This window comes from Calonectris borealis, chromosome 3 (assembly GCF_964195595.1).
Source record: "Calonectris borealis chromosome 3, bCalBor7.hap1.2, whole genome shotgun sequence".
NCBI lineage: Eukaryota > Metazoa > Chordata > Aves > Procellariiformes > Procellariidae > Calonectris > Calonectris borealis.
In genome coordinates, this window is record NC_134314.1 from 110956733 (window position 1) to 111100911 (window position 144179).

Below are 144179 nucleotides of genomic sequence, written 5' to 3' on the forward strand. Positions count from 1 at the left end.
GAACTTCGGGGTGTGTGCTGAGCTGCTGCAGTCCCCAGGTTTTACAAAATTTCTTTTGGGTCTACAGTATGTTTTGGGAAGTGGAGACGTGCACATTGATTTGCTCTGTCAAGCTGCAGCTCCTGCTTTCCTGAAGTAGGGAATTTACTGAAGTGCTTTGCAGCCTTTTCAGGCACTTTTTCAGTGGCAACTTCTGTAGGGCAGTCTCTCCCTCTGCCAATATATGCAGGTGGTCTGCTGATGAATTTCATATGATGAATTTCATACAATTCTGTAAGCTGTTAAACAAAAAAAGTCTAGTTTGCAGTAAGCCTGCCTTTTGCTGTCTTGTGTATTACTGTCCTCCCCAATTCTTCACTATTTCCATATTCTGTACTTTCTTAAATATCTACAATACGGTATCCTTGCCCTTCTTTTTTTCTCCCCAAGATAATAATGCTATTGTTTCCTCTCCTCCTCCTCTTCCTACCTTATTTTTGGCCTGTGGGATGGAAAGAGATGTCATGTGCTGTGGTTGGGCTGGAGCTACACATGTGCTGACTTGACTGGCTGGTAAGTACCTGCTGTGTGGCCTGGACCTTGCCCCAGTTGGTTTGTTTGGAAATTGTTTTCTCCCTACTTTTCCCACAGTAGAGGAAGACAGATCCTTTTCAATTTTTTTGCCTAATGGAGCTTTTCATATTAGATACTTGCACAAGCTTTTTGTCTCTCATATGGTCTGCTCCCTTGCCAAATTTGACTGAAACTAGCCAAGGGGTCAGAAAACCACAAAGTTTACAGAAATTAATTAAAAAATAGAAGACAGTTTAACTAAATCCACAACTGAAGAGATCACTGTATCTGTTTCTAAACTCAGTTACTATGGTACATACATGATGCTGCTCAGCTCTCAAAATGGTGGTCAATAATAATTTTTTCTCTAGTTTCCTTTTCTAAATAGTTTTATTGACCTTTATAACTGGGTTTTGTTTACTAAACACTGCACTTGAGCAACAGTCCAGCTGCATAAAAGTGTGTATTTATGGGGAAATGGAAAAGGATGAGGGGGACAACAGTTGAGAAACTAGTGTATCAGCATCCTTAGCTTTATTGTTTTTTATAGCTAGAGGAGACTAATGTGCTGAAATGTTTAAAAAAAAAAAAGCCACTATTGGGTAGTGTCAGCTCTCCACATATGCATGTGATGTTTCTTCTCATATACAGAGCAGTTTTGAACTGCTGGCAAAAATGATTGCTATTGAAAAATAATATGGTATTAAATAACAAAATATGGGGTTCTCTATTTTAATACTTTGAAAGCATTCAGCAAAGTTAAAAAGCAAGTTTCCTGTAAAAGAAACAAGCCAACAGAACTTAATAAAAGAGTATTAGTCACTGCATCAATTTTTGACAAGGTAAATATTTTAATACTTCCATTTGCCTAATTGATTAACTTCCTTCCATGAAGGAGCACGGTTTTTAAATCTAAAGTTCTACACAAAATTGTGATACCATGTTCCCTCTCTTTTCATGTAATGTCAATTGTGATAAAGGATATGAAGGGCAGACTGAAGATTTATTAAACAATTTGAGACTGAATAAATGAGATCTTTTGTTACAGAGACGGGATGGACACAAACTGTGCAAGAAACCCTAGTAATAATATTTATCTTAGTGCCTATGTACAACATCAGAAAATAGTGTTTGTATAGGCCAGTGCAAATCTATTACTTCCTTATGAATTATTACACTAGCATATATATTTTAGTTATTATTACTGCTGAGCAAAATTAAATAAATGTTTATGCAAAGACAATGAGAGACTTTTTAGAAGAGGATATGCAGATAATGTATTTGAGAAAACATGACCAATAAAGTCTATACAACTTTCTTCCAAAGACCTAAGTAATCCCTACGCGTGGTTTCCACAACTACAAAATGAAAGGTCAGTGTTGCGTATGTAGGGTCTGTTGACAGTAGCATGCTCATTACCCTCCCGAACAGTCATAGTAAATTTAGTAAGAGAAATAACATTGTGAACAATGTTTATTTATGTCCTCACCTGCTGGACTTTCATTGCTATAATATATAGTGACTTGGATTACAGACTGCTTGAAATAGCCCCCAAAATATTCTAGGAAACTAAAAATGCTAGCAGCTCCGCTGCCCCAACTTTACAACTGCTAGTTGCTGAATTCTAGCAACTCCCCGGAGAGGCTGCAGTCTGGTAGTACAAAGGTCCATCGCTGGGCTTACGGGCAGTCAGACACGCGGTAGGGGCGCCTCGTATGATGGGGACAGTTGGGCCCATCCCTGCAGAATTTTATGAACTTTGCTAAAATCTTTGTCCTCCTTGTCTTAGCAGTGACATGCAATGGCAGACGTACGCAAGGGAGAGGGTAGAAGATAAAAAGGAGGTGGTGTGTAATGTTAGAGGCAACACTTACCAGCTTATAGCATGTAAAAACTTCATACATGTAAGAAGTGTTTTTTTCTCTACTAACTCCTAAATACACTGTAGAATTCTTACACATTCAGGTGCCTGCAAAGTAGAGCATGGCAGTGCCAAACTGGTCTGAGTAAAAAAAGTGCATACAAGAAAGCTAAAAGGTTCTTTCCAAGGCAACAGCCACATTTTCTGTTTTCAAATTTACATTAACTAAATATTCTTGTTAGTATTATCTTAAGTCTCTGCTGCATTATACCTGTGCACACATACATACACATCAGTCTAATACAAAATTTTCTCAAAAGCATTAGAGCTGCCATAGTGTGGAGGAATCAATGTCTGAGAGTACAAGCAGTATCATAGCATTGGTAAACAAGAAGCCATGGGAAGATGGGAAGTGAAAGAAGCCATGGGAAAAAGGGAGATAAGAGGTCGCAGTTCACGGTTCTGAGGGCGTGACAAAAACAAGGAAATTAGCGGAAGAGTGTCGAGATGACCTTTGCTTAGGGGATGTACTAGGGAATTCTTTGAAGTGCATACGTGGCATGATGTGAGGTATAAAAAGGCGCTTGTGCTGTATAATAAAGGATTTTGTCTTCGTTCCCTCTCAGACAGAGTCCGTGCCCTTATTCGCCACACCATAGATCACACTTGTATACTAATTAACCTTTGGTGAAAGAAGATTTATTTTTTCTTTTTTTTCTGCAGAGTGGTTAAAGGACATCCATTTTCCTAACTGAAAAGCCATTGCAACTTTTCTGTATATGCTAGTTATGCATAAGAAGGCAACAAAATTAATTAAGGTCTAGATTAGCATCCATTTCCTGTCTGCCATGCATAACAATTACAGCCATTTTCTTGTTCCCATCGCTCCTGGTAGGCAAGGGAGAAAGCAGGAACTGCTCTGTTAGCAACAGCACGGTGAAGCAACCAAGCCTGGCAACAGGGAGATGGTCCCCATTCAGAGTTAGAGCTGTGCGGATCAGCCGGTGCACCAAGCTGCCCTGGAAGAACAGATGGGACAAAGAAAATGGCAGAAGCTCAGAGGAAGGATGATCAATCTGCTGACGTTTGTGCAAGAGATGTCACAACATAAACGTTTTTCACGATTGTGAACGCTAAGAGCATTAGTGGCTGGTTTGGGTGGTGGCTTTCTGTAAATGGGAGCCTGCAGCTCAGCAGAGCTGCCTTGAGCAAACTGCTGAATGAAGAGGTGTAGCCAGCCCAGAGGAGAGAGAAGGAAGCACTGCAACATGCAGCAAGTACAGCTTAGCAGGCATTATTTTACCTCTTTTGAAGGTGATAATAAGGTCCCGGGAGCCCACTTCCTCTCCAGCTGTTTGTACAGGACACTCTTTTCCTTCTTTTCCTTCTTGTCCTTATCTGTAGCTATCGGTATGTACAAAGGCAAGCACTTCCAGGTATTCATAATGTATATTTTGGGCTCACCTGGTATTATCACCTCTTGGCAAGGTTGCCTGACATTATGAGTGCCTTCAGAAGGTTATGTATTTGCTAAACAACAATTATTTAGGCTGAATTTTCCTATGTGAGTACTGCCGCAAGCAAACACTTTTGGTGGAGGGAAGTATCGGACCAGATAGTTTAGTCACATCTGAAAATAAGGTTAGGAAAAGTACACTTATTCATACTGAAAATAAATCCAACTTCCAGAGTGATGTCATGGAGATAAGAGAAAGATTTTGGGCAACTACAAAGCTTTAGTGGTTAGTTATGCTTCACTTCTTCCTTCCTAAGTCAAATGGAGGCAGATTGGACTTTCTCTTCTCCAAAAGAACTGCCTGTGGTCCTTCAGTGAGTGCATTTGCAAAAGGGCTTTGAAGGCCTTTTCTGGAAAATCTGTATTACCTCAGGGGTACAGGTTTGGGAGAGAAGGCTGAGGTGGGGACAGGCGGCCCAGTGTAACACTGGGCAGGAACAGGGCGGAGGTGGGGACACCAAAGCATTCCCTGTGGAGGGACAGCCAGCACATGGCAACACCTTCACACTGAGGTATCAGGATGGCCCCAGTTGTGAAAGGGTAGTTTAGTGTGAAAACCTGAAGTAGTCCTTATGTGGGCCCCTGAGGGCCTTTTGGAAAGCACCTACTGACACCAAGAAATATTAAAGATGAGCACATTGATTCAGTGAGTGGAAAGAAGAGAGAAGTCGGGTGAGAAATCTAGGGAAAGAGGTCCCAAAAGCGTTCCATAGCTGGGACCAGGGGCGCGCTGGGAGGAAGAAAGGAAGGGTGGGAGATGTGGTTGGTGAAGCTGAGGTAACATATGATAGAAAGGAGAGAGAAAGCTACGGCACGCAGACAAGGGGACGTTCTGAAGCAGCAAGGTACACAAACCAGAAGAAGGGATAAGCATTTATGCAAGAAATACTAAGGCATGTAAAATCTAAGACGTGTTTTGTCTGTAGGTGATAGGGTGTGGGCAGCTGAATTGGGGTACAAGAATCATCGTTTAGAACTGACTGGAAAAAAGAAAAGTGGTGCGAGACAAGAGAAGTTTCCAAGAAGACTTAATTTAGCTGATGAAACCTGGGATTTCCCAGGTTATTCTTAAACAATAATCACCAAATGAAAAGATTGTCAGATATACTGTTTCTATTCCTTTGTTTTTACAGCAGAAGGAAAAACAAAAAATGAAAACTGCTTAGAACAGTGCAAAGAAAAGATCACGAAAAATCAAAAAAATGAAGCACTCAGGATCCCTCTGATCCCTCCCACCGCAGGGCAGTCAGTGCCCTTTCTGTCCCTGAGCTGGGTGACCCCAGTGTGTAAATGGGGATCAGGTCTTGGGTCTTTTGGCCATGTTGTTCCTTGTGCTGCCTGGGAGGAGTGACCCCCCCCCCCAAAGGAGGTGAGAATTGCTTTCTCTTTGCCCGAGGGGGCACATGGGGTCTCTGGACACCATCCCCCCTGCAAGCAGAGGAAGGCCCATTACCTCACAGTCTTCTGCCTCCTGGCAGTCTGAGCGAGGTGACAGCCCGGTACTTGGGCTGTGTCACAGCATTTGCCTTCTGGCAGGCTATGAAGCTCCTCGGCAGGCCGAGCCCTGCGGGCCTCCACACTCCTGGCCCACAGGACACTCTCCTTCTCATGCAGTAAGCGGAGCGACCACCTCAGCATGGCTGCCTGCGGCTCCCTTCCTCCTCTGGGAAGACCTCTGATGACTCTGTGCCTGCGCCAGTGAGGCCTGAGTACTGCGGCTTTGACATCAGCTCGTACACAAACACACAGCTCCTATCACCGCACGGGTCTCGCCGCCGAGATTAAGGGAGCACCGAGCACTGGCACTGCCGCGCCGGCCTTGACCGCCTCACCGGCAACCACCGGCAGGGAGCAAGCTGGCCCCGCGAGGGCCCGGCGGCAGGCAGCCCGCGGGCGGCGGCCCTCACCGCCCCGCGTTGCCATGGCAGCGTACGGCGCGCGGGAAGGCCCAGTTCTCCCCGCCCCCGCAACGCAGGCGACCACCCGCCACGGCGCGCCCGGGCGCCCTATAGGGGCGGGGCGGGCGTAACGCGCTGCCCAGGCCCCGCAGCGATTGGGTGCCGCCTCTGGCGCGCGTGCGCCGCGGGCGGAAGGGTGCGCGCGCGGCGGCCGGTGGCGGGAGGCGGCAGCATGGCGGCGGAGCCGCCGCGGGAGGCGGTGTGGCCGGAGGGCGCGGGGGCCGAGGCGGGCTTTGTGCGTGCCGTGCTCTCGCTGCCCGAGAAGCCCGACACCACCGTGCGCTTCTTCGAGCGCGGCGACTACTACACGGTGCACGGCGCGGACGCGCGGCTGGCCGCCCGCGAGCTCTTCCGCACCCGCGCCGTCATCCGCCAGCTGGCGGGGGCAGCGGGTGGGTGCGGCGGGGCAGGCCGGGCTCGGGGGCTTGAGGGGCGGCGGGGGGCAGCCGTGCCGGGGCGGGCGGCGGGTTGGGCTCGCCCCCCCCCTCCCGGGACCTTGCTGCGGAGGGGCGGGCGGTGTCGGGTGGCCGGGAGGGAGCGGGAGGGCCGCCCGCGGCGAGGCGGCGGTGGGTGCCGGTACAGCAGCAAGGCAAGGCCTCCGGCGTGTCACTCGGGTCGGGACGCTGCGTGTTTTCGCGTTCCGTCGTGGCGTTTAGTGGCTTCCTTGGGCTTAAGTTCTCCGTGGCGTCGTTTTTCAAAGACGGGGACCGTGTCAGGGCGCGAGGTGCCGCGGCTCTGCGTCACGGTGTAGCTGCTGGCCGGTGTTGCCGAGGGTACCTGCTGCTGCTCGCTGCGCTGGTGAACGTGGAAGGGAGATGCTAGGAGGTCTCTGGATTTTAACCTCCGCTGTGAGTCATTGCGGCTTGGAAGCAAGCGTAACTGCATGCAAATCTTTCTTCCTCAGCCTCTCGCAGCTTTGAAATGATAATTAGTGGCCATTCTGAGTAGGATGCGTGTGGCAGATGTGGGTGTACAAACGTGGGAAGGTAGCTACAGCAGAAAGCAGGGTTCTGAGTATACACTTCTCGTCACGTCAGCTCATACTGCAGGACTGTCAGATGTGGGCAGTTAGTTGAAGACAACAGGTTGCATAGGCTAACAGCAGTTAATAACGTTTTTCCAGGGCATTGGTAGATTTCCATTTGTGAAAATGATTGCATGATATTTTCTGTGATAACTGAGGACGGGGCTCATACGCTTCTATAGTGCAGGTGATAGGCAAACAATGCTAACATCACGCTTGACTAACGATGGCCTGCAGATGTAAATAACATTTAATTATGTATTGCATAAGATTTTCTCTTCCATCCACCCCCTGTTGCTTTTTATTTATCTCTTGGTATAAGACGGTGGAGCTTGCAGATGTTAAATTTATCTCGATGCTCTTACATCTATCTTGTCAGAAGAGGCAAACCTTAGTATTATCTTTAATCTCGAGGAACATGATGTTGCAAAGTTATTGGCTCACACGTCGCAAAATAAAGCTGTTTATTATGAATGAATTTTTTGTGTGTGTGTGCAGTGGCATTAAAAGAGAATGACATTCTCATATGCTTTTTACTTTCTATTGCAAGTGATTAGCTAATATGTAAAAAAAGCCAAAAAAACCCCAACCCTTCCCCAAAACCACAAAAAAACCCTCACAAAAAAACAACTTGTGGAGAAGTTGTAGAGCTTGATCGTTTCAAGCGTAGAATTTGATGTTTTCCAGACTAGAAACACATGCATGAGTATTATTTTTGTGTTCCGTTTAAAAGTGATCATTTCACAGATGTAAGCCTGTGAGTATCAGCTCTGGTTTTAAAACCTTTAAAGCCTTATCTAGCATATCCAATTAAAAGTCAGCATAAAACTACATTTTTTGCTTTCAGGATGATTTCAAAGCACACATCAGCTTCAGCTGCCACCCACCCCCTGCTAGTGTATTACATAGTCTCAGCTAAAAAAAGAAAAATTATGTATTGTTGGGCAGTTCTGCACTGGAAAGAGAACCTAATTATGTGGAATTAGTTTTTTACCTGCCTCCAAAAAAGTCTTACTAGAGATTTGAGGAAAGAAGAGGAAGGAAAATGCAAAAATGCTATTTAAAATAAACCTGTAAGTTCTTATGGGTGTGGAGACTTTTGTTTAACATCTTTCATGTAAAGGGAGGAAGAGCCTCAAATGTGATGAAGGCATGCTACTGAAAAGAGGGATTTGATAATCCCTATCTATTGCTTGTGCTTACTTTATACGTCATCTAGCTCTCATGTATCTGACACCAGTCTGAGTTAATTCCACTTGCGGATCTGGCAGAAAACTTAACGTACTCACCCAAAACCCCAATTTGGTTAGTAGGGGCATTATCTTATTGTGTGAGTAGGCTGCTGCCAGAGGTGGCACGGGAGGTAGAAGTGGTATTGCTTCTATTGGCAGCCGTACAGAATTAAATTTGTTCAACTGTATCATCTGCCTGCAGCCTTACAGGAACAGGAGCAAGAAGTTTGTCAGTTAGGCACTTTCTAAGTTAGGTTTTAATGTAAACTTTTAAACTTTTTTGAGAATATGTTGTTTTTACAGTATATATTGTGATAAAAGGGAAATGTCTTGGCACGTGTGTCTTGCCATCTTCTGAGTGCGAACAGGGTGATGGTCTGTTCTGTCAACAGAAGTGGCTCATCCAGGAAAGAAAAGATGTTATCCAGAAGGAAAACCTGTAGCAGGCTGTCTCCACTCATTAGATTAAAATGTGTGAAAGATTAATTAGAAAACCAAATCAAGAATATTCTAAGGAGAGGGGAAGGGTGAGAGGAACAGATTTCTTTGTATATACGTACGTATAGGTTTAGTGAAATTTGGAAATGAACATTGTTTTTATTTGGGTATGGAGTATGCTTTCTTCATTCTTAATATTAACCAGTTGAATGTTGTGGTTTTGTGTTGTTTCATGGATTTTACATGTTTACTCCTTTGATATTAGAACACTGTTGTTCCTGAAGGCTGTTCTTGGGGATTTTGATTACAGAAAATAAAGTTTATAAACAAATTCAGGTGTATCAGAATTTTCTTTTTTCCTTTTTTGTAGGAACTCAGAAGCTTGAGAGTGTTGTGCTTAGTAAAATGAACTTTGAATCTTTTGTGAGAGATCTGCTTCTGGTTCGTCATTACAGAGTTGAAGTTTACAAGAACAAAGCAGGGAGTAAATCTATCAAAGAAAATGACTGGTATTTAGCATACAAGGTACAATTTTCAATCTCTCTTTATAATTGTGAGATGAAAGAAAAATAAATATCACTTTTTCCTGAGCCCCTCAGTTTGGAGTTTTGGGATTTTCAGGGACTGACATTGGTGGTATGATGGTAAATCATGCGGTCTGTTATATATCCCTGTATTTTCTATTGCTCTAAGGCTGGAAGAGCTTGCTCTGTATCTTTGCCATAGGTTGGGAAATAAAGGAAACCTGAAGTAGTTCACTTTGTGTAGATGATATGTGAAATTTTAATGGTTAAAAAAATAGAACAGCTGTATGCTTTATATTAATGGACTGTTCAGTACTTAGTTTTATCAGTTGTTGTCCTTTTTAAAGAAAAAAAAAGTCTGTGTGTATATACACACTCTTTACAAGTATATTTCTTTTCTAAATAGGGTTCTCCAGGAAATCTTGCCCAGTTTGAGGAAGTTCTCTTTGCCAACAATGATATGTCAACGGCCATTGGGGTTGTGGGGGTTAAGCTGTCTACTACTGATGGACAAAGAGTAGTAGGAGTGGGGTATGTCGACACTACGCTGAGAAAATTGAGTGTCTGTGAGTTTCCAGATAATGATCAGTTCTCAAACCTTGAAGCTCTACTGGTTCAACTAGGACCGAAGGAGTGTGTGCTACCAGGAGGAGAGACTGCAGGAGAGATGGGAAAACTACGACAAGTAAGGGAACCATTGTGGTTTACAGTTAGACAAACCTTTGTCTAAAAAGCTGTGTTCTAGCTTATGAGCTAGGCTCCATGATTTATGGAAAAATGAAGGAGCAATATGTTAACTTGAAGTTTTGATTTACACATCCAAAATGTATTATTTGTCTGTTGATTCACTTGCATTTTAATCAGTAAAAGTGGTTCTAAGGGTAAAATCTTGTCTCTCATTCTTCTCTCTGCAACCTAGCAGGAAATGAATATCTCTCAGGGTTTGCTTCTGTGTGATGAACATCTGTCCCCTGAATATTGAAAGTAATTGATAACTCTGTGTTTATGAACGACAGGTCATTCAGAGGGGAGGAATCCTGATTACAGACAGGAAGAAGGCGGATTTCACAACAAAAGATATTGTTCAGGATCTTAATCGCTTGTTAAAATCAAAAAAAGAAGAACAAATGAATAGTGCAGCATTGCCAGAGATGGAAAAGCAGGTACAATGTTTAATGTGCTCCTGTTGTTTAGAAGCAGAGTGGTGTGTGCACCTGTTGTGCAATCTCCTCTATCCTGTTGAGCTGATCTCCTCTATCCTCACTGGTCCTGTTTTATACTGGATTCCCACACTTCTGGGAAAGTATATTGTACAACCCGTGGTATATTAAGCTACATTCTTGCTGAAGTGTTTGCAGTTCTGTTCAGCTTGAGTCTGTGTCAAAGTTGGAAAAAAATGAGAAAACCCTTCACTTACAGTAGTAAACTCTGGTAAGCAAATAGACTGTGCACAAGAGGTGCTTCCTATTCATAATCTATCTAGCCTAAGGACTGAAATACAATACTTTGATTATTTTGCATGAGAGGAAAATTGGTATTTGAAAACAAAGTAATGTTTATGGTAATATTTTTGTGTTTTGTATCATCTTATGGCTCAAGCATACGATTTAGTGCCTGCATGTGAACTGAACATGTTTGTTCTCAGCTGCAAACAAGAGGTAGTTTGCTTGCGATAAACATGTTTTAAAATGCCCTTCACTGCTGATGTTCACTGCAGGTGTAAGGTACAGAGTTTTTCTCCCTTAATTTGTGATTTCATAACAGGTTAAGTGTTTTATGTGTGTTGCAGCTGAACAAGTCAGTCATGCTCCTGCCTCTCTTTTGTGCTGGCACTAGCGTTTGTAACGCCATGCAGTGAGTCAGATCAGATCCTTGTTCTGGCTGAAAACTAACCCTGAAACCATGTCCTGAGATGATTCATGATATCTCATTTATCTGCAATAACTTGTTTGTGTTCCTGAGCCAGAAACATCTTGATAACAGCTTTGGAAAGCTGGCGGGCCGTGCACTTCACACTTTGTTTATCAGATTATGCAAACGTCTAGTTCGTTGTTCTTGCACCTGCCTAGAAAGATGCTGCAGTGCCATAGAATATCCCTGTGAAAATGAAGTCTTGTCAAACAGGATGAGTCTGTCATAGCTCTGCTGGAATTGGCATGGCTCAAAGTATTCCCCGATTGTAATTTTCTAGGCGCATTTATCAAATAGTCCCCAATTCAGGAGTGTTTCTAACTAGAATGTGGTGTGTTTTGTTTTGGTTTTTTTTTTAAAAAACTTCAGGTTGCTGTTTCGTCTTTGTCGGCCATTATCAAGTTTCTAGAGTTGCTGTCAGATGAATCTAATTTTGGACAATTTGAACTGACTACCTTTGATCTTAGTCAATATATGGTTCTAGATAATGCAGCTGTTCAAGCCCTCAACCTTTTTCAGGTAAGAAATGCACACTTGAATTGGTAAGTGTTTTGCAATATACTTGTTTAGCTGCTTGATAAGTAGCCTGCCCAATCGCAACTCCCCAGATCCTGATTCATGGCAACTTCTACATTTTAGCTTTGTTTTCAGCTACTCCTGTACAGCATGTGTTTTAAACGCTGTTAGCCACTGTTACCACCTTTTTTGGTTTTATTTTTTGTTAGCTTACTTTTGACGTAGAAGAGAAGATCATCAAGGAGGTAGGAAGTAGCCACAAACAACGGTCTGTGTGGAATGCGGATATGGGAAGAGCCATAGAAGTACCTCATGGTTGTAGCTGCTGAGGAATCTGGCTAAGCAGTGGGGGGAATGCTTGCTCTTTCCTTGGTTTTAGTCGGAGAAGTCCACATCTCCATTGGCAGGAGCAGACTTGGGGTCTGGGAGGGGAGGAGAGTTCTGTAGTCTTGTGGTATGATAGGGAACTCCAAAGCACAGTTGCTTTATACAGTAGTGCTGTTTTGGGGAAAAAGAATAGAATTAGATAGTGTTAGGGGAACAGGAAGCATATGGCAGGAGCACTGGTGGTGGTGGAAAGGGAGGGCTGGCTGCAGCAGGCAGGGCAGTGACCAGGACAGTACTTAAGAACATTCTGAAAGCACCGTGGCATGCTAACTGGCCAGTGTCAATTTTACTTTTTACACACATTTTCTACAAATCCAAGCAGGTTACCAGTCTCCTCCATTCCTCCCACCACATCTGTTTTTCTGCTCTGCCCCTTTCTATAGTTGTAGGAAAATGTGGACTCAAAGTGGTGTATTGTATCAGCTTTTCTCTGTTGTTTTCATGTTAGTAAACCCTGCTTAGTGATCTTTTCTTGGAGCTAATCCACTTTAGTTTCAGATTTATCGGAAGAAATCGCACATATGATCCGCTGTTTAGCTTAGGGGGGTTTCTGGAAGAAAAAAGAGGGTATATTCAGCATCTGAGCTGGTTAACCGTGGAGAGAGATGTTCTGATTTTTTTTTTTTCCCTTCTCTATTTCCTGATTCTGTGCCACTGCATAGGGAATGGAGCAAGAATTATATCTCCTTTCAAGCCTATGGAGGTGTTGTAGGAAGTTCAACACTCTCTTGGCTACATCCCTGTATAAGTCCTTGCAGGTGTGACACGTTTTGTGATAGGAGGTGCACTGCTGTGTCTGTCTTTAGGGGCTGTTGTGAGCTTTGGGACAAGGGGTTTGCCGTGTAGCAAGAAGCTGTGTTGTTGCCTGTGTGGCAGGCTGTCTGTAGGGAGGTTTTTGGGCAGGCACTAGAGCAAAGGCAAAATATTTTATAATTTGAGTTGCTTTTTGTGGTATGTAGGTAAAGTTCTTATGATGCAGCAGATGCAGTTGACTGTATGAAACTGTAGCCTTCCAACCTGGATGTGCTGAAGTAGGTTATTCGTGTATAATATATGTAGTCTGTGACACTTTCTTGGATTCAGAAGTTTTTAATATATAATACTGTCCAGAATACTGAAAATAGGCACATCCTATTAGATTTTCCAGGGGTTAAATGTGTCAGTATACCTTCTCACTGCATTCTTTTCCTGTTGTGGTGAAGCTAGTTCTACATCCCAGTTGTTTACAGGCATCCAGACCTGCTCCTCGTTGAATGCTTGCCTGCTCTTTTAATTGCAGGTGTTCTTGGATAGAGAGGATTGAGATTTTCATTTCAAAGCTAAGAGTTGAAACAAGCTTGTTGCTGTTTTTCAATGTTAAACAAAATTTTTGCTTTCTAGCTGTTTGTGCAAAAACCAAATAAACCCCAAAGAAAAATGCCCAAAAGGCTGTCTTGAGTCCACTTAATATTAAACCTAAATTGTAGATAGTAAACTATAATCTGAGCAGAGTAAGTTTAGAGATGTTTAGAGTACTCCTGAGATGATCTGGGGAAGCTTGAGAGAATTTGGATAACTGGTTTTTCCAATTGCCTCATTCTGTTGTGTCCCCGTGCCACTCCCCCTCCCCAGCACCCCGCAAAGATCTCCAACCAAAACCCTTCAACCCAAGTCCTGTTTCTTGCTGTTTTTTTTGATGGACAGGACCCCTACTTTTTAACCTTATGAAAGGCAAACTAGCAAATATCTGTGTAGATTTCCACTTTTCCTATTCAAAGGGCAAACTGCCCAGTACCTAGGTTCGTTTCTAACTTTCTTGTGCAGTCAGGGTTAGTTTCAAAATAGCCAAACCTATTCCTCGCTTGCCATGTTCCATGGACCAGAGTGTAAGTGCTTTAATGCTGTGCTGTTTCATTTGCCTTTTTTGATGGGTGCCAAGTGGAATGCAGAAAAAAAGACTGATCTGTTCCTAGGTAGCAAAGTTGAGTGGCATTCAGTGGGTGTCAATAAACGTCACTAACTTTTTTTTTTCCCTTCTCCTTTCCCCTCCTTCCTTTCCAGAGTTCTGTGGAAAATGCTAATACTGCACAGTCTCTAGCTGGTTTACTAAATAAATGCAGAACCCCTCAAGGACAAAGACTAGTTAATCAGTGGATCAAACAACCACTTATGGACAAGAATAGAATTGAAGAAAGGTAACAGTATTATGTGTTTGATAGACTTACACAAGTTAGTAACTATTTTACAGAAGGCTCTTTCTTTTTAAGCACAAAAGTACTATAACCAAGAAATAATGGTCGTTGGAGGTTTTTGTATGCCTGTAACACATTGTAGATAAGCAGAGCAGAAAATATTTTTTCCCGAGATGCAAATTGACAGGTTACTGTTAGATTAAATAATTTTTACAATTACGACATTTTAAAGAGGAGGTATGATATGTTTAGGTGATTCATGCTACAGGCTAAGGCAGTGTAGCAGCCACTTCCTAACTACTACTCATACTGCAAATACTCAGTCTGTATAATAGTATTTTGATGTTACTTCCAGTTTACCAATTAAAAAAAAAATCTACAAAACACCCAAACAATTAAGTAGTAGTGACCTCTTCCTATTTCCAGGAAAAAACCTACCTTTGATTGCAGTGGGTCACTCTTATCATATCTTACCTAGATATTGTGGCCCAAATACAAGTGGTCTTTTTCTTCCTTGCGCTTTCGTACTGCTGCCTGTCACCATGCGCCTGCCCTAGCAGTAGATAGCAGTATCAGTCGACACAAAGCCTTAGAGAATCTGGCAAATCTCTGCTGGGAACATACAGATAATTCTCAGTCCTTCAGAAAGGAAAGCTGCAAAGGCCATATTCCTACTGTGTGTGTTTATTCCTTGATTATGTTCACTGTGCAAACAAAAGTTACATTTTTTTTTAAACTCATGCTAAATATAGCTATATTCTTATAATCTAAAACCAAACTTCATGCAACTCAAGTGTTCAGCAGGTTAATGCATTGCAAAATGTACGTTAATGTGTATCTTGACAAAGAAGAGGCCAGAAAACTGAATTTAACTTTGATGCCTTCTCTAGGGCTTATATTTCAGATAAGGCATTACAGGTATGTCTGTATATTATGTCGGGCTTTAGCATAGATCACTACTACCAAAAAAATTTTGGCTTGGGCATGCTGATATTTAAAGAAGTTATGCAAAGAGTAGTTTTCTCTCTAGATTTCTGGAGACTGAGTTATTCTGCTTCTCTTCAACAAATTTTTCTGCTTTTTCTAATAATTTGCAGAATGATGGCTAGTAACTTGATCAGAGCCCACTTAGAAATATTACTAATGTGACACTGAAATATTTGTCCCCAGGTTTATTGAATACTGTATCTTACTCTTGCGTGTGTTACAAGAGCTTTCATCATTACCTACCCAGGATCATCTACTTCTGTCAGTTTTGGATCCTAAGGTCTGAGCCAACTTTAATTTTATGGTTATGTTGGTTTTAAGATCTTGAAAGTTATTACTCCCTTTTGTAGTTTTCTTATGTCAAAGTAAACAGTGGAAATTTTAACTGTCCTACAAGTTTGGAAGAGAGACGGTGTTTTCTTTACAACACTGGGGTTAAATTATAGGCAGAAAATGTAGCTTGACCTGTTTTGTAGGGTTACGATCGTCTCTGCGTTTTGTGTTGCGATTCTGTATGGCTAATGTTGACTGCATTTAGGAAAAGCTGTATTAAAGGAGGAGGGAAGTAATTAAGTTAAGAGTTAAGCTCTTGGTGAAGCTTGTAAAGGTTGGTGTATCCAAGTGTTACGAGGTTGAAAGAGGTCTGGTGATAACCTCCTGTATCTTGCCCAGCCACAGAATCATCGGATCTGTAATTTGTTAAAAGTAGTTTGTTTTAACCTGTATTTACGGACACTGAAATATTATAGTCATACTTCTTCAGTTTATTCTGCAGCATAGCTAGGCCTGTCTGAATGCATCTTGCTTTCAAGTACTACTTTGATTAATTTAATTCTTTAGGATAAAAGCAATGTATTATACTCGTAAGCTGTTGGTGTGCCATCCTCCTCATCTTAATGCTTTTCAAAGTGTGTAGGACTGTTCTTTTCTTAATCCAAAGGAACAAGCATAATAAGAGAAACTGTTAGTGGGACTGATGAGATGTATTGACAGATTCAAATATCTTTTGAAAGATACGCAGTTGCCGAGGTATTTTCTATATGCTTTACAGTATATTGTGGCTGTGTTAAGAATTACAAACTATAATTTAGAATATATATAGGTGGTTTGAGAAGGAAATATCTGGACTGATGTTCCTTTACATTTTCTTTGTAGTCAAGGGGAGTTACTGATTATTTCTTAGCTTGAAGTGTGCCGTGTTAAAAGACACCATTTAACACTAACCAGTGCAGAACTCTTCAAACTAGGCTGAACTACCCAAGTTGGACTGATGTTAGATGACAAAGTTTTGAAGTAAGCCTGTTGTTTTGCTTATACAGGAGGTATTTTGACTTAACTTTTATTCCAGTACCGTAGAATTGGATGTCTGACTGTTTATTTAAAAAAACTTTTTTAAAAAAAGTTAGACTCTTGTAACCCTCTGCTAAGACCTGTAGGTGGTGCAAGTCATCTTTTGGAGCTAAATGGATCAACTTCTTTCAGTAGTTTGTAACCTGCAATGTGTTGTTAACATTTATGGATAAGTACAACACAACTGTTACATCACTAGTCCATATTAACGATCGATACAGTAACAGCACAAATTAATGTACATAGTGCACATGCTTCAGATAAAATAATGTTTATCTACTGGAACAGCTCCTAATGAGAACTAAGAAAACAGCGGTTCCTGATACTTGCCTGTCTTGAAAGACTTGGGGTTCTGCCCATGTCTGGCTGGTTTTTCATGATTAAAAAAATAATTATCAGTCATTATACAAGATACAGCCCTACTTCTCCCATGTGGTGTGTTCAGAAGGCAAGTACATGAGGTTCTTGCTTCTTGCCTTATAGTCAGCATATTTCTGAAATTAAAATGTAGTTGCAGAGACAGGAAGTCCAAATACATATATTAATTGCATAACATAAGTGACTGTAATACAGCAAGTAACTTCAGTATGTAATGTTTATTTCTCAGATACTGGAAAGTCTGAGAAACGTGGCAGAATAAAAATAGTGCTTGTTCTGTTATGCCCCGAGAAAGGAACTTGTGCTGAATATATTTAATTTTTTTCTATATTGGGGGGGAAGTCTGTCTGACATTTGTGCATAGAACAAATACAAGATTCCAGCTGACCTTTTTAGTCCTCTGTGCATACTGTGGCCAAACCTCTTATATGTCTCTGCCCAGTAGTAGAAGAGGTGCGGGAGTCTCAGTTCCAGAGGAGTTACAGGCTGCACGCTAACGTCACTTGTTCTGAGTCAAGCCTGTTTTGAGCTTTTCTCTTGTGTTCCTAAATACTGCGCCACGTTGGGGGCCAAATTGTAGAAACCAGTCCTCTCTCTAGCAGAGTCAGAAAGTAATAGATTTAGGAAACTTGAGGTGAATCAATGGCTAGCAGGGTAAAATTTCCAAGTGTGTAGAACATTCTCATGAATCAGTTGTGAATGACAATTGACGTAGCAGCTTGCTTAAAAATGAAGAAAAAAGCAACTTGTTGCTAGCTAGTGTAGGCAGGCTTGAATGCCTTAAAGGGCTTTATTTAGTAATAATTTAACCGAACATACGCTTTCTCTAGCAGATAAATGGAGGGACAGAGTGGGATAATGCATATGCGGTAGCTCAGAAGCCGTGTGCCTGGGGGCTCGTCTCAGGTGCAGACGAATACACCGCATGGGTGAGAAGCGGCCAGGGGAAATGAGAAGTCCGTGTGCCTTGCGGGCCTGTGATCTCCCTCGGATCGCAGAAATGAGATCGAGCAACGGGAGTGCTGTAGCGCACGCTCTTTACGAAGGCTGGGCGGGGAAGATGGCGGGGTTGCGTTTCTGCAGAGGTATGGCCTGAATGCGCAGAGCTGCAGAGGGTCCAGCGGGCCTATCAAGAGCTTATGGATCAGGATTACGGGACAGCAAGGCGGGGGGCATTACAGTGAGCATCTGCAGCACGCCTGCCCCATCACGATGAAGAAGTGGACAAAGCCGCCTTGAGACAACAGGAAGAAACATGGCTCCAGGAGAGCCCTGGCTCTCTTGGAGGACTTGACCGCCCCGGCACCTGCTGGAGGAAAGCATGGTAGTTGCATCTTTGCACGTGCTGGCAGGCAAATCAGCAGTGTGTCCTTGCAGTAAAGGGTGACCACGCGCTGGGCTCCCCTAGTAAGAGCAGGTTAAGGAACGTGATTGTTCACAATCTGCTTGGTGGCTGTGAGGCTGCGTCTGGAGCGCTGTATCCAGCGTGGGGCTTTGCAGTACAGGCAGGTGGACAAACAGGAGCCGGTCCAGCAGAAGGCCACTGAGCGGGATCGTGGGCTGCAGCACGTGGTGTGGGAGGAGAGGCTGAGGGAGCTGGGTTTGTAGCCTGGAGAAGCGAGGACTAAGGGGCAGACCTAACTGCTGGTTTCAGCTGCCTGGTGGGTGGGAGTCATAGAGAAGGTGAAGCCAGGCCCTTCTTGTAAGGGCACAGCAAAAGCATGAGACAAAACCAATGCCAGCTTCACCAAAGGACCCTCCAGCTGGATATAAAGAAAGAAGTCATCACCATGAGGCTGGTCAGACTCTGGAACATGTGCTGAGAGAGATGGAGGGATCTCTGTTCTTGTTCAGTATTCAACTGAGATTAGCCTTGATTTGAGCAAGGACTGGAACTAGAGGCCTTGAGTTCCCTTCCAACGTAAATTGTTCTGCGATAGGTTTTCACCACTTTTGTGTTCTTTTCTAATCTGCAGCTGTCCCTGCAAAGCATTGCAGATAGGCTTTGTGGCTTCTGTCATTCTGGTTAGCAGCTCTGGAAAGACCTTCAGTACTTTCCGAGTACAGGTCAGTACTTCTCCACAGCAACAGACTGATTTCGGGCAGTTAAATTAGTAGGTGGTGGCCTGCGTCCTCAGGGAGGGGAGAATGTGACCAACTTGGAGGTTTGTCTAAATGGCTTAATTAAAATGCACTTTAAATGCTGGGAGTGCCCCTAATGCCTGTAAAGAAGCTTTTGAAATACAGGCTGAATCTGAGCTAGTTGGAAGACAGAAATGTGATTTGTTATTGCCATGCAGATCATGACGCAATAAATACTTCGCACGAAAGAAGTTGTCGTTGCAGTGACATGAAAATGGTGTTGACTTCCCAGTAAGCCTCTAGAAATGTTAGAAAAATGTGTCATTCCAAAAGTTATCATCTCTAAGAAATGTTTGGAGCTTGAAGCTCTCAAGGCTTCTTTTCTAACCCTCTCCCCTCCCTTCACCTATGTTTATGATTTGCAAAACTACTAGATAACCTGTGTTTTCATTTGGGTTTGCTTGTAAAACTGGGATTGACAGTGAGTGCTGTCTAGAAATGTTAAACAAAAGCTCTACTAATCAAGCCCATGTCAAACAGGCCACGTCTTTAGGTGGGAATTTCCATTAAAATCCCAGGCACTTGAAACCTATTAAAAAGCTTAGATTCCTGTGTTGCAAGAGACTTATTTTTAGTTTTCTTGTTTGAGGGGAGGGAACAGGAGGATGTAAATAAGCTGAAAAAAGACTCCTTTCATGGCACCTTCAGGTGTGGGAAAGACAGTGTTGCTGTTTGAGCTGGAGAAGTGCCTAAAAGCTGTTTGTATTCTGCATGTTATCCAAATCATTTGTCTTCTAGGTCAAGGATCAGCAATCAGTGTTGCAAATCTGTAAATTATAGGTGGCATTCAGTGGTGCAGCACTGGAGCAGGTAGTCATAATACCTCCTAGTTGATACTTCCAGCTCGCCAACTTCATCCTGACAAGTCCTCACTTGGTGCAAAATAAATAGAAGGATTAAGCTTTCAGTTCGTTTCTTTTGCATTTGAATTTTGAGGCTCAAGGGAAATGAAAATTAAACTAAAATTTGGTTGAAACATCAAATTGGTTATCAGATTTTTAAGAAATAAACAAATTGCTATTTATTTAGGGAGATGTGAATCTGTAGCTGCCATACTATTCTTTTGCTCTTGGCCTGCCAAAAGGAGGTGGGTAGTAATTACTGCAGTAGTTAAATTTTACTTAGAATCTGTGTTTAATTATTCAGGATTTTTTTTAAAATCACAGACATAAGTTAATGAAGTTTCCGGTTAAAGAGTGTGACCATATGAAAACTTTTATTATGTATGTGTGCAAAGCTCTCTGATTAGTGACCACCAAGGATACTGTGACAAATTTGAACATTTTATACAGGAATATGGTATATCCTCTGTGAAAGAACAGTGAACATATTAACGTTTCTGCTCTGTTTAATTTATATCCACAAACATTAGAAAGTGCAACGGAAGCTCTTGGCAAGATAATTTTGTCTTGACTTGTAATTTAATTTCATTTATCATGTGTAAGGGTTGTAAAAGTCTTTAATGTTTTGTTTACATACAGTTTTGAGTTTCTCCTCTGTACCGAATGAATGCAAATGAAGAAATATTTGTTTTTTACAGCAAAGAAATAGAACTTGTTCAGTATGCTCTTAGTCTGCACTAGTTTAAGGAAATGCACAGGTTAGCAATTTAAAAGAGTATTAGTGTTGATGGAGCGTAATAAACTTAACCTCTTAATTTTAATAATGTATGGAAACTTGCAACTTACAAAAAATAATAATGGAAATACCTTTCCTCAGCTGTCTCTAGTCTTTGAAGACCATGCAGTAATATTGTTTTATCGCTGGATCCTAAAATGCTGTATTTAATTAAAAAGGAAGATGGCACAAAACCTCCGCAGTGTGAGGCATTATGCTGAGAAGCAGCCTTAGCTGCTTTCCGTCTTCGGTTTCTCTGCAAGGTTTTGGGTGGGGCGGTTTCACTATATGGAGTTTACGAACTTGCCCATGACTGTACAGAACTTGATGAGTTCTTGCTCTGCTGTCTCCATTGTTCTTTGTTACCATATAAGAAATGGAGGTTTATTAGTAATTCTTAAAAGATGGGCATTTGTTTTCCAGAAGCCTAAATACTATGTTGATAGAATGGCAATGTTAAAAAAAAAAAAAAGTATTGTGAAACTGGTTGTTCTTGTCTTTATTTAAATTAGAATATTTTTGTCTTCATGTCCTTGACACTTGCTCACACTAGCTGTTCTGTATGTAGGATTTCCTTGGTCTTCAGTGGTCGGAATTCAGTGTGAAGGTTTTTTGGTTTTGACTCTTATGCATCACGCAGCAACCTGTGACATTGAGTTGTTTAATAGTTGGCTGACACTGTCTGTAACTATTTAAATCAAAAGGTGTAGTCATGCGTCCCTGACCGTGGATTGTCACCAGTTCCCTTGTTATTGGCATTGGCACTAGTGTTCATGTAGCTGCTTGGTTCATCTTTTGATGGGGAATTTAGCATGCTAAAATAATCAAGGGTGTAATGTTGTATAGCATCTAATCCAGTAAAACTAGGCAGTTGCCAAAAGGGGCAATCCCAGTTCTGGCCTTCAGCGCCTGCTGCTCCCCTTTTTTGGTCTCATAGCTACAGAATAATTTGGTTTGGCTTGTTCACCTGGTGAAAACTAATCCATGAAAAAGTGAGGAAAGTTGCCATCTAAAACTAATCCTTTTGCTCCTCTGCAGCTGGTCCATGACCTGCTATCATCATAAACATGAGAAGATTAACATCTTCTTAAATGCAGACCAAGCAATACCAAAAGCCTGTTCTTCACATTTAATGATCTGACTTGTAAGTGTTTGCTTTCTCTTGGTATCTTGACTTTTTTAGAGCTTACGCTAATTAATTTATACTGTGAATTGGATTATCAAACTTGCTACAGGAGGATAAATTGGATATCTGCCTATCCTCGAATTGGAAAAGTGTCTGAATCTGTGGAATGGAGCTGTTGAGTACCATTGCTCAATAAACCTGCTGCCTTTGACAAATTCACTATGAAGATGCTACTTGAATATTTTTTAGCTCCTACAGAAGACAGACTATGGAAATTTTATGAAAAATAATGTATGTATGGAAATAAATTAATAAATCAAGTCTCTTGTAACATTGGGAAGACAGAAAATATGTCTGTGTCAAAGTGTTTAGGAGATACTTCGGGAATCTTGTGTTATGACATATCCTCTTATCACTTTTACCTGTAAAGTTCCTTGAGGGTAAGAGACTCTTTAGTCCAGCAAGATTGTGCTGGGTTTTTGAGGTGGGAGAGGACTTGCTGTGTAAAACATCTTATATTCAAAATTCAACTTTGCTGATGGATCTTCTGTATGTTTTTTTTCTTCAATAAGCGTGCATGTTTAAAAGTTGGGAACAGTGTTTATCATTCTGTGAAGTAGCAGGTTGCTACAAGGTGAGAATTTTCCCTTTTTATCCTAGCTCCTCTTTTGTGGAGCCACTTAATTCTTTAAGGGTAATAATTTATTATTTCTTAACTGAGAATGAGGAGTGGTAAATCAAATCTAAATAGTGCTATTACATAAAATTCCAGTCTGAATGGCAGTTCTCAGTAATAATTAAAAAATAAAACTTACTCTTATTTGGGAAACATAACTTTCGGGAAACATAAGTGAAGGTTTATTTTCCTTTTCTATAACTTGGATATAACAACTGACTGTTACTGTAAGTAATATACCCAGGCTGTGGAATGAGAAATAAAGGACACTTGGTATTGGTTTTATCTGCGACTGGGGTGATCGTGTAGGTGTAGGTTGGATGCACAGGTGCATGAAAGTTTTATTAGAATATAGACAGGAACAATACTTTTGCTTTAAATGTTTTAATATTTTCAGGACCCAAGTCCCTTAGAGCAGGGCTGGTCTGCTGTGGGAGCACGGAGTAGTCCCAACCGTCTCAGTGAACCATCGGTAGGAGCTGGTGAGAGGGAGATGCTGGAGGCCTCTTTGGGTCCCTGCTGCAGGGCATAGGTGTCCTTCTGTCCTATCTGGAGAGAAACAGTGGGACCCTTGACAAGCTGTGGTCATCGCCTGCCTGTAGAAATGCTCCTGAAGATCCCTCTCCCTGTTGCTCTGAAACACAGCTTGCAGCCTGCGGCTCTTGGCCGTGTGACGAGACCGGTGTGTGATAGTACCATCAGGAGCACTGCCAGCCTTGCCTTATAAATGAAGAAAAAAAATGTTTCCTTTCTGCTTCTTTTACTTTTCATCATAGGGAATTTGTGTGCATGCCTCAGAGCCTTGCAGTTCTTCGCTTTGACAGGCTTCCTGGCTAGAGGAGGCACAGCGAGCTCTGCCTGTGTGCTGCTGCTTTATTTGCACATGCTTCAGAGTGGTGCCAGGCACTCCCTTCCCTCAGGGTCTAAAAATACTGCTGTTGCAGCAGTCTGCTTCAGGAGCAAGATCTTAATTGCATGAAGTGGTACCTTGCTGGCAAGGATAAGACCCAAGATTTTATTTTTCTGCTGAAGAATTGTTTTCTTCTTTACCTTGCCGAATCTGCTGGGGTTGGAAAATGTTTAAACACTTGTGCAAAAATAGCAAATTATTGGTAACCTATTTCAGAATAAATAAGACTACAATAAGTATTTTTGGGGAAGAAAACATTGTATTGGAGTTAACGATGCTTTTTCTGAGAATCCCATTTTATGTTTGTTTTTTTTTTATTCTGAGCTCATTAGCTTGCAACCTCACAGTCAATATGTAACAGCTTCCAAAGCTTTGCTTGATTGTTACAGAAAATAGTTATTTTGTGCCTGGTACCCCTGATGTAATCTCAGGGCTTCAATTTACTATCTCTAGTCTTTGACATAATACTCAAATGGTATATGCAGGAGTTCATGTAGGGTGGGAAAGAGCCTGTTGCTTTCCTGATACATATTAATTTTATGTTATATAAATGTAACTGATGTAGAGGAGTGAACTCTGATTATTTGGAAGAATGAATGCATTTATTGAATTTAAAAATTCATCTGTAAGTGGACCGTTCTGAGGTTGTAAATGTCCAATATTGTTTTCATGGCAGGACGGTTTGGGGACTAATTAGGAAAATTAGAAAAGGCAGGAGACTGATGTTTGGATGAGGCTTTCTTTTATGTTACTTAATATTTCAGGTTAAACAGCAGGGAGCCTGATGTGGAGCGCTTTTGTCCGGCTGCTTAGGAGCACACTTTGTGTACCCAGTGCTCTGGAAGTGTGCGCAGTGTGATTTCTGTGGCTCCTCGGGGGTCTAAAGCTGCCCTTCAAACCTTGGACTGTGCATCACAAGGGACTGCTTCAGTAGAGCCGCAAGAAATAGTCAGCATATTCATGATTGCTTCAAGTTATACGTTTGAGATTAAAAGACAGTAGTAGCAAGTTTAATCCAAAGACCTGCCCTGTAATAGTGGAATGAAGGCCCATTTCTAGTACTAAATACATCCTGAGGGCATCGGGTATTTGCCTGGAGATCCCTTGATTGAGTTCACTTCTGACTTGAGGGAGAAAGAATGGCAGGGTGGAGAAGAGCAGCAGGTAGCAATACTACCTCACGCTTTTTGCGGTGGCAGTGCTGGTTTCCTCCAGCTTAGAAGTGTTTGTGGGACTGTGGCTTGAGGGCATAATTTCCTAGCCAGCTTAAACCAACATCAAGATACAACTGAGCTTGTCCGCAGCTGGCAGAGCCACCCCAGAGCGAGCTAATTCAGGGGAGCCTCGCTGGTGGCAAGCTAACACAGCTACAGCAAATGAAGGTGGGTGTTTAAGGAGAGGGCTGCTACTGGGAGCACGACCTTCAGTGTCAGCCTGGGGTGTCTGCAGCTGCCTTTACCAGACTACAGGTTGTTCTTCCTCCATGCCTCGTGGCTTGCCTGCGTAAAGAGCAGGACAGCTTTCATGCCGTACCACTGAGCCAGGTCGTGCTTGGTCTCTGTGACTTTTTTGTTTCTGCAGAGGAAAAGTTTTGAAACTCCCTGTTTGGGTCTAGAACTGGGAATCATTGCAAAATCTTTTAAGAAGCTGGGAAGGTCATCAGAGGATTGCTATAATTTTACTGGGATGACAGCGTTGTCTTTAAGAACACAAACATTACAGGTAAATTGTAAGATGCATCACTGTGGGGCTGTTTGTTCCTGGTTTGCTGTTTCTGTTATCTACCCTATTATACAATATCGCTTCATTGCTAGAAGTCTGTAATTTCACATCCCGCACATAAAACAGTAATGTACTTTAAATTCTGAGGATGTATTTGGACGTGGTTGCACTCCTTCACTGTCGCCTTGAAAGCTTTGCTATTTAGGCAAGCTGCGTCTTTTAGTTTAGCTCTTTCTTTTTTTAGGTTGTAACTGGTTTTCGGGGGGGAAGCTGTGAAGTCATTTGATATTACAGAAGCATTTATAGCATGTTCTTAACTGAAACTTTGTGCTAGCAGGCTAAGAAGAAATGATAATGGGTTGCGCGGTTTGGGCAAGAGCAGGTGGGAAACAGCAGAAGAACTTGAGCCATTTAGTGTGGAGGGGAATACACGTGAAGGTGCAGGCTGCTTCTGTGGCAGACAGTAGGAAGAAGCCTTGCTTACCTGGGCGCAAGCCTCTCGCACAGGCCTGGCGGAATTGGCTGGGTTGTTTCTGAACTACAGGCCCATGTGCGTGCATGCATGTTTGGGAGAGCTGAACGAGAGCTTACTCAGATGAGCAACTTGTGACACTCACTCAAACATAACGTTTTGGACCCTAACGATATTGTAGGGCCCAGTTGTACCAATTTCACTAAAATAACAGAAAGATTTTGACCCCTTACTTGGGATATTCTCTCTCATGTGTAAACTGTGCTAGAGAGGTATGTATACAACTCATCCAGAGAGCAATGTTCAGAGTTGTTGATGAAAAAAAAAAAAACTGGATTCAAATCTTGTGTCTTCAAAGTTCTGGAAGAACTGGTGCTTATGGTGAGTCCCTTGCAAGGCTGCTGCTGCCGCTTGGGTCAATATTGCCACCAGCTGGAGGCTCGCTGCCAGAAATCAGAGCAACTTCTGTCTGCGCGCTGTTGTCAGAAACCACTTGGTGTGAGCTGAGTGTGTAAGCGGAGTGGGGGATTGAGAAGCGGTGTTAAGCCTGTGGTGTATGCATAAAATAAAATGGCTTTTGATGGTATTAGTCTCTCTAATGCTGCTGGTTGCTTATTCTTTAGGTTTTGTGTTATTTTTATTTTAAATTGTTTACAAAGATTGCTCCAGTTTCATAAGAAAGCCTTTTGTGCATAACTAAGCACTTCCAAAAGCGTGTGTGGGTTGTCTAGATCTTTTGCGTTGTTATTTCTTTGTGCTTGTCTGAGAAATTTTGAATGTTATTTTTATAAATGCATATAACAACTCTGATTGTATTGGGCAAAATGACCTGGGGTGGTCAGTGTGATTTTTATGCTGCTAAGATGTGTGCTGGAGTAAAGTCATTCTCAATATCAGGCTTCAGATCTCTGATTTAGGCTCCTGTGTACCCATCTTAGGTGTCTGTCTTAATACTTCAAAGGCTGTAAAGCATACCGGGATTCTTTGTCATGAAAAGAACTTTGCAAATTTAAGGTGATATTTACTGCTTACCTGAGGCGGTGACAACTGGACTTCGGCTGATTTTTGGGAGGGAGAAGATGTTTGTCTAGGGAACGATTGGGTCACAAGGGAGAAGTTTATAAAGGGAGCTTAGGACAGTGCCTTGCTTATTTCTGGAAAACACAAATGCTGGTATTAATCAACTACAGCAACTTGCTCTAGTGTGGACTTCCTCCAGGGTGTTAAAATCCCAAGTGCTTTGTGTGGAAAAGAAGACCCAATTAGAACAGGTAGGATGGTGGCTTGGCTTTGCCCGCTCTCCTGTTGAAGAGGCAGTACCCGAGGCTGTAGTTTATTACGTTATTCTGGTAATTTCTATAGGATTAGAAGAGTTCATCAGTTTAATATGTCTGGGTTAAGCGTGTCCAGGGAAGGTTTACCTCGGCTACATTGGTTTAAGAAGAGATCTGAGTTTGAAAGAAACCTGAGGGAAATCAAAAATAATGGTATATGAAGTGTTTTCCACTTTCCTCTATATAAAGGAAATATGAAATTAAACTGGTACAACTGTGCATATTCTGAAACTTTTGTGGTGAGATGAAAGTTTCAGCGTATCTTAAAGCAGTTCTTAGTATGCTGCTTTTGTAAGTGGTGTTTCTCTGTTAAAATTCTCTATAATCAAGGTGAACAGTTGGACAGAAAAGTTCATCTTATCCTGCAGTCATAGAAAACATTTAGAGGGCGGAGAATACAAATGTATGCTCTTCAGAAGTCTCGGATGTTGTACAGTCAGGGGAGTTACAACCTTTAAGATCTTCTTAAAAGTAAGTCAGCTTCTCCTGTAAAAGAGTGCATTCTTAATTTGATTTCAGTGTTAACACTTTTTTCCTTGTGTCATGTAGAATTTTTAGTTAGTACAGTTTTTCCCCATGAAAATGTCTACCAGAATTTGGGATTTTAAGCTACTACTCTGTAGTAGTAATCAAATATATATATTACTCATTATTAAATATATATATATTACTGATTATATATGGATCCAAGTTTCAGAATATGATTAAAAAACCAGAATCCTTCTGAGTAGAGGTGCTTGGAGGAAGCGTTCTCCTTCCAGCACGCACAGAGAGGCGCAGAACTGCCCAGGGTTTTGCAGGATGTCGGTAAAGGAGAGATTAAAACCTGGGTGATTTATAACTCAGCTTGTCGTACAGCTTGCTGGTTTGTTACGTTTTTTTTTGTGCTGACTGATCCTGCTCAGGCATTAAAAATATTCTATTCATTCTAACTCTGGTCTTTTATTTTAATCTGTTAGTTTAGTTATTATTTCTACAGACAGAATTCTTTTCATCCTTCTATGAAATTTCTGTACAAATCAGGCTTGATTAATGCTTTCCCGTTAACTTAAACTCCTATATCTAGCTCTGTAAAAGCCTAGAAATATAATTAAACCTTCCTGACAACCTCTGTGTTGCGGCAGTATTGAGTGCAATAACCTTAAAATCATGATGAAGAATGCTGCATAGACGTAGTGAAGGAAGAAGCAATCTTTTCTGATGTCAAATGAGATGTAAACCTCGGTGGAACGGAACCATTGTGATGAGACTTGGGAAAGCGTGTGCCATTTATTAGATTGAAAACAGATTTTTGGTGTCTTTTTTTGGTGTGGAGTGTTAGTCTGTTAATAGTAGGGCCGAGAAATGCCTCTTATCAACAATAAAACACGGGAAAGGATAAAATGCTTTCAATTGGGTTACGGAATATCCAACAGAAACTTGGACATAGGTGTGGGGTTTTTTTCTCTCCCTTTTGCTCTCAAAGCACGCTAAGCCTAATGTTACTTGTTACTGCACTTCAAAGCTGATAAATAGCCGTGGTTTTGAATAGCAGGAAAAAAAGGGGGTTATAATTTCCAAGTTCAAGAAAAGTACTTGTGTTGGTTTTCAGTTATATTAGTTGAAATATTGTTTGCTGTGTTTGTGGTTTAATTTGCAAATTAAATAACCGTCTTGAAACAAAGATTTCATTTATGTTCTAGTGTGGTTTCACTAGTTATAATTGTTTCTGAAATCTTGACTGTGGTGCCTTAGATCTGTGGTGGAAAGTTTTGCCTTCTTTTTCTTTCCCTTTTGGCTCTGCGGCAGAAACAAGTTATCCAGTGTTGTCAGCTGTTGTTTGATTACGCTTTCATGGATTTTTTTATTTGTTTCTCTTTGTATTTTCTTTTTTTGTTTCCTCAGTTGAAAACAGTTATGTTAAAAACAACCTGTCATTTGATTTCATTATTACTTGTGAGCATTAGGCATGGCTTATAGTTGCATTATCTTAACGTAGCCCTTTCTATTCAGCAACCTTGTATGTATTCTTACCATACAGGAAATTGTTATGCAAAATGTGGCATGAACACAAACCTTATATTCGTGGTTGGCAAATATGGGGCAGGGGGAAGATAGAACAGTACTAGGAAGGTCATGAGATGTTAGTCTAATTAGCATGCTTTTGGCAGAGGAAAATTGTATCATGCTGATCTGAGAACTCTTTGAACTTGTCATTGTTGTGGACAAAAGAGGAAAAAAAAAAGAATAAATTAGAGCTTTCAAAACGCCTTTGACAAGTTCTTATCCAAGAGGCAGTTGAACAAGCTGAGGGAGTCGTGGGATGAAAGTGAAGGGTTTGTTTGTGTAAAAGGCACAAGCAAAAAAAAAAAAAAAAGGCTTTAATCTTGGCAAAGGTAAGCTCAAGAGTCTAGAAGCTGCACTTGAGATACTCTCTAATGATTAGGATAGCAGCTGGCTAGTAGGTACTGACACTTTTATAGGTGACACAAGTAACGAGCAAGAGCTTCTAATGAAAACCAAAACAGCCCGACTGATTGGACAGAACAAGGATGGTTTGGATTTTAATGAGAATAAGTATAAAGCAACGTGTATAGAAAGAAAGAATGTAATCTGCCTGTGTCTTACAGAGCTTTACATGGATTCAGAAAGGGTGCCGGGCATCTCTGTGTCAGGTTGAAGGCAAGTCTCTGTGCAATTGGGTTTTAAAGATAGGTACTGTGGCATTATAGAAACTGTTGCTGCTGGTCTTTTCCAAGTGCAAAATTTAGGAAGTTTCAAGAATTGATTCCATGTGTATATGACTGCCAGGATTATTGATTGTGTAAGGACCTCTTGGAAGAGCAACTAAATGCTCTGGCCTGAAACGTAAGCTATCAGAGGGCAAGACGGGATCTAATATAGAGGACAAACTTGAATTTTGCACATTCTTGCATGTTGAGATGGGTCATCAAAATCAGAGAAAATAGTTTTTATACTGGAAATTTTGATGTGGAAATCATGAAGTAGCGTGTAGCTTAAGCAGGTTGGATAAAACCACCAAACCCTGGTTTCCTACCCCAGGTAAGAGTAGTATTTTTCTAGATTAAAATTCATTTTTATAATTGGATAAACCCTCCAAATGTGTGTGTGTTGCTTTCTTCCTAGTACTTTTATTAAGTGAAGAAAGGGTGTTTTAAACTAGAACTTCATGCAGCTTCGCAGGTAAGAAAGTATCAAGGTATTCGTGACTACTGCCTCTTTATGGATTGATGTGGTGATATTTTGATAATTGAGAAGTAATAAATAGGTTTACAAATACTGCATATCACCTGGGAAGTGAGAGGATATAACATCAGAATAGCGCAACCTCTTGTGCTTGTTTGTCGTGACCATAACTGCTAAAGACCAAGCAGGGTAAGTAAGAACACGTGGGTATGCTTTATTGTAAGTTTTCAGTGAATCCTGTCTTGGTTTTGCCAAAGGAATTGTTTCCAGATTACAGGACTAAAAATGACCAAGTTACTTGGTTACTATGAAGAGGAACAAGTTGGCAGGTACTGGTGCTAGTTTCAGTAAGCTCTGACAGGGCTGAAGATAGTTTGATGGGAAGATCTGCAGATGGGATTTGTTCTTTCTGTAATCCCCTTGGCAAAGCAGGCAGACATTTGGTTAGTAGGCTTATATTTAGGCTGTTAAGCAGTTGTATCGGGTGTCTTTGGTGGGTTGTTTTGGTTGCTTTTTTTTAATATTAAAAAAACCTGGTATTTACAAAGTGTGTTTGGTCACCAGTTGCTGCTGGTGCTTCTGAGAAAAGTTTGTGATGCGAGTCTTCAGTCAGGTCTCCTAGTTAAATTGTGGGGATTTTTAATAAAGATGGGAATGTATCTGCTATGACAGAATCGTGTGATTCTTGTTATTCCTCCAAAGCATTTGACAGAAGCCTGAAAGCTAGAAATTGTGCTTAGAACATCAATAGGGATCAGAATTAGAAATTATTTGGCTATTATGACATTACTTATACAAATCTTGTTCTGCATTCTTGCAATAGGTATCTTAAGTATGTTCCTGTCTACTTCTCACAAGCTCTGTCTACATGCTGAAATTTTAATGTATCTTTTAGAGATTCCCCATGGTTCCTATCTTTTTTGGAAATAAAGTACCATTATAGGTTAGCAATGTCAATCTTTATTTATTAAGGCAATAGTTGAATGGATAAATGTAGAGGTAGGATTCTTCTCTTGTCTTTTTCATTGATTTTGTTCAGTATAATACAGAAGGTTCTCTGGAGTCGTGTGGGTAGAACACTTGCTGCAACAGGAGGACATTCCTTTTGAATTTTTTATATACAGAAATGTACTTCTACCTGTCCAGGGGTCTCTATCTCCTGTGTTACCTTAGACAAAGCCTTTGTTTCTTGAGTGACTGTCTTTACTAATTAGCTGAGGCAGTGTGCCATGTTAACCTCTGTGTACTGTTTCAAGTGTCTAGCTCTCTCTGCAGAACACTGCATGGCGTAATGCAGAGATTACTGCTTTCAAAATGACAAAAAAAAAATTGTCATTCCCAATGCAGTTTGCAAATGCAAATGTTCCTATTATTGAAACTGATGCATTTTTCTGCCAGTAAGCAAAAAAGTAAAAATAATGTGGTGAAAGCTGCCCTTTCTCTGCTTGCATGTCTCTAAATGAAATTAACTTCCCTGCTGAAACCAAGATACTGATAGATAGCATGCTAATGTGATTAACCAGAAGTCAACACAGTGTTCACATGTGGAGGTCTCTGAGACGGGTAGAGTTCTTCCTTCGTATTCCTAAAGTGAGACCAAAGAACACTGAACTCTCTGGCATTCCAAAATGAACAATATCTGACTTACTTTGTTTAACTACGAATGCAAAGTAATGCAAAATATGTAAAGATGACAATGTTAACTGGTACAAAAAAGAAAGCAAGAAATGTATGAAAGTACTCTTACATTCTAGTGGGGAAAATATAATTTAATGCTCTGTCACTTCTCATTGAGATTTATGCTTGCTTTCAGCACTTAAAGAATATTTATTTCATAAGTTAAAAAACAAAACAAAACAAAATGTCAGGCAGCAGCAACAAGGGCAGGCTGAAGGGAAGGCAAGCTGGGAGTCAAGGGTGACAACAAGGCAGGTAGAGACAGTTCCCTCATTGATCAGGACTCAGTCCTCCAGTACCTGTATGAGGCAAACAGGGTATATCTGGTGACAGCAACCAGGTTCGGCCAAAAGTCTGGATCTCCAGGCAAGTCTATAGTCATGATCTGAGGTGAAGCAAGGAAGTCAAGTCAGTGGGTCATAGACTGGATCGGTGGGGTGCATGGCCAGGCACAGGCATGGCTGCAGCATAGCTCAGGTGAGAACTAATGACAAGTGCCTTAGTTTGAATGCAGCTCTTGACTGAAGGTGAGGACGCCCCAAAAAAGGCTTCTCACACTTCTTTCTTACACAACTCTTCACAATGGTCTTTACTGGTCAGATTTGCCTTCAGGCATCCCAAGCATCTGAAACTAGTGGCAAAGTCTGGAGCAAAGAAGACACAACATCATTAGAGGAGGATCAGCTTAGCAAACATTTAAACGAATTTGACACATGCAAGTCTGTGGGACCCAAGGAATATACCCACAAGTGCTGAGGTAGCTGGCCAAAGTCATTGTGGGACCAATCTTGATTGTCTCAGAAAGGTAATGATGATTAGAGGAGGCTTCTGAAGATAGGAGTGACATTTGCTTTCTTCCAATCCTCAAGAAGGGCAAAAAGGACTATCCAGGGAATTACAGGTTGGTCAGCCTCATCTTCATCCTTGGGAAGGTGATTGAGCAAATAATCCTGTAAAGCATTGCTAAGCATACTAAGGGCAGGATGGTGATTGGAAGTAGTTGGCATGGATTTACGAAGGGAAAATCATGCCTGACCAACCTGATAGCCTTTTACAACAAATTGACTAGGTTGTTGCATAAGGGAGAGCAGTGAATATTGTTTATCTTGACTTCAACAGGCTTTGGTCACTGTCTTCCATGACATCTGATGAAGTATGGACTAGATAAGTAGACATTGTGGTGGACTGAAAACTAGCTGAACTGCCAGGCTCAAAGGATTGTGACCAGGGGCATGAAGTCCAGCTGGAGGCCAGTCACTAGTGGTGTATCCCAGGGGTTGATACTGGGGCCATCCTTGGAGGCACTCAAAACGTGACTGGACACAGTCCTGGGCCGCAGACTCTAGCTGACCCTACTTTAAGCAAAGGGGTTGGAGTAGTCAATGTCTAGAGGTGCCTTCCAACCTCAAGGATTCTGATTCTGTGATCCAGGGTTGCACAACTGCACAGTGTCAATGTTGGCCTTGATAACAGGCAGCTAAACTCCTCCAAGAGTGTTTTTTTTCCTACAGTGTGGGTTTTTCCTACTTAATATCTGTTCTTTCATAGACTACTCGATGACTTTTTTTATGGTGCAGGGAAAGGATTAATCTCAAAGTAGATTCTGAGCTTTGACATACCTACAGGACAAAGGTTGGCATCTGTGCTTGAAACAGTTTCCCTCCAATGCTGTTCATTAGATACCCCAACTGTTAAAAACTACAGAAGCATGACATAGGCTAAATATCCTTGCTTTCTCAGCTCATGCGTTATCCTAGTTTTGTTTGTTCTTTTATCAAGAAAGTGGGCTAATGGATACAGTCATAGAGAAGGGATAGATAGAAACTGCCAGATAAATGTTTTCATTCTAATTAGTGACATAAAAGAATTGCAGACCATGCCATGCTCATCATTTTTATGAACTTCTTATTTAGGTTGAATTTGGTTGAAGCTTTTGTGGTGGATCCAGAACTACGTCAGTGCCTTCAAGAAGATCTCTTACGTCGCTTCCCAGATCTTAACCGACTGGCAAAGAAATTTCAGAGACAAGCAGCAAACTTACAGGACTGTTACCGAATGTATCAGGCTATTAACCAACTGCCTAATGTTGTACAAGCACTAGAAAAACATGAAGGTAATGCTACCCCTGTCTATTTTCAATGTTTTATAATACACTGATGATGCAAAGAAATGGCGTGTAGATTTCCAAAGATTACCTTTTTCCTGTGTACTCATGTTGCGGGAATAAAGCTTAAAGACATCTGAATTTGAAATGAGCTGAAATTCTGAAATGCCAATCAGATACTTAAAAATAAACATAGCCAAATCTTTACACGAAAAAGCGTTCCAATTAGTGTGTAGCTGAAATGCTTGAACTGTTGGGTGATGGTCTGTGATCTTTGATGTCGACTTGTCTCTAAGAATTCTTGACCAATTGTGTGTGTATTATGATCTTACAAACAAGATACTGTTCATACAATATTATTGTGTCCCTTTTGAAGACACTTTGCACTCTGGGTTGAAATTAAACACAAAAAAAACCAGTTTAAGCGTTATTGGTATAATTTGAATGGCTTTTTTACTTTTTTTAAAATCGTAATGCTCCTGTATTTGATAAGAGTAACGTGGCAGGGTTTCTTCTGATCTTCATTAGTAGGAAGCTCAATGCTATGACAAGCAAGTCTAGAAAATACAAAGGTTCCTATTTCTTTTCCTTTTCTATGTGTTACCAAGAAAATGCAGAATAAGGTAGTGTCAGCATAATGGGGGTGATTCAATACAGCAATAGGAGTCCTAGCCTGTCAGAAAGCATATTTTGGTAAAAGCCCATTAATTTGTTTGAAAATCTCTTTGCATAAAGCAAGCACCAAAGCCTTAAAGAGAGATAATTTTTGAAATGGTATGGTTACAAAAACTTCTTCCCTATATTTGAGTAGACAGTAATATTACCCAGTATCTTATACTTTTCTTTACTATGGTTTTATGACTTCAAGTAATGAAACTTATCTTCTAAAATATTAATCTTGAAATAAATTAATTTTTGGTTGCTGGCTGTATTATTTCCAAAAGCAGTTAAGATCTAAAACTGGGAAGGAACTGGCAGATACAATTTTTTTTTTTTTTTTAAAAAAAAAAAAAGAGCTGTGCCACACTTTAGCTGCCTCAGTCATGTCCCTTTGGCTTTTCCAGACAGACTTTGCTTGGTTTTGCCTTGGCATGGAGCTCTTGATTTCCATCTTAAACTGAGTTATTAGTTCAAAATGCTCGCTTCCTGTCTTTACTTCTTTTTCTGTTAGTTGTCATTCGGATCAACAGAGTTTCTCTGTCATAACGTTGGGGTGGGAAAACAATTCCATTTTTACAAGTTTTGAGGAGCAAGCTGTGTAAGGCAAACTGCTAAGCTCACCATATGGAAAAATTAATAGACTGCAAAAGGTTCTTACACGTGAATCAGTTGGCCTTAGTAGGGCATTCATCAGCAGTATATCTAAGATAATTTAAAATAGGTGAAATGTGTTACTTTTGTTTTTCTTTGTACTTGTACACCCTTGTTTAAAGTACAAGAATGGCCTGGTAATTTTGAATGTATGTGACTGATTCAGATTGGATCTGATCATTTTCCTGTTTAAGACTGTATAAAATCTCTTGACTCTTCAAGAGATGGAAAGTCAGAAATATTTTTGACAATTCTGAGTATCTGCCAGTTTCAGAACTTACTTTTCTCGTGAATGGCTATGGGGAGATAGAGCAACTACACCATGAAGTGATCAGCAGCGATTGCCTTTCCCTCAAAGGAAAGGGAGATGCTTGTTTTTATGGATGTTGAAAGCTGAGGAGGGGGGCAGTGAGTGAAGATTACTTTTTTTATTTTTTGGACATAAGAAACCTGCATAAGATGGAAAAGGACTCTGAGTCATCAAATCGTTTTGCTATTGCTGGCAAAAGGGAGCAGTTTTTCATTACTCAAACAGCTGGGGCATAAAATCTAGGTACTTACAAGTTCTCTGTCTTCAAGAAGCTTCTGAAGCATCTTCCTTCCCATCTCAGATTGATAGTCTTTATTTTAAGCCTGTAAATATGCAGGATACAGGATATGCTGCATTCCAGGTGTATTTTTACCATATCGTATACAGTGGCTTGAATGCCTCCTTAACGCTTTTGGAAATACGTCTTACTGCATGTTCCAGTACTGTTCCATGACTGTTGCACTGGTGTGTTATAAGCATGTTGTGATCGAGCTTGGCTGTTTCCCATCCTTTGTCACTTCCAGCTGATTATTCGCCTACTCATAGTGGAAATTCGTTTATCTATCAATGCGTCATCTTACTCACTCTTAAATTTTATTTCATTTCTATTAGCCCAGTTTTCAAGGTCAGTTAGTTATGTTCCTGATTTATTTTGTTCCAATTTCATCTACTGATATCTTCCACATTGTATATATTAGTGAATTTTATAAGCAGCCTTCTTTTGTGCACTAATATTATTAATTCACACATCTTAAAAAGATAAATGCTTGTATGAGACCTGGAGGAACTGTGTTGCTGATGTCCTTCCAGCTCATTCGTCTTTTGCCAGTTGGTGATGTCCTCTTTATCTGCCTTCTGATCATTGTATTAATCATGAATCTTGCATCTTAGCGTCCCATGTGACACTGTATTGAATGCCTTAGAAGAGCCCAGATTAGGTCTACAGATTTCCCTTTGTCTTAGGCAGTCAGTTGTCTTAGACAGATGTTGCGCTATACAGGTATGATCTGCCTCGAGTAAACCCATACTGTATTTTATCCCAATTTCCATTTTGCTCTTTGTTCTTTCCTCACCATTTTTTCCAAGACCTTTTGTACCATCAAAATGGCTGGTTTAAGTGCATTTACTCATCGAGATTTGTCTGTTTTCCCTTGATAGAATAGTGTCAGTTTTCATTCTTCTGTTTGCTGCCAAACTAACTATATAAATGTTTCAAGTTTGAAGATTAGTGCTTGATTTTACTTTCTATACAACATTTTAAACCATCTTAATAGGAAAGTCTTTAATGCGTGTAATAAACACTTATCTGTGCTTCAGTAAGTAAATTATGATTTAAGTTAAACACTGTACCTGGGAGCAGATAGGCTTTGTGATCAATATGCATCTCTGCTTTTGACGGTACATAAGTCTATTATTCTTTCTCTCAATGGTTAGCTTACATGCTAATAATGTTGAATAGGTGCAAAAGGGTTTTTTTTCCCATGCATCTTTTATATGAGTTTATGAATGCAGGTGCAAGACAGGTTGGAGTTTAATTTAGAATTTTTCAGTGGTGTTTCTCGCTCATATTCTCTTAATGCCAAGTGTTATGCTTTTAGGAAAAGCATACACATACAACTTTTCTAAACCCTCAGTACTCACTGACTCCACTATTTTACTTCAAGTGGTGGATACTGAATATGAAGTTGGATTGAAAGTGTAAATCAGTTTTGCAATGTATCAGTTTGAACCATATCATAAATATATGTAAATACTTTAGTATTTTATTTACTTAATAAATTATTATTTTCTAATTTTTGAATGTGACATCTTCCTATGGTGACTGAAGATGTTCTCTTCAAACTTAAATGATGAAATGGTATTACGAAAACTTTCCTACTTACTCCTTTCCAGAAAAGAAATTGTAATGCTACTTTTAAGTTCAAGCACAATCATTTTTCATTAATTCAAGAATACTGAAGATCATTTCATTGTGTGTGCCATGCACTGTCAGCTGGTGCACTGGGAACTGCTAAGTCCACTCTGAAGAATGGACGAGAAACTTCTTTTCTGCTTTTCAGTCTCTTCCTTCTTTACTGCCTCCTTTTATTTTCTAGGTTGGTTTAGATGTGTCTTCTTACAGGAGGGAAAAAGATGTGACAGAAAGCAAGCAAGAAATGTGGAATAAAAAGCAAGCTGTACTTTATTTCAGATCTCTCTTAGTTTTGAAGATTTCTAGTCAGTGGAAGACTCAATTTTTACAAGTTCAATAATCTCTCAACAAGTTTTTTTCTCTATTAATAGATACTAATCAGTTAAGAGCTTTAACTTGAAAAGGTTGGGGGAGTGCGGAAGCAAAAAAGACACAGGAGGAAAAGGAAACAAACCAACCTTTTTCTTTCTACTTGAGTTACAGTGCAGAGAGAGAATAGAATTCCCTTGGGTAATCATGTCCTGACTGTGTGACTTTTATAAATTCGTACGGAAATTTTTCTTAGGAAAGATTAGGACTTTGTCCCTAGTCTGGTAAGAAATCATGAGGCCCTGGAATAGCCAGAGCTTAATTCTGTGTTTCTCTGTTAAAGTGCAAAGCCTTGCCTGTAAACATCAGAGGCAAATATTGTAATTCTGTACATAATCCAATGACTATAAGATCATACTATTGGATTCTTTCTGAGGCATTTTGTGTAAATCATGTAGTCAATAATGCTAATCTTTCTGTGATTAAATCATAACTTGAAGTGGCTGCAAAGATGTAAACATTCATTTACTGACAGCGTTTTCACAGCTGGCTGCTGGATAGGTGGATATGAATAAGGTGCCTGAAGAAAATACTTCTTTCACAAAATTGGCGGTATCTGTACATGCCAAGTTAACTGTGAACTGCGTTTTGCATTCGATGCTTACAGTGTTCTGTGGACTTCAACCGATAGGTGTGCTATGCAGTTATACTTGGTGCTACAGAGTATCTGTGCTAACAAAATATGTTGGAGAAGACTAATGTAATTTTGGCGACTTCCTGTTTAAGTGGAAAGATCAGTGACTATAAAGATCTGGTTAAAGTAGATGGTCTATTTTTAAGGAAAACAAAACCAAAACCCATACACCTCAATTTCTATTTATGTCCATATTGTAACCTACCAAATATACCCAATTTTTTGTAATTTTGAAGTAAGAAAAATTAAAGACTCTGAATGTGGATGATGAGACTTCCACTTTTTACAAAAGCCATTTCAACTCTTTATGTGCAAAAATAGGTAATGTTCAGACAGCAGGTTTGCTTTCAAACTGTTGTTTGTCTGGAGTTTTACTCATAGTAGAAGGGAATTAATACCACCAGACATGAACAAAGATGACAGAATAGGTACAGGCTTAATCAGAATATAAATTGGATAATGCCAATTTTAGAAAAATACATGCATATGTCAGTGAAATAATCATAACCAATCTTAATAAAAATTAACCAACTATATAGTTGTGCTGTTTATCTTGGATAACTGAATTCTGGTAAAGTTGTGGGGTTTTGTGAATGATAATTTTTCTTGTTTGCTCTTAACAGGAGCTCACCAGATGTTGTTGTTGGCAGTGTTTATAACACCTCTTAATGATATCTACTCTGACTTCTCAAAGTTTCTGGAGATGATAGAAACAACATTGGACATGGATAAGGTATGGGCTGGTGTGTGGGAGGGGGTTTACTTATTGAACTTTGCAATCTGCTCTACAGTCACTAAATTTAATTGATCATCTATATTAAGTAGTTAGTGATAGTTCAGCCGTGGAATATATGAAGACTGTTATTAGTATAGCAGTTGAATATCAAGAGGATATTCAGCCACTATCTGAAATTATCTAGCCAATGAAAAAATGCTTTGAGTACATGGATGCTGTGGATCTGAAACTATTTTTTAAAAACTCATCAGTATTGAAAGTGGGGAAACTTCTTTGTCACTTTTCTGCTTCTTCATATTTTCAAAGTTACTGTGATATGTCTCAAATCTAGAATGTAGCCAGAATACGTTTATGACATACCTCTGCTTCTATAAAGTTCATTAGACTTGGTTGTATTTGGTGGGATTAAGTCTTCATAACTAAGTTTGCCTCTTTGAAAAATGATTGATCTAGGTATAAAGACATACTTTACTTTCCAGTGTAAAGACATTTCTCACTAGAGAGAAAGCTGCTACAATTATCTTAGCCTTGCATCTACACTTGCTCATAAAATATTACTGATGATAGGACCATGCTTGCAAGGGACAACTGGCATTTTTTTCAGAGGAAGAATTGGCCAAACAAAGCTGAAAGGAACATTCCTGTTCCTTAAATCTGTAGCGGAAAGGAGAAGGGATGAGTATAAATGACTGATTTATCGTTGTTTAACATTGAACACTAGGGGACAGGCAAAAACATGAACCGTTGCGTAACTGGGTGAAACAATGCCAAGGTTTTTAGTGAGTTTTGTACATGATTTTTTCCCATGTGTTGGGTCTGGCTGAGTTCATGGAGTTCATTTTCCCCGTAGCAGCCCTCATAGTGCTGTGCTTCGTATTGGTAGCTGGAAAGGTGGTGTTACTGGCTGAGCAGTGCTGGCACAGCATCAAGGCTGTCTCTCCGACATCTCCCCCCCTCACCGGTAGGCTGAGGGTGGGCAAGATCTTGGGAGGGGACATAGCCAGGACAGCTGACCCAAACTGACCAAAGGGATATTCCATACCATATGATGTCTACTCAGCAATAAAAGCTAAGAGAAAGGAGGAGGAAGTGGGGGCATTCATTATTTATGATGTTTGTCTCTTGGAGCAACTGCGATGTGTACTGAAGCCCTGCTTGCCGGGAAGTGGCTGGACATCGCTTGCTGATGGGAAGTGGAGAATAAATCTTTTGTTTTCCTTTGCTTCCACGTACGGCCTTTGCTTTTGCTTTGTTAAACTGCCTTTATCTTGATCCACGAGGTTTTTTCTTTTTTTTTTTCGATCTTACTTTCTCCGCCCAGTCCTGCTGAGGAGGGGAGTGATAGAGCGGCTTGGTGGCACCTGGTGTCCAGCTAAGGTCAACCCGCCACATCCCATTATATTTGTTCGAGAATTGGTGAGGTGCATTTTGAAATGCCCATGCTTGGTTAGAAATGTATTTAATGTTCCTTTCTCAATAAGATGTTTCAGTCATTTTGGAAAACTTGGGAGGCTTTTAGGATTGTCATAAGTGTCAATCTCAGCTGACTGTAGAAATACGAGATCTACCTAACCATGTGCTAGGCACGGTAGTAAGGGCACGGTATTGAACTTTTGAAAACTGCAATGGCTTTAAAATTTTGAAGATGCATATTTTTTCTCCAAATGCAGAAGCACCACTTTTTATCTCTTTGTATTGTGTATGCATTCATCAACTGCGTTTTACTGTTTAAGGAAAGACTGTTCGATTGACATGTTGCTGTAATTTATGATATATGCTAATGAAGAAATTTATAGCTTTATACTAGTTACAGACCATCTGTTGATGCAGTTTGTATGCCCTGGGACTCTGGTTTCTTTAAAACTAACAGCTGTTCTAAGCCTTCACCCTTCATAGTCCAGCTCTTCAAATTTCTTTTCAGCTTCTACTTTAAAAATGTTTTGCTGTCCTTCTAAACAGAACAACAAGTCAGTTATTTTTAATCAAGTCCCACAGAATCCGGTGTGTCGGATTTGGTTTTTTTTCCCCTTCAAGAAACTGGAAAATGGCTATAGATAAGCCAACACTGGCTTTACCAGAAGAATAAACCTTGTCTGTATGAGTGTTAAAACTTGAACTTTGACTTGAAATTCCTCTTAGATTTTTAGGGAGTTCAAACAAAATACCCAGCTCTATTCTGAGTGTGATTGAAGGATAGGTTGTCATAGCAACTAAATTATGTCAATAATGCATTCTAATATAAAAAGAACCATCTAAGTTCAAAAAGCGTGGGATGTGGTTATTCATTTACCTAGCTGTAATAAAAATTGAGAAACTATCACTTCCATTCCTGTCTTCCACAGAATCATAAGGGGCCTTCAAAAAACCATGTACTCCAACCTCCCCCTCTAGTCAGGGCAACTTCAAAGTTTGTTAGTACTTTTGGAATATAGTGTTTTGGTTTGAGTATTAAGAGCACAGCCCTTCACAGAAGGACTTGTTTTTCAGATTAGCTAGCTAGCTCAACATAGTCCCACAGTCTGCAAATTATTTGCTGTCACCTCCTTCATTTGAGCACCCCTTGGAAATGTGGCTCACTTGGGTCTTATTTCATGTAAGTAAACATATGCAGGTATGAAAGTGTTGTCAATGCTGTGATGTTAGTCTGCTAGTTACCACATTAAATATTGTACACTTTGACCATTCATTTCAGAGTAGCTCTGAGCAAAAACTTATACTAAAAAATGCAGTATGTTTAGTAGAACAAAAGGGAATGTCTAGTTGCTTCTTATCCCTATCGCGTTAAGGGATTTGCTTTCATTATAACCCTTTGCATGACTCCTGCCAGTAAAAGGTTATATATAGAGTGCAGGTGGTAGCAAGAGCGTTCAGACCAGTCTGTTGCGTGTCTGTTGCATTCCTTAATCTCTGAAGCAAATTTAACATTTGTATTTAATGCAGTACTGAGTTGTAATTTAGACTTAAGTGCATTTCTGCGATCAATATGTTGGTGAAATGTCACAATGATGTTGAGTATTTTTATTCTTCTTTTGGGGAGATGAGAGGGGAGTGAGTTGAGCTCACTGGTATTTCCTTCCATTTTTCTGGTGAGGTGTAGCCTTACTGGACCATAACTGCTGGTAGATTCATTAGGTACAGAGCACCAAGAACTCAAATACCACATTCCTGTTAATGTTGTCCTGCCAGATTGTTGGCCATGTTCACACTGAGGGCTGTGGAAGAGGAAAAAAGCAAAAGTTTGCTTTAAGTGACTTACCTAATTATATCTGAGATTGTATCTGCTGTCGGAGGAGCACAGCTTGGGAAGAACGTTAGAGGGTAATATAGTTGTGGGTGCCTGATGTTTTTATATATTAATTAGTAGCACACATTTTTAGTCCATAATCATTTTACTTCCTTAGCAGTTTAGCTGAACTTTTAATTTAATTTTAAAATGTTTTCTATTCACTTGATCGCACTTGGCTTTCACTTGGAGAGTGTGGTCAGATGGAGCGGTTCTGTTTGTCACCTTGTTAAGGGTTACTTCATGAGGCCTGACTGAGGAAGGAGCTGCCCTATAATAGTTGGGGTGGGTAATGTGTCTTCATACCTGGATCTTACACATTTTTAAATTCAGATTTTTCAGGCTGAGGTAATGGGATATAGGCTGCTAGATGTTCTAAAGACTTGGTGTCTACACCTGGAAAAGCCACCGGGCACTTACCCTGGGGCTGGAGTGCCTGGTCTGCTGCGAACCGGTTCTTGAACTGCTGCAGTCCCTATTGATGTAAATGGAAACCGAAGTAATTTTACTTTAATGCTCCCGTCCCAAAACTTCACAGCAGTTCAGGATTTATTTCTTGCACACTAGCAGTCTCTGGGTTCACTTGTCATCACAGGCCTGTTGGAGCTGTAATGGAGCTGGCAACAAGCACATGAAAACTAACTCCATTCCCATGACTGCTGTGGGTAAGGCAGTACCGTAGCCTTTTTGCGCATGGTAAGCTCTAGCGACATACGGATCTTTGCTTGCAGTGAAGTGAAAGCTTGCCTGCAGCGAGGAGGCCCTGAGGGGTGGAAGAGCAGGGCACGGCTTTGGTTCTGGTCAGCCTCTCTGACATGGCAGCCTGGGTGAAGGCTGGAACCGACAGCCAGACCGGGTGCCCTGCTGGGGCTGCCGGAGCGTTATGGGCCCTTGGGAATGTTACCTTCCTTCTCCTGAGGTTATGGGATTTCTGCAGTGTATTCCAGGCTTCAAATAGTTCTTTGAAGCTGTGAAACAAAATTACTTTTCAGTTGACTGTCAACCTTGCTTGTCTCATGAAGCCAGCCGTGACAGGGGCTGGCGTGCGTGGCGTTTGCATCCCAGCCTTTCCAGTTTCTGTTTCAGATCCAGGATCTGCCCTACAAAACCAGGAATGGTCTTTTTTGCTGTATGCTGTCATAAACGTTCATTGCTGTTCTTTTAGCAGAATTATTAAGGGAATGGGAGGGGCAGGCCTATCGACAGGGACGTAACAGGGGAATGAATTTGTTCATACTCCTTTCTTAACACCTCCAAGTTTCAAGATAGTCCTCTAAACCTCATAATCTGTTATTTTGTGGTGTCCACATCTCTGGATAAGCAACTGGAGGACTTTGCCACTGCAGTGTGTTCGCACACAACACAACTGGAACCAAAATGGCGGGCTGAGCGTAATGCCTTGCAGTGCTGGTAATTGCACAGAGAAAATAAGCAGCAACGGTTCAGTTTTCCGTGATGCAACTTCTGTGGAGGATCAAATTATCTGTTGGGAGAAGGTCGTTCTCAGAATAAAGTAGCAATCCTTTGAATATACAGTATGCTATGCAGTTTCTTCATATGATAATTTACTTGCCCCCCCCATTCCAAATTCAAAATGTATAAGCCCTGTGGCTTTCATCTCCAGACTGCACTCCCAGGTCTTTGTTCCAAGTTGCTGCAAAACCTCGGAGTCTTCAGTCTAATGCTTTTACGATTGTTTTGATGCACCGCAGATTTGAAGTGCTTCTTGTGCTTAGTAGAACAAGATGTATGTGGTGGTTCTTGCAGTTATAGTTCCTGTTGCTCAGTGCTTTCTGGAGTGATACTTTTATTGTCTGGGTGGTCCTCCCTTTCCTCTTCTCCTTCCTCCTCTTGCTAGCATATACTTGTAGGTAAAAGTGAAATTGTATGTAAACCACCATCTTGTTTCGGTGTGTTTTGCAAAGTATTTGCAGCTGCTTTGTGTACAACTCTGCAGATAATTCCCAGCTAGGGGAAGCTCCATGCAAGTGTTGGTTTGGTTTTTTTAACTTAATTAAATTAAATATATTACTAATATGAAAGTCAGTGCTTAGTTTCCATGTTGGATGACAGTGCTAATATTTTGTTGATTGTAAAAGTTTGTATATTAAAAATCGAATTTCTTTCATTTAGCAGTTACAAATTGTGCTTGTGAATTAAACTTGAGGCTTGTAAAGTCATCAGAAACACAGACCTGGCAGTGGAAGCATGGGCAAGAGAGAGGAAGAAGATGAAATACAACTTACTTCATCTGTGCCTCTGAAAATGTTTAGCTTGGAAGGAAATGTGTATGCTTTTCAACTCAAAATAACTGGGTTGAAATTGGGTAGCATTTTTGGTGATATTATGTAGGTTCCTTCCGTAACCTCTTGAGTGTGTTTTGGGCAGGAATTACTGTTTCAGAAACGTCTACTTCCGAAGACTTCTTGTTTTGAAACGCCCCATCCTTTTATGCTCTGTCTTGATTAGCTGCATAAGTCCAGGCTAGCATACAGATTATGTACATAACAATTTTATTTCCTCTGACTTCCCTTTTTTCCTGCCTAATGCTCACTTATTTGTATGCAAATAAATGTGCAGACGACTCCATTTCAAAGTAGAGGAGTCTGTTAAATTGGTATATTTTGCTTGTATAAAGTGTATTATTTGAGAAAACAAGTGTCTGAGGTATATTTGTTTCGTAGTTGAATCAGACACCAATAATCACAAACAGCATTGCGTTACAAAATTATATATATAAAAAATAAATTGATTAAATAATTAAGTAAATTCATTTTACTGTGTATGATCAGGGAGGTGATTCTTTTTTTTTTTACTGCCTATATTGATATGAATTTTTTCTTATTTTTCCCTAGGTGGAGAATCATGAATTTCTTGTCAAGGCTTCTTTTGATCCTAATTTGACAGAATTAAGAGAGAAGATGAATGAACTGGAAGAAAAAATGCAGTCTTTTTTAAAGAGTGCAGCCAAAGAACTAGGTAGGGTGTGAAACCGCCTTTTGTAAAATGTTTTGAGATCAAGTGATGAAAACTGGTATAGAGGAGTTAATGAGTTTGTATTATTTCATTATTAGTTTTGGGTGACTATAGTTGTCACAGTACAATCTGTTGAAAACTGAGTGATTTTTGGTTTATAACTTGGCCTTTTTTTTTTTTTTAAAGGATGGCATTCCAGAATGTTTCAGAAATTATCATGTATGTTGCAACATACTGCAGAATTCATTTTGTAGAACTGTAACTCATCTAACTCTTGGCTGAGCCTAGTTCTATTTTACATCCTTTGTGGACATGCATTGAAACTGCTTCCCGTGCCCTTCCACACCCCCGTGCATTCTCCTGAGTGTCCATTCAGGACATGCTAGTTTTCTTTTGAAGTTCTTTGCAAAATGTAATGTGTAAGCAAATGAGACATTTAAAGAATGGATTATCCTATGCAAAAAATTCCACGTGCATCTGATGAATTGGGCATTCAAAGAGCAACTTAAAAAACCCCATTTTTTAATGCAAATATGGCAAGGAAAACTGGCAACACCATAGTTATTTTAGATTACACCTTTAAGGACTTGCATATTTTTTAGTCTTGATTTTTATTTAGTGTAAACAAGATACCTGGATGAAAAGGAGGAAAGACAAGATTGTGTAGGGATGGAATGAGAAATCCCACCAGCAGAAGTATGTGTTAGTAAAAGGATCGCAAGACTACAGGTGCTGTGCTTACAGCAGCAATATAGAATGTCCTTGCAGTGTGCTGTGAACTTTTTTCACATTCCTGGAGAATATGTAGCAATACAATAATTGTGAACCTGACTTGAATATGCAGTTCGAGAGCACAACAAAGTAAGAGCAGAGAATGAATCAATAAACTTCTGTTAGGTCTGAGTATTTCTCATACCTGTATGGAACGCAAGCAAGTATACTGAATAGCGTATCTAAGGGAGGCTACATCATACAAACTGGGGATTAGTGAGCAGAAATAGCACAGGCTGCAGGATTTTTGATAATACAGTTGTTTTCTTTTTTGTTTCTTTTCATCTAAAAGGTTTGGAAGCTGGGAAAAGTATCAAACTGGAGACAAATTCGCAGTTTGGACATCACTTTCGAATAACTTGCAAGGAGGAAAAAGTTCTCCGTAACAATTCAAGATATGGAATAGTTGATACACAGAAGAATGGTGTGAAATTTACTAACAGGTATGAGATCATCCTGGTAGTTTTTCAAGCCTGTTGTGAAAGAAACAAAATTGTTCCTTTCTTTATTATTATGCCGATAAACTGGTTTCCCTACATCTTGAATGGCTGAATTTTCACCTTTTTAATTGGCTCACAGATTGAGATATTGAGCAAGACTGGCATAAGGGAGGAGTAGTCATACAGTTTCTGTTAAAAGCTGCATTCCCCATTTACTTTGCCAACTGTTAGCTATTTTTGGTCCTTTGACTTGGGCTAATTTCTCTGTTTTAGCTGCAGCTAGTGGCATAATTGCATTCACTGTGAGTGTTTATACAGACACTTTCACAAGCTGCAATAGGAAAAGAGCTATTTATCATCACCAAATATGACATGCAGCAGTTTTGTTGATTACCTTTTTTTTGTTCCAAATCACGCTGTAATTTCTGTTGGTCCTATGTATTGGACTTCGCTTCTGTGGCTCTATAGATTAAGCTATTTAAAAATTCCAGTCTTCAAGCTAATTGCATTGATGCTGTTTCAGTGTCTCCTTGTCTGGACAGCAGTTCTGTCACAGGTCAGCCAAGCAAAAAGTCTATACTTTTTGTTGAATTTTTAGCTCTTCTAGAGCATTTTAGAAGGAGCAAGGGCTACCTTGTCATCAGATGCCTCTCTTTCTGTACTTCATTATTTTTACACAGAGCAAACAAAGTAGAAAGTTGCATGTGCAGAATCAAGTAACGCTTAGGTTGAAGGCAATCTCTTGAGGTTAACTGGCCTAACCCCTCACTCAAAGCAGAGCCACCTTGGAAATTAGATCCTATCTCAAAGCTGGATGAGATAGCTCAAGGCCTTCCCCAGGGGCCCATCCTCCAAGCATCCTTCAGAACGTGGTGGAGCACAAGTTCCAGTGCTGAACCACTCTTTGTGAAAACTTTCCTCATGAGATCTAATGAGAATTTTCGTTGCAGAAGCTTGGGTTTTTAGTATCTCATTCTTTTGCTGTACACCTCCAAGAAGAGTCTGGTGCCTCTCCTCTCCAGGCTGACTTCAGATTCTTTCAGCCTGGGCAGGCATCTCTCTAAGCCTGTCCACGTATGCCATGTGCTCCAGCTCCAAATCTTTGTGGTGGCCATCTGCTCCAGGTTCGGTGTCTCTCTTACACTGGGAAGACAAGACTGGAAACAGCACCACAGTTGTGGTCTCACGAGTGCTGAACAGAGGGGAAGAATCACTTCCTTCGACATGCTGGCTACGCTCTTGCTAGTGCAGCCAGTATGGGCTTGGCCTTCTCTGCCGCAGGGGCACACTGCTGGCTCATGTTCAGCTTCTTGTCCACTGGGTCCCCCAACTTTTTTATGAATAGCTGGTTTATAGCCATTTGGACCCCAGTCTCTACTGTTGCATGGAGTTATTTCATCCCAGGTGCGGGACTTTGCATTTGCCTGCATTGAAATTCTTGTCCACCTATTTCTCTAGTCTGTAGATATCGCAATGAATGGCAGCCCTGTCCTCCAGCGTACTGAGAGCTCCCCTTAATGTGGTATTGTTCACAACCTTGCTGAGAGTACCTTTGAGAGTGCATTCAGTCCCATCATTCAGGTTGTTAATCAAGGCATAAATAGTATCTGCCCTAGTATCAACCCTAAGAAATGCCGCTAATAATCATCCACTAACTGGACTTCAGCTTCCTGACGAGTTGCTCCTTGTCTGTCAGTGGCAGGTCCAGGAGAAAACTAGTCTTTAAGTCGCCTGCTTGTGTTATATACGGAAGGGTAAAAATAGCAGAGATTAATACATCATACAGTCTGTTTCAGACGAACCATGCTGCTATTGCTTTAGGTATAACAGTTCCTGTTGGAGTTAGCATCAGAGAAGTGAGTTTATTGAGAGAGATTTTGATTGACAGATATGTATGAGGAGCACTGCCTACAGGGCAAGGTTGGTTTCAAGCCAGTGCTATTACTGATAGTGACTGTTTCACTTCCATAGTAATAAATCCTTTGCTTTGAAAAGGAGGGCAAGCGTATTGGTTCACACCAATCAATATGTTGGTGTATTTTGCACCAATTTACTTAGATGAACAAAGTGTAAACCTTAATTGCATTTTATTTTAACATTTACTCAGAGGATGTTTTTTCAAAACATCGCTGAAATTTAAAACAGCTTTTTTTGGTTCTAAATGTGTTATGAATCTAAACGTAATGATGAAGTTAGGCTTTTCTGTAACTGAGAAGGTGGTACTTAGAACCTCTACTGTAAGTGTCATCTGTTACTTTACCTTAGGGAAGAAGCCCATGGATCACTAATAAAACAGACTTCTCTGTGCTTAGTTGAGTTATAGTTGCTTCTGTAGATGGTACTCAAAGCACAAGGCTAACTTCTGCTTATAGTGTGAGTGCAATACTTGGGTGTGTTTCATATTCAGTCCTGCACACTCTGCTCCATGTTTGGAGACAAGCTTGAGAAGAATAAACACCTGTTTAAACTCTCTCTGGATTTCAGCTTACCTTATTTTGAAGACTAGAACCTGTTCTTAGTGACAGTATTTCACTGAGGTTTTTACTAAATCAAAGTCAATGCCTTCAGCTCTGATAAGCCTGTTGTAGGACTCTGGGCTAACTACACAGTTGCTTAGCAGCAATTCTCCTCTGCCAGTTCTATAACGTGCCACATCTTGCTGCAAAATAGCCAGAAATTCAGCTTTAAGAGCAAGTCCTTATCACATAGCATGTCTATAACAAACCACCACTAAGACTTTTAGAATGATGTGTTCAGAGATGCTAGAATTCCTGGTTTGGCCCTTTTGGGTGATCTTCAATGTGGAATTAATCTTACTTATCCCCTGGTGTGGATGAATTGTAGATTAATTGCTTTGTGCTGAACCTTGCTGTTAAAACAGGTGGGGACAACTGGTATTGACTCATAGATGAGAAGGCCAGAAGTTTGGCATGGTAGCAATGAAGACAGAACATCACAGCTTCTAAATATTGTGTTTTTGTTCACAGCAAACTGAGCTCCGTCAATGACGAATATATAAAGAACAGAGAAGAGTATGAAGAGGCTCAGGATGCGATTGTTAAGGAAATCATTAACATTGCTTCAGGTGAATATGTCAATGTTGATGTGTATCACAGTCTGTAATGCTGGAAGGACTTGCAGTTACTTTGTAGGTCCTTCTATAGAGAAGAACCGTAACATCCCTCAAAGAATTAGTGTGCAAAATGAGATTTGGCTTTTGGACAGTTGTTGAAAGTTTGAAATATATTGCCTTCTGTGGTCAGACCCTTTCCTGGCATTGCTACAAGTGTGCAGTGATGGAGTGTGTGCAAATGCTGATCCTGTAAAAAGAAAAAGAAAATGCCCATAAAGGCCACATCTATCGTCCACCTACCTCCCTGACTCTGGGCATCTCCACCCAAATGGCAGACTAAGTAGAAGGCAGAAGAGGTAAAGGACAACAGAGAACTGAGGGAGTGGGACCTGAGGTCTGTGAAGGATGGTGAAGAAAGAACGTTGGTATGCAATGTAAGACCAAGTTAGTCATCGCTTAGATAGTACAACAAAAAATTACTGTCTTCCGAATTATTTTCCATATGTTTTTGCTCCAAGATTGCCTACTTACAGGGCATTCTTTACTATCCTTCGGCAAAAGAAGACGAGACATCGAGGTATTTGGGCTGGAGGATTCTGTAAATATTGCCTCTCCCAAAGGCACTAGTTCCAGCAGAACAAATCTTAGCTCTTTGAAAGAGAGAAGTGGAAAGTGAAAGCACTAATGAATATTAAGCTAAGGCTAAATGTATTAAAGATAAAAAAAACACCCACTTTTTAAGCTGATACATTAATATATTTGAGTGTGTATTAAGTTACGATGGAAATCTTCATAAGCTTTGACCTGTTGTCATGATAAGGAATTTGCCACTATATTGCAAAATCAGTAGCTTGTTAGATTTTTTTTTTCTTGGTAATTTTCAGGTGGTGGTCTTTTGTGTGTAGCATACTAAGGTTTGTATATTTCTGTGGAAAGCTAATTGCGTATTATATAGCGGGATTAGCTTCAATATGTCATCTATAAATATCTAGTATGTTTAATAAAGTCTTTTGCTGCTGCTTCAAGCTTCTGTGGTGTGCAGTCATAGACTTACAAGTGTATATGTGTATTTAAAAAGCATTTTTTTCCCCCAAGTGGAGCAATTTAATGAAAAAGACGGAATTATCTGTGTAATTCTTGAATGAAAGTGACTTAAAGTCCTCTTAATGATCTATACCTAGCCAGTTCAAGAGATGATGTTAGAACAGGAAATGTACTTTGTACAGGTAGGACTCTTTCTGCAGGTCACTGCTCACCTCTTCTGACACATGCATCCCATTTGCTGGTGTTAGATGGTTTACCTATGTAGACTCCTGTCCCAGTGCCTTTCACTGAAAAAACCGAACACCGAAACTTAAAAACTGGTACTGTGGTTGCTGGACCATCTAGTCTAGTTGTCGGGTATCACAGGCACTGTATCTTACAAACCTCTCCATACCATCATTCGCATAAACGTAAATGGTTGCTGTGTCTGAATTGTCAGTGCTGTGTCTCTATTGTCTTTGTTTGCATGAGTATCAAAATGCAGTGTGCTGTTGAGGAAGGGAACTTACTGGATTTCCAGCCATCTTGCCGTTGTGAGCGTTTGCCTTCCCGTACTAAGATAAGCTGTTTCTCGTTGTCTAGTGTTAAGGCAAAATAATCAACATGGCCTCACCTCTTCCTTTTCTTAATCTGAAGAAGTCCCCTTTGTAGTCAAAGCATGGAAACTTTAGGATTTCATCTTAGACTCTCGCAGAAGTTGACTGCTATCTTGAACAAAATTGACTTTTAATACAGATGAATTAATTTTATGGGCTTGATACAGGCCTTAAGTTATCTTTTCAGCAAGAACAAAATAATTTCTAACTGTGTTGAATTTGTGTCTCTCTCTAATCAAAAACAGGTTATGCAGAACCAATACAGACGATGAATGATGTGATAGCTCAATTAGATGCAATTGTCAGTTTTGCTCATGTGTCAAATGGAGCACCAGTGCCGTATGTCCGTCCTGTCATTCTGGAAAAGGGACAAGGAAGGATTGTGCTGAAAGGTGCCAGGCATCCTTGCATCGAAGTGCAAGATGAGGTGGCCTTCATCCCCAATGACATTACATTTGAGAAGGGCAAGCAGATGTTCCACATTATTACTGGTAAATGTTTCTGTTCTCTTTTTCATTTGTTATTTATGTTTTAAATGTCTGGAGTATTTCCAATAATGTTGTCTTTAAAAAAACAAACCAACAACAAGCAAACAAACCAACAACCCAGTAAAACTCTGTCAAAACAATTTGTCTAATCAACAGAGGGTGAGCAGCTAGCCACTTATTCATCTTTCTGTATAGCTCTGGAAAAGAAGGGAGGGTATTTGTAAGCTATTGTTGTTTATTGCATTAAGAAAGTAAAGTGTCCACAATGTTCTTGTGAAATATTTCCTTTAACAGTGGATATTCTACATGTTTATGCACATACAGACGTATTTCTCATCTTCCAAACTAGTAGTCATGAAATGAGTTGTTATGATTGTAGTTATAGTGCACTGTTTGGAGAATGTGATCGCTAATTTAGAAATGGAAGGAGAGAGAGGCTGCTAGGACAGTAGGAAATAAGAAATTAGTTCTTCCTTAACGTATGTATTCTTTGCCTTAGTGAATGTAATTCCACAAGCCAGGAAACCTCAGGAGCTGGAGAACCTGAACCTGCTTAGGCGAGTGGAAAATTCCACTAGGCATCAATTGTACTGTAGCTATGTAGGCACCTTCTGTAGTCAAGATTTTAAGCAGCCTCTTTGTTAATGTTTTCTTTGTTTAGTATTAAAGTCAATTTTAAATGCAAAACATGTTCCTAACTGTACCCTTTTTTCCCCTGTTCTCTGGTGTAGTTAAGATAATTTTACTACACAGGAAAACATTTTTAGTGTTTATACATTTAATTGAATTTTAATTTCCATCCAGATGTCCTTGACATACATTCTGAGTAACAAAGATCTGAAATTAGAGAATGATTAATGAACACTTCTAACATAATCAAAAAGAAAAACTAAAAATCTGAATAAATGCATGGTAACACACTTGTTTTTCTGGTTAGCAAAAGTGTAAAATTGTTTTTAATGATCAGTTTTCTGGAAAATACTTTTTATTTCATTTGTACTTCAGTTAATTTTAACTTACTAATATCTGGTTTTGCTGATTCAGAATCCCTTTAGATTGTAATTTAAACCACCCGTTAGTTTGTACCCAGTCTGTAACTAAGCTATTTCATTTTTACAGACCAATTATAATTGTTGTTTGAGGTGAAAACAAATTATTTTCATTCTTAAGCAGCAATACTGATGACTTTTAAATTAAAGCTTATTAGTTTTAGATATGGACATGTGTTTTAGATGACTTCTTATACTTCTGAAAAGTCCCAAAACTTATGAAGGTCCCTAATGCTCTCCGATCACCTTTCTCTTGAAAAAGCAGCATTCAGTAAGACATACAAGTAAGCCTTATTAGCAGTGGAGCTACTTGTTGTACCTGTTAGACAAGTCTGCTACTCTTTTCTGGCAAGAGAGTAGTAAGTTTAAATGTTCTTTGTTTTAATTTAGAACATTTTCTCCTTTAAAAGAACCGTTGAATTGTAAAAGATGATGTTTTTTTAATTCATTTGCAAAATTTCTTCTTTAGGCCCTAACATGGGGGGAAAATCAACCTACATCCGACAGACAGGGGTGATTGTTCTTATGGCCCAAATTGGGTGTTTTGTACCATGCGACTCTGCAGAAATAACCATTGTGGATTGTATCCTGGCTCGGGTGGGAGCTGGAGACAGTCAGCTGAAAGGTGTGTCTACTTTCATGGCTGAAATGTTAGAAACTGCTTCAATCCTTAGGTAAGTCCTGTGCTTATTTGATTTTGTTGGTTGGGGTTGATGGGAAAGGAGGTACTCTAAGAAAGATGCATTTAAGATTTCCTTTTATGTAGGATTCAGTGAAGGATCTCAAGTCCTTTGTAGCAGGCTCATAAGTTCATGAAGTAGCCTTCTGTTTTATAGAGGTCATAGGAGGCCAAAGTCTAAATGGGACAAAGAAACTAATTTGGAATGATCCGTGTGACATTGTGTGTGCACTTTATTCGTATGTTGTTACGTAAATAGGAAAGGTCTTTTGCCTCTTTTATGCTATGCTTTTGCCTCTACAACATAACTTGTGGTACTCCAATATCCAGAGTTCATGCCGTTCTCAAATGTTATAAAATGCTCTTGTGTTTTTAGGACAGCATCTGAAAACTCCCTGATAATCATTGATGAGCTGGGAAGAGGAACTTCTACCTACGATGGCTTTGGCTTAGCATGGGCGATTTCAGAATACATTGCTAGCAAAATCTGTGCTTTCTGTATGTTTGCTACACATTTTCATGAACTGACAGCTCTTGCTGACCAAGTGCCAACAGTAAATAACCTACACGTTACTGCTCTGACCAGCGATGACACACTGACGATGCTTTATCGTGTCAAGGAAGGTAAGACTGTGTAAATGGTAAAAAAGTAAACTTTATTTCGCCCTGAGAGAGGAAGAAATCTTAATGAAAAAAAACATTAAAAAAATTTCATATCGTACTCCAGGCTTAGGGTTTATAATAGACACGTTTTTCTCTGTCCATAGAGAGTGTGTATGGCAGGAGCTCTGTCCATGTGTAAACACAGTTGATGATGTTGATGATGATTATTTGTTAAGACTTCTAGGTTATATCTGCCACTCAAGTCGATGATTTTGAGATCAGTTCCTTTTTGTTTTTTAAAGAGCAGAGGGAAAGGTTCCAAAAGGTTATTTTCTGTTTTCCTAAATCAACCTGCTGATAGAAAAGACGTCTGTTCCTTAAACTGTTCTTTTAAAAGAAATGAGTGCAACTTCTATGTGCTGACAGTTTTTAATAATGTCTGTTCCATTGTAATAAGGCTTAGTTGTTGAAGAAAGATGTTGCCCAATTTATGCAGTGGTTTGATATAGGAAAAATCATGTTTAGTTTTTAGCAAATAGCATCATAGTAAAACAACAAATAGCCTATTTTGTTAGTGTAAGATAAGTCAGATGTATTTAATTAAAATCCTTTAGTGGATCCAGTTATTCCTTTTGGTATTAAATTAGGCAATTTTTAATGGGGCATAAATTTCATCTGTTAACCACAATAAGGGGTTCCTCGTGCTTCTCTATATCCCCAGTCATTTGTTCTTGCTCCCTTCAGCAGGAGTCTATATTTATGCTAAATAAAGCAGGGCTGTTTAACTGTGGCTTGCAAGGTGTGGTCATCTGTGGCATTCTAATTTAGTTGTAAACTCTACAGTGATTTTGTTGTTCCCATAAGAGCATTTCAGTCAGGCTACCAACCTCTGGACTGAGATTTTGATTTAATATGTGGGCAGAGTACTGTTACGTTATGTTTTCACTTAAAAATACCTCTTAATTTTCCTTTTCTGAGCTCCACAACGAGGGAATGAATTAGATGACACTCAGATGGATAGGACATGGTTACTATAGAACACTGTGGCTATACTGGATCTGATCAACAACTTGCCTTGTGTGGTGGTTTTGTCTCAAATAAGGAATAACTATTTGAGGAGTTAGGCTATTATCTTTACTAAAACAACTACTAAGTATCATCCATCCTTGTTAAGGCTAAGGACCTAGTCCTCATCTCATATCTCAAGTCCTGGAGACTGATGTTTACTTGTATCTTTTTAGTTTAGCATTTAATCTTACAGGTAGAATTGCTGAACTTCATTCCTCATTTTAAAAGCTGTTTTGTTATGTTGACACAATACCGAATACTTGCTTTCGCTTGCCTAGTTCATCCTAATAACTCTGCTTTTCATGATCAGGGCATATTCAGTATGTATTATCCTGGAACTCTCCCCAGTGTTTTCCTGATTTCTTTAGCCAATTTAGGACTTTTCAGTTCATTCCTTCTGGCATATATTCTTCTGAAATGAATCTACTATGGAATGTAATATGCTGTCCAATTATTAAATTTTACTGTTATGCTTTTAAAGATAATTTTTATAATCTTCACAGGCTATCACCATACTATTAAGTGTCTTTAGATGATTGGTAAATGTGTTTTTATTATATCCTGATCTGAGCCTCACTCAAGTGGTACCATGCTAGTTTTACTCCTATGACGTTACTAATTGACTATTTCTTACTCATTTCTTCTGGTTTTAAATCCATGAAATTACTTCATTTCTTGCCCTTTGATTACTTGTATAACCACTTCTAATTTTGTATTCCCCTATGGCTATAGTCTTGCAATTAGGTTTTGGGTACTTTTCTGTAAAGCTAGGAGACTGCTCTGAACAAGGGGAGTCAAAGCATGACCAGAAGTACTGCTCTCCTCTGGCTTTACTGAGAGTCTGCTTAAAGCTGGTTAGAATATCTCCGGCTGCCACAGTTTCTTTTAACTCTGTGTCCTTGTCTTTTGAGATCTTTATTCCTTAGAAATGGCTTCTGTTCTCTCTGTTCATGCGTTTTTCCTAGGCAATGCCCAGGCTTTGCTTCTGAATATGAGTCCGAAGTGCTGTGGCCCTGGTACCCAGCCTGTCCCAGCAGAGAGGCAGCGTCTGTGGTTCTTCTGTAGTTTGCTGTTTTGCATCTTCTCCAGCACATCTTGGGCTCCTTCTACCACGTGAAGGTTCAGAGCCTTCTGAATGCCTTGGTCAAATCCATGCTTAAAATATGACTTAGTGTGGCATGGGAACTGAAGACAAGTGTAGTCATAAATTGCTGCAAGCGTGCATTGAAACTATGAGTGTTTTCAATGCAGCAAGAGCTGTGATGTACAGTATCTTCAAACAAGCCATCTTTATTTAGGTGCCTTATTTTGAGTACTTAAGTTGGCGAGGGAAGTAATATACACTAAATCTAAACCTTTTACCTTCTAAATTCTTTGGAATAGCAACTCTTACGATAAGAACCCCTAATATTCCGCAGATAGTTGGGTGAATTCTTTCTTCAAACCACTCCCCCTTTTTTAAAATTTTTTTAACCCGTATTAACTCACCTGTTCTGGTCTTGGTGAAAACTCCAGAAGCCTGGTTTCATATTTTTCTTCAATCAGTTTTGACATTTTTTGTCATACACATCTTTTCTTTGTACACGCAGTGTCTTTTCATTTGATCCATTTTATTGGAAGTGCTATTGAGCATAGAGGCACAATAGTTTATATCTGTCTACTTAAACCTCTGTCAGATGAGATACAACATTATGAAATCTTCACCTTAAAATACTTGGTCTCAAATTGGATGTCTTTTACGTAAGTTTTTGCATTTAGTGTTGTGCTCTTTCCCTTTTGGAAGAGTTATGTTGTTCAGGCAAGGATGTGAGTATAGGCAGCTCGGATACAGCTGTGTTTTGAAATAAATAATAGGTTTCATGTCATTTGATATGTATAACTAAATCTGAAATGCATGACAAGGAACTTTTATACAGTATTTTCAGCCTTGTCTTCATGCTTCAAGAGTGTGACAGAATCACTGGAAGAAGAGACACAGAAAGTACTGTTCTCCAGGCCTCTGCTCAGGGTTCTCTGAGCAGAGACCTGAGTTAGCTTTGTGTCTGGGGAGGTGTGGGTTTTTAATATAAAATCAAGAAGACTAATTTCTGCTTAAAAATCTTAATTACCTTTAAGAAACCTGAGAGATTACAAGGTTAATAAAACAGAAAGAATCTAAATGCTAAGTTTTCCTTCACCTATTCTTCAGTTACCCAGTATTTAAGAGATGATTAGTTAAGTATCATTTTACATGTGTAATTCATTTTTTCATAACTCCTTGCTGGAGACCAGAATTAAAAGGATGTAGTAATGTTTGTGGGTGGCCAATCGGAATTATGGTAATGTAAACAAATGGAGTTGACAGATTGTATCAGAGGGCTTTTGATATTGAAGTGAATATTATTTGATGTAACTGTGTATAATTGACATATTTTGAGCGATTATGAGAACTTTTCTTTCTCAACCAAATGTTATAAACAGTGTATTAATTGAAGTAAGTGTAAAGTTAAAGTTGAAAGGTTTTGATATAATTAAAGACATCTCCCGGCGACTGAGGAGTTACATGGTACTGATGCAAAGGAAGAGGAGGATGACTGAGAATGCAGCATTTCTAATATTTATATATAGATATACACACACACACACATATATATATGTATTCATATAAATATAGAAAAATGTGAGAAATATATTAAAAAAAAAAAGATGCGAATTCCTATATTCTACAGACTGTGCTGAAGTATTTTAATAAAAACCATTACTCAATTTCATTCAGGTACTAGAGGGAAATTCTTTCTGCTTGAAGAGTTTTCCCTTTGTTCCTGAAGCGCTTTTGGAGCTCTGTAATTACTGCTCTAGGAGAGCTTAATTAAATAAGAGCATATTCTTTAGTCTGTGTTATCGTGTGTAGTCCAAAAGGTAAATCAGAAAATGTTGGGAGAACCAAATGATGTCACGCACTTAATTCTTCAGAACAGAGAACTATTACAAGCTTGTTCATATAATCTCTGTGTAGCCATATTACCTCTTGAGAATTCTTTACTGTTTGTTTTTTTTTTTCCCCCCTCTGCATCCAGGTGTTTGTGACCAGAGTTTTGGAATACATGTAGCAGAGTTGGCTGCTTTCCCCAAACATGTGATAGAAAGTGCAAGAGAGAAAGCATTGGAGCTGGAGGAGTTTCAAAACATTGGCAAGTCCCAGGAATCTGAAGGAGAACCACCAGCCAAGAAATTGTACAGAGAAAGAGAGGTTTGCTATCAGAAATGCTTTCTTAAATTTGTTTAGCTGGAATAGCCCAAGCAAAATAGTTTAAGGATCCAGATTCCCCCAAAGCTTGAGGATAATGAACCATAATCTCATTTCTCCATAACAAAATGTTTTAGCTATGAAGTTCATTAGGAGTTGAAGAGATGTTCAAGGATAGTGGGTTTTAGTTTAGATACATTTCCAGTTAACATAGGCAAGAATTTTATCCAAAACCATAGTCATGAGAATGAAACTAATTTTTTTTCTTAAACAATAACGATCAGCAGGTAGTATGATTGGCATACAACTGGAATCATACAAGGGACCATGTCTCTAGCTGTCCGGTGGGGTTTTCTTTATGCCGTGAACCAAGCCAGAATTTTGTCTTCATCACTTTTGTTGGCTACTTAGTTTGTATGCAGTGTTTCTTGGGACTTAAGGTACAGCTTTTGTTTTAATTGTTGTTTAGATTATTCTTGGCTCTGCAGGTGGGTTGCACCTGGTTTTGCTCCCCCTTATTTGAGGGCTTATTAGTGCTGATTTCTTGAAGCACAACATGAACATGTTCAGATCTGTTCACGTCAGAGAAAAGCTGAGTACACAGCTTTCTCCTTTGTGCCCTTCCATGTCCCATTAATAAGAACATGTCTCACAAGGCAATCATATTGAAGGACACGGCAGTTTGGACCCGGAATGTCTGATTTACAGATGTCATAAAGTTCTTCCCATTTCGCGTGATAATTTTAGCTTGGTTTTCTCTGCTCAACTGAGAAGTAAAATGCTCTTGGCTTTGCACAGGCTTCAAGCACAAATTGAGGAAACCCGTATCTCAGCATAGATCTGATCATGTCTTCATTGCATAATACAGTTGTGTAAAACCATTTGAGTGAACTGTTTTTTCCTCTTCTCCCTTCACTTTCTCTTAAAAGAAGCTTCATTAGCAGGTTGTGTAAAGGAAGACAATAGCTTACAGGAAGCTTTTTCAGAATAGCCTGTGTCATCTTGTTGCTGGATTAAGAGTCCTTACAGTGACATCTGTTGCAGCCTCCTAGGAAATCCTCGTGCTGCCTTATGACTTGCAGGGGTTTTTGCCAATAGGTCCTCCTTGCTGCATGCGCATAAATCTGCTTACAGATTGTAGTTCTGTGTCCCAGCAGTTGGCCTGAAGCTTTGCAGTCTTGTAACTCATTTATCTCCTCCTATCCATCAGTGGCAATCTGGGTAATACTCCAGTACATGGAAGCCTTAAAGTGTTAGTCCATATCCAAAGCACTTTCTACATTTAAAAAGCCTTTGCTCTAGACAGAGGCTGTTACCTGTTAACTTTATTTTCAGTTTCAGAGGTCTACTGCATTTGTTCCTGGCTCAGTAAGTGGATCTGATGATGTGGATGAACGATCTCTGGTTTGTCCTACCTTTTAGTGCCAGGAGGTTCCCCCTCCAACTACCTCAGTTGTTCCACTATTGCCTTTCCTTTGCCAGCTTGCTAGGTATCACGGTGAAGTATTTTCCAGATTAGTTGGATCTGGCTGTGTGGTCTTAAGTTAGTGTAAATTAAATTGATGTGGCAAACACTTCTGACAATACAGCATCATGTTTTATTCTTTTTTTCTATTTTATTCTTTTATTCTATTTTATTCAATAATACATAATATTTCAGAAACTCGGCAATAGAATGGCATAGCTCTAGATGTCTCACACAGGCAATTTGTCTGCCTTCGTTAACATCATGGTTAGAAGGAAAAGCGTCTTTGTTCCAAGTCCTTTGGAGATTTCTCCACTGAAAGCATGCTGCATTAGTCCTAAATGATAAAACAAAACTAAGAAAACTTCGTAGTAGAGTTCTAAAATGCAAAATGTAGAGGATTAGACAAAATTCTGTATTCTGCGCAAATTGTTTCTAATACAGGGATCCTGAATACTGTTCATTGAAATGTTTGTTCTTGCTATTCAATTCAGATTGTTTAGAAGTTTCACTTTGCCTGTTTGTGTAAAAGCATATGCATAAAGCTTAATTATCATCTGTTCTCCTTGGTGACGGCCACTCTCCAGTTGCTTGGTTACAATTTGTTCTTTCCTTTTGCATATTGAAACATTGGGTTTGATTTACAATTCCTCCAAAAAGTGACTAGTTTGGGTAATATGGCCACCCTGATGCTAGTATTGCTAGCAATCCTCACCTAATGTGGTTGCACACTGGAATTAAATGTGGAACACATATAGGAACTCTCAATGTTAAATATTGTATTTCTGCTGATCAGCTGATGCTTTTTGCTCATGAATTGAAAGGGGAAAGAACTCCTGATATCAATATAACTGGATTGTTCTGGTTTTGAGAACATGACAGCAAGTGCAAAAATAACGGTGTTTTTAGCCTGCAAAATGTTTCTGGTGCTGAATAATACTTTGTGTCTTTGGCAGATTTGGAAAGATGCTGCTTGCAATCTAAACATCCTTTCTTTTTCTTTTCCTTCTCCTCCCTCTGTTTCAGGAAGGTGAAAAGATCATTCAGGATTTTCTTTGTCAAGTGAAAGCATTGCCCCTGACAGATATGTCAGAAGACGACATCAAAATCAAGCTGAAACAGCTGAGAAATGATGTGTTGGCAAAGAACAACAGTTTTGTGAATGAAATCATTTCCCGAACGAAAGTTACATCATAAAAGGTGTCAGAACAGGATACAGCTCTTGAAGTGTGTTTTACATTGCAAGAATTATCATTTTTCTTGTCTTGTAGCTTTTATACTTTAAAATACTTGTACTGATTTATGTAGGCTTTTTTTTCTTGGATTGTAATTATTTTGTAAAAGATTCTGAGTACGTTCTGTGCCAGATTCCTGCTTTAGTTGTGATCATTGTGTCCTTCTAGAAGTTTTCAATAAAATGCTTTTTCAGTAGTGAAAGAATTATTGACTGTACAAACAAAACGCATAATATTTTACCAGAAAAGTGTGCTAGAAAGTGTAACAACTCAGATGCCATATAGCTACCACAGTCTTGAAAAGCAACAGCGCATACCCAAAATCTTTGTCCTATACCATGATTCTTTTTTATATGATGCAATTACATTAATTAATTCAGCGAAGTTTTAGTAGCGCTATATTAGTGCTCCACTAGAAAAAAGTATCTAATCTAAGTGATTTGTCGTAAAATTTTTGCATGTTTACCTGCATGGAGCTTGGGGCGGGGTGGGGGAATGTGTGTGGATTTTTTTTGTTTGCTGTGTGGAAGTAATGCTCGAGTCAAATATACTACAGCCCTGCTCTTCATGCCTGGGTGGTGATAACTTGCATTTTTTGGTGGTTTTGTAATGTAAGCAGAGGCTGGGGTGAAGTTTAACAGTTAACTGGAACTTCTGAGTTGGTCATGATTTGTGAGGTCTGTCTATGAAGGAAGAACGCATTGATTTTCTTCTAATGTACTCGCACTGAGACATTTTGAAAGCGTGCAGATACAAGTTTATATTCTCCTTGAAATTTAGCATTTTAAATTGTAGCTCTAGAACACTTTACCTATATTTAAAACTCAGTGTTGAAAGATTAATGGGAAAAGGTGTTTATCGCATGAGATATAGGAATAAAATCATGCTGAAGGTGCCGTGCAAACTCTTGTTTTGTGTTCAGAGATTGCATCAGTGGGTGTGTGCTGGGGACAGCAGTGCTGCTGTTAAAGCTGTGCTACAGCTCTGCGTCAGGGATTAATGTGTTGCAGTGGTCTGCATTTAAATGTTCCAACAATAGTCATAAAAGAGGTGTGGTGTTCAGCTTGCTGTTGGATAGCACTTGTTTGTAGTTAGACTAGAACTTGGACATACTAGATATACTACTCAACAGAAGAAAATAAAGGCTTGTTTGAGAGGTTTGGGTTGTGCATAACACCTTTTTGGTCTTTAAATTAGAATGCATTCTACTTATAAAGACAAAAATAGACTTGCATTTACTAACAGCACAGTCGATACATGTATTCAGTAGCTGTGTCTGGAAAAGTGTGTAAATGGAAAAATCTGTTACATAAAGTAATGAAAAATATAGCTGATTTTGCAAATTCAATTGGTTCAAGCACAAGCTATCCGAAAATACAGAATTACACATAAAATAGACAACGTGAATCAATTTAGTGGATCATATACTGCAATGACACACAATTTGTATTGGATCAAACTGCTTTAACTGTTGCTAGAAACAGGCAGTTCTTGTAAGGGGCTGGAATGGCTGGTACTTGCAGCCTCTTCCTACATATGCTGAGGTATCTGTGGTCTGATCAAAGATGCCCCTTGCTCGGTCTCCTGTCCCCTATGGGAACAGGCATAAAACCATCGGTGGTTTTCTCTTCCAGGAACTTCTCTTTTTTTCTCCTTGACCCTGTGTGAACGTTCAGTGTGTACAGCACTCTTAGCCAAGGAGTTCCTCACTGAGCTGCCACCTGCAAGCGGGACCACTTCTTTGCTTTGAACCCGATTCCTAGTTTCATTCTGTGCCACTTTATTATTTAAGTGTCCACGCTTTCCACGCTGGATGTGGTGCATCAGTACAGCACGCCTGCAGCGTGCTGAGGAAGGGCTGCTTTTGTTTTGGTATTGCAGTTGGAGGCCGATAGAGCTGCTCCTCTGTAACCAGATTTGCCTCTCCCCGAGGGTGAAAGCAGCACTCGTGTGTATTAATTGGGAGTGATGGGGTGCCGACTGGACCAGCTCCGGGCAGCGCCTTCTCGATGCGTCAAAAAGGGAGTTCTGCACCTGCAACAAAAAGGATTCAGTTTTTCTCATGCCCTTTGACTCTCACAAGGAAGAAAGGTGCAAGCTGATGGGATTTTAAGACTCATCAACAATTTTCTCTTCTACACTGCACTTCCTCCCACACCAAGTGTACCGCTGCTGCCGCCAGATATAGGCGAGAGGGAATGGGGCAGAGTTAAATCTCCATACGTCAGTGCTGCTTGCAAACTGGGTTACAGGTAGTGTGGTTTCATGTGAGCAGGAGGGTGGCTATTTTTGCTAGTTCCAATTTAGCTTTTCGTTTAGAAACATACCTATGAGACGGGAGTAATTCCAGAACTTGTCTGGTTATTACAGAGCTGTGCCAAGGACGCAAAGATTATCAAAGCTTCAGAACAAAATAATGGAGCTATTGGGGAGCGGTAAGGCCGCTTACTGTCACTTGAATAAAGATGCAAAATTTCTCTTTGCTGGTTCACTTGCGAAAGCTTGGCGCTGAATGCTCACTGCGGGTGTGGTCTTTTTGGTCTGTGCTGTTACTGTTCATCTAGAAGGCTCTTTATGAAGAAAACTGCATTAGGTGGGGGAAAAGAGCGGACATGATGAAACACCGAAGGAATTATTTTCCTTTGATCACTTTACCACCCACCTCTTCGTGATTAGGAGTTCAAGCAACCTACTTGTGTGCAGGAGCACCTGGTAGCCAGCCTGATGAGAAAATGGTGGATTTACCTCTTGGCTTGTGGTCAAAAGCAGGTGAGGTGCTTGGAGGTCAGCAGGCGCCAGTTATGGTTGGGGGACTCATGGATCAAGCTCATAAATCCAGGGAAAGCAGCCTGCCAGCTCTGGGACTTGGCTCTGCCTATTCCTACTTGCAGCTGTGCAAGTTCATCTCAAATAATAATGCAGTCGCTAAGTGGCTCTGTGTCTCTTTACTCCACTGGAACTGAGGTAGTTTTGGGGTCAGAAATGGCAGGAACGTGACCAAGATGCACTGAGGCTGGCTTGAGGAGAGTTTCAAGTTTCTGAGAGACCTTCAGATACCTGCTCAGGAGAAGCAGGCCCGTTACTGGCCTGCGCCTTGTTGAACACAATGGCTTTGTGCTGGCTCTTAGTGGATGTAGCAGTTCTGGGTTGATAACCCCTCTGTAAGCAACTGGGAGTGCTCGTGGTCTAATTTTTCCAGATTTAGGGAAGCCTGCACGAGAGCTTCTTGCTCTGCTGGAGGAGATGTGCCTTTGCAGCTCAGCTGAGGTCTGGGATTGTGTGAGCAGTTAGATCTGATTTGGTGCGAGGTTAGGATGACAGTTTTTAAACTGGTTTTCATGGCGTTTAATGAGTTTCAGATGTATGACCAGTACATAAGAGATTTCTATGGCTACAAAACCACGTGACTATTGGCCTTACTATTCTGCAGTGTGACAGATTTATTTGAAAAATCAAGGGAAAGTGGTTGCTCCTTTGCGTCCAAAGTAGCGTGAGGTCATGTATCGAGCGCTTTGCAACTTGCTGACCAGGGAACAAGGAAAACAAGTGGCCACAGGAGCCTGAAGCCTTAAAAGACAGTGGGAGAGGTGCTGTCATCTCTGTGAGATGGCTGTGACCCTTGCAGGTAGAATTTGGCTCTTGATGCTTAAAAGGCCTTGTTTGCACTTATCTTAGATGTCCTTGTTCCTCTCCCAGCCTTGCAGCCACCTTTCCCAGCCTGTTGCCTTGCCTTTCCTTACTCCCGCCAGGTGTCTGCCCCGTTCCTAGACTCAGGGGAGCGCCTTGTATTGCTACATTTTATGTACGTGTGTCTCTTTTAGCTATCAGCAATGCTTTTTATCCTTTGCATGGGCTGGGACAGGGGTGGATATATTCCTGCATGTGTATTCTCTCCTAAATCCAGTTCTGGTTATGACCAAGGCTTAAAGCAAAAAGGAGCCTCCTCCTTCAAAGCCGGTGTAGCTCAGTTTGGTAGGACTGGTAGATGTTAATGGCATGTGCTGCTTTGTCAGTCAAGTTGAGAGGGAGCAACCTGTGCTGTTGAAGAGGGAAATGACAATTTCTAATCGTTCTCAGTGGCAGCTGGGACTCGCCCTCCTGACATGCTGTCTGTCCCCTGCCGCCCGGACCAGCAGCAGTGGCTGTAGCTAAAGGAAACAATACTGTAAAGTAGGTGGCAGATTGTGTTTGCTCTAGGAGCTGGAGCGAGTAGCACTTTTCTAGGGGTGAGAAAATGTATTTGCTTTTTTGCTATCGTGGAAAATCGTGCCTTGGCACCTGGGTTGAGCTGCTGGATGCTCATGGCAGTTTCCATAAGGATGTAATCATGCTGTCCGTGTAGGGATGGTTGGAAACCTGAAAACAGCTGTGCTAAACAATGTGAGCTGAGAGGAAAAGCGGAGAGTAAATAGCCTGTGCTTATGAGAACAGTTCCCCTGCTGATCCACCTGGTCCTGCTGCATACTGCAAAGTCATTGCTTGTCAGGGCAGTGCCCTCGCACAGGGGGCTTCTGCCATTTGCTCCTTTTTTTTTTTTTTTTTCCTAAAAAGGAGACAGCTGTTCCTATGTGGGTCAATGTGGGCTCTGGCAGAGAGTCCCACTGTGCCACGGCAAACGGCAGACCTTTAGCCTGAGCAGGGAGGGCTGTAGCAGATCACACTGGCAGTCTGGTCCCATCTCCAACCTGCCACTGGACTGTGCAGTGGGGGAGGCGGGAGCCTTGGCAGCGGTGGCTAGCTAGGCTCCTAAAGAGCATCTATGCCTGCTTGAAGTGGCTGGGTTACAGCCTGAGGGGACATGTGGATTTTCACATTGAGATTTTTAAATAATATCTTGCCTTCTCCTGTCCTGCATCTTCCTATTTTTGCATAGGAATGGTAGAAAACTTCAGGAAAATACACACCACCGTGGGCTTTAGACCAGAGATTGTTGGCCTTTTCAGCACGCCCGCTGGTTTCCCTTGCATGGCTCTTCCCACACCACTGTGATGCCTCTGACAGCAGAAAGTCCAAGCCGGTAAACCTCTCTACACCCACCCGACCCCATCCAGAGCTGCCTGGGGACCTGGTGTTCCGACGCAGGTGCACCCAGGCTGGCGCTGCAGGGAGCTAGAGCGAGTCCAGCAAATGTGGCCACGTGCTGTACCTCCTCCCCAGGGCCTGTGGTTTCAACAACAAATTCTCTCCAAGGGATCAAAAACATAGCTGTGATCACAACGTGGTCCCAAGCCTTCCAAGGAATGACAAGGTGTGTTACCATAGCGCAAGCCGTGCAGATTTTAGGTGATCTTTGGAAATGCTCTTTAGAAGCAATTCTCTTCTCCCTGGATATTTTCAGTAACTCTTCCTCATTTCTTTCTGCTGTAGGTTGTTGCTTGACTTAAATGTCTCTTCCTTGGTTTTCAGGGTCCCAACGTAACGGCAAGTAGTTTCCTTACACTTTGATGTGCTAATGAAGAAGGTAAAAATGAAAAACAAACTTCATATCAATGTTCAACCCTAAAATTATCAGCAAGATGATTCTGATACTGATTTTAGTGCAGATGCTCTGGCTGTACCAAGTCTTTTTTTCGCCATTATCTGGGAAGGCAGCGCAGGAGTGTCGGTTTCTATAACAGCTGATTGCTCCTCTTTTCACCTTGGGCAGTAAAAGATATTTTTCAAGCTCATGCTCTCTTTCTGTTTGCAGTAGGTCATCTCTCATATCTTCATTCTACTGTGGCATTTATCATTCAGTTCAGGGACACTGGGATGCAGCGTAACAATTCACTCGCACATTAGTAGCAATCAATGACATTAAAAGAAAAGGAAAAAAAGCCTCCTTACTTTGTGCCTGTGTGCTGTATGAAAGGATGTGTATTAAAGTGCAAAAGGCTAGTGATCTAGGTGTGGGAACACAAGGAGGTGCACACGAGCTGTACGAGATGCTCCCTCTTTCTGTGGACGTACATCCACACTGAAACTCAAGCAGCCCCCTGGGTTTAAAAACAAAACCGAACCAGCTTCCTCACCCGCCAGCTGTGCGTGAACCTGCTGAAGGTACCGTTTTCACACAAGTCCCAACCTTGGTGGCTTTGCGGCTTTGGCACGAGGTATGCCGGTCTCCCAGGTTGCCAGATGTTGCACACATCAGCAAGGGCGAGAGAGGGTTTGGGAGGGGAGTTGCAGTAGGTATCTTGTTACTCTACCACCAACCAGGAACCAAAGCACCTAGTTCCACCTCCCTCCATGCAGTAAGCATGGAAGATGCCAGCGCGGTTACTTCATTTTATGTTGGTTGCTGTGACGGTACCCTGAGCACTGCAAAACCAAATAACTGGAACAAATCTCATAGCAAGGCTTGGCTCAGGCAGCTCTGCGCTTCTCCGGTCTGGCATGAAAGCCTGAGCCTTCAAGAGTGGCTGCAGCAGCAGGGAGCAGCTACCCGGGGTAACTCCGGTAGCGCTGACTCCATGGCGTTGCCTCCTTTGGTCGGATTCGGGGGCACCCTAATCGCTGTAGGAGCCTTGCTCCCCAGCACAGGTTCTCCTTTCTCTGCAAGGACTCTTGAAGATGCTATTTCAGTGATCCTTTGGCCACTGACATTTTTTTCTAGTTATTACCTTTAATTTAAATGGCGTTATCTGAGACCAAAAACACCTGCTTGAGGTTTCCCCAGAAAATTAGTAGCACTTATTAAGCAGGCTGTGGACTGCCAGCTTTATAGAAGACGTGCATGGCTGGGTAGCTTGCTCAAGATATTTGGTCTTCTGAGGGGGAAGTGTGGCCTCCCAAGACGCTGCCGATGCTGAAGGTGCTGGGCAGACGCTGCTCTGCAACTCCCGCGGGTCCCCGGCTCGGACCTGCCTGCCCCGGTACAGCGAAGCCAACCCGCGGTTCAGCAAAGCAGCAGCTAGAGCAGAGCTAAACTGGCTCTGGCAGACTGGAGTCTCATTCCTAGACTTCTGACATACATTTTCACTTACAGTCACATTTTAATGTTGTCTTTTTATTTTTTCCCCCAGGAAGGAGATTAATTTGCAAAAAGGAAATCTCGCAGAAGCCCCTCTTTCTGTGTGGCAGGGGCTGGATTTCAAGCGCAGTATATTACGGCGCAACATTGGTTATGAGAAAACCGCAGTGCTGTATATCTTTCTGCTGTAGAGAGACACAGGATTAGCTCTCTGTAATGTCTCATGTAAGAGGTGTCCTCATCCAGTGTGAATCGGAGGAGCTGCATGAATTAAATGTGGTTTTTTTTTTTTTTTCTCCTGAGATTAGACTGGCTATTGATTTGGCCCATGAACCCATGCTAATGCTTCTGTGTTCTTAGTAGTTCTCAGTGGTTTAATCTCTCTCTCGAGTGTAGTTTGTCTGTAGATAAAAGTGTAATTTTCTTACAGGAAAAATTTGGAAGCTGATGAACACCTTGCCTATTAGTATTGCAAAGTTTAGTTTTACTGTTTTTTTTTTTTAAGGGATTCCGGCCATGCAGTGAGAAATGGCTTCAGTCAGTGACTAGATGCTCGTTTATTCTGTGCACATATGAGAAAATAAAACCATCCAAGACTTCGCTCCACCTCCCGCGCATCTTGAGGAATGCACTTCTGCAACCTTTCTTTTCCTGTTTCCCCTGCCAAAGGAAATCAGGTAAGGCGTCAGGCTGCGAAAGGTGTTTTATGTGAACAAGAGATTTTGGAGGAGTACAGTAACGAGTGCAGTAATCTGACATTTGCAGATAATACCTTAAAATTGCCTCTTTGGCCCTTCCAGGTGGAGGAGGTGGCGTGTGAGGGATGCCTGGTACAAACTCCAGAGCTGCTGCGCCCGCCCCGGGAGCTGCGGGCATGGCATCTGGACCAGTAACCCTTTAGGGCGGCTCTGAAGCTTCAGAGTGGAAAAGAAGAAAGAAGGAAAGCAGTAATTAAATGAACATATGAAGCATGCATAGCCATGGGCCTTTTGACTTCTTAACAAAAATCTCATTGTAATTTACTGTAAAAGCTGCAATATGACCAAACAGGGCAGAGAGCAGGAGGGAGCTCCTGGTACAGCACTCGCAGGGAGATGTGCGTGGAGAGCAGGTCTCTCAGCAGCTCCTGATGAGGCAACACCAGCGGGGAGAACCTGAAACCATCTATCTTAATTAAATTACGTATTGACCTCCTATGGGAATATAACAAATTCTACTGCTTCAGAGTTGTTAGCCAGAAGCGAACACCACAGCAGTGGCTCTGACAAACGTATGGATGACCCATTGCCCGTCCCTTGCTGCTCTTCCCAGAGTCAGAGAAGGTGGCGTGTTGTGGCAGTCATGTAACTGAATGCCTGGTTACGTGGAAATGAATAACCCTCGTGTCCTAGGGCTGTGGCGCTTCATTTAGACATGTTGTGCAAGTGGGACAGACCAGCTGCCCACACTGCACGATGCAGAGAAACCCGCTCCTTTTGCATTTGTTTCCCCAGGCTTGCAGGAGTTGGTTTTCCCCCATCTACCACCTGTGATGAGCTGCATTGCTGGTGGGGGTCGGTGGGCATGGTTTTCTTCTGCCCAGGCTCTGCTCCTCCCGCTGCAGCAGAGCTCGCTGGCCAAGGGGTTTGCCAACGCTGGCCACGTTTTCTGCTGACCAGTTTCACAGCTTTCCAGCTTGGCTTCATCTGCTGGCACAGGGTTGCTGTGCTGGGGCTGAGCTGCCCGGAGGAAAGTGAGGTTTTAGCTGCCAGTCCGGCTCAGGTCCCTAGGCTCAGTGCAGCCAGGGAAGGCACCTCCTCACACCCCTTCAAACCAGCCCTGGACGCTCTCAGAAAGGCGTATTTTCTTACCTCTGAACATCTCTCTCCCTACCACCAAACCAAGGATACCAGAGATCCCCGTTTCCAATCGCTGGGCTGCTGATCAGATCCTAGAGCAATGAGCCCTGCAAAAACAGAGAGAAATAATGCTAAAAATAGCTTTTGTCCTCTGCAAAGGGGAGCTCAGCTCTAGCACAGCTGTTAACCTGCACGACTTCGGGATGGCCGACAGCAAGCAGCTGGGGCTCACTCTGCTGAGACGGTATAAATAGAAATCAGCTGCTTGTGGCTTTGACTGCAGGGTGAAACACACTTGTTAGTGCAGGAGATGGCTGCTAATCTTTTTAAAAAGTTGTAAAAATTATTTAGTGGTCTTCAGGGCTTGTGTGTTTCTGCTTGATGTTCAGTTTGTCAGTTGGGTTGGCTCTATCTGTGGTTCATTATGCCCCACCTCTCCTAAAAGACAGCGGTCTCCCATTATGAGGTTTGCCTAAGTATGATCTTTGTCCAAATGGGGAAATTTGGTCTGGAAAATGGAATGCAACGCATCTGGTCTATAGGGAACAAGTGACCATTAATGCATTTGACAAGGAGCTAAAAGAAACCTCCATAACCATCAGTCAGGGTGGTTTTGGGAAACCTTCCCATGGCTGTAGAGGTCAAGTGCCTTGCCTGGCTTTGAGATGGTAGGTGATACCTTTGGTTGCCGAAGCAAGGGGTGCTCTTCTCTGCTTCTCCTGCAGTTAAGTGTAGCCCCAAACGCAGTGTGCTGCTTTGCACTGTATCAAGTTCATGTGCAAATGGACAACCTAAATTCCTCTGGTTTTAGCACTGTGGAATCGGATAGAGAAACAGGGAGGAGAGGAGGAGCTGATCCGAGAGGAGCATGTGCTTAAACTGTGATAGTACAAATGGAGAACCACAGTGTTTTCACTTCATATACCACGGTCTGCTCAATTTTGCTTGTGTTGGAGTTAGTGACAACACTTGCATCGATTTGAATAGAGCGGGACGAGGTCACCGCGCGCCCCTGAGAAGTTTTAATTCTCACTTCCCCGTGAACCAAAAACACAAGCCCTGAAGCCTTTGAGGCTCAGTGGGGTCCTAAACCCGAAGGCTGAGGTGTGGGGCTGCAGCATCCCTGCCCAGGCTCTTGCTGCGGGGGACCGGTGGGTGGTTGGCGCAGAGGCCGCCATTGAGAGCTTCTCAATTAGACATCAGTCTTTAATTAGGCACCAGGAAAGCTGCAGGCAAGAGCTGCTATGTACCAGACCCCTTACATTCCCTGCTCCCTCATCTTCCTTTTTCTCCCTGACTTCGTGGCTGTCTTCTCCATCTCATCGTTACCTTCCTCTCGTTATCTTCCCTCCCCCTGTGTGGCGGTAGTGCAGATGCTGGCTGGGAACGGAGGCTGGTGGCGAGGGTGAGGGGAAGGGTGTGCTGCAGCTGGGCGGGGGGCGAATCCTCCGAGGGGAGGTGGGAGAGGGACAGGCTGAGATTTTTGGATGCCCTTCACGTGCTGCTCTAAAAAGATCAAACAATAAGGAAAAAGGCTGTTTGCACTCGGAAATAGTCCAATTTCTGCTTTTAAAAAAAGAGTCTACATTAGCAAAGTCTTTCAATTCCAGCTAACAAGGAAAGTGGCTGCAAAGATTGATGCTCCTGAACGTGTGCAGGCAGAGCAGCTTCGGGACTTAGGTGGCAGAAAGCTCGATACAATCAGGTTGTGTTGTGCCTCCTGAAAAATTTACCTTTGTAGAAATGCAATCAGGGAAATTTCAGGCTTGAGATAATGTTTGGAATAGGTGACCTGAAGACGGCATTGATACACAGAGGTTAGCCTGTTCCCCAGATGCCTTCACATTCCCTCAGTGGATGGGTTAGAAAGGAAAGCCATCAGGAAACCTTTGGTATTTTAGGAGACTTGCATGGCCTGTTAAAATCACTTATAATCAACTGTTAAGATGTAATACTAATATAACCATGGCAGCACGGTGGGTGCTTAAGTACGCTTGGTATAAATGCCTCCTCATATTTAGCTTGTGTTGATATGCTTGACCAAGAGTTAGGAAATAACTGAAAAAATTTATATATATATATATATAAAAAAATATATAGATAAAAATGTATTAAGTTCATGTTTCTAGGGACAGCTTTCTGAAAATAATCTTTTTTTCTCACCATTCTGCGCCCTCCTGTTAGGCCATGTTAAAAACGTATATGGGAGCAGACAAGCTGTGACGAATAAGGATGAGCCGCTATAGCAGAGCATGAGCTCGGCTGGGGTAAACCCAGCTCTGCTTGTAGCGGTTTCAGAGAGACCAGCCAGAAATCAGCCTAACAGAAGTGACAAGTCTCAGCTTCAGTGTACCCTGAAGGTCAGCAGTTCCCATTTTCAAATGGACTGAGTGGCCAAAAATGGTTGCTGGAAAAAATATATTGGTCTTTATCCAACATAGTAGAAAAGTATATGAATTTGAACAGGTATCTTTGATTTTGAAATGCTGTGGATGGTCCTGAAAGGAGACAGGCTCTTCACTTCCCCCCAAAGCAGGACTGGTCCCTGCTGCGGGTGTCAGCACGTTAAATAAAACCGTTTAATAAAGCCCTCACCCCCTCATTCAGCCCCTCTCTGGGGAGAGCAGCAGTTATTCTAACCGGTATTTTTAGTAGCTTGCAACTCTACGCACCCTCCAGATAGAAGTGCCCATCAATAATATGTTAGGATTTGAATGACTAAATTTAATGAGCAGCGGAGGAGGAAAATCCACGTGGGGACCTGTCACTTCGCTCTCCCTGGGGCAGCTCTGCGGACCGTGCTGTTTAACTGCAGCGGAGAAAACCTTTGTGGTTTGAATTAAACGCCGCACCACTCAAAAGATGCGATATTGCGTGCTCAGAGTCTCTCCTCACGTTTGCGGCATCCCCCTTGCAGGTGCTTTAATAACATTCACAACAAATGTCCTGCCCACGCAAGAAAGCACTAAAGCAGGCGGGGACAAGCTCTCCGAAGGATGATGCTGACTGGTAGCTCCCAGACTCCCAGAGCTGCAGACGTGGCCTATTAAACATTAGAGGGGTACTAGGAAGATACGGGGGGGTATAGGGCTGATGCTAATAATGCCCAGCTGCAGTTTCCAGAGTTTTAAAAGATTTTAGAGCAAAGATTATTGACAATGCTGAATGATGCAGTGGATGCATCTTCTCCTGACTACATGGGGTGCTGCTGGTGCTGCCTTGGGTGTATCAAAATCGGCTCCGGCTCTGGGAAACCTTCCCCCTGGCCCTGGGCATCTGTGAGTACCAGCAATAGCTTGGAATGATTTGCTTTGTGGAGGCTGTTTCCCTCCCAGCAGGTTGTGGAGACACTCTTATGTCATGGCACCAGGTTTTCATCAACAGCGGGAGATGGGGGGACGATGCCTGCTGCTGAGCCGAAGGACTGACGGGCAAAGAGCTGCTACGAGCAGCAGTGTCACCCTGAACACCAGGGTCCTGCCAACGCACCAGCCCTCCTCGCCTCTTGTCGGGCAAAGACAATTTCTTTAAAAACCCTTAATCAAATTATGTTCTTTAAAAAAAACGCGCCCAAATCTCCTCTGCTGGTGTTGTTATGTATTTATTTGCTTGAAGGGCATCTTTGGGCACCAGTGCCAAACCATCTTCTGCTTGCAAATGGGATGGATGCCGGTGGTGCTCTGGCTGCTGCCCCAGGGCTGGCGATGGAGCTGAGCAGCGCTGCGGCTGCTCTGCAAAGCCCTTGGGCTTCTCAGCCCCGAGAGCCATGCTCAGGGCCCTGCGGTCCCGCAGGTGCTCAGCAGCCAGCTTGCCAGGGAGACCTGGGCATCACGGTGGCACCTGTTCCCCTGCTCAGGGTTTGGGTCCCGAGGTGGCCTGCAGGTCTGATCAAAGCGAGGGGCAGGAAGGGGAGAGATGGCAGAACACCCCAGCCGATGCGCTGAGACCCTGGCCACCCTCCTGTCCCTCTCTGCTGGGTCTCTGCAGGAGCAGCCCTGGGAGAAGGGGCTGCTGAGAGGGAGCCCGGAGAGCCTCCAAATCCAGCCCAAATCCCCCCAGAGGCACCCGGGTCTCCCCACATTTGGCTCAAGGGGGTCTAAATATCAGGTCGTGCACTGGCGTGTGTATGATGCCCAGGGCATCTGACCCCCGCGCATGGCAATGCACAGTGAGCGTGTGTTATCCCACGGCTGCGTTAGCCGTTACCTCTGCCTGTGTTAAGCCGTATTTTCTGCCGTGGAGGTGCACGGAGCGTGTGGGGGCCTGTCTGACAGTATTTGCTGGCTGCACTGGTCTTCAGCATCTCTGCGGAAAAGCAAGCAAAAGCACCCATGACATGAGGCAGAATTTTGCCCTGGTGATTTTTCCACTTGCTTTGGAAAATAAACTGATGTGCTCTAGCAGGAAAGTGCTTATGGTATTTCTGGGGACTTCCAGCGGTGTCTGTCCATGGCCCCAGATTTCTCTGTCATCTCTGCTCTTTTGTAGGTAAAACCAGCCAAAAAAGAGTGAACAATCCCTCACAGTTGTTTTCACGTGCACTTTTGAAATAATATTTTTACAGCAAAGCAGTGTAGATCAAAATGCATTCAGGTTGGGAAGTGATACCATAAAAAAAATTTTAAGAAGTCAGCTCATCGACCCCTTAATGCTTAGGTACAAAGCAAAAATAAAGTAATTCTTAGGATAGCTTTTAAAATTGCCGAGAGCTGAAGCTGTCTCTCCACTGGCAGTTTCAAAACCTAGAGCTATACTTTTTTTAGACTACTTTGATAAATGGATGTTTTGTTAAAACCCCACTAGCTGAGCTGCTTTCTGACTCCTGCTTCCTAATTCTGATACCTGCGTGATGGGAGGATTTGTCCCCATCAGCTTTATACATGGCAACATCTGCTTTCAGCGCTTTCATTTGCCTTTCATAATACTCTCAAATTTTCAGTGCTGTGGCCTCATGTCCGCTTTTACCAGCTTTGCATGCACAAGGGATCTGGTTTGGCAAAAAATTCGGAAAATGCCGAATACTGTGTTTCTGTTGGAGCCAAGGTGCTCAAGATTTGTAGGGTTGGTACTCTCATCCTCATCGTCTTCAGGAGAAACCACATAGAAAAAATATGCTGCCTGCAACATTGGTCTGGGGCTCAAGGATCTGCTGTTAATTCTTGGGCAGATCTCCTGTGTTATGATGGACAAGTCCTTGGCTCTCCAGTGTCTGAGTTTCTGCATATGGAATCATAGAATCATAGAATCCTTTAGGTTGGAAAAGACCCTTAAGATCATCGAGTAACGTATATGAAGTGAGGATGCCAAAAGCTTCTCGTTCAGAGGCTTGAGGATAAGCTTACGTCTGGTCATGAGACGCTAGGAAATCACGGGCAGTAGAAGTACCAGCGACAGAAGGGAGCAAAGACAGAGTATGTGATTCATCCACGGGCTCCTCATTATTGATAATGCTCCGAGGAGTTAGAAAAAATGTGATTGCACTTCAGATGGAAACAGTCACTAATTATTCTTGATGGTTCATTTTTTCTCTAAAGGGCCGTGGATACAGCCTGTAACTGCCTATAACCCATTTTTAATATAAGGTAATTTCTGCTTAAATGATCTTGCAGATCTCAAGGATATGCTAACATTTACCATCATCTATTAGATCTACACAGGAATATTTCATTTCTTCTATAATAGCACAGCTGATGCTCATGAGAGGTTGCTTAATTACACCTACATTTTGGAAGATGAAAGATAAAAATAAATATTGGTACCAATCAAGATTTTACTTGCAGTCATGAGGAGCTGAGGGCAAAAATTCACCATCATTATATGGGTATGAAAAATCTCATCCAATATTGGCTTGTTCCTTCCTAATCGCTGATGGGTTTTACCTGATTTGCAGAGATTTCAGGAGTGAGTGTTTCTCTCCCTGTATAGTCCAGATGAATTGGTTTGATTTTGCGTTGCCAATCCAGTAGATGTGATGAGACACGGACTGTTGCAGCTCCTGGCACGGACACCTCTCTGGCTGGGAGTGCAGGAGAAGACTTCAGACCCTGCCTGACCAGGGTGGGAGTGGACTGGGGAGAGCCCAAAGCATGTAGATAGAGCAAAGTGACCCCTTCACGTTACCCCAGGGGAGTCCTCCTGGGTTTGATCCCTCCATTAATTTAATCACTTATTTTGTCATGTCATTAAGTTGCTGTAGCATGTTAGGCTAAACAGTTTTCCTTTCCTGGACATCAAGGTTAGTGGAAATCCCTCATTTGAAAGTTAGTTACTATCAAATTCTCACATATTTCCTACTGAAAAAGCAAAGACTTGGAGTCACTTGTCCCATACATTTTCCCCAGCAAGGGGTAGGGGTGGCCACCGGTCCATGGCTCAGCAAGGATGGAGGGTTTATCTCTGGTAGCAGACAGAAGATCTGAGGAACAGCACAGAACTTGTGTGCCGGAGGGACTGGCACACTTTTACTGGTCTATCAGTATCCAAGTGCCTCTAGCGCACGTGCCTGCCCTCGGTGTAACACCTGATAGGAGATCAAACCATACTGAAAGCAAAGAGGTGCAATGAGATGGCTGCTCTTACCAAAGCAACCCAAGCACATCAGTTACAGATGCATTAGATCCACTCCATAGGGTATTTTGTTATTCTTTTCTCTAGTTTACCAGGAGCATAAGAAAGTCAGAATAATTTCCTTGGCCAAGAGAGCCGTACATGTAGTATTTTGCCAACTGATTGACATTTAGGTGGTGATGGACATATGGACATAAAACTTTGCACAACACGCATCCGCCTGCAGTACCTGCAGCTATCGGGGGGAGGGAAGGGGGCTGCCTCTCCTATTTCTGCAAACAGGCCCAAAGAGAAAGTATCCCCAATCATTTGCCATTGCTCCAGGGCTGAATCATTCAGGAAGCCATCTCTCTTGGTGCCAACACGATGCGGTGTGTTAGAGGCAATCAGAAGTTTTCATGCGAAAGATTGCATAGGAAATAAGATTTCCCTGCAAGCACATCTCTCCCAGGGCAGGCAAATGTGCTGCTTCAGGTTCTGCTCGCTTAGTTTACAATTAAAACAGAATAACGCTATGAAGGAAAGCAGTTTGTAACTCTGGGGAGGTGAGACTTGTGGCCAACTCTTCTCAATTTTGATGGCACCTAGCATCTTTTTTATAGGGTCTCTCTCACACGTTCACTGGCCATTTGGGGATGCAGCAGATGATGGCTCTCCTGGAAAGGGACCTTATGTCTGTGCAAGATCTCATGGGATGCAGGATGACCGGCAGCCTCCAAGTCAATGCAGTGGTATAGCTGTGATTATAGACACTCAAATGTAAAGAAATTTCAAAATAAAGGGTTTCATCACAGCATTAAAAACTTCCCACATGAACCGTTTTGAATGACTGGAGGGTGACAATCTAAATATAAATCTAACTTTTTTAAAAAAACTGATTTCAGGCACATATGTACAGCTTTGGCTGACTTTCAAGAGGAGTCTGTGGGAACATCTGACAGCAAAATTAAGTTATATGTTTTTTGTGGGAGTTCGTTTCCTCCAAAAACTGTAAACGCCTTGTTTCCCTGGCACTCAGATTTTTAAACCTGTAATCCTAACAGGATATGAACTGGTTTTAATTACCCCCAGTGACGGTATTTCGTCCTTTGAAGGAATCGCTTAGGGAGCGGAGGGGAACAGGGAGGTTTAGTGCAAACACGAGGGTGTGATTTATTTTTAGATCCGGTGTGGTGATCAGCTCAGCGGAGGAGGTTTTGTCACCAATTTCAGCAGGTCACAAGTTCACACATCGCTTTTGAATTAGTTTGGGAGAATAAAGCAGTGGGAAGGAAATGGGAGACCTGGAAGCAGGCAGAGGAATAAATGGGGTAAGAGACCAATTAAACTGGATAAAAGTAGAGACAAACAGGGAGCATGGTGAGGGCTTTAATGAATTCTACAGCACATTTCACGGGTATTTCAGGTGAAACCTTTTTTGGCTCACTCATTTAAATAACATCATTTCTACCAAAATAACTGGTTACATGACTAGGGTGAGCCGGATTTTAACCTTTATGTAATCTTCCTGTATAAATATAATAATTGCACAAAATGCACTTTCCAGGTAGGGTACAGACTTGCGAAGGAGGTGACGGCGTGTTTCTCGGTGTGTGATCAGATGCCCACCGAAGGTGGAGGGAGGATGAAACTCAGACCCAGGAAAACGCAACAGCAGTCATCTTAATCCAGTGAAGTTTGCAGCTCAGTGGCTGGAGCCACTGAAAAAAGTCATTAAACCCCAAATCATGTTGCACAAGGTCTAATGAATCATCTGCAACTGCCTCATCATGGACGTATCAGCCCCCATGCAGGGTTTTATCCAGCATGCTCGCTTCTCTCGAAGTTAAGGCCACGTCTTCTGCCGTGTCCGAGTGAGGTGGGAGCAGGATGGGGGTGCCTGTTGTGGGGGATGCTGGAGAGGAGGGAAGCCAGCGTGGCACAGAGGTGCCATGCCACCGGACAGCCTGAACGCCGAGCCAGTACTGATACGCGTATGGGATAAAATCCCAGCGACGCATTTGGGAGCTTGAGGCGGCCCCATCATCCCTGTAATGTAAATGCCTTGTGGTGTAGCATAATGGAAATGTAAATATAAATGCAGCCCTTATGTGAGGGCTGGATCCTGCTGCAATAAATTGGATTAAGGGCTGTTCTTACACTCCTGCCTCTAGAAAGGGTTTTGGGGGGCTGGAGGCAGATGCATGCCCCAGCTGGGTACCGGGATGTCCGCTCCCAGAGAGGTCACAGAGGGTCTGAGCGAGCCAGCCCCCGCTTACCAGAGGGCAGCACGGATGAACTTTCCACCAGCAGCAGAAACAAGGGAAGTCGGCTCCCAGCAAGCCGGTTGTCTTCTCCCACCTCCCGATACGCACCAAGGACGGATGCTTTCACTGTGGCCTTTCGCCTACGCCAGGATGAGCCACTTGAGAGATCTCGGGAGCAGTTGTGGGAGCTGCCGGTGTTGCCCTTCCAGGTGAGTTTTCTCTTCCCCTCATTTGCTTTGCTGCCTTCTTGGAGAGCAGAGCTCAGTACCTTTTTTTTCCCATTAGGAAATAAGCTGAGGTAGCTGATGCTTCTCCAGGAAGGAATACATTTGCAAACCAGGAAGGTACCAGAACAGTAACATCAAAATGGAATGGTGTAGAAAGTGTAATTGTTATTTAAAAAAAAAAAGATATTTTCTGTAAATATCAATATCTATCAGATTAGTAGGGTTTTCCCCCCATACTCTGCGATAGAGAACTTTAGGGTTGGAATTCTGAAGAAATTCAAATATTCTGAAAATCTTAACTTCTTTGAAGCATGGGAGACCCCGAATAAATCCCAGGGGAATTGGTGCTCCCAACATCAGCATCTCTGAGGGCACTTAGCATCAGTGGAATCAGTGCTAAACAGCCAACAGCTTCCCTCTCCCCTTCGCTGCCTGGCCCAGCAAAACTTTTGGAGGCTGCAACTCTGCAGCCCTTCCCCTTTCTGCTGGGAAAATAATTTGTGTGCGTTTTGGCAAGCAGGGGCTGTCAAACCAGCCCTCGCAGGTTGTGTTTCTGGCTGGGACACTGCAGCAGCGGGTACCATCCAGAGCATGCGCCCAGCACCACCTCTCGCTGGGGCTTGTTTTAATTAGCTAAGGAGATGGGGACAGCAATATGGGTTTTGGCTGGATTTATAAACCAGAAAGCTTTGCACTTTGGGTCCACGTTATCCAGCAAGATTAGCAAGCCTCCATGTTTGGTGCAGTGACATTTCTCTGTTTGCAGTGTGATTGATTTTTTAAGACCTTTCTAGTCAATACCAAAATTTCCAGGATTTATCTTAATACCTTCGACAGATGGATCCTATTGATTTCAATGGAAGTTGGGGAGAGGCGATATACAGGGAGTTCCTTATAACTGTTTACAGAGCAAACAGTTTCCATCTGCTCTCTATTTTACTGTAAAGCAAAGGATCGGTCAGCTGCAATCTTTAACAGCTAACCATCACGTACATGAGAAGCATGTTACACTCGTTACTATCCTCCCCGGCTCTGCCTGACCATACGCGGTTTAGTCAGCACCTGGGGGGCTGTGGGGTCTCCCCTTACGGCTCTGTGGTCTCCAAGCCACACGTTTCAGAGAGGATCTCTTGGCCGGGAGGTACTTCTGCCTTGCCTCCTGCTCCCCATGCTCAGAGAAGAAGAGTACTTGCATACACATCCCAAGCAACGTTTTTTCTCCTGTTTATTTCAAAAGTCTTTGTAATAGCTTAATTGCAACAATCCAAACAACACCCGGAATTTTACATCCTCCCAGATGTACAGAATTCATAGTCGGTCATGTATCACAGCATTAAAAACACACAGGAATGTTCCCCGAACACCATCAGCGGGTTCTTCCATGGTCTCATTAACTCCCAGCTCTACGCATCCTTCGCCAACACCTCTGCACCGCTTTGCAGGGCGGCTGCGCATCAGCCGTCTCTGCCTCCTGGGTCCATAACCATGCTTCTGTGAATGAAGGGGTGCCAAGCCCAAAATACCCATTTTTGTTTGCAAATTGTATATAACGTACCAGTAGAAATGTGATCTGTATTTAATTGGCTTAGTATATGGCTTTTAGTCCTCTTCATTCAAGATCTTATAGTGGAAAAATCCTGAGCTGACATCAAAAATGGGACCGTTTCGTTAAAAGCACTCACAATTATGGTATGTGTTGGAGGCAGAGTTCCTGTCAACCCAGAATTAAATCATTTTAAAAAATGCCACTTGTTTAAATAGATTTCAATCTTGAAATTTATTCCAGTTTAATGTTTTGCTAGGAAGCAACATCTGAAAGAGAGTACAAATCTGTGCTTTCTAATCAATGATTTACAGGAATTTACGCTGCTTCATTTCACCTCTTGACTCGGTAAACACAACTGAAATTGTGCTGGAAAAATACATGCAGCTCCTTTTGACGTCTAGCAGGCATTTAAAAGTCATTACGTCTACTTAATTAGGCTATTAACCACCTGCAATTCAACTAAGTTACTCCGAATTCAGGCAAGAGCAGCATTTGCTTCCTAGAACCTACCGGCTCTTTCGCCTTATTTAGGTAATTTCTGTATCATTCAACTCTTTGGGAGGATGTCGGGTGATGCCAGGCACCGGGACCTGCCGCGACTGTTTCTGGCCAGTGAAATGTCATTTTTTCTGACCAATGCTCAGCTGAAACTCCTCTCGGGTCTTACAATAGTCCCTGGCTAACACCCATATTCACCGGTGGCAGTAAAAAGCTTGTGTAATTTCTGTACCGATGATGAGAAATGACCCTAACAGTGTAGAAACAGCTGCAGAAACTTGTTCAGAAAATGCCATTTTTGGTGCTGCAGCAGTTTGCAGGGCAATGTCCAGCACCCCAAACATCCAGCTGATGCTCTCCTGAACCCAAACTTCTCCGCTGCCGGGGAAGCAGCTGGCTGCTACGGGCAGAGGCAGCTCTGCTCACAGCTTTTGTATGCGAGCTCATTACTGTCTCGTTTAGGATTATTTTGCTTTTCTGATATGCTGATATTGGGTGGGGTTTTTGCTTTTTTGGGTTTTTTTTTTTCTCTTTTTTTTTTGAAAAACCATGACCACTTGAAGGTCAGCTGTCAAATAGATTGAATGATCAGCGCAGGAAAAATGAAAATCATGACATCTTGTGTGTAGGCTGTGAATAATGGGCAACATCCTTTTGATCATTAAAATAGAAAATGCTCTCTATATTTTCTGATGTTTTTAGCCCATTAAGAAGGCAGGGATATGACCGCATTGCTGATGATTTGCACTGCTTTCCTGGCAGTACATTTGCTGGCTGCAGACCAGGGGCTGGCGGTGGGATGGATCCCACGCCGGGGGAGGCTTGACCGGAGGAGGCAGCTGCAGGTTGCCGTGACATGCAGCTCCTCTCCAAAAACCACAAACACCCCGAGGCAGGTCCATTTTCTGCTGGGGACTGGACCAATATTCATGGTTTCTGGACCATGGGCATGCTTAAATTTGGGGGTGGAGGCAACTCCATCCCTGAGTGCTATTCAGACCAAGGCATGTCCTCAAATACATCTTGCTTTCATACAGATGAAGAAAATGCAAGCCTTGATAGCCTATCCCAGTGCTATCAGAAACCGAGGCTTTCCCTCGAGATGCTCCCATTGAGCATTAGAAATGAACGCTACGGTAATTTCGTGCCACGTGCCTGAGCTTTGGGACCCAATTGTATATTTTAGCACCTTACTTTCTGTTCAGAGCACCACTTTTGTTGCTTCACTGTACTTGCAGGATGGTAAGACAATTTTTCCCTTTTTTACTGCTAAAGATCTCTTAGCACATATAACCAGACTTGGTAATGGATTCATCTTGTAGTATTTATATATGCTGTCATCATATAGAAAGCCTAAACAAATCTCTCTATCCGTTTTACAAGGAAAGTAGGATCACAGCGTTACTGCTTTGCCGGTGCAGAGGCTGAATGTAAAATGAGTCGATAACTGCACCTGGGTCCCAAACGCTCCGCTTTTGGGAACTAACCAGGGTTCAAACAGTCTAGCGCTGGCTACAGCACTTTGCTGTGCTTCTCAAGAGTGGCTCAATATAATGTCAATCTTTTTTTTCTTTTTCTTTTTCTTTTGCCTTCCTCTATTTTTTTATATCTTGACCATTCAAACAGCACAGTTTCTAGCCCCGATTCAAGGGCGGGGGCAGGCGCGTACGCCGCCTAAAGACAAGGACCGTCCTTAGGAGCCGCAGCGGGCTGGGGCGATGGCGAACCGTGTCCTGAGGCACAGCGAAGGGCACTGCCCCTTATCACCCAGCCCAGCTGCTTTGACAACCCCGGCGTAAACTCCCCGCAACCGAACCAACCTACAAAAGAACATCTTTGTGCATCAAGAGCCAGTACATTATCCTTGACGCTGAGGCTGTGTACCGGTGGTCTTTTGGATAAAAGCGGTCAGTAGGGAGTGGAGCTCTATTATTTATGTTTCTTTGCCTGAATTAGAATCACATTACTATGCCCTTAGATTGCAATGGCCAAACAAGTAAAAATATTCAAGTTTTGAAGATTTGTACATATAATTTGTACATATAATCTAGTAGTCTCAGCTTTAATCCCTTTAGAAGCTCTATTCACAGGAGTGAATGTACAGGGTAGGGAGTTTTCCAAATGGGATTTACATCCTTCCGGCTTTCTTTTAAAAAGTTTAAACAACTTTTAGATAAAACGGGCAAATAAAATAGGAAGGACTTGTTACATAAAACTGTATCTTTAGCATCTTTCACTGAGTTCATGTCAAGGATTTCTGTTGGTAGGAAAAATATTCACTCCGCTCATTCCAACCATGACAAGTAATTTATACTCATAATTTAGATTTTACAAAAAAAATTTTACAATAAAAATATTCAGAAAAGTGTCTAATTTTGGTGTGTCTGGGAACATTTGCTGGTTAATTTGCTGCTGTTAATATTTCAGCTGTTTGCAATCAATGCAAATGGGAAAGTGATACGAACCAGAAACCAGCACAGAACTGGTCATTCCTTTTGTAATTCACACTTAGTGAAATACAGAAGTAAGCAAACACCAAAGCCAGTGGAATTAACTGCAGAAGTAAAATTCTTGATGTTTGTAATAGGACATAATAATGCCAACTCCATTAAAGATATCTACCAAGCTGTGCCCCTTCAAAAAGAAACAAAAATTAAATGGGAATACGTTTGAGCAGATATATTATCACCGAAGTCTTTTTAAGTTGGCTTGAAATTTGGAACTAATATTTTTGCCGAGAGTATACAACAAGGTAGTATTCTAGTGAGCTAAAAATGTGTGTGTCTGTATATGTGAAGGGATGGCATTTTTTATTTTTGTAAATAAACAATGTCTACACAAACACACACACACAAAAAAAAACCCCAAAACATTTTTCAGATGTTGTGCTTTCGGATACTGAGGTTTCACATAAAATTGGAACTGAATTCTTGCACTGTCTGTACAGCCCATCGATGTTCTATAAGCAAATATTTTTGGACATATTTTCCACTTGCAGGGAATGAAACTGATTCACTGATACAAAAATTAGGAAATGATAGCCACTGAGAAAACACCTGGTGTTTGAATTGCACATTGTCAGAAATATCAGTAATTTTCTCCAAGTTGTTTATTGTATATTCTTATAAAAGCATTAATTTTGCATTGACTCACTGGCTTTAAAAAGTAATCTTACAGTCTGTGAAGTACAAAGGGATTATGGGGACATCTTTGTATCTCTTAGACGGTCTGATAAAGCATCACCTGCCTGAAAACACTTGGGACGATGATGTTACACAATTTCAAATCCACCTACATCCTCGCGTCCGGTGCCTCCTCGTGCCGAGTCCAGGCTTGGGAGCTGGCTGGCACGCACCTGGGCATGACGTGGCCCAGGGGCTGAGGGGACCGGAGGCGTGGGCACCTGCACCTACGATACAGCCACCACTATAAGGGATCAGCATGGCTGCTTTTCCAGTAGTAGGCTGGGTGATCGTCTTCCCAAAATCAGCCCTTGACAGTGTTCACCTCCTGAATGAAGTGCAGATGGTGAGTGTAGGCGTGCGGTCCCTCTCTCTTCCCTCCGCGTCTCACAAAACACTTCTCCCCATGTTCCAGACGAGGTAGCTGAGCCTGTGATGCACCCGGAGCTACCTGGGGCTGTGACGGTGTCTCACCGTCTTGTGACGGGGCATAACGCACGTGCGTACGGAGAGCAAAGCAAGTCTTTGGTTTTCTGCTGGATTTGTTGGAAAATACGTCTGAGCCTCTCCCTTTCCCCACACTTTTCATTCCTCGATAACAGTACACTTGCTGTACCTTGAGAAAAGCTTGTATTTTTTTTCTTATGCTAAATTGCCAGACTAGTGTATAAACTGTACCCAGATTTACTGTCTCTCTCCTTTCCCGAGGAAGGACTAAACACAACAGACAGGAAGGCTGCAGGTTTGCAGCCCTACTTCAAAGCAAAACTACACCATTTCTGTTCCCGAGAGCTGAAAGTTTGAATTTGATCCTAGACCTCTTTCTGGCTCTGCAATATTTAGGGCAATTGCATCGTTCTTTTTTTCGTGGTTTAAAGGTATATTCTAATTAAAGGGCGAATGTTATCCATTTAATAAACGAAGAGAGTAAGAAAAAAAGGCATGCATCTTTATTGGTAGCTGCATTTGGACTGTGGCTATGTAAACCGAAGTACTCCTTCCTCTGTGCCATTGCTACACAACATATTTATAATGCACAATGAACCGCTTACCGTGCATATGTTAATATGCATATTCTGCGAGTCAAATATCAGTGGAATTGGCCATACCTTCATGCATTTTCCACAGACAAGGTAATTAGATGACCTTTAAAGGTCCCTTCCAACCCAAACTATTCTATGATTTTATGATAACGCTTCTGTTTTCCTAGCACGAGTATTCACGAAAGCACAATATGAGCTCAAATATGGAAGTCTTCACAAAAAAGAAATTGCATATTGGTTGTACAATGTGCAATGCACACTTCATCCGTTATTTTGTGTGAGTCAAGTATTAATATGCCCTAATTGAGTTTATTATGTAACATAACATTTATTGTCTTATTTAAATATAACAGTGAAAATGTGTGTTGGTTTGGAAAGGCACATTAGTAATCCAATTAGAGCAGAAGCCATATCCATAGATGTGCTAGCAATCAGCAAAGTATGATTTTGTTTAGATTAGCTCTGAACATTCATTGTAATAATTAGTCACTGAATATTTTTCAAGTTAAAGGTTAGAAAAACACAAAAAAGTGAAAACAGTCTCATTGCTACAGCTGATCTCCATATAATTATAAATTCATCCCACACAGGCAATCAGGCTTATACCAAGCCTGCATGCCTGGCTATATGGCCTCCACTGCTGCTCAAGTCCTCCTTTCAGTAGCAAGTCAAGACATGGCTGAAATACAGGTAAATGGTTGTAGTATACCTGAATTTTCACCCACAGAAGCTGGGGAGGAGAAAAGATCAAGGGCCAGGGCTGAAGCCGTGCTGGGACACCTGCGCTACACCGAGAGGCAGCATCGCAGTGCATCTCTGGGCAACCCAAGCATGGCATGGGGTGGTCACCAAGAGCTTTAACACGATTCTTATACCTCTCTTGTCTTCCACCAGGTATTTTTGTTGCAATTAGAGCTGGCAATTGGGTTATCAAATAGCAAGTACATGTCAAAGAGGCACAAATATCCTTTATAACAGACCTTCTTTCCATTTTTAGTTGTGCCTACTGCTGCAAAGCCCCAGCCACTGCCTAAAGTACCTTTGCACGTCTTGCTAGCAGTAACGGAGTTACTTGTGCAATGCTGCTTCCGCAGGGAGACAGGCAAACTACAGCCTCGTCCTTCAGAAACTTCCATCTCTGACCGAGGTCAATGAGATTCCTTCTCTGAACATTTATATCGTCTGAAGGACATCCTTTGCATTGCAAGGATCTGAATTTTTTGGACAAAATGAGAAGTGTGTTTGCAGATGGGAAGAAACCAAAGAGAATTGGATGACATCTCAGTGTGACTCCAAACTTTGTCTGAGACACACAGGGGAAAGACAAACCCTAAGAAGTAAAGGTAGTGACTTGTCGAACACTACAGGTTTCACAGGAAACTGTTCCTTGTAACCATTCTGCCCTGAGCTCCAGGGGAAAGAGAAGACATCGCTTGAATTTGGTCATTGTCCCTTATTAATTTTCACTTAAATTTTAATTCTCATTTGCAAGGTATTAGCACGCAGGCCAGGTGAACATGGTATCTCCTCCCTTCGTGCTGGAGGTCTGAGCAACTCATGCCTGTGCAATCATTGCTCTCACTGGGGACTGTCTCACAGAGAAGTCCTAAGTCCTGTAGCTTTCTGCTGCTCCCGAATGCTCTTCTCAGGCCCAGACAGCAAAAGACCAATTTGGGGCATGGGGTCTGAGCTCCCCTCTGTGCTGCCTGTGCAGCTGCTCAGACAACTGGGATGTCTGGGTCTGCATCAGCTAGGAGTCACTGCTGCCATTTTGCAGGGTGGTGCAAAGGGGGTTGTATCAGGGGGATGAACTTTTAAATCCTAAGTTAATTGCATTCTTTCAAGGCTGTCCAAAAATAAAACCTGGAAAAAAAAAACATTTCAAGAATGTAATACAACCCCCAAGTTACCTGAAAAGAAAGTGCAATCTACTGCAGTGTGCTTTCACTGTCCCACTCTGTTCCTTCTGTTTCCTTCTGATTTCTTGTGCTTCAGCCTGTGTCCGGGTATTGCAGGTATCTGCTTTGTCTGTGAAAATGAAATACCAGGAGGAATTGCACTTGGTGCAACTGGTTCGTGTTTAAGGTTTAATTCACAAAAGGAGCAGGCGGCCCTGGGGAATCCTGAGTTGGATCGTGCACAACAAAAGAGAGGAGTTAGGTGCCCAAGTCTGGCAAGTTTAAAGAAAAGTTGTCATAAAAAGAAGCTAAAGAAAGAGCAGGAAGGACTAGGAAAGACCGATCGCTAATCTCCTATGTCCTCTTGGCTCATGTACTCATGCATACGGGTGATGGGTGCCCAGGTGGTGCTAGCAGGCAGAAGAATAGAGATTTGGAGCTTGGTTTTCATGCATCCTTGAAAAATACTTTGGCTACTGAGTATGAAGGAACTCTAAGGCCAACCCTTGTGAGACCCAATTCAGTAATCGTGCTCTGAACCCTCTCATAAACTGGCCTGAGTGAGCCAGATGGGGTTGGGGATTTTTACGGGGCTTAGATACGAGCTGGGGGTCCCTGTGGTCGAGTTGTGTCAGCTTCTGGACATATGTGCACTGCAAGAAATAGGGGCACTGGTAGAAAATTGGGCATACATTTTATATGCCTCTGAGGCTAAGGAGAAGCAGAATGGAGTTTATCAAGGATCTTGCGAGTAAAGAAACATTAGACCTAAGTGCATAGAGTAGCAATCAGATGCCCAAATCTCTTGGGGAACCCAGCTCTGGGAGCCAATCCAACTTCCCCTGAAGTCAATAGGAACTGCAAAGGGTCCTGCAATGGCATCACTGCGATCAATGGTACCAAAAAGACTCAGAAACATTTACATCATATTACAACAGACTGTGCGTCTGCCTTCGGCTGGACTCGGAAAAAGTACAGAAACGGCAGAGGAGGTATGTACAATTTCCTATGACTTCACTGTGTTTTCCAGGCAGGAATAGGTAGTTTGAAAACAATTTAAAAACATTTTAACAGGTCCCTAATCATAGTTATAATATTTATCCTTTAAAAAAAACCACTTACTGAAAAAATAAAACCCCTTAATTTGCAGATTTGTTATCATAAAAATATAGTTCTTGAGCTCACAGAATGTTAATGCATTTGAACATGTTTTTATAAGTAAAATGATAAACCTAAGTAATTCTGCTGTGGCTTGGGATCCTATCTATTCAAAGACTTAAGACCTTTGGGACAGAGCCCATCTGCCTCAATTTATGCAGCACTTCACACAGCGCGGTCCGTCCTAATGAGTAATAGTCCCTGTGATGGCAAATGTACCAAGATACAACCCTATGAGAGGTCTAGCTGCAAAAAGAGAGCAGTGCCCCGTACACACTCTTAATAAACAAACACATAAATCATCATAGTTAAAGAGATTTATCCATGGGGTAATCCCGAGGGAAAAGAACAAATTTTTATTCTTTTGGTTTCCTGCCTCTGCTGTTTCCAGAAATGGTCCCTGCAGCTCTGGCAGTCACCTTCCTGAACTGGGTCTTTGCAGTCGGTCTTTGAGTCTTTCCTAGACCACGACCTGCCCCTACACATCCTACTTAAATTTATCCTTCAGTGGGCTTCAGATTAGGATCACCAAACACTTTGACCTCTGCCTGCTTCTTCAAAGGACCACTCAAACGTAGCATCTGACATGGAGTGCACAGACAGACAGGCACATGGACACATGGACCCCTTAGGGGGTCTCTCTGCCACCCCAGAAGCTCCTGCCAGATTAATGCCTCTTGAATGTGGTCTCTGCCATACCACGTACTCTGAAGTATGAGTCCGTATCAGGCAGATACAGAACACAAACATCATTGAGTGTTTCTGGCCAAATGCATCTTGATAAAAGCTGTGACTACGTTTATGATACAGATCCACGTGTGATGGTTTCTCTGCTGCTCTGGTTCCTTCTCCTTCAGGTAAAAGATACAATCACTGCCATACTTCAGCTGGCAGGCTCAAGTGTGCAAAACTTCAAATTAAAAATTAGTTTTCTGAGGTTAAATTCCAAAATGTTTTGCACTACTACAAATTTAAAGGAAAGCAAACCGATGGATACCCCAAACCCATGCAAAACAAAGTAAAGTAAATAAACAATAGAGTAAAATATCTATATGAAACTTCATGGAAATATTTTCAAGCATTTCTAATATTCCTAGTTTGTTTTCATCAGCTTTTTCAATTTATTCAGCAATCAACCTAGTACTCATGATCTTGCCTGTAATTACCCAAATTGTTTTCAAGAGCGGACCATTGTGGCTTCTCAGACTTCAAGCCTAAGTTGTATTTCTTGCTGGAATCAGCGAAAGTCTTTTTATTACCTTCACAGCGTTAAAGGAGTGGCATAGTATAGAGAATTTAGAGAAATGATCCAGAGCTTTGCACGTATTTCTGAAAGAGATTTGCAGTAATTCCTATGCACCCATTTGTCACGCTAAACCAGACACTTAGACCAGGTTTGCTTGAAGATGCTCCTGGTTCTTCAGTGGTTTGGGCTAGCACAGGTTAAATATGACTTAAGACAGTAGGAACAGCCTTAGGCCAATTTGTGACTTAGTACCAACGTTTTGGGGGAAGCCAGCTTCTGGGGGAGCTCCAAAGCAATGCTCTTCTGTATAACCTTCACAATCAGATTTGTGGGAAACAAGTACAGGATTGGGGCCCCCCAAAAACTGCAAAGAAATCATTTGCATGAATCTCTGCACCAATATTGCAGAGGTAGAAGATGCAAATTTAGGACAACAGAGAGCCTACATTCATTTCAGCTGCTTATTTTCATGTAAAAGTAATAAAATAAGCATTTCAGAGGTGATGCAAACATTTGACATCAGAGGTGCGTACTGGCTTCTCTTGCATTAAATGAAGGCAGTACCGAAGTTGACAATTGACTGTTTTCAGTAATTCAGCAGGTAGGAATAGTTTTGCACATTTTGACACGGTTCTTGATAATCCCCTGACTTTTAAGAGTTAGGTAGCAGGCAGTGTTTCAGACAAGACTGGCTAAAAACCAACATTTACAGTCAGGGGAATTCAGCCCACTTGATCCTCTACCACTGAAGTCAGCAGGATTATTCAAGTGAAGCACAGTCACCCTAAAGCTGCTGTAACTGCAGTCACCTACGTGTATGTTATATACAGGCCTGCTATGGGGATTTGCTGAAGAGCATCGAGTACAAAGTTAAGGGCCAGATCCAGACTTCAACAAATGGTGAGATACTGCTTTAGCCAAACCTTATCAACCCCAAGTTTGAATCTGGAGCTGATCTTGCCAAATGTTTTTTGCATTTAAACCCAGGGTTTGGGTTCAGGCTATGTTCTGAAAAAGAACACGTTGGTTTTGACACTATCATAATCACGTACACCATTCTTCTATAATTGCATCAGATTCTGCATCAAAGACATCCAAGTCTCTTCCAAAAAAACCCTTTGGGAAAAATTATAACATTACGGTAAAGATGTTCCTGCATATTAGAGAAGACTTATAAAATCCCCAGAAACTAAGATGCTGAATGCCCAATGAATACCAAGGCTCTCTCTCCATTTAAAACTTTCCAGTAGTTTACAGTGATAATTCCACCCTAATCACCATTTTTTATTTTTATTAAAGAAACAAAAGGAATTTCAAAAACTCTACCTAGAATCACTTGTTTCTGCCAAGCGGTTGTTCATGATGGCTAGAGCACCCACCCCTGCGGAGAAACCGTTTTGTCTCGTATTGATACAAACGTTCCTCGGGTAGCCGTTGGCTGTCTCGGACAACTGCTTTTGCAAAATGGCCAGGGAGACTTTATTCGATGCCGTGAGCTCCCTCATGGAGATCATCTCTCCAGAGAGCCTCCTCCCCTCGGTGTCGCTGTCGTACTGTCCATCAGCGTCCATTGAGATGTTATGTCGACGTAGGCGGGCTCCTGGGGTGATGGCGTTGCGACGTCCAAGGCGGGCACTTGATTTATGGCACTTTGGGCAACATCTGCATTCGAATTTTTTCAATACCCAGTTCAAAACTTGCTTGATTACAATTGAGATGACATTAAAAAGAGAGTATATGCAACATACCCCCATTAATATAAATATGAAGTTTCCGAATCTGTATAATCCCTGATTTTGGTACGCAGCGTTTTGGCTGCTTACCAAATCTCCAAAGCCAATGGTGCTGAAGGTGACAAAGCAATAGTACAAGGAGTCAACGTAGTTCCATCCTTCCACCGCTGTGTACATTGCGGAGGCGCAGCAGGAAAGGGTGATAGCAAAAATTCCTAGAATCAGCATCACGTGGTAAACGGACGGCTTCCAGCCCACGAGGCTGCCCGCCCCCGACATAACTGGCCCCCTTCGGAAGTTGGGAGGTAGGAGACCACTTCTTCGCAGCTGTCTCTCATGGCACGCCTTCATGATAAATGCCAGGAGAGAGATAATGCGCTCCAAGAAGAGGTTGAAGAAAAGAATAGTCCCGGCACACCCAAAAAGGCCATAAACGATGAGGAATACTTTTCCAGCCACGGTTGCCGGTGTGGTCATCCCGAAACCTAAGGTGTGGAGATAAACGAGTAACATTAATGACATGGTTTTTCATGTGTAAGCTCAGGATGTACGTAACTAGGCAAAGGTCCCATCTCACTGGACAAAAGATGGAGTGCTACCTCTAAGTCAGCTTAGGCCAGCAGGAAACCGAGTTTTGTACAGAATGAAGGCGGCACCAGAAAGCTCAACGAGATGACCAAAACTCAAGAGAGAGCAGAACATCCTCGCAGAGATGAAAGATGACATTAACGGAGAAACACCACTCTGTAAATGCGGGTGGAAGCATTCCTGAGCCCAAACCACCTCGAGATGAGAGGAGGTGAAGAGGCCATTTCCCTGCTCCCACGCGCGTGGCCTGATGGAAAGTTTAAGCTCTCTACTGACAAGCTGTAACCCAGCATAACGCTATTGTTATCGAGGGCTGATAATACCACTCCCGCTGAGAAGATGGAAGGTTTCAGGTTGTGTAACAGAACACCACCCGAAGATCAAATATTGTTTTAAAAATAACAGCACTTTAAAGTCTTAACCAAATCCCAACTGCGACTAGCCCACCTGATATAATCACAGAAGGAAGGAAAAGCCATGGCCCTGTTTTAAGTCCCTGGCGAGATACCCCCCCTGCAGAGCCGCCCGGCAGACTGGGAGCACTAGGATCTTGCAGACTGGTAATTACAGCAGGGAAAAACACTGCCGAACAGTTACATAGAAAAATCGGAGTATACAAACTCTGGAAAGATCCGGCAGCAATATTAATTCACCTCTTCTTTACAAGAATTGTCTTTTGACATTATTCATACACATAATTTTATATATAAGCAGTAATGCCTTGCAGCTATAGACGCTTAAATAGCAGCAAAAGTGATCTTGAATTTGCATGCATATAAATACAGTAAGTTTGCTCCACATTATTTGCTGATACCAGTTATTTTATGAAGAAGAATTACATATATTTCACATACTATCTCAGGAAGATTCTTCCGAAACTCAGTTCTGTAGGTATTGCCCTTGTTCTGCCATTCTTCCCTGTAAAAATGCTCGGTGGTTCAGTCAAAAAGCGTACTGATGGGATTGAGGTCACTGCTCATGTCCCATGAATAATTAACCACATCTAATCTAAATTTATGGTTTGCGAAAAATCTGCATGCTGAAATTTCTTTACCTTATTGTTCCACGAAAATGCTGAGCAAGTAACATACTCAGGGAAGTATATAACAACATCAGACCACATCAGTGAAAGTTTGCAAAGAAAAAGGGGCTACTTTTAGGATAGAGCATAATGAAATCATTAAATCCCATTTATTATAGTAACACACCTTTAAACAGCAACAGGAAAATATTCCCTATGTATAATGAATTGAGATTGCTGCTTGAAATCTATTGATTTATTTTTGTAATGGCTGTATTGTTCTGGGTAATTTATTTGTGCTACCTTTGTACTTCATTGATACAGAATTTCTCATCTGTGGATAAAAGAGTGTAAATGCTCATGACAAGTAAACTTGGAAATATCTTTTCAATGACATGTAGGTGCACGAGGAAAGAGGTGGTCCTACTTTCACAACAGATTTGGAATGCTTGGGAACAGCTGTGTGACAGCAATTCCGACTGTACTGCATCATCAGCATCTTCACAGTAAAAACAGTCTTTTCTGTAAAAGACAGTGAAAAACTGCACAGTATTACCAGAAAATGAAAAATTATCAAAGGGGCCATCATTCTGGACCCACAATCTCTCCATTTTGTCGTGCTAGAAGACCACCTTTGAGCAGATCTCACAAGGCCTGCCTTGGGGTCCCAGGCTTAACCCAGGGGGAATGGGAAGCTCCTCTCAGTTCCTCCTCCTCTGTGGGGTGAAGCTGTCATCTGCGTCGGGCTGGCTGCTCGTGGGAGCCTTCTCATTTGATGATGAATATCCACTGGTGTCTGGTCCCCAGAAGCCGGGGAGCCTGTTGCGGTTGCCAGCTAGGGATACCCGGCCAGCTGGTTATGGAGAAGGCATCTGTTCGCCCATGCCTTGTCAGCAAAGCATTTAAACATGTGCTTCACAGCAAGCATGTGAACATCACCATCAAAATAAATGGGTTTATTGTCACACATATAGCTAGACACATTTATTAATTAAAGAAAAAAAAGAGAGATAATGACAGTTTGGATCAAATTGTAAATGTGCTGAAGCTTTTTAGTATTTTTGGGTGATCATTCATGAGAGGTGGTGAAGTTTTATATTTTTGATGCAGTTTGTTTAAGCAAGATTTTCTGAAGCATAACGTTACCAAAATTCAGTATGTAGCTATGCAAGGTGAAGGGACCCATCACAGCAACGAGAGTGCTAAGACTTACAGAAAACAGACAAAAAGTAAGACCAGGCAGACAGAGCAATTTCAGGTCAACAGCCAGCAGACAGAAGTGGGCTCACGCACTCTTCATACAGGGTCTTCCTTCGCTACCTGCGTTTGTCCCTTCGGCACCACCTGGACCATGAGGGTTAGTCCTGGTGTGCTCTGTACAACACACCTGAGCTCAGCCCCTGCTCAAGTCCCTCATCCTGACCTGCATAATAGGTTTTGTGGTTACTATTCTGCTCATCGGGACTTTTACTTTACTTAAGCTGGTGATGGATTCAAGAGGTAGTGCAACTGGACGACTCTGTGAAGACTTACGTGCCTTGTGATATGCTTCCCGTTGCTCTTCCTTTCTTTTCTTTTACCCATTTTCTTATGGGTGAGAGAGATGGTTGGTACCAGAAACAAGAAGGAATAGCGGCTGTAGTACCTGTGAGCTCTTCTCTCAGGCCAGTCGGTTTGGCGATTACCTTGTCCTACTATATAGAGATTAAAGGGGTTGACAGTTTTCCAGTAAAGATATATTTAACCAGAGATGGAGGAAAGTTTGGGTCACCTTGAAAACTGAACACAAGAAAGTCTTCCAGCCTTTACCATGGCGGGACATCGTGTGTCCCCGCTTCTTTTTACCAGGCCCTCAGCTCTTCTTATAGAGGCATCCTGCCATGGCACTTGACTCACACAGCAAGTCAGCACAACTGAGCAACCATTTTAAATCCCAGAGTGTAGATCATGAGAGTAGCATCACCTCTATCCCCTCTTAATAATGCAGATATATTTAAAGGAATCAAAATAAACTAAAATTGTTGAATACAACTTTTTAAACAAATGATTTCTCAGAAATAAACAAAATAACCTATAACCAGAATGCTGTTTCCAGCGGGAAAGAAGTTCTTGCAACATAAAGAGTAAGCTCTTACAGGGCTGGTTCCCAAGAGATGTGGGTTACAGAACACAGGCAGATAAAGTAAGAGCAACCAATTTTGTTTCATGTCTGTTCCACATGCTTTAGCTCATGGCTTTCCGTAGTCCTGGTTCGCCTTTATTGACTAACATGTATACTGCATCAAGGAAGACATTATCATATTCTGAATTTTGAGACTAAAATTCTATATTTGGATTCTGGTGCTCCCTTCAACCCCTTTTCCACCTGTTAGCATTTCATCATTATTGCCCCTGACAGAGTCATACCTGTATATTTCACAACTACCTCTCATTTATTCTATAGCTCCTTACCACCTAACATCCAGAAACAGTTGCCTTGGATACAGGGTCACAGCTCAGAGCCGGCAAAACCGCCGCAGATGGAAACCTGCTGCTGCATCTAGCACTTTTACCCAAGGAGTGAGAATATTACGAGGCAGTTCTTCCACCTGGCTTTGCATTTTCAGACTAAAAACGAAAAACTTACTTTCCCTTTAACATCTTTGTCAGCCTGCTTTATTAAAATACCTCTCTTTGGGCTCAAACAGTAAGTTTTTTTAGAGCTTTTCCATTGCCAAAGTCTTTAATATCAAAGTTGCTGTACAATCACATTTGATCTTGTTTAGATTACTATCGGGAAACAGAGCTCCTGAACGGTGGTGGTCTGTCCAGCACTGTGTGCATTAAGACACTTTAAGTTAGACCCATGCTAAGCCTGAAGACATGAGATACCACTGCCGTTTTTAGGGCTGGTCTAACTGGTATTGTACACAAGCTTGCAGTCTTTGGTGACCCGTGTACTGGAGCAGATATCCCATGGAAAAAATACTAAGTGACTATGCAGCTAAGGACTGACTCCCATAATCAATCAATCAATCAATCAATCAATCTACCTACCTATCTATACTTGGTAATATACATACCACTTCAAGTTGAATAAACAGGCTGTTTCTGGCATTTCCTAACTTTTTTGTAATTTTAATAACATTCTTCTAACATGGACTTGTTCTCCCCAAAGCCTACAGTAAATAGACGGTCAGAGGTCCTGTAAATTTGCTTTGTGAACCAGGGTGAGCTAAACCAGGTCTTTTTTTCCCCTAACTCCTATGACTGTTCAGTATACAAAAATGTGCATATATGTACCCAATCCACCACAGCCTGGGAAAAGATGCCCGGTCTATTCTGCCACCTGAAAGAGCACCATGATAAACTCGATTAGCGAAGTCAAAAACCATCCAGGTCACTGTTGTTGCTCCTTGTTACATCTCCACCGGTGAAATATTAGTCAGGTGTCTGAGACAACTGCTACTCAAAAGGAGCCACGCTGGCAGAACAGAGGCAGGAGATGATTAATTGAACGTTAAGGAGTTTCAAGGAGCTGCAGGCAATTATTAAAGGCTTTCCACAGTACCAATTTTAATCTGTTTATACACAATTGTGATCACGTTATTGGTTATCCGAAATGCTGCTACGCATAACATCAGTGAACACCAGAATCAATCACCCTCAGCGTTTCTCTGCTGGCTGTGATTTAAACCACAGCCTGAAAGGTCATGGCCACATTCTCATTCCTCTTTAAAGTACATTGGTTTTTAAAAGAGTTAATAGCATTGTCAGCCTAAAATAACCTAAGCTTCCTTGACAAAAAAGAAGTGATTAAATTGGCAACCACGACAATAAATAACTAAAAGGTAAAGCTAACAAATAGTTGTTAGTTACCAGATGCATGTGAAGGGTACAAAAAGAGACCGAGAGGTACCAGTGCTTTTCTGTAGAGGTGAATGACAAAGACAAACCTAAAATTATGCCAAAAAGTGACTCGGGAGAGGATGAGAGACAGGGCTGGGCAGCAGCGCCTTCTGCCCAGGGCTGGGAGGCAGCAGGGGAGCTCCATCAGTCCAGGGATGCCGGCACTCCCCAGCTCCTCTGGCAAGCTGTGATTTCTGCTCGTGGGCAAGGGGCTTGTGCTCCCATGGGCACCCCCGGAGAGCAGCGGGATGCTGTGAGGGGCTGCCCCACAGGGACAAGGGAGGAGGAACCTGCAGCGGGGAACGGTGTGATGGAGAGGACCGTGGAGGTAACCAGAGGCGCTGGTGGCTGCGATCCTCGGGTTGAAGAGGGGACTTGGGTACTCTGGAGAGGAAATTTTGGAGGGGAGAAGGTGGTGAAGGACCTCCTCTGGTAGGAAGGGGACAGGACAGCCAGCTGGGGGCTAAGAAGCTGCAAAGGAACTTCTGTCTCGTGAAATCCCCTGAAGATGGGAATATGAAGCCTGATCCCGCGTGCAGGGTACTTGCACGAGGAGGTGCTGCCGTGGGCGGCTGATACCTGGCCACGTCAGCAGGCAGGTGAGGAAGGCACCCCATGTCCTACGGAGAAGGTGTCCTGTGTGACGGGGCTGGAATGTATTTAGGGTGAAGGATATGCCAGACCTGACAGGAGTAAGGGTGAGATTTCTTCTCAGAAACCTCAAATGTTACCACCTTGACAGGGGTCTAAGGCATTAGGGGTACCCTCCTAAGATCCCCCAGGAAAGGGGAGAGGAATAACCTCCTCAAAACCTGGCTGCTCGTGTACATTTACCTTCTGCTCCTCGCAGCAGGCTTCCCAAGTATGTTCTTCCACGCTGACACCTTCAAGTTGAGCTTTCCAAGAAAGACCTTAAATTTCTAGTGAGTACTCAGCAGGCACATTTATCAACTCAAGTGGCCTAACTTTTGTAAATTTGAGTGATAAAAAGAGACACGCTGGGGCTTCAGCTTCACCACCAGCAGCAGCACTCTTGCTCTAGTCATTTACCAGAAGTAGGCAAGCTTTTTTTCTGAGTTGTACTGCATGTTGCCCTTTCTGTGTACAACATGAGAAGAAAGTGCATAGCAAAGACTAACCAAAAAAACCCACCCTTGCTCACTACTAAACGCCATTATTGTAAACACGTAGCCCAATAAATAGAGAAGGCGGCTGATCATCTGGTCTGGCCAAGCTGCTTTGGCGCAGAACCAAGACAAGGAAGAAGCAGAAGTGTCTCTAAATCAGTTTTACAGTTCCCTGGCTGGGGCTGGCTGCTCCCCTCTGCACTTTGTACAAGCAAGCAGGGACTGACTTATGCCAAGCCACCAGCGTCGCCAGCTAAGCAGTAGCTCTGGCCCAAGTTCTTCCTAAACAGCCCCTCGAAGAGGGAACGCATGGGGAGAGTCATGGGCTTGAGGCTGGAAATTTTTGGCAAGCTTATGTCTGGGTTTTCTGGTTAGTCCTATTGCATCAGGACACAGTTTCTAATGAGGGACAGGGGCCCTCTCCTAAAAGGGGACAACGGAGAATGAAGTTCAGAGAAATAAAAAAATCAGAGGAGTATGAATTCAAACTGCACCCAGAAAAAGAAAGTCAGGACCTACGAGCTGGCATTATTCTTGCTGACTCTCAACCATAAAGGGATGGAGGTGTCCTGCAGCATGACAGTCTTCCTTAACTTCTCCATTAACATATTGTTCGTAAATACACTTTCTTCCAGTGCTTCAGGTTTTATTGCTCTCACAAATAATATAATCTTCTTCTCTGCTAAACTCTTGGGGCCAGTGTTGTGGTTTAACCCGGCAGGCAGCCGAACACCACACAGCCGCTCGCTCACTCCCCGCCCCCGCCCCGCTCAGTGGGATTGGGGAGAGAATCGGAAAAAAAAGTAAAATTCATGGATTGTGATAAAGACAGTTTAATAGGACAGAAAAGGAAGGGAAAATAATAATAATGATGACAGAATATACAAAATAAGTGATGTACAATGCAGTTGCTCACCACCCGCTGACCGATGCCCAGCCAGTCCCCAAGCAGCGATTGCTGCTCCCCAGCCAACTCCCCCAGCTTATATACTGAGCATGACGTCATATGGTATGGAATACCCCTTCAGCCAGTTTGGGTCCGCTGTCCTGGCTGTGCCCCCTCCCAGCTTCTTGTGCACCTGGCAGACCATGGGAAGCTGAAAAGTCCTTGACTAGTGAAAACGCTACTTAGCAACAACTAAAACATCAGTGTGTTATCAACATTCTTCTCTGTAAATCCAAAATACAGCACCACACCAGCTACTAGGAAGAAAATTAACTCTATCCCAACCGAAACCAGACAGACAGACTCTGATTTACAGTCATAAAAATCAAGACTGAAACTATTTTCTTCATTTTATGCTACCTTTCTTGGGCAAATCTTAAGCAAGATGATACTAAACCCCCTCTTGTTTTGTCAGTTACTCTGCCCCTTGGCACAGCTGGGGTGCTCTAACAGCTTGTTAAAAGGAAAGAATATGAATTAGTCGTGGCTAAATTAGCACTAAACCACCTCGCAAAGGAAAACTTCCAGAAAAAGGGGATGAAAGCAGGATGCTCTTTTTTTGGTTGCAGCCTATCTCCTTGTGAATTGACCTAAGCTAGTCCAGAGCTGCTTCTCGTGGCTGTATCCACACCTGATGATCAGAGAGTTCCATCTTTGGTTTGTTTTCTTTCCTTATCCTGAGAGCTGGGTGAAAACCACTTTGCTATAGTCTTTTCTGAAATGGTGGTGGTGTTAATAATGGAAAAATATAGCCCACAAGCTCCTCGGTTGTTTAAGTTATATTACTGTGGAAAAACACTTCCTTGCACTAGAGGCCAACGGTCTTTAAAATCCTGCCTTAACAGCCGTCGGGGCCATATCAAACCCTTGCTCACATTTGAGGTTGTGTGCAGAAGCATCTGCCTTGGCTCACCGCACTGCCGAACCTCAGCTAAAACACTGAGGTTTCTGAGACGTTATCAGACAGAGGAAACTTCTCTGAATTTAAAGTAACTATTTTCAAAAATCTGCAGAAAACAAAAGCATGATAACCAAGAAATACACAAAGTCTGTCTCAGTAACCAGAGATATACATGAAGACATAGCTCACAGACCCTGAGTGGCCAATTCCTTCTCTCTCTTGAGACGTGTCCAATATCTGAAGCCATATACTGCCACCTTCTCTGACCTTCCTACAGTCTTCATGTAGCTGAGGATAAGATTCCAGGCGAACGTTGTTTCAAAAGTTGATTTCTCTTGCAGTCTTAATTTTTCATCCTTTAAAGCTCCTTCCACTCTTATTTTCCTATGTTTTTGAGAATGTTTTTTGTGTGGATAATTGTGTATCTAAGCAACACCGTAACAAGAAAAAGCTTATGCCCTGTCATTTCAAAGGGAGTGTTTCAAACATTAGCATTCACACTTGCTTTTGCTGCTTATTGAAACTTCCAGTCGCATTTCAGATGCCTGAGTAGACCCAAGGTTGTGCAAACATTTTTTTCTGAACTGCAAGGAAAAAATAATGGTATCAAAATCTTTTTATATTTTTGAGACATTATGGGCTTGGAAAGAATACTTGCACGTGTACTGCCACTCCAGTACCAGTACATCTCACAACACTTCTCCGTTCAGGCTAAGAAATAGCATTACCTGAATTTTGCAAGTAATCTTGGGCGTATGTCATATTTCCTCACATGAGAAATCTGATAAAACAAGATTTCGCTCCTGCGCTTTCTAAGCCTTAGAGATGGGAAAGGCTGTCAAATGGTTGAATCATTGGCTTATCTTTTGACTGGATAAAACAATAGACTTGCAGCATTTTTTTCTGCCATTGGTATTTGTGCAGGTATTCAGAGAACATCTATTTCTTGATAGCTGTCTCAGCTCTTCTGCTTTACAAAGACTCAGCCTATAAAGATCGACCTGTAGGACAAAAAGGACCTAAACATACAGGGCAAAATCTTTTACATCGTTTGGCCACTTTTTCCTGAATTTCTGTGCAAATTTCTACAGTTATGATTTAATGAAAAAACCCTGACCAATCTACCTCAACTTTTTAATGGTTTAAATATGCCTTCCTGAGTCCCTTATTTCAAAAAGTTCCTGCTGAAAGAAAAGAAGCAAATTCTTAAGTATCTTTTAGCTCAGGCAGCTCTTCTAATTCATTCACGAAGGCACAAAGACCTAATTTTACATAACTGTAACAGAAATATAGGGTGACAGGACTGCTGACTAACCAGTTCTTCCTCATTTTCTATTTCTGCATTTAAGTCTTCCTTCCTTAGTATGCATTTCCCTTGACTACTTTTAAATTTAATGATACTGAACAACTTAGCCACTTTATCAAGATCATTTTGAGCTTTTATCTGAGATTTTCCCGGTCCTCACAGCTCTGCCAGTAGCAGTTTTTGTAAATGGACAAATCATTTTATCACACAAGTTTTTCCCCCCCTCCCCATTAAAATCACCATTTGGACTGAAGATCTTTACAGTGCAGTCATTTCCATCATCAAAGGCTTAAAGTAGACTCGACTCCATACACATTGAGCACGAGTGACACTGTATTTTTTATTTATCCTCATAAGATAAATATATTGCTTGCACAATACTCAGTCTGAGCAAAGAGATGACAGAATATTCAATAATGAATAAGCAAAAGGATTCTATCCAGTTTTTTTTTAATTGAAATTTACTGAATTAGTTTCTCATCCAGTTCTCAGGTGGGCAAATTTCTCTTAATTGCTGTTTCTGCCTTGATTAAATTTGCCTGCCTAACATGAACGTGAACATTTGGCCCATCATTTCTAAAGGGGAAGAAGCTGCAGTGGTACAAGCTCAGAAAGTTTAAAGTTCATTGAGGAATCACTGGGGGGCTATATTTGTTATCAAGGTATTATCACTTTTTTCATGAATGAGTAAGCAGCACTTACCATGGATTTTTAAACACCTCACCCATATAGGTAATCCCATACGCTAACATCAAGCCGTTCAATTTCTTATCTTATTGCACTCCAAAGCATTAATTACTTGAAAAGGCTGCTAATGCTTTGTCTCATCTCATGCAATTAGATTTAATTTTCATTCTGCTTCTCTTGGTTTGATTCAAGAGAGATTGCTTTGAAACCTTCCGATGTCTAGGCTAGGTGTGCCACCCACTGCCACCAACAGACCCACTGAGCTCAGAGATGTATGACTTACGGTAATGTCGTGCGCCAGCCAGTGCTGGCAACATCAGACCTACATTTGTTTTATAAACCTAGCGTGCCAATACAATGAGTAAGGTGGAATTTCCTAAAGCTCTGTAGACTGGTCTAGTGTTGACTTCAGCAGAAGCAGGCTGTTGAGGAGATGTAAAATTAAACATATTCGATTTGTCTGGATTGCTATGCAATTGCCCCTTAGGTTATAATTCTGGTTGTTACTTAAGTGTTTCCATTCACAAAAGGTTTTTATTATCACTTCTAAGATTTATTGCGCTCAGGAGGACTTTCACATGTCAAATGTTCACCAGCATGAATCCTGATCTTTGTCCTTACCTACCTTCTCCCAAAAGGCACTCAGATATGCACTTGGTGCTGACACACTATGAAAACTGTCTCTCTTGATAAAGGTAAGCAAGGCTTATATGGATCACAGGTACAGGCTATGTTTCCAATAATATCAGGCTGTCTTCATACTACAAATTGCAGATGAAATGTTCCATGTTGGTTTTCTGTTGCTCTAAGCCTGATGCTATTACAGCAAGAAGTAAAATTCTCATTGACTTCAATAGCTGCAAAGATAAGGTAATACTGCATTCCTTAAAATAAAGAAATGACATTGTGTTTTCCAGCACAACACCAGGAGTAGATATTGTTACATGAAGTTAATTGCCAACAAATCTATCCTGTAATTGTTTTCCTCTTCTCTCCACGACGGAGAGTAATTAAAGTTTGCAGAAAAGCAAGACAGTGTGCTTGCAAAGATGACCCATCAGTAAAAGTGAGAAAAAATTATGAAGTGTATATGACCTGTGTCAAACTGAAGACAGTCGGAGGAGGGAGAAAGATTAGACTGAAAAAAGAAATAAGGGTCAAATAGCAGGATTAACACTAGAGAAGAGGGACAGGTGTGATTAGGAGCAGAAAGAAACTGTAAAGCTTTACTTTTGACTTCTTTGGTAGTTATTAACTTGAAAGACTGCAAAGCCGTGAAACAAATATTCAAAATTTAATCAAGCAAACAAATCATCAGTAGAGGAGGGCATGCTAACTGGGAGGGAGGCAGCAGAAATTAAGAGTGCCTGGGAAAGGCAGGTGACCGGGGAGCGTTAGAGAACTGTAAGAGAAGGAAAGGGGGAATATCCCCAGGAGAGCAAAGGGGGACGGCAGAGGCCAGGGACTGGCCGGGCTCCATGGGAACACAGCCCGTAGGGTTTCAGGCAGGGTTTGGAATTACGAGCCCACAGCAAATAGGGCAGCTGATAAGCCCAGTAATTATGATCCCTCACTGCTATTACAGGCGCGATAGCTGGTTTACAGGGAGGTTGCTTAGCAATACCGACCGACTGGCTGGAGCCACGCCTGTCACCTCCAAGGATGGAGAGCTGTCAAAGCGGTATCTTGGCCCATCAATGTTTGGTTTGCAATCACATCTCCAGGCTCTTGTAATGCATAGGGAACCGAAATACAGGTATTTGCTGCCCAGCAGGAATATCACTGAAGACCAAACTGAATGTTGGGCTAAGCGGGAGGTATGTATCCACCAAGTAGACATCACTCCTTCAATTACCCGAGCTAGAGGGACCCTGGAGGCTGCAAAAATGGAGACTCCTTGATTACAAACTCCAGTTTGTCTTTGTTTCGAACGTGAACCAGAACACAAGAAGTCAACATAAAACTTCCCCTGATTTCTGAGATGCGGGACCATATCTCATGCGATGCCAGGGAAATTCTTCATTCCCTGATGTTGCAGAGGGGCTTTGTTTTTCGGGTGACTGCTCTGAGATGCTGTGGTGCTTGACATTCAGTTCCAAGACCCCAGGTTTCAGTGCTCCACCTGAACAGCGAAAGTCCAGATCCACAGCAAAAAGAAGTGCAATTTGGTCGTCCCCTGGCTTAACGTCTCCAGCCGTAAAACAACAAATAGATCTCCACTGTACTGACGTTAGTGTTTTGAAACACAGGGTTTCATAGATAGGGCTTAATATTTAAGAAACCTCTGAAACTCTTAGATTAAGTAATCTGAGCTGATGTGCTCTGTAGAAATCACTCAGTTTAGATGACCGAAGCATAGTAATAGCTTCGCCTTCTGGGTCTGGCATAACCCTACAGGGGCAGGTAAACCCTAAGCAGTATTGAGACTGATTAAAATGCTATTTTCAGAAAACTTCTTTTCTTTTAAAAAGGGCTTTACTTAGAGTACTGGGGCTCCCCCCTCCCGCCTTCTAGAATAAAAACCCAACAAATCTAGGATCAAAATTATTTCATTGCAACCCTTCAGCGGGGACACCTCAAGTCACCCGCGTACTCCAAGTAAAGCTTCCTGTCGTTGCTCTCAACTACAAGAAAGCAAGCTGTGATTTAGATTACTTTCCCGCTCAGAGCACCCAACCTATGCCCACACGTTTAGGAAATTCCCATTAGTGGTACCCAAAGAAGTTAATACTCCCATGAAACTACAGCAAGTAGAAAACATTGCTATGGCGCCAGGTCTTCATCTGAGGAAAATCACTGTAGGATCACTTCTCTCCACAGAAACATGCTGACCATCGACTTGCTGACCTCTGAGCCTCTTGCTCTCCGTTCTTTATGGAGACTACCAGGGTGAGATAGATATCCACCGGCACATTGATCAAAACATCACACGCACCTAAGGAATCAGATCTGGCCGCAGCAGACCAAGCTGAAACATGCTCTCATGCTGGCTGCAGACCGCATATAGGCTGGCAAAAACAAATAACCTGACACTGCAGCTTAATAATACTGCTTGCTCTCCCAACTGCTTTCTCGTTTGGTTTCTGTTTGGGGTTTTTTTGACTTTAAGAAGGTCAACTCTGGAGGCAACTGCCCCCTAATTTGAACCCTCTGCAAAAGCTGCCTGTACAAGCCTCAGAGAATTGCAGAGCCCTGAGAAAACATAACACTGATGCTGATCAGGTGCACACTCAGGTTTGACTGTCGCCTTTTGGTTTGCGTTGGCCGTATAGACAGTGAAATTGCATTCACGGAGAGCAGAGAGCCAGAACCATCCCCAGCTGCAGCTCAAATTCACATCCTAAAATATATCAATGAAGAAGACAGGGCAAATATATTTTCCCCTTAAAGACTTCAGATCAACCCGGTTATTTGTGGAATTTCTTGCCAAATTACCTTGTGAAGTGCCTGCTCTTGGGCAGGCTCACTCCCTGGCTCCTAACAGTGCAGTCCACCATCTGACCATGCACTTGCTGAGCTGTCTGACTGCCTTTTGCACATCACTTCTGTTGAATTATTGCCTTCAGCACATCTGGACCTCCAGATTTTCTCAAAAGACTACAACACAAAGCCAGAGGATATTTTAGAAGTGAGTGGTTATGGTTCCTAGGTTGTGGAGCACAAGCAGGAATGATGTGCTGGGTATGCTGGCTCCCTACAGAAGACCCAGAGAGAAGGGGGTCTAACCCAGCCGACATCCTAAGCAAGGAGACCGCCGCTGCCAGGAGCTAGTTAGCCGGTAGAAAATACCAAATATTATGTGGCCTCTCTTCATGTGGATTCAAAGCCCATCTCACCGCCGGGCTGTGCCTTATCTCTTTGAGATTACAGCAGAGAAGAGCATGCCCCATCCCTTTGGGTGGAGCTGTCAGTCCACACGAATACTGAGTCATTTAACAGGATACCTCAGGGATAAGGAAAGGATGAATAGTCCCGCTCACACCTATACACTGTGCCCTAAACACCTGTAACCCTCGCACAGCTGTGCAGAGGGAAGGTTTTTGCATGATTTCCTCCCTTCTCAAAGCACCTATAACCCACACATGCTCCATCCCAAAACAATCCATCCACAGTAAGGGTGCTTTTTAAAAATATTATGTTGAAAAATCACTTTTATGTATTGGACTACTTCTTTTGATCTCATTTTTTAGTGCCTGGTATAGATTTCAATAAAGCAATTGTATCACTTGATTTTCCAAAGGATTTTGAAATGTGTACTTACACGTAAGAATCTTAAAATCCAAATTTAGTAGTAAGTCGATGTCTCAATATGTTTTAATATGTAGGTACCTAATGTTTATTCTAACATTTAGGAGAGGAAGAAAATCTGGATACAGAGTCTAGACTCATGGACTGAGTCAGAAATCCAGACCTTCAGGCACCCCGGAGTTGCCTTATGTGCTAGGCAGGATGAATTTGTGCTACTAGAATATGGGGAAAGCTCTGAGTGATGATGCTGTACTCTGCAACATTTCAAAAACTGGTCTGAGTTATGCTTTGCTTTCAGTCTTTAACAAAGTGCTGGGAACTATTTGTGATTTGTATTTGGGAAAGGAAGGAAAAAAACTCAACTGAAAAACAAAGTCTACTGCCAGTTAGACCAATGAATCAAGAATAAATTTCACCTAGCTGCTCCTTAAAGAAATCAATACAAAAATAATAATAAATGCCTACAAGAAAATACCTTTTGGAGTGCAAAATAATGACTGAATAAAAGGTGTAGACTGACAGCAAGCAATTGGAAATTAGACCGAAGAATTTTCTTACATAGCCCTGAAAATCGAGATGTGTCTAATGAAAAATAGACTCAACATTTCATTATTCAACCACAAACATTGCAATAATAAAAAAATGAATGCCCAGAGTGCTATCAAGAGGGTGTTTTATGGACAGTAAGCCACTCGCTTTGTGGGTTATTCCAGAAAATGCTTTAAGATTAGACTTAACACTTCATTTTAACTCTCTCTCCCATTTCTTAAAGACCCCACTAACATGCCCGTCACCCAGAGGGTTTGATTGCATCCCCGTGTAATCGGTGAGGATGCAGAACTGCAGCCAGGGCAGTACAGGAGACAAAGCACCTACCGAAGGGGAGCTGCTCGGCTCTGCGGAGGCCCTGCTCAAGGAGGGTGGATGGAGCAGTTTTCTCCAAGCCCGACTGTGCCTAACCCTTGTGTTCACAGAAGGTTGAAGAATTGGAGTCTCCCGCTCTCTGTTCAGCTTACACAAACCCCAGGAAAACTTGCAGCGCTGTCCCTGGCTGACTGTATTTCGATGCCTACATATGAAGGATTTAGTAGTTTTATTGAAACCAGTGAGAGCAGAGTGAGGACTTGAAAAAGACCCAGCGAGTTTTCTGTAAGTTGGAATCCTCTACAGAGAAGAGGCTGAGTAACCCGTGGGTGATTTACCCTTGACAGACATGGCGTCTACTTGCTGTTTGTTAAGCAGTGAGTAAGAAAGCTTTCCGATGCGTCGCTAGGATAGGAGTGTGTTTAGCTGGAGTAATAAAGTTGCTTTGACACATGTAACTGATGAAGTTGTTGAGGAAGGCAAGCTGTTTTGACTCTAGATGTCTGGTACTTCTTGGCAAGGTTGAGTCAAGACAACATTCTCCTTGTCAATGAACCGTGACACGAAGGCAAGTGAAATTGCTCTGAACCAGGATAATATGGTGTTCGAGCTGGTAGTGGAATCAAAGGTACACCAGGTAGGTAGGTACAGAAATGAGCTGGCTGGGAGGGAACAAAGGGACCATGAAAGAACGGCTCTGGAACTGCTCCCCCAGGTAGACATTTTGATGTCTACCATTTGGTTTCTCCCATGCTGCGACCGTGAGCGAGAAAGCCTTGTGCACATTTCATTCTGAGTACAGCTTTTGGGTTTTAGCGGGACAACTAGTTAATTTGCTGGGGTTTTTTTGCTTTTGCTGGGCAAACACAGCCGCCAATAATAACTGAACACAACTGTGCGGTGGAAGAAACCTTGCCCATGGAGAAGCGGCTGAGCTCACCGAGGGCTTTGCCTCTCTACAAGCTGCAGGACCTTGAAGAGGCGAGCGAGGAGAAGCGCTGAGGTGGGGGCAGCAGTTCCTCTTCTTCTGCAGGAGCTGTACACGTAGCTGCCAAAAGCTCTGCTGGGATGGGATGCAACAGCCTTGGGACACCGGTACTCCAGGAGACTCTAACCCTGCCGGGACCGTGCAGCTCGGCACCCCCAGCGCAGCGTCTCTGCCATGGCCTTTGCTGTGCCCAAAGGCACAACTCAGCTCGCTGAACTCACACTAAATACTGTAAGTAATCCAGAAGTCCTAGCCGGTAGTAGGCCAAGAGAAGGTACTACTCAGGGGAACGCCCGACAGAATCTGGCCTCTGTCGTAGCTCAGGAAAAAAAACCTCAGCCTCATCTCACATGCAAGAGATGTAGACATTATTTGCTATAAAGAGAGAGCGGTGCCCTAGGTTGCACTCCAGGAATATGAGAAACACAATTCTTAGTTCAGCCATTTACACCTGTCAAGACTGCCAAAAAACCCTGCTGAGTTTCTCATTCCCTCTACCCAGGTACAAATGACTGCAGACAGGGCAATGAAGTGGAGATGCAAACAAATGCTTGCAAATGAAGAGGAAACATTTTACATTTCAATAACCACAGAGAGGAGAAGCCAGGGTTGGCGGAGAAGTGAATGGATCTGTGTTTACACATCACCTGGAGATGTCTCTGTTTGCTACAGCAGGTGTAAGGAAAGAGTGGGTTTGTTAATATACTGACTTTTTTTGTCCATCCATTCAGGTCAGTCATAATGATCTCTTAAAAATATACGCTCTTGTGTTGAAGAAGACCTAACGCTTAATTAAAATGGTGTTTTAATGACTGGACTATTGAATGTACTTGAAAAGGGAAAGTTAACTGAATTATTCAATGCAAAAAGTAACAATACTTGACAACATTGCTGTCGTCACCATCACGACTCTATTATACAGGTTAGTCACTATTGATAAAACATTTTCCGAACCTAATGAATGCAAGTGCAATAATAAGCTGTGTGTTTCTTCCTCTCTAATAAAGGTAAAGCACGGCATTTATGCTCAGAAGCCCCAAGACAATTGGCTCGTTACAGAACTTAAAAACTGGTGGAGAAAGGAAATCGGTAGGATGTTGTGGATCTTGTGTCCGCGGGGACAGGACTTCTCAAGCAAGACTCCGAGAATAGCAGATAGCCACAAGCTTTACTTCAAGTAGATCTCCCAGTTCTTAATGGTGCCTTTAGAGTAAAAAATTTTAGAGTAAAAAATGGTAATTTTAGAGTAAAAAACATTCCTGCCCCCAAAACTCACCATTTGCTCATAAAGTGCTGCTCTTCCTAAACGCCTATCGGATACAAGTAACTGCAGTGAGCTGTAGCCAGCGATGTGCTGAGAACGTACATTACGGTACAGCTAGAAGACGTACGGCTTCGTGTATTCACATATGCACCTTAACTTTGCCAGCAGTTAAAACCAGTATCAAGTTCAGCGGTCAGGCACCGCGAAAGCCTGGCTATCGCTCAGCAACTTCAGTAGCCCGCTGCCTACCAGCCCCCGCGCCGCCTCTCCCGGTAACGAGCTATTCGACCACCAGGCGCATCCCGCCGCGGGCCGGGGCGCGGGCCGGGGAACGGGCAGGGGGGCGGGCAGGGCTGCTCGGAGGGCGGCCGGCCCCGCTCGCTCCTTCGGGCCGGCTGAAGCCCAACCATGCACCCGCACAGCCGGCAGCAAAAGTTTGCTGGGGAGGGAACGGGGCTCCCGCCGCGGCCGGCCCGGGGCACCGGCTGCCGCGGCGGTCAGCGGTCCTGCGGACGCAGCGGGAGCGGAGCGGAGCGCAGAGCCGCTCCCCGGCTCCGTGCACCGGAGGGTGCACGGGGTCCCCGGGGCCGCAGGAGAGCGGTGGAGCCGCGACCCCCCCGGGGTAGGGGATAAGGGGGGACAGGGACCCGCCCCCCCCCCGGCTGCAAGCCCCCCGGTTGCCATAGCAACGCGGCGGCGCCTCTCCCCAAACTTGGGTCGCTATAACGACCTCCCCGGGGCCGTGGCCGCAGCATCCCCTGGGCGGGCGCCTCCGCCGCGGGGCCGTCGGCGCGGCGCTCACCTATGGTGGAGACGACGGTGCCCACGAAGTAGAAGGCGCCGGGGAAGTCCCAGCGGGGCCGCAGGGCGTCGACGCGGATGCCCGCGGCCATGGCCGCCTCGTAGCTCCGCAGGAAGGCGCGCAGCTCCGGCAGGCTGATGTTGAAGATGCGGCTGAAGTTGTGGAGGGTCCGGTTCCAGCGGAGCTGCGCCGCCGCCTCCGACGGGCTCTCGAGGGCCGAGAAGACGGTGGCACCGGCGCTCAGGTACGCCGCGATGAGGGCGGCCAGCAGCAGAAACCGCCCGTTGTCCTCGTTGAGGGGCGCCAGGCGCCGCCGGCGGCAGGAGCCCGCCGCCCCCCGCGGGGGCATCATCCGGTGCGCGGCGCGGCGGGCGCGGCGGGCGGCGGGCGGCCCCCGGCGGGGGGCGCGGGCATGGGGCGGCGCGGCGCGGAGCCCGACGCGGCGGCGGCGGCGGCGGCTTCGCTGCAGGGGCCGCGGCTCTGAGTCATCCCCCGGCGGGGCTGCCTGCCCGGCTGGCGGCGGCGGCGCCCCGGGGCCGCCGGCCTCGCCCGCCCGCCCTCAGCCCGACGCCCCGCGCCCCCGGGGCCGTGGGCTGCTGCGGCGCGGCCTCGCCGGCGCGCCCCGGCCGGCTCGCTCTGGCCATGCGGGGCGGCGGCGGCGGCGGCCCCGCCGCGGGGGAGACCGCCGCGGGGAGGCGGAGGCGGAGGCTCCGTGCGGCGCCCGGTCGACGGCGGGCGGAGGGCGGGAGCGTGCGGCGCGGCCCCCGGGGAGCCGCATCCCCGGCGGGAAGGCTCCCCCGGCCCCGCTGCCGCCGCCCGCCCGCCCGGGCCGGGGCGCCGCTGCCGGTGCCGCGCCCCCGGGGTGCCGCCGCTCCCGGCCCGGGGGAGGGACGGGGCGGGGCGGCCCTGCCTCGCGCTGCCCGGCCCTGCCCGCCGCTCTCCGGATGTCCGCTCCCCACCGCGACACCGGACGGCTGCCGGGCCCCCGGGCACGCCCGGGGACGGGGGACACGGCAAACGCGGCTGCCCCCTCGTCATGTGTGCGATGCGCCTTGCCGTTGCGGAGGTTTTTTTAGCTTTAAAATCTTTTCTCTATGCCCGGTGCCGAGAGAGATGGTTTTGAGGGAGCTGGTGGTGCTCGGTGGAGCACTAATTAATTAATTTCGGCCATTTCTAGGTGCACGAATTGTTGTTTCTGGTCTGACTCCAGTTTCTGGGCTGCACGAAGTTAGACCCAAGAAAATGATAAATTTTGGTTTTGGTGCCAAATGCCCATTCAATCTTAGCTAGCGTCTGAAAGGTGATTTTTTTTTTTCCTAAGCTGGTGGATTCTTCCTTCGCTGTTTGGCTCGGAACAAACATTATAGCCTTTCTTATCCGTTAGGCTGCAGTAAGAACTGCAGTCCTTTCCTAAGAGACTTGTAGTAAATAATAACATTTGTATTTTTTTTTAGAAAAAGAGAATTCACGCCAATAAAGTATTGCAAAGAGAATGGCAATGATGCCAGTCCTGCAAACGTGTGTGCAGGGGACGATAACACGTGTAGGAAAGATCTGGGCTTGGAAGAGCAAATACTCCCCACAATTTGCAACTGCCAATGTCAGTCTCACCTGGATGGGAGTTTGTTCCCTGGTTTATGTTTTTTTTTTTTAACCTAGGTTTTATATTTTTTTATACAGGACAAATCCTTGCTGCCTCTGGGTAGCTACTTGATGCCTTTTAGCACAAAGATATTTACAGTTGCTAGGACTTCTCCATAGCTGTTCTTCACACATTTATTTCTTATTTTGCTCTGCCCTGAGATTTCATGTTATTGGCAGTTATCTTCTGGCCACATCCGTAAAGGGAGAATTTTCTCCCTTCTTAACAGACTGTTCATACTCACCAGGTGAAGAAAATGGCTTGGGTTTGCACCTATGCTCCCTAGGAAAAGACCACAGATAAAATGCCACAACTTAGTTTACAAAGTACTTGAATATCATGTTCTGATAGCCACTAACACGTTTAAACTTTGCTTTTTGCCATTATTGCTTTTGTGCTAAAGCATTTTGTTCAGTAGAGGTGGAATGAAAGTGTCCAGAAGTATCAAAGATTTCCAATCTCCTGTTGCGCTCAAGGCGACCAATACCACATACAATTTTAAGAAAAAAAGTGGCTCCTATTTCAAAGTGTCAGTTGTGTCCCATTATAAATACTAAAACCAAATAAAAATAAAATAATTAAACCAATAAATCACAATAGCTGTGGGAAGTATAGCAGATCTCAAGGACAAAAGAGGCAGAAAAAAAAAAGGGAAAGTATATCAGACCTAATCAAAAGCCCATCGAAACGAGTGGGAAGTCTCCCATGGGTAGTCAAGGGCTTAATGTAATAGGTCAGATATGGACCATTTAGTGCCAATGGCTATAGTTAGAAATAATTTCCACTCTGGTAATCCAGGAGTGATTATGTGCAATCCACTGTGTCAGATGCTGTAAATCTAAGCTAATTTACCTGAATACATGGGAACTATGTTGCTGCAGCTGGATATTGGGGTTTGGATTCCTGGTATTTTTGTGTTTGCAGGGGAAATAACACTGTTACTTTTTTTTTTTTTCCTTTTGAAAGTATTAAAAAATGAGGGTCCAGTTCTCTGGAGTGCTCAGCAATTTCACCTACTGTGAAAAACCAAGGATGTTTTTGGTGGGAAGATGGTTAGAAAAGTTTGTGTAACTCATGCTCTCACCATGCCATGCATTGTCCCCTCTTGGGTGACGGTTGGGCCATAGGTGGAAACTGAAAAATTGGTTATTTCCTTGGGTGACAGGACTGAATCTTTTCCAAGCAGTAGAAACTGACTGACTCTGGAGTCTGTGGTGACCTTTCTGGAGATCTCCTGCCTCTGAAAGGATGATGCTGGTGGGATGCCGGTTAGCTTGAAGAATCACATAATGGATATGAGAGCATACCGGTAACTTTCCACGAAGGAAAAAAGGTAAGCTGAAGCAGCAAGGAACATGGTTTAGCTGCTTCAGTATGGACAAGACAATATTTCAAGCATCACCAAATCATGGTTTCTAAGAATTAGAGCTGTTGACAGATTTTCAAAATGTTTTGACAACTCATTTCACTAAGATTTTTTTACTTAGAGTTTTGAAAATTTGTCACCGTTTTGCAAAGATATTCCGTTTTTTTGGTTATAAAGTTGGGGGGAAAAAAAAGAAACGTCCACGTATTTTTTTCATTAAAGTCTTGCTGAAACTGTATGGTCCTTTCCAAAGTAACTAACTCCTGGAAAAACTCTGTTAGCTGGATACAAATCCTCCATAGCTACAAGAGGCTTAAAGAAAGGTCACGGTTTTGGTTAATCTAATCCAGATACCAGAATTTGTTTGAGGAAACGTCCTGAAGCTGCTGCTGCATCTCTGCTTGGGGAAAACTCCTAAAGGCAGTCATTTGGTTAAATGAATTATTTTTTTATAAATTTGCTTGATTAATTGAATCAAATCTCCAGGCATTTGGCAAAAATATCACTGTCTTTAAAACCATTTGCCTAGGATTTTTTTTTAAAAGCTGATGGTCAGCTTTTATGCTAAAATTGGACCCCTGCACTGTGGGTGCATTGTATGCACGGCGCCAGCCATTTTGTTTGCCAGAAGGCCGGTGTTTGTGAAAGCAATTATTTTAATAATCAAACAGTGATGTTTACATTATTACCTTGGTTGTTTAGAGTGAAGCTCATGCAGAGAAATGAGATGCATTCATTAAATGTTTAATTAAACCATTGTCTGAAAATAGGTCGTAACACTGAACATCACGTCTCATTATTAAAGAGTAAAGTTTAATGTGGTATTTTAAAACTTAAACAGCCCAGTTACTGTTATTCCTTTCAAGGGAACAGTTCTTTTTTTTCTCTTGTGGGTAAAACCCTTACATTCTTAACCATGGTTTGACTGTGTGACTTACAAGCAAGTTAGCAAGACCACTTCTTTTGACTTCAGGGATACCAAGACCTCCACCGCTGGATTCTGGGTTTCAATACAAGCGTCACTCATACATGTCCCCACTGACTTTGCAGCGAATATCCGCTGAGAAAAAAAAAATCAAGTAGGTAATTTAGAAGCTTTTTACTGCTATATTGGCATGGAAATGTCTCAAGTAATTACTTGGAAGTGTCTCATGCAATTTGAATGTAAGCATGCCATACAGTCCCTGACCTGAAATGTACAGCTGCTTTGGAGTAGCTGGACATATTTTCCACCTTGACAGTGACCGAAGACAAATAGATTTGTAACTGTTACTGCAGCTGGGATTAATGTGCAGATGTTTTTGTGCTGCTCTTTATACAGCCCAATATGGTTTAGTTTTTGATCTGTAATGTGTGCCAAGGAAATTACTTTTCAATGAGTGGCCTTATGGTTAGTCTGGATGCTCAACAAATTGCACAGGCAATGAGATGGTCCTCTTCTTCACTTGTACCTCCTACTGGATTTAAGGGGATGGTCTCTGCTTTGGTATTACTTTGTAATTAAAAGAAATGGATGAGGTAATTGGTAGTCTATGCAATCAGAGCATTGGTAGCGTTGTAAGCAAGGGCTTCAGTCATAATGCATAACATAAGTGAACATGCCAGTTTTCTACGTTAGAAGTCTGGATACTTTGGGATGGAGGGCGAGTTCTTTCCGGTACCCTACTTAGCACGATGACAGATTGAGACAGTGGAAAGTATACTCACTACAAAGTATTAGGGGAAAAGTATGTGTTTCCACGGAGCCTTAAATGTTACTAATGCCTCCTCATCCTCTCAGAGTACTTTTGTGGGTTTTGAAGCAAAAGACCAGCCTGGTGACCCAAATGGCCATTTATACTCTCTTGTCTCCTGTCCGTATCAGGGTGACCTTTTGGGGAAGGGAGAAGAAAACAGGCAGGCTTGTAGCTGGTCTTGAAGCCACAAGGTGCCTACTGCAGCCAGCTGGGTTGAAAACCAAGTCGTTTTATGGGTTGGCTAGCAGGTGATCCGTCTTGAGTCATGGGCTGAAACTGTTATCGGGTAGCTGGGCTGTATAAGCCCTAATTATTCTGTCAGTAGCACTCTGGCTTTCATGAGAGCAGAGCCAAAGAAGCTGATGAGATGAACTTGGGAATCCTTTGGGAACCCTTTCTTATACTCCCAAACTCAAAATCAAGTCAGGGTGAGAGGTAGGAGTCAGCCGTGTGCAAGTTTTGACTTGCTAGGTCTTAACTGCTAGGGGATGCTAAGCCGTATTGAAACAGGAGTACTGTTAACTAAAGTGGTGGTTTTACTAGGAGAATATTTTCCACACGTTTAAGAGAAACAGAAAACAATTGCTGTTTAAATCAAGAGATTCCTGCATTCTTCCTGCTAATTTATGAATAGTTATGCAACGACCTTTTTTTTTCATTTTTTCTGAGGCCCGGTGATAATCTAACTATGCTTTCTCACTTTCACTGTTCTTACTGAGAGAGAGAGTAATCTAATTAGCTATTCAGCCCTGACAAACACATTCAATTTAAATGTGATGAATAGCCAGTTTCAAAAGGCCTGATCCTGTATAGTGCTCTGAGCATCCTGAACACATTAATGTGTTCTCACTTGCTGGTAACGTCAATGGAAGCTGCATCTTGTGCAGTTTGTTTTGTACTCGGATGAGTTATTTTCATCTCAGTCTTCGGTGGTATGAAACTTCACATTTTATGGGCAAACCTTCCACTCTGGTGGGTTATATTCTTCCTGCATTAGTTTTGCTAATTTGTTTTCTATTATTGTTCTGCACAGGGAAATCTCAGTCAGAGTCTCAGCATGCAAAGGATTTTTAATACATTTTAATAATGGAAAGATAGTATTCCACAACTCAGGCAGAAGCAGCTCTGTAATATTTCTGAGACCCTACAAAGGATAATTTCTGAATACACAACCCACTGTCGAGTTCATGTAGACTGTTAGGCAACAAACCAGTCACCTTCATGGTTTTTTCGGATCTCACCTTGTTTGGCACCACCAGGGCTAGGCCTTTCAGAAGGGATCAGCATCCTTCAGCTCTCCAAGTGAACGGCTGAATGTTTGAATGGACCGAATGGCCAGTTAGGCAGCAAGAGTGTTCTGCAGCCTGCCATTTCTCTTTACAATAATTTGGAGGAAAGAAGAAAAGCTCTTTGTAAATCTCTCTATTAAGGTGAGGGAGGTGGCCCCTGTATTCAAAGAGGGGATGAGGTTCACAGTGCTGCAGAGGAGAGGGATGGTTGGACAGATGCATGGATGCATGGATGTAGGAACCTGCAGAATGGGATTGGTGCAGCTCCTTGAGAAACCTGCATCCTCCAAATCCATGTTTGCCTGCATACCAAAGAGCTGCAGGGAGCTTGCCAGGAAGGGAAGTAATTTTAGAGTGTGATTTGGAAAAAGATTCAGTTTAAAAATTGCTATTTTTGAAGGGCTACTTTCAGCTGGGATCCAGTCCCCAGCATGTTCCCAGAAGCACTCGCCTTGCTGCAGCAGAGCGTGGTGCGGGGGGGAGGAGAAGTGTCTTGGAGCCGGCAGCCCGGAACCTCGCGCTGCCGCTGAGAAAACAATTCATGGGAATGGGTTCTTCTCCCGTCTCATGTCCCATCCTGCATTTGGCAGGTGAGTACTTTAACCTAGCTAGCTTGATGGACACGACAAAGGCAACTCGCCCACCCTCCCTAGGGGTTCACCATCCTCTAGGGAAGGAGCAGGCACTTGTATCTGGAAATGGGGCTGCTGGGCAGACAAAGTTTTGAGACAGGAAAGCCTACTTTATCCTGTTGACATAAAAGCCAAGGACAGCTTGAGGAATTTATCAAGCAAAGTTACGAAATGGCAAACAAACACCTTTTTCATGCCATCTGAAGATGTACTGTATGTATTTTACCGACCCTGCGGCTGCATATCTCACAAATCTCTTCAGGCAGTGGCATCGAAATGAAACCTGCTAAGCTGACGCTCACTCCATCAGGCTGAGGCTTTACAGAAGTGCAGGACAGGCAGCATTTGATCACAGCACTGAAGAAAATGTTGGCAACCCCTTTGGCCTGCCAGATTTGCTTTCTAGGGTGAGAAGCTGCAGATAACAGTACTGTGCTGATTACACCTGTCAGTTATCAACAAATAGGTTAAAATGTCCCTTCCACTCTGGATTTGTCCCTCTTGTTTCATTCAGGTAGGTGCTGGGTGCTGGTCCTCTGAGACCATTTACCCTGCTAAGCTTTTCATAGACAGGTTCCGCTTGTGACTAAGCAACTCCATACAATTTTGTTTGTTCTGGAGGACAGGTGGAGTCGAAGTGTGTGGCTGAAGACTATGCCCCGGTTCCCATGCAGGTATCAGGACTGCTCACTGGTGATGGTTTTTGGAAGCATTAGTGTTTATCACAATGGTGCCTGACCCAAGGCTCCTGGGAGCGACTGGCCGGTGGCTTTCCCCAGCAGTGGGCCAAGCCCAGCTAGACGTGTCTGTGTGCGTGTGCATGTATGTGCACGTAGATACAAAACAAGGTCATAATTTCCCTTGAATGAAACTAAAAAGCTGAGCCTCCAGTTGGTTGATCGTCAATGTATCCATCCCACGTATGGCAGTGTTGTGTTAAGTGACCAACTTTACAGAAGGTCTCATTTTCATTCCCGCCTCTCGCTTCTCTCAAACATTGCTAAGAAGTGGAAGCGTGGATCATTTTCCGAGTTGCTTCCCAGTGCCTGTTCACCTTCTGACATGCAGCAGATGAGCAGCCCAGCATCAAGCTGTGTGGGAAGGCTCTGAGATCTAGCAAGCAGGTCCCCAAGGCAGCAGATGGAGGCCAGCCCTTCACCGGCTCACCTGGCATCTAGCAGAGAGCTGTGTTCGCCAAGCCTCATGCAGGGGCTGCCCGTTGAGACCGTGGTTCACTGTGAAAGAGGGGGAGAAATGATGGGAAAAGGGGGCATATTGTTGTGCTGCTTAGTTACTTTTTCTTTTCTTTTTGAGTATTTGTGTGTGAAGAAACATTATGGTAGATTCTATATCTGGGAGGGTGAGGAACATATAGGGAAAGCAAGATATCATCTTTTGAACAAATGCTTGTCGTGGTTTAAACTGCCAGGCAGCTAAACACCACACAGCCGTTCGCTCACTCCCCCGCAGTGGGATGGGGGAGAGAATTGGGGAAAAAAAAAAGTAAGATTCATGGGTTGAGATAAAGACAGTTTAATAGGACAGAAAAGGAAGGGAAAATAATAATAATAATAATAATAATAATAATAATAATAATAATAATGATAATAATGATGATAATGATGATAATGATAAAAGAATATACAAAATAAGTGATGCACAATGCAATTGCTCACCACCCTCCGACCGATGCCCAGCCAGTCCCTGAGCAGCAGCCCCCCGACCAGCTTTCCCGTAGTTTATATATTGGGCATGACATCATACAGTATGGAATAGCCCATTGGCCAGTTTGGGTCAGCTGTCCTGGCTGTGCCCCCTCCCAGCTTCTTGTGCATCTCCAGCCTTCTCAGTCAGTAGAGCATGAGAAGCTGAAAAGTCCTTGACTTAGTGTAAGCACTACTTAGCAACCACTAAAACATCAGTGTGTTATCAACATTATTCTCATACTAAATCCAAAACACAGCACTATACCAGCTACTTGCAGGAAAATTAACTCTATCCCAGCCGAAACCAGGACAATGCTAACCCTCTGCTAGTAAGCAGAATGTAAAGGAAGAACGTGACGGTGAGGAGAGCTCCCTTTTATAGCTGTCCATTCCTGCTTCAAATGCGGTGAGGAAACGGGGGAATGTATCAAGCTTTAAAAAAAAAAAATCCAGTTTGCTATGTAGAGGGTTTGAAAGGACTTTTCTTTCCAGATTAAAATTTTCCATTATTTATAGCCACATAAAAGATGTTTTATGTGTAATACCAATACATTCTTTGTGCATGTAATGAAAGAAAGACAACTGCTATGGTCTTCCTTAGCCTGGAAATGAACTTCAGCCTTTCTAGTTTTCCTATTCTTAGAGTTGGCCACTGCCCGTATTCACCTGGGCACTAATAGGTAATTGAATGAAGCTGTTTGGCAGCATTTTGCAGGCATTTTACAAATGAGCAGTCAAAGCAGTGGAAAGGGAAAGTGATTAAATTTCTCACAGTGGATTTAATCCATTGTAGGTGTACTGTGACCAATGCTGTCACTTTGGTTTTAGAGCACTGGGGTATGATTTAGCCTATAACAAGCACTTATCTGGTGAAAATGCATCAGTGGAAACAGCAAAAATAAAAACACACAATGAAGAACATACAATATTGAAACCTAGCCACATGGTGTGCTTTAGGTAAGAAAGACCTAAGGTAAGGAATGAGGTGAACGTAAAAGAATCGCAGGGCGAAAGACGCCTAAAGCTGGACACTTCAGAAGCGGAGTAAATAATGGTAACTCTGAGGGCTCGCTGTGCCTGAGAGATCACCTCTGTAGCTCTGCATCTCTGAGAAGCACAGGAGAGAGGGATGGAGAATAGAAAGGAGCACAGGCTTTCTTAAAAAGGTTTCTGAAAGCTCCATCAATCTTACTATCCTCTCGAAAGATTTTCTCCTAGCTGTACAGTCTCCATGCTATCCCTTCGGGTTGGTTAACTTCCAGTTAAATGAGATATAGCCAGCATGGTCTAGGCAGAGGTTGGAAAGTTTTCAAGCATTGCTTGCCACACTGGATTTTCCTTTTCTAAATCAGAGGTTCAGTGGGCTAGTAGACAACATTTTGGAGATACGAGATCTGCCCCTCAGAAAGCAAGCTGCCGCTGAGCAGCTGAGTATCGTGCCTCCCCGGCAGGCAGTCCCTTGGACTCTCAGTTGTATCTCAAGATGCAAGCATTGTTGTTTTGCTGTGCCTCTGTGTCAGGCTCAGCCCATGTGCCATCCGCTGCCACCGTGCTGTCAGCTACAGATTCCCGGTCTAACAGGCAGGTCGTCTGATTCAGGCTTAGAAAACGTGGGTTTTCTCACCAGCTCTGTGCTGATATATTACATCACCTTGATCCAATAATTTCTCTTCCATTTGCCTTACTTACCCTTCTGACCTTGGTTCTGTTTCTCTCCTTAGGTTAAGAAATATTCCAGAATAGAGTTTCTTTTATTTTAATGCATTATCATAGCTCCACTGGAGATGCAATGAAATCATGGCTGGGATTATGGCAAGCTTGCCACATCCACGAAGGACATAAAGAGCATCCTACTGGTGTGAGAACCATTGGACTGGGAAGACCTTGTCATGGTGGTAATGATATAAGGATATAAAACTCTGCTATGAAAGGGATGTGTGCTCTAGCAAGCAGGCTTCATTTCTGTCCAAATGCCAGCATGGCATATTATTTTCTAATGAAATGAAATATATTCATGCTCTCTGAAGTAGACTGTGTTGATTTAATTTGTGTTTTATGATCAAGATTCTAAATTTCATATCTTTTATGTTTTATAAGTAGTGAGCAGGGATTTAGCTGCATGAGACCCATTAGTATCAATACAGCTAACTCCCCGTGTCCTTCTTTAAAGACTATTTTATACATAACAACATGGAATTTCACCTCTCCATATTTCTCTCAATCTCTGCAGGAAAAAACGGTGATAGCTAATCTGAAGGCAAGCACACATTTTATTATTGCTTTCAAAACAATAAGCATTTTTAGTTCTTTGAATTTTTCCTGCTGACAAACAACAGGCAGTGTATAACATAGAAATCAAATAGCTGCTTTTTTGTGGGCTGGGTTAGGGAAAGTAACAGAACAATCTCAGGCAAGAGATCACAGATTATTATTTATTTTATGTCATGTCAGTGTGCTGCCTTCTGAATTTTTTGCTTTGGAGAATTGGTATGCACTAAGTTAGGAAGATACTTCTCCAGTGTGAAATATTATTAGAAAAGGAACGTTCACTTTTCTAGATGAAATTTTCTGGGTTTGCTTCCTTCCTCACATATGAATAAAAATGATCCAATGACTGTTGAGAATGAGAATAGGGAAAAAAAGACATGCTTTCCAAGCAAAAGATGTGAACTTTATTCCTTCATTGTCCTTAGAAACCATGTATTCTGAGTTTCATCTCAACCATTAAATTTGTCTCTTTGTGCCTTCCACTACTAAAAGACAAAATTCACATCTTAAACACTCGTTGTTCATCTTGTCACTATCCAGGAGAATGGAACAATCTGAGGACGATCCTGGATGATTTTGAGTTATTTCCAGCAGAAGGAAAGACCTGTCAACATCGCCTGAGGACTGTTGGTGGGTCTTGGACACAAGAAGATATGCTATTTGGGCTCAGCTTGGCGAGAGCTGTTGCCAGAACAGGGTCTGTGCTGTGGGACGAACCAGCTGGCTGAACCTGCAGCACGCTATGCGCTTCGTAGGACATATCTGTGGGATCACACCTGTATTGTGCTTACCCTCAAATAAGAAAATGTTACATTTGTCAAAGTTTAGTCTTCCTAAAATTTGGCTTTCCTGATTCAACCATGAATCAGGTAAACAAAATGCAACTTATTCTGATGGCATTTCACAAGGGTTGGACTCATGATGGCCCAGTCACAATTTTCCCTGGTTTTGGGTTACAAAACATTCTTTTTGCTCGGAATTGAAATGAGTGAATACTTCCCATTTGGCAAGCATAGAGCATCTATGCATTTCTTCATGAAGAAGATGGAGCACTACACTAGTCATTGATACTGTGTGTATTCATCCCATGAAGCAAATTCTCCCACCTGTGATCAAGTGCTGAAGTTTAAGGGGGCCAATGCGATACAATGGAACAGAAACCATCACCTTAACTGCAGTTTGTGGAAACTTGTGTCATGACCTTCAGCCTAACAACAAAACAAATCTATAAATAGAGAGGTAATCGGCTGGAAGTGACGGAGGAGACAAGTATCTGGATTTTATCAATTGAGTATTGAATAATTACGAGCTGCCAGTGTGGATGCCCAGGTCTCACACACACACTGGAGATGTGTGGCTGATAGAGATGTAGCTCAGGAGTTCATTATTTGACAGCTATGGGACTTATGAATCCCAGGGACTGCCTGACTTTAGGATGCTACTTCTAGGCTGCATCATATTTAAGTAGGTGAGTCTGGATTCCTTAGGACTGGAGTCTATACGTGGATCAGATGGATGAAGATCAGGGAAAGAAAAGGTGTGTTTAAGCTAAAGGGTAGTGTTGGCCCAAGAGCAAATGAGTGTATATTGCCTATGAATACATTGAAAATTAATATTTAAAGTTTCCTAGCTATTAAAGTAATCAACTCTTTGAACAGTCTTCCAGTAGAAAGAATGAGAGCAAAAAGCTGGACTGTCTGTAAGATGGAGTCCAAAGTGTTTATATAAAAGTGATGTCTGCAATAGCAGAAAATTGAATTTAATGACTAAAGTGGTCCTAAACATCAGATATTTTAAAGTGGATAACATACAGGCCTCAGTCATATATGGTATTTCTTTCTGATCACTGTCCCATTTCTACACTCTTTTCACTGCCATAAATGTTGACTTTTGGAAGTCAAATAACTGTTGTAGGCTGGCTGGGGAATGCATTTAGGAAGAAAGGCTTAGCACAATTTTGCTAGAAGATCCTTATCAGTGAAAACAGAAAGAAAAAAAGAAATAAGTCTGTTATATTGTACCAACATGAAGGCTCTTCAAGGTCTCCGCCATTCAGAATCCAGCAGGAATTTTCCAACTGAGCAGGAGAAAGAGAAATGTTTACTAAAAGACAGATTGCAAACATCAAGCTGCCTGTTCTTTAATTGATCTTTTACAATGGGAACATTCAAGAGATCTATATGCATGGTTAGGTTGTGTCCTGGTTCCAGCTGGGACAGGGTTAACTTTCTTCCCAGTAGCCTGGGGGGTGTGCTGTGTTTTGGGTTCGGTGTGAAAGGAGCGTTGATGGCCCATTGATGCTTTGGCTGTTGCTGGGTGATGCTTGCACCGGGAGGGGGGAGCACAGCCGGGGTGGTGGACCCAGCTGGCCAATGGGGTATTCTATACCATGTGACATCATGCTCAGAATAAAAACCAGGTGTGTGGGGGGGCTCGCCCCCCGTTCGTGACACGCGGTCGGCGGTCGGTGAGCGGTTCTGTTGTGCATTGCCTGCTTTGTGTATTCTGTTATTGTTGTTGTTCTCACTGTTATTATTACTGTTCTACTTAGTTTTATTTCAATTATTAAACTGTTTTTATCTCAACCCGGGAGCTTTCCTACTTGTGCCCTCCCAATTCTCTCCCCCATCCCACCGGGGGGGGGTGATCGAGCGGCTGCGTGGCGTTTATTTTTGCTGGCTGGGGTTAAACCACGACAGGTTGTTATTTGGAAAGCCAGTAAAACATGTTCTGCTGAGAACTGCTTCATATTAAGCCTGCAACCCGGGGATCTTTTAAAACACAGCGATTGTCTTGAATGTTCATTTCAAGGCAGACACTGCCCTGTATGTTTAAAGCAATGATTTGTCTTTCAGACCCACTGGGGTTTTTTTTTCTGCTTGATTAAGAAGCATAAGAAATAACATGAAGGAGAAAAAATTGATATTAAGTAGGTTTTTGTTAAAAGCAACACTAGCTCCTTCTGGAACAAGAAAGGCAAAAACCCAGGGGAGACCCCAGTCAAAGCCATAATTCTAAATATCAGTCCTAAATTTTTGCAGGCTTGATTCTGCTCCTCCTTGCATCAGTGGTATGCTACATGGCTGTGCTAACATCCTAATTTCACCAGAATGCATCAATTAAAGTAATGACCCAGCTTTCTACAACAGGCCAGGCCTCCACACTTGGAAGTCTGGAAAGGAAAGTGCAACCGTTCTCGAGCAGGGAAGCTGCCAAATTCAGTCCATGGGGCTGCACCTACATCACTGAAACGCGATGGGGAAGTCCAGAAATGGAGGAATGATGGTCACATGCAATAGCTGTTCACTGAACAAACATACTGTCATTTTAGGAGAGGCACTTTTATACTTAGTCATATTGACCTCTAGTTTCTTATTGCTGCAGATTGAATTCTTCTTTTGTGCTCTTTTCCCAGTGTCTTCAATCAGTATCTCCTTGATGAGAAGATGACTAGTAATTAGAAGATTAAGTTCTGCTACGAAGAAGTGTGAGTCTTTATCAGTTACCCTTTGAATTGCTGCTGCTAGGAGATACAGACACAGAAAACATTTAATATTTACTGCTATGCTTCCTATCTGGTAACATGAAACTAGGTTCCTATCTAGTACTCGTGTACAAACCTGTCTTCTTCTATGTAGCAGCAAAGCTTTGCTAGAAAAGCAAAGAGGATGAACTGGTGTCTCAGTCCTCCCTCCAGCACTTGCAGTACCACGCCGCATTCAGCCTGTTCCAACACTCCTGAGAGTCTTGAATCCTCTGCAATAAAGCACCTTTCACAATCATTTCCTAACAGAGATGTGGTATTTCCTCTGATATTAAATTCCCTGGTACTAATGGGTTATGGCCTTCAGCATCATCGATATTATTAAGAACAATACTGTTACAGTGGAAACTCAAACCTCGCCTTTTACATTAATTGTTAAAGGGTTTTTCTCTTGGCAGCCCAAAAGGAAGCAAATATCCCTGGATCCATGAAAACATCTCAGACATAAAAGACACCAAGTAATGATTGTTTTCCCTTCACCCTCAAAGGAAAACAGATAATTAGAAAGGAAAATAAAGACGGTGGTGGAAGAAAAGGAGATATATATGGTGCCATAGGTCCTTCATAAGAAATTCTACCTGCTTGCATCTGCATGGTGCACTAGCAGTTCAACGATTTCTCAAAGGCAAGTGGGTTGCTTTCACAGCAGATTTTGATGCATCTTTTGGGGGATCTGGGGCTAAGGATTGTCCAGCTGTAATTTGTATTTCTGCTTCCCAATACATTTCTGCCTGTTTCCACACATGCAATGAAAACTCTCTTCTCCTTTTGAGCACAGCTGGCTAAAGGCAAGGATCCCCGGGGAATTCTAAAGCAAAATCTTGTTCCTGTTTTATGATGACAGTTAACTTTGAATTTAAAAAAATAAAAAAGAATATTTTAATTTAACTCAAAATGGAACTGACTTTTTGGACTAAAATTTCAGAGTTGAATAATCAGAACTTTGATATCTTCCTCTATGTGTTTATGAAGCAATATTGTCCCAATGGCTAATGATGCAGTGCTTTCTCAGTCCTGCTGAATGTAGGAATAAATCTATTTTAAGTTAATTCCCAGTCAAAAAGTTTGAAAAGCTACTCTTGCTATTGGCATTGTTTATTTGCAACAGCAGAATTCTGCCGAATTTCAGGCTTCATCCTGAAAATACCGAGAACTCGGTCCCTTATCCAGCAAAGCTCTTCATCATGGGGACTTTAATTTTGAGATATGTGAACAGTTCCTAGTGACATCTGCAGAGTAAGTCATCTTCAACAGCTTCAGTTAAGCACACACATCCTTCTGGACCAGAGGGATTTGTTTCTATGTTGTTTAGAGCACAACACTTTAAAAAAGTCTCTGTCAATAGAGGGTAGCCACGGAGTTGTTGACTGTGGTGCTTTGTATAGGAAAGGAGCGGGGGGAACACCGCTAGCGGGCCAAGGTGTTTGGGAGGGACACGGGGCTTGTCTTCATTCCTTAAAATTGCTATTCTGCTTCATCCCAGATTTGGTTTCATTACATCAGGGTCCCACAGGCTTTGGGGGTTTCTATGTGGTTTCAGAGAGAGGTGGGTCCACTGCAGACCTCTGCCCGGTGGGTGAAACGCTGTGGAGGTGGAGGATGAAATGGCACAGCATTGCTCAGCCCTCGGAGGTGAAAATGGTGCTGGTGAAGGAGGCTCTTGTGCTACAGACTAAAACCGGGCCCAGACATCACTCCGCTGCACTGAGTGCTTTTAATCTGATGGAGCCTTCTTTATTCAAATGGCATCACTCTTGACTGACATCAGGAGTGAAAATCGATCCTCTTGAACAGAAATGTTTCAGTCCTTAATTATAACCAGATTTTAGTAACTTCCCCTCTCTACTGCTTTGGCCATGCAATGTTTTCTTTCATTTCTACGCCTGTTTGGGAAGAAAGCCTGGTAGATCATCATCTGTAGGCATCAGTTCTTCCATAGAAAGGGAGAGTTTATGAGGGCAGGTGCACAGGAGATAAATGGACAGTATGTCCCTGTGTTGACAGGAACTTGTTACGGGCATGGAAAAAGTTTCGTTTCAATATCCCTATAAGACATGAAGCCAATAGCTTTGTGGATAGTGACACACATATCGAACACACTCATCTGATCCTTACTAACGTGAAGAGGACTCTGACGCAGATGGGTTGAAGGCAGGTCAAGCTGAAACCTTGCTTGCAGCAAACAAAACAGTGGCTGAGAGTGCACAGGTAGGTGCATAGCTTAGTTCAGGCTAGTGAATGTGGTGGCATGCACAAGATGTCCTCTGGCTGTAGGAATACAATAAGGGACTGTGGGGTGGAAACCAGCGTGAGCAGCTGGAAGTCTTAATGTTCAGGAGCTCAGAATGTGGCTTACCAGGAATGTTCCATAATAATGTAAAATATGGTGGGATTTTTGTTTTGTTTTGTTTTGTTTTATGAGAGTTTACTGCTACTTTTAGTGGCCTTCCAGAGATGAGCTTTCAGCTCACATGGAGTGCGTTTACAGTGCTGGCAGCGTGAAGTGCTCTCACGTGGAGCAGACTTTCTGCAGTTTCGGTTTCTGCATTCGTCTTGGTTTAAACAAATGGGAAGGAAATAGTTAATGATTAAACTTAACAGATAAAGCTGTTAACAGCTACTGAACACATCAAAAATGGTTTTCTGTGTGCAGCACCGTTATGCCTCTGAGGATTCTGATTGTGTACAGAAACAACGGACATTTTGCTCCCAGCTACAGGCAGTAACACAGGAGTCCTGTGTTTGTCCAAATTCTTGCTTTGAAGTCTTACTTCTGTTCTTTCTCGGCTTTGCTTGTTCCAACCCAGAGTCATTCAGACTGAAAAGATATTCTAAACCTGTGAGCATGGAAAGCATGAAAGCCACAGGTCAAGGTCTGTCGGTTAAATAAACCAGTGTAATAAACTAAATAATGGCAGGGGAGAATTAGCCACAAAACCTTACCCAGAATTTTGTGCTGCTTTTGCCGTTCAGAAAGTTGGTCACGTCAGCCCCTGACATCCGAAATACCACCTTTGGCTCAAATATTTTTAATGCAGGGGTTTCGCTTTTGCATGCTGTGAGGTACTTGTGAACTGTCAGAACAGGCAAAGAACTGCGAAATGCTCCTTCAAATGAAGTCAAAGCGAATGTTTTGAAAGATACATTGCAAAAGGGTTGTTCTTCTAAAGACATCGGGTACCCTCTCATAAGGTGTTGGGCATCCTTGCGCTCATTATCGTTAGAAGGACAGGAAGAGCTTGATGGGATGTAGGACCGGGCATGGGGCTGGTTGTGGAGTTTGCAATTTCCTTCCCTTTCCGACTTCTGACATGAACCAGAAAAGTGAGCCTTTGTTTTAAAAATAATTGTGACCATCTGAATCATTGTCATGGACACTGAGGCTGATTATTTGCTCTCCTGAACCTTGCGTTCACAACATCTTTCCAAATCTATGGAAAATATTATTACTGCCATTTGTTCAGGGAAAGGATTGCTCCCAATAGAGAAGAATAGGGAAATCGTTTCATTGAGTTCTATTGTTCTTTGCTACTACCTGGGAATCTCAGCTCCTGAATTTTTAGTTTGTAATTAAATGCAAACTAGAGTGTCCTGGTTAAGGAATCATACCCCATAATACATCTTTAAATTGAGGTTTTAAACGCGTATAAATTGCAGCAGTTTTAGTCAGTGCATTATGTATTTTTATTACTATGAATGAGCTCTAGAGACATTATTTATGAGGAATCAAGTGAGATTTTATGGTCGGAACCTTAAAGGGCCTCCTTTCACTTAATTAACTAAAAGCAGCTCCACCAAAATCAGTGAAATGGTGTGACAGTAAGCAGGATCAGAGCTTTCTCCTCCGTCTTTACTGAGCACATCTGACTTCCTGGACATCATTTAGATAATCTGGTAGTTAAGAAGACTTTAACGGCTACTGAGTGCCTGTTGCACCAAGTCCTAAAATATGGTCAGGTTTTTATGCTTAACAGAAAACCTAAGTCTCTGAGAACACGACATGGAATCTTGCATCACGATTATTTTTTCGGAAAAAATAACAGACATTCTTATCGACCTCATAGATACCTGGTCATCTAAGAATCCCCTCTAATTTGGGGAATATTTTAAGGACAAAAGATTTGTGTTGACCTTTCAGAAGCAGAATAAGCGTGTTTGTAATGAATATTGCTTGCTTCAGAGGAAAGAATTTCTTTATAAACATTGATAGTGGAACTAAGCAACTAGATTGGCTTCAGCTGAGTTGTAAACTGACCTGCTTGTACAGAACATGGGAAATAAAACAATGGGAATTTCTTTCCACTTAGTTACAGAGGGGGCCAAGAAAATTGTTATTACTGAGTGAAAACTGCCTTTTGTGCAGTGTAAAGAGAAGTAAGCCCCAATGTAACAAGACCATAAAAATGTCATGAAATACAAAGAAAAAGCCTGTGTCAGCGATTCTGCAAAAATGCTTTGAGCAACTGCAGAATTTTGCTAGCAGAATGAACCAGACAACACTTTTCCTAATGATCAATATGCATTATAAAACTCATATGATTTTCTCTCATCCCAAAAGACCAAAAGTTCAGAATCTCAGTCGAAACTTTTTTCTGATTTAAAGCGGTACTCGTGGCCCTGAGGAAGACTGATATTCAAACACAATTTGGACAACTTTGTGAAAGAAGATATACCGCCTGCTCTAGGAACCCAGGTCCTAAAAAAGTCAACATGCGGCTGGCAGAAAAGGCAAGCAAAATCTGATGGTTTAATATAACAATGAAATGTTAAAGTTGTCTTGATGAAAGCTCTGTTCTATCTGACTCTTCTAATTAATGGCGACATTTTCTCTTACAACCAGAGGGGACAGTCCGACCATCAGGTCAAAGTAGAATTTAATCCCATTATTTTTCTGAGGAGCCCAAGACGTTGTGTCTAACTCAAGCACGTCTTTAGGAAAGACATTTAGTCTTGATTTCAATACTTCAGTAAGTTGCAGTGATTAATCACGTTTGAAGTTTAAAAATGTGCATCTAGTTTCTAATTTGGATTTGCCTGGCTCTAGTTTCCAGACATTAGTTCTTATTTAATATTTTTACTATTTGTTCTTTGTGAAAGCCTTTTGTGCTGGTTTTGGCTGGGATAGAGTTAATTTTCTTCATAGTAGCTGGTATGGGGCTATGTTTTGGATTTGTGCTGGAAACAGTGTTGATAACACAGGGATGTTTTCATTACTGCTGAGCAGTGCTTACACAGAGCCAAGGCCTTTTCTGCTTCTCACCCCACCCCACCAGCGAGCAGGCTGGGGGTGCACAAGACGTTGGGAGGGGACACAGCCGGGACAGCTGACCCCAACTGACCAAAGGGATATTCCATACCATATGACGTTGTGCTCAGCATGTAAAGCTGGGGGAAGAAGAAGGAAGGGGGGGACGTTTGGAGTGATGGTTTGTGTCTTCCCAAGTAACCGTTACGCGTGATGGAGCCCTGCTTTCTTGGAGGTGGCTGAACACCTGCCTGCCGATGGGAAGTAGTGAATGAATTCCTTGTTTTGCTTTGCTTGCGTGCACGGCTTCTGCTTTACCTATTAAACTGTCTTTATCTCAACCCACGAGTTTTCTCACTTTTACCCTTCCGATTCTCTCCCCCGTCCCACTGGAGGGGAGTGAGCAAGCGGCTGTGTGGTGCTTAGTTGCCGGCTGGGGTTAAACCACAACAGTTTATAATCCAGACACTTCTTGGTTTTTACTTTTTGAATGTGACAGCGTATCTACCCTGGTATTTAAAGTAGTCCTCAGCCTGCTTGAGCTAAATCTCACACTGGAGTCCTCCCTACTGTGACCTTATATTTGTAGAGTTCAATCTTGACGTGCGCCTAAGAAATAAAGAGAGGAAATGATGTGTGTGGGTAGAGATGTCAGAAGCACAAAATCCTTGGTGCTGGCTGATGCCCTGTGCTGAACGCTCGCCAGGCTGACTGCAGTAGGGCTGGGGCACAGACATGGCTTCACCTCAAACTGGAGCGGAGTGTTCAGAAGGAAACAGAGGTGTCTGCCAGAGATTACAAGGGAGGCATGGAAAATCTTTAGAAAATCCTCTGGGCGACCCTGTTTTCCTAATGCAAAATCATTCCTGTGTTTTTCCCCCTGCCTCCTCTTCAAGAAAGGGAGTGAAAGATGAATTTCAGTATTACAGCATCCATTTTGCCAGTGATGTGCATCCTGGTTAAAAACCAGCGGCAGATACAATAATGCATTCTGGCTCTGTCAAATAAGGGAAGTAAAAAAAAAAAAAAAGATATAAATCACATTTCAACTACAGAAAAGGCACATTTTATAAATAAGGAAATAGTGGAGAACAGGAGAAACTGTTTCGTGACTTGCTGTCCAGTATATAAATTGCTACATGTAAGATACTCAAACTGCAAGAAGGAGTAAAAGACGCTGAAAAATGAGGGAGAAAGCCAAGAGACAACCTAAGGTCAGAGGCTGGCAAACTGGTCTCAGCTTACATGGTGACCTGCAGCCATTCAGAAATGAAAAGGCAAATTGTTATTAAAGAAACAGCATCTGTTGGGAGGTGCAGAGGTGGTTGCAGAGCTCCCCTTGCATCGGTTTCCCGGAGGGGTTGGTGGGTGGCCCTCTTCTTATTCCACATATGATGATGGTCACAGACTTGCAGGAACTTCGTATACTTGGAAACTCTGTCTCTCTGTCAAGTTTCGGCAAGAGGGGGGAGCTCTGCGTGGCTGCCGTTCAAGCAGAGTGCCTGATTGCAGCTCCAAGGGGGTTGCATGAATCCCTGGAGGAGAAGGGATCTTCAAACTGAATGCATGTTGGTTATTAGCATTTATTGGATGCTAATAATCTAACTAAATGTATCTGGTTTTCACGAGGTTAGCAGCAGATGCCTTTTCTCACCAGTGCCCTGTTCCATATTTATCTTGCAGAGCATTGGGGTAGGGGAAAGCAGAGCTGATCACAGGAAAAGTCTCTGAAATTTTAAAATGGAAACAAAGTGGTTTTCCCAGTCTCTTATTCTTGGAAATACCTGAAGCGGTGTGAAATGGAGGAGCATAAGGCTGTTCTTGCTGGTTTCCTTAGGTGTTCAGTGTGATGGGCTTTGTGAACCCCACCTTAGACCCAGCTCTCTGCCTACAATGCATAAACCGAGGTGGCATGGTGTTCAGCGCAGCAGCGTAGAGGCACCTCTGGGGTGCCCATCTCCAAGCTGGTGCTGGGAACTCAGCTCCATGTGGCTGTTCCCCCCGGGCACGTTGTTTTGGATCAAGGTGGCTACGTGTCCTCTGGGCCTCAGCCCGTACCACTTTGTGGTGCTGCATGGTGCAGGGTGGATGTGGTAGGTTGGGTTGGGGCTTTGGGGGGACACCTCTGCAGCGCAGTCCATGGCGGGGAGGCATGTCCCTTGTCCCCAGCTCAGAGGAGCTGCTAGTAGGAGCTACTCCTGCTTCCTTGTTGGACATAATGTGTTCACAGAGCGGTGACTGGCTTTTCATGCTTCAGGGAAACATCTCAAGCAGTGGGACAGAACAGAAATTTGCTGATAGCGCCTTCTCAGTCCTGCACCTTTTTGTCAAGGTTAAAAAATCATTTGGAAATTAAACTTGGAATCAATTTATTTCAGCCCCTCCTACTTTCTCCTCTCCTCCCCTTCTTCCTTCTGTCCCATCTTCCCTGCAGAAAAAAAATCACCATGCACCTCAAGGGGGACAGTCCTGCAGAAGGAGCTGGGAATTAATCTTGTTGCTGAAATGAAGAATGGAAAAGTTCTTCAAAACTTTGCCATCTATTTATAAAATGCAAGATTTATGATTGATTTGATTTCCCTTTGTTATTAATCTTTGCCATCTTCAGGCAGAAGAAATGTAGAATCAGTCCCCCGCCCCAGATTCATTAAGGGGAATAAAAAGTTTTCCTTTCTCTACCTGCTTTTTCTGAGCCTTGTGGGATCGCATTTTACTGACGTTCCTTTGCAACATACAAAAATAGAAACGTACTTAAAAAACAAAATAGGGCCTTAAGAGGAATATCAGCTCTCACTAGATTTGTGATAAAACTTATCACATTTATGATAAGTTTTATGATTTAACTTCTAGGTACAGTGTAAGAAAAAGGAGACACGTGTAACTTTATTTAATGGATGTGTCCTTCAGGAGCTACGAACACGCTCACATGCTGGCATGCACCTGCGTCTAATGGGCATAGCAGGACATAGGGTCTCATAGCATTGCAATGGCACTTGTGTAACTCCAGGATTTGTTGGAGTACTCTTTACCCTTCACCCCAAGGTTACTGACTGCACGCCTCTCCCAACCTCTCTCCATGAATGACGGATAGATGGACAGAAAGAGGGAAAGATGACACAGTAGGAAAAAGCAGCTTGGCTGCCATTAGTTGATGGTGAAAACCTATGCCCATGATTTCCTCCAGCACAAATCAAGATGAAAAATCTTGTTTCTGCTCAACAAGCCTATGGCTAAGACACGGAGAGCTAGGATTAGAATGTGCTGGGAGAGCCAGGTGTATGTTTTGGAGCCCAAGACAGGGGAATTGCACATCAGCTATTGTAGTGGCGGGGGAAAAGCTTCCCAGGCTCCTAACAGCATGCCTGGATTGTAGATGGCTGGGTATAAATTTCTTCCTCTCTTTCAGTGTCAATTGAAAAAAACGATTTATATGGCTTTATTAAATGGGCCTGATTGTGAAAGTGGGTGCTATATATTGGTATATTAGAAATAATATTAATGTAGATGCGCTACAGTAAATTTCTAATACATTTTCCCTTCATTCTCTTGTATTCTTTTTCAGGTGGGGTGAGAATCTCAGGTATTTCTATTTATTGCACAGTGCTGATGAATCACATTTAGAGGGGATGAAGGATCATTAGGTCTTTCAGGTGGGTTGCCCTTCAGGGCAGTGCTGTCTCTTGCGGCCATGATGGGTAGGATGGGCCACCAAGGTCTTGCCAAGGACCTGCAGAGAGCTGAACCCGTGGTTGCCTTGGAAGTCGCACACAGTTCATAAAAGGCTCGGTGCTGTCAGGAGTCTCTGTGAAAGTTATTATTTGAATTTGTTGTAGTGATAGACTGCCTCTCCAGCTGGAGAGGAAATAAAAGTTTAAAAATTAGTTTAAGACATTAAAAATGTACTGTTTAGTGCAACTACAGCCATACTTTCACAGACAGTAGGGGTCAGCTATAGCCTTCCATCCGCAGTCCCAGCGCTGTGACCGTCTGCAGCTCCGCTCCCAGCGGATACCTTACTCCATCTGCAAATGGTATTGGATGCTAGGGCTTGAAATTGCTCTGTATCTACTCATTTCAATATATTAGAAACTGAGTAAGGCCCCAGACTTGGGTATTTCATTGTCAAGAAATCTTCCCAATAGCCAAAGATTTCCTTTCTAAATTTGATCCATTTGTCTCTATTTTTTTACCTTCTTTCCCACCCAAAGCTACCCTCAATAATTCTGCATTTTTAAAATTTACATCTTAGACAATTTAGAATGATTTGTAAGTAGTTATCATGTTCCCTCTTATACTGCTATTAACCTGCCAAACTGATGTGTGTACAGTCTTGTGTGAACAATTTGTGGGCAGGATTGCTTCTCCCCTATACTTGAAGCTGGTTTTGATAGAGCTTTCTGTAATTTCTCTCTCTATTTCAATGAATTTAGGACACCTCCCCAAGAGATTTCAGTCTTTACTCGTTTTTGGAATTTTCTTGCTGATCTTTAGCTCATTAGGAGACATGATAGGAAGTGGGTCATCTAAACCTTTTAATCCCACCGTTACAAATCTGCGTGCTGTAGGTAACTAACACTACCTACATATCAATCTCCAGGTTGAAAGTAATAAATCTTGCTTGTCCTTGGGAAAGTAATAAATCTTGCTTGTCCTTGGGACACTTTGCCAAGTGACTCATTAAAAGAGATCTTCATGGAAACAGTTCTTTCTTCAACTGGTCCATAAAAACAGAAGCATATTCCCCTTTTCTTAGTTACTCCGGTACCTTTAATAGAAGAAAACTGTCAGTCCGCTGAGAAGACTTGAATCTTCTAGCACTTCTCTTCAGTCCCGGCCACTGTACTCTGCAGGTATTCAGTTCTGCTGAACACCTGGGCTGCAGAAGACGACCGAGATTAATTTGATTTTTTCTCAAATCAAGCAATTAGTCTGCAGGTCTCTGTCTGTGGACAGCATTTCTGGAGAAGGCATGTCCTGCCCCAGGAGCAAAAGCTGGAGCAAGAAGCAAGGCTGCCAGCAAAAGTTGCTTTGTGGAGACAGATGCATGGCGGATTGGCAGTGTTGGGGGGGCAAGGGGGTATTTTGGGGAAAAAAGCGGTAAGGAAATGGAGAATAGACATTAACTGCAAAATTAGGATGGGAATAAGGGAGATAAGATACTGCTTAAAAAGTTGGGTGATTTTTAAAAGACATTATTTTGCTGTCAAGTGAATTATAGAGGAGAAAGGGAGATTATTCATTAGATGCATCATAGAGACAGGACATAAAGGATTAGAAATGCTGTTTGAGCCATAAAGCTTTCACCAAGCAGGGAAAGAGTAATGATCTTGTTTACATTGTGCTGTCTTCAGGCTGAGAAAGTTCTAATTTTGTTCCAAAAATAAAGTTATGAGCCAAACCTAAAGGGCTCTTAAATTGTGTGTGTTTGCTTCTGTGATAGTGTTGACTGTGCGTAAGACAGGTTGATAACTATCTGTCAGAGATGTAGAGAAACCTTATGCTTTATGGGAGCCCAAACAGTCCTGAAAATAAAAGCAGGTAAAATTTCTTCCTATTGATTATCTTTCTGGCTGCGTTTATTTGCTACTGCAGCATCCTCCGCTAGTGTAGGATGAATACCCAGTGACTTGCAAGAAATGTAAATCTGACCATAGCTTCTTATGGGAGGAGGGCTACGTTTGCTGTGTCTGAAGTGGGTCTGCGTCCTTCAGCTCAGAGTCGTGAAATGCCATTCCAAAAAGTCTCGTCTGCCTCTCACCCCCACTCTTCTGAGTCACACGTGTACCAAATCATCCAGCGTCTATCAGCTGCGCTTTGGGGGAACGTGCTGCTGCCACCTCTTGTGGCTGCGGCTATTCCAGCATCACTGATCCCATCCAGCCGAAAGCACCCAGCTTGCCTTTCACATAAACTGCCAAATCCAGGAAAAAGAGATGAAGGACCCATATCAAGCTGGAGTATTGATCTGACAGAGGAATACCAGGCACTTCAATTCTATTACTTCATATTTCTTGTGACTTGGACAGCCCCTTGACTGGCTGTAGGGGCAGCTTTAAAAATAATTTCCAGTGCATTTTAGTTACCAGAATACCAAGTACTGCCTTTTTACAACACCTAGAACAAGGAATGTAATAAATAGGTTCAAATCCCTTCTGTAAGCAAAATTCAAAACTCAGAGGTGTGCCCTTAACCCTCAAAGCTCACAGCAACCAAAAGCATTTTATATTCAGAGCTTATAGGAAGGCAATATTACAATATGGTGCCCTGCACTTTTTTGAGCCATTCACTCTTTTGAATCACTTTCACGTGATTCACACAGGCTGAGTGAAAATGCAGACCTGATCTGCTGGCTAGTTTCTTTTCTTCTTTTTTTTTTTTCTTCCCCCTTTTCCCATTTTTCTTAATTCTCTCCCTTCAGTTGCTTAACAGTATATTTATCTCAATTTCCAAACTGAAGTTCACAAAGGGAAGAATGTATTAAGTACCCAACCAATGTATAAAGGTTGTGACACATGAATGAAGCACCAAAAAGATAATGAGATATTAAAAAAAAGTTATTCTGACTTATAAGCCTCGGGTAGTCACATTTTCACACATTCTAAGCAATTTGAAGGCTAGAAATGTACTTAAAAAAAAACTTCACAGAGGTAGTTTATGCTTGCTCATTGATCCTTTCATAATGTTCATGTCTTCCTCTTTTTCATGAGTTCCAGCAGATGATTACCTTAATTAAAGCAGAAAATTTTGTTAGAACTTCCTAAGTATATTACCTTCCTCTTTGGGCTGCACTGTACAATTAAACTAATTTCTTAGACCGTATTTCTCAAAATTATCTGTTTCTTCCCATAGGATATTCTGATTCTTGTCAGGCATTTCTTCCTCACCAGCATTTTTTTTTGAGCCACAGTATTGCATAAAAACAAAATATGAAATAGATATTTCTAAGCTTGAGCCATAAGAAACTTCAGCAGATCCTTTCTCCATCCCGAAATTTCCTCTTTAGCCCAGTCTGTTAACATTTACTCTTTAAGTTGGTCCCCTCCGCCCCCGGCATGCTGAGCCTCCTCTTCTCTATCTTAACTAAATATTTTTTCATGAAGCTCTTCATCAAACACATAAAGATGAGGTGTTGTGCATCACGTTTCAGAAAAAAACCCAATCTCTTCTCTAGGAAAGAGACCAAGTTTATCTTTAGTAACTTTATTCCATACTTCATCCCTCTTTCCTTTGTGTCTAGGTTGGTGCTTATTCTTGCATTCCAGCTTTGTTCTCAACTTGCATATTGTTAAAGGCCAGTTAATTAAATGTCTTTCTCAGTCACTTCTTCCCACTATCTTAAATGTGGGTCATGCAGGGAAAGGTCATTAGCTGCGAAGAGGTCTTCAATTGCTCTTTTAAACCAGAGTGGAGCCAGCTGTAAAACAAAGCCCAGATAAAATCAAACCAAACCTGGAAGTATTGAGCTGAAAAGCAAGATTGTTTGGCTGTGCTTAACATTTGCCTAACAGAACTACAAAAGTGCTTAATTTAGCCCTGAAAACAAAACTGAAAGCATTGTTGGCAAGGGCTTAAAGAAAGAAAAGACTGTTGATAATAATGATCGTACTTGGCACTTTTTTTCCTCCAGAAAATGCTTTACAAACATTAACTAATTAACCAAAATACAGTGTATTTCACACCCTGTGGATCTCCTCTAGTACAGTTTTTAAGCTTTGCTGCTTCTGTGATGGCCAGCCAAGGGATAACCATCATTAAAGCCCTGTGTTAGCTGTATGGTAAAGCTTGCTCCGGTGGAGAAATGGACCTGGTCTAGTGACTAGTCTTAGCGTATGCTAATATACACTGCTTTATCGAACAGCAGTTAACACTCCTTAATGGAGATGCATTTGTTCCTGTTTAAGTAGGCATTAAATAGGGATAAAACATCATATTCTAAGCTTTTTTTTTTTTTTTTTTTTTTTTTTGCAGATGAAGCAAATGCAACCGTTATAAAGTATGGAGTAGGCCATGAACAGTGTTGCCCTTCTCTGCCTGAGGCAAACGGCACTTACTGGAATAATAATAATTAAAAAAATAACAGAAGCAAGAACACCTTGGAACATCCTGATTTGTAAATCTGCTTATAATAAAAGGAGCTAAGTAGTTTTATGGGTGGGGATGCGCTTTTGCAAAATGAAAGCCTTGGGTCGTCCTTGGGTGAAAGGGTTGGGGAGGAGAAGGTGAGGTGCTGGCAACGAGCCTCCAGGCCAGGGCAGTTCACACCATCCTGGCCAGCGAGGCTGCATAGATTGTAGGTTGAAGGTGATAATATTGTGTACTTTGCTTGTGGTTTTTGTATAAATATCTCCTTGGGGGCTGTCCCTTACTGCATATCCATGGTGGGGTCTAGAGGACCCATCTAAGGTCTAACTGCTAATGTTAATCATAATCAACATTAATCCTCAAAGTGTTATTGTCCTGTGTATAGCCCTCACCCAGAACTGGGTTAAAAAAACCAGTTAATAAGAAACCAGAATGATGAAGTTAGTGAGTGGGTGTTTGATTGGAGGAGATCAAGATGTGTATGTTTTAATTTAAGAACACTATGGTGATAGATAGTTTGTTGTGGATTCTATATTGCTCACTTCTGTAATTTTAAACAATGAAGGTTTGTTGCTTAGAAGTTAGATAACTAACAGGTGTGTGTTTGTAATTGTGTGGAGTAGTAATTAATTATAAACTGTGTGTTTTAGAGGTAGTGATAATTAATTTTAGCTATGGAAACTATAAACAAACATGGTCCAAGCATGGCTCAGGGACAAATTGTGACCCTATAAGGTAAAGAGGAAATAAGTTCATGAAGAGTTCACTACCTTGATGACCACCAGAGACCACCCGAGACCCTCAAGGAGACCCTAAAGGCTTTAGTGCGCATGTGTTTAAGATGATGTAATATTATAATTAGTTCTCGGAAATGTAATGAATATGTAAAAGAGAAATTTAAAAATATGTATGAGAAGCATGGATATAAACAGAAAGGTGACTAGACCAGGTGTGCTTGATTTGCGGCAAGTCCACCGAGCACCCAGGCCTGAATAAAACAATCTCTCTCCTGAGCGTGTGGAATTGGTTACTTGCACGCCGGGCACGAATCCGCTTTTCGGACAACATAACCACTGTTACAAATGACAACAGGAGGACTAGGAGGGGTGTTACTGTCTCTGCAGTCTTTACTCTTCTGTTACGGTCTCTGCAGTGGTGAGATTGGCCTACAGAAAAGTTATGTACAATTCCAGTTATTAATAGCGAATACTAATAATTAAATAACCATTACCTTTGCCTACAGTGGACCTGGCGTGCATCGCTAAAAGCAGAGCAAGTCTCAGTTTTAGTTTTCATCTCCACCTCTCATACTCACTGTGCAGCACAGCAGCTGTTTAACATGAAAAACAGAGGCCAGTGCTTCTTTATGATGGATAAAACATGAAGCCTCACAGGATTCAAAATACTTGGTAGCACACAGACTATCCTCATCGCGCTCTCATGCATCAGGGATGACTATGTTTTTCCACTTTGATCACCGGGGTCTATCTTGCAATCTCCAGCTTTGCTCTCTTTGCCATTCCCAGAGATTTGAAATGAAGAGAGGGCCGTATTTATAAGTGACAACATCAATTTCCTTTGCACTGATAAGTAAAATCGACCCTTCTTTTTAGCAAGAAGAAAATTGCTCTGCCATTTGTATGTTATTGGCCTGTCTTTTATAAAATGTTATGCCACTCAAAGCGCCGGCAATCTGCTACAAATACAGTTGTAGTGCAGTACATTTTACAAACAGCATGTCATGACAGAAATAAACCCAGCCCCTAGCATTAGAGAGAAATATAATTTGGTGCTGATTAGCCATTTACATCTGTGCAAGCTGACTATGAAAGGCAGTAGGAGAGGTTGTGAGCCAACCTTCTTCACCCTGCGCGCTTCGCACCAGCGTCTCCACAGAGCTCAGCGCTGCAAGGTGCGAGCCACGTCTCTCGAAGGGCTGAGGGAAGGAGGGTCTCCAAAACCTGAGCGGGGCCTCGGCAGCTACTGCTGCCTCCTTTCCAGTGGGTCGGCACTGGGGTGGTCCGGCAGCCCCGCCGCAGCATGGTCTTGCCCTGCTATCGTGCCAGGAGCAGCCTCAGCGGTGGCACTGCCCTGGTGCCATAGCAGGAACCACAGCCTCTTTGTTCTTCAAGCATTGAACACCTCGAAAGCCTCCAAAGTCTTGTGGTTTTAATGAAGACTATGAGAAGAAGAGAGGAAGCAAGAGTTTTATCCGGTCTTCTCCAGGGCTATTGCAACTAATTCCTGTTTACTGCATCTTCAGGGGGCTCAGACAAGAGTCGTGGTTCGGCGTCTGCAGCTGAGCCTGGTTCGACAGCCCCGCATCATCCCTGCAAAGCAAAAAAAGCAGGAGTGAGGTGCGGGACCTCTGGAGTTTTGTGTGACTAAACCGGGTGGACCAGTGTCACTGAGGGAAGGGGAAGGAAGAAGAAACCGATCCCGTTTTGGGCAGAAGTCTGCCCAACTGCTAGTTGCAGTCCCGATTAGTGCATTTGTTGTCCGGATTCTAATAAACCTCAGCTGTAAGCAAAGAGGTGGTGAGGTCATTGCTGGACTCCCAACTGCCCTGCCACTAAATTGTGAACGAGTTGGTGAACCAGACGCCTAACGGTGATTTTGGGCAGAGAGGGAGCCTGCAGCAATTGCAGCTCGGAGGTCCTGCCTCTGCTGTCCCTCAAGCGGGGTTCGTTACCCGGTGTGCAACGAGCCAATCTCACACACAGAGCCAAGATAGTAGTTTATTCCATGTCTGTGCAGAGATGGGTGCTAGGTGGTAGCTCCACAAAGCTAGCACACCTCAGTTAACACACGGTAAGCGTTTTATACATCCCGAGCAACAGTTATCAGTACTTTTACATCTACGCTTAGTCATCCTTGCTTCTATTGGTTCTGGCAATGCCTCCTCTTCACTTAAAGTCACAGTGTCCTTTCTTTTTACTGTGCGTGTTCAGTGGGGAAGGGGCTTTGTTGGGCAGGGGGCTTTCCTGCCTGCGGGTGGGGTTTTTACTATGCTAATTAGAATAGGTCAGAATAGGTCAGACTACTCTAGAGGAATTTGCTGGACTTTTTTCAAACAATGGGGTTAACTGGTAGCTCTTATCTAGTTTCAAGGATGTACCTCCTCACCTATCTCACCAGAGCCTTCCTGGGACCCACCATCCTTGGCGCCTCTAAACAATGTCAATGTTACATATGGATCTGATTAGGCTACACCTCTGCCGGTGAGCGTGGGAATCCAAGCACAAAACTTCAGGTGCAGCTGAGACTGTGCCTTGGTTGTCACAACCCATTCATTTTCAAGCAACTTTTCCTTAGCATAGTTTATTAGAAGCAGAAGGCGATTAACTCCAGATGGTGCTACTCAGTTTTAAATGTCCTTTCAAAGGGAAAGGCTGTTTCCCCATGCATGATTTTCCAAGTTCCACTTCAACTTAAAATATTGTCAGCAGCATAATAAAAAAGCTAGACAAGGTACAGAGAAGGGCAGCTGAATGACCGAAGATACATAACGGCATCCCAACCCAGGCTACAGCTCCTCAGCATCAGGAGGAGGCGGCTGAAGCAGAATGAGATAGAGGTCAGTAAGGTTTATTTGCTGATCCTCCTACAGCAGTGTTATGAGGCACCCCACGAAATTGCTGGGTGGCAGGTTTAAAATGAAAATAATGAAGTATTACTTCATACGGTTTGTAATACAGTTGCAGAACTCATTGCTACCGGCCACCGGAGACTCATCATTCAAATGGCTTCAAGAGGAAATTAGCTCATTCAGGGAAGAGAAGTCTGCCAGGGCCTGTTAACGCACAGAGGTGTTCACACACAGACATGTTTGGGAGCCACAGAGCTGGTGTTTTGGTGGAAGCATTGCTGTACGTGCTCCTAGTTCTTATTCCATCCCCTAAAGCACTTGCCACCAAATGCTACCAGAGGGATCTCTAGTCCAATCCAGTGCAGCTATTACTATGTAAGAAGTCCTCAGTTGAAGTCAGGAAGGTGACATTAACCACTACATGTCCCTGTACAAATAATCAGTCTAAAGTACATGCACAGAAGAGGGCTGGATGTTGCAAGAATACGTAAACTAAGATAAAGCACTTAAGGAACCTGCCCCAAACTACCTGTTAGCAAAAGAGGGGGTTAGACCTAATGGCTTCCCTGTCTCAGTCTTGAGATTCAGATGGTGGCAAATGGCTTTTTAAATTACAATGCAGCATAGAGCCTTCCATTAAAGATGGCAGCTAACTGTCTCATATTTTCAAGACGAGATGTAGATGCCTTAGGTACACATCTCGGGGACAATGCCATACATCCCTGTGACATTCTCACCATATCCCTTAAACAGCATGTATCACAAAACATTGTGATGAATGACCTGTTGTTTTCAGATAAGAAGACAGATGACTTCCCAAGTGATCTCATTGGTTTAGAGATACCATGGGACACTTTCTGTTGTAATGGACAACAGTTTTTTAGGATCCGTCACAACCACAGCTGTTGAAAGTAAATGCAGAAGAACAAGGTTGTCAGAGGGTTTCCAGAACCACAGCGACTCCCCGGCATCTTGCAATCCCGCATCCTCATTTCAGAAAGGCGGGATGGCTTGGTGGGAATTTCCTGAGTAAAGTCTTTTTTTTACACCTTTTCTCCCTGCGAGAGGCATTTGCATCATTATCATGCAAATAATATTATTATGGTTCTCCTGAGCACCATAATAAGAGCAGGGCAGGACTTCTCCATATAAAAGGAAGGAATGTGAATTTTCTTCTGCCGAGTATATGTGTGGGGTGTAAGGTAGCTGAATTTTCTAGTCTCACACACTGCACGGTGTAGTCACTCACAGAGTTGGTGCAAAGTACTCTGAGGTGCTAGAACAGGAAAATCAGTTTTATAATAATTATGAGTCACAGAGAAAAAAAAGTGCCTTTTAATGCAGAATCATAGAAATATTAGTATTTCTAACGATCCCTTTAATCTGAACAGGACCTGTCTTTTATATTTTGGAAGAGAGAGAGTGATCAGATGTGCTTCCAGTGCAGCTGCAGACAATGCTATTTTGTGGCCGATTATCCATCCATAATTCAGGACAGTGAATTCTACCTTCCTTTTCAGTTTCGCACAGTCCATTTGTTTCCAAACTACTTAGGTTTTCAACAGTATTTAAAGTGGTAGAAATCATGCCAAAAGGTAATATCTCTGCAGTCTTACCCAGGTGTATGTTTGGTAGCATCAGTGTCTGCCCCAGGGTACCAGAGTGGTGGTGAGAGCTCCAGCCTGAGAGCAGGGTTCAGCTGGCCCCTCCGCTTGCTGCTGAGGTACAGTTCATTTCTGTTTTTAAAGCATCTCTTGAGTGCAGGAAAAGCAATCCCTGTTTATTACACTGTAGGGAAAATACCAGCTGGAGAGTCTGTGTAGCCTTGTGGTTTTGAGGTTTGTGTTTGGGTCCCCCTGAGAGTACTGCAGTCTCTGGGTTTAAAAAAGAAATAGGTGGCCCCACTGTGTTTTTTGAGATGGCAGACCCCTGGGCTACATAATTTACGTATGATTTACAATTTATATGGGCAGTGGTACACATAGCCTGAGCTACTGTGATTCTTCTCCATGTCCTGGGTGTAGCTGGTAACTAGACCAGCGCTAGACATAGTCAAGACGACCTGCAGCTTTTCTTACTTTACCTCTGCAGAAAAAGTTTTCTAATGATGCCCAAGTCCTGCTGATTCAGCATCTGATTTTTACACATTTTTTCAGAATAAATAACAGCATTTTTCCAACTAGTTGGCCTCATCCTCCCTCCTGGCCTTGAAAATCTATGAATCTGAAACACAGAAGCTGGAGAAGGAATTCTGCTTGTGTCAGGAAGAAACCCTTTTATTTTGCAATATTAATATTCCTAATTTAGATTTACTGCTTTCCAAGCTAAGGGGTTTAAAAAGCATGTGGAACTGCTACTGCAAACCCTCCTTCCACATATTCGGGGACAGCTGAAATTCAGGGTTAACAAGCAGCTATTTATAGCTTTTCGTTTGCACTTGTAGGAAGAATCATAAATATTCCTCACTTCAGCAGGAAAAGAAGTTCCAGCAATATAAAAAAGAGGCTCAGTTCATAGGAACGGCATAGGATTCGTGCTGTGTTGATTATGCAGTCTCAGTTAAGATTTATCTACTCTAAGTTTTTGAGATTGGTACAGTCTTACCTTGATTTAAAGATAGCACAGCCCCACAGAATCAGTTAAGCCTTACATCATTAACAGAATGGTGTGCAATAAATGTTCTGTGAAAATAACTTCATTTCTTGGCTTTATGCTCCTGCGAGACACTCTAAAGTAACTGGAAGAGACCAGCACCTAAAAATCACTGATGTGAAAATTTGCAATCTATTATTAGCCCTTTGGGGGATATGATAATCATTTGTGTTCCCACACCTTTTAACAAGTCATCTGTGATGAGGAGAGAGGGAGAGAGGCTACAATTGTTCTCTGCCTGCGTTTAAAGATTCTTTCAATATGCAATTGAAAAAATACAATACCTCCTGGTCATGTGTAATTTTAGTGTTAAAAAATAATTATCAGAATGGACCTTTCAATAGCTTTTTATAGTTTCTTGGTTTAACATACCTGAGTAGGTGCTTCATACGTGGCTTATTGATGTAGTGCTTGTGACGGCTCCGAGAGGGATGTGAAAGTGCTCTTCCCTGTTCAGAATTTTTAAGTCCATTTATTCACACAGTGTATATATTCTTGGTATTTCTATTACATGCAGTTCCTGTGGAAATAAATATTCTTCATTCCAGCCAACTGAAATCCAAACGCTATTTTAAATTAGATATAGTTACTAATTTTTAAATGGTTACTCTTGTCCTTTTTATTA

General features: G+C 42.5%; 2 protein-coding genes across 6 annotated transcripts; one reads left to right on the forward strand and one right to left on the reverse strand.

Annotated features, from left to right (window-relative positions):
- Positions 1-6028: 6028 nt before the first annotated feature.
- MSH2 (mutS homolog 2) lies at positions 6029-61234 on the forward strand. Of its 5 annotated transcripts, none has more exons than XM_075147317.1 (16): positions 6029-6279; positions 8952-9106; positions 9512-9790; positions 10122-10268; positions 11386-11535; positions 13960-14093; positions 33581-33780; positions 38931-39040; positions 45182-45305; positions 46366-46516; positions 49501-49598; positions 51472-51717; positions 53233-53437; positions 53819-54066; positions 58170-58342; positions 60831-61234. In XM_075147317.1, exons 1-16 carry the CDS (start codon positions 6060-6062, stop codon positions 60999-61001), a joined length of 2811 nt encoding a protein of 936 aa, XP_075003418.1. In that variant the 5' UTR covers positions 6029-6059; the 3' UTR covers positions 61002-61234. The 5 variants fall into 5 exon arrangements, with proteins under 5 accessions (XP_075003418.1, XP_075003416.1, XP_075003420.1 ...); XM_075147315.1 differs by lacking the exon at positions 60831-61234 and adding an exon at positions 59675-60090; XM_075147318.1 differs by having other exon boundaries at positions 6045-6197.
- A 28190-nt stretch (positions 61235-89424) lies between these two features.
- Positions 89425-110155, reverse strand: KCNK12 (potassium two pore domain channel subfamily K member 12). Its single transcript, XM_075148173.1, has 2 exons — positions 109804-110155; positions 89425-91658 (listed from the first exon to the last, which is right to left on the reverse strand). The coding sequence occupies exons 1-2, from the start codon at positions 110153-110155 to the stop codon at positions 90763-90765; spliced, it is 1248 nt and encodes a 415-aa protein (XP_075004274.1). The 3' UTR covers positions 89425-90762.
- Between the last annotated feature and the right edge of the window lie 34024 nt (positions 110156-144179).

Bases quoted from the DNA above. Each gene is read 5' to 3' on its own strand.
- MSH2 (XM_075147317.1), top strand. From the start codon at position 6,060: ATGGCGGCGGAGCCGCCGCGGGAGGCGGTGTGGCCGGAGGGCGCGGGG. The intron at 9,107-9,511 runs GTACAATTTTCA...TTTTCTAAATAG, and splicing joins ACTGGTATTTAGCATACAAG to GGTTCTCCAGGAAATCTTGC. The intron at 49,599-51,471 runs GTGAATATGTCA...AATCAAAAACAG, and splicing joins AATCATTAACATTGCTTCAG to GTTATGCAGAACCAATACAG.
- KCNK12 (XM_075148173.1), bottom strand. From the start codon at position 110,155: ATGATGCCCCCGCGGGGGGCGGCGGGCTCCTGCCGCCGGCGGCGCCTG. The intron at 91,659-109,803 runs GTGAGCGCCGCG...TCCACACCTTAG, and splicing joins CACCGTCGTCTCCACCATAG to GTTTCGGGATGACCACACCG.